The sequence below is a fragment of the Arachis stenosperma genome, chromosome 8, assembly GCF_014773155.1.
Source record: "Arachis stenosperma cultivar V10309 chromosome 8, arast.V10309.gnm1.PFL2, whole genome shotgun sequence".
Classification (NCBI taxonomy): domain Eukaryota; kingdom Viridiplantae; phylum Streptophyta; class Magnoliopsida; order Fabales; family Fabaceae; genus Arachis; species Arachis stenosperma.
The window spans coordinates 25,653,491-25,759,720 of record NC_080384.1 but is presented as its reverse complement, the minus strand read 5'-3'; the positions used below and the strand labels follow the sequence as shown (position 1 = coordinate 25,759,720).

At 34.6% G+C, this 106,230-nt stretch overlaps 13 protein-coding genes and 2 non-coding genes across 34 annotated transcripts; 7 read left to right on the top strand and 8 right to left on the bottom strand.

Annotated features, from left to right (window-relative positions):
* Positions 1 to 13,287: 13,287 nt before the first annotated feature.
* On the top strand, positions 13,288 to 15,609 carry LOC130944091 (uncharacterized). The gene is made up of 2 exons (XM_057872243.1): positions 13,288 to 13,441; positions 14,201 to 15,609. The coding sequence occupies exon 2, from the start codon at positions 14,218 to 14,220 to the stop codon at positions 15,607 to 15,609; it is 1,392 nt and encodes a 463-aa protein (XP_057728226.1). The 5' UTR covers positions 13,288 to 13,441; positions 14,201 to 14,217.
* Positions 15,610 to 17,795: 2,186 nt separating this feature from the next.
* Positions 17,796 to 21,462, top strand: LOC130944756 (uncharacterized). 2 transcript variants are annotated; one of them, XM_057873260.1, is made up of 10 exons: positions 17,804 to 18,027; positions 18,134 to 18,175; positions 18,289 to 18,328; positions 18,648 to 18,797; positions 18,997 to 19,044; positions 19,402 to 19,468; positions 19,848 to 19,948; positions 20,100 to 20,144; positions 20,390 to 20,860; positions 20,993 to 21,462. In XM_057873260.1, the coding sequence occupies exons 4-10, from the start codon at positions 18,663 to 18,665 to the stop codon at positions 21,161 to 21,163; spliced, it is 1,038 nt and encodes a 345-aa protein (XP_057729243.1). In that variant the 5' UTR covers positions 17,804 to 18,027; positions 18,134 to 18,175; positions 18,289 to 18,328; positions 18,648 to 18,662; the 3' UTR covers positions 21,164 to 21,462. The 2 variants fall into 2 exon arrangements, with proteins under 2 accessions (XP_057729242.1, XP_057729243.1); XM_057873259.1 differs by having other exon boundaries at positions 17,796 to 18,175.
* Positions 21,463 to 22,741: 1,279 nt separating this feature from the next.
* Positions 22,742 to 24,459, top strand: LOC130946977 (uncharacterized). 2 transcript variants are annotated; one of them, XM_057875893.1, is made up of 4 exons: positions 22,742 to 23,012; positions 23,496 to 23,588; positions 23,678 to 24,049; positions 24,146 to 24,459. In XM_057875893.1, exons 2-4 carry the CDS (start codon positions 23,504 to 23,506, stop codon positions 24,295 to 24,297), a joined length of 609 nt encoding a protein of 202 aa, XP_057731876.1. In that variant the 5' UTR covers positions 22,742 to 23,012; positions 23,496 to 23,503; the 3' UTR covers positions 24,298 to 24,459. The 2 variants fall into 2 exon arrangements, with proteins under 2 accessions (XP_057731876.1, XP_057731875.1); XM_057875892.1 differs by having other exon boundaries at positions 24,125 to 24,459.
* A 1,191-nt stretch (positions 24,460 to 25,650) lies between these two features.
* Positions 25,651 to 27,827, top strand: LOC130944846 (protein farnesyltransferase/geranylgeranyltransferase type-1 subunit alpha). Its single transcript, XM_057873402.1, has 5 exons — positions 25,651 to 25,937; positions 26,031 to 26,140; positions 26,358 to 26,478; positions 26,596 to 26,691; positions 27,099 to 27,827. The coding sequence occupies exons 1-5, from the start codon at positions 25,686 to 25,688 to the stop codon at positions 27,531 to 27,533; spliced, it is 1,014 nt and encodes a 337-aa protein (XP_057729385.1). The 5' UTR covers positions 25,651 to 25,685; the 3' UTR covers positions 27,534 to 27,827.
* An 85-nt stretch (positions 27,828 to 27,912) lies between these two features.
* LOC130944847 (endonuclease III homolog 2, chloroplastic-like) lies at positions 27,913 to 30,126 on the bottom strand. Of its 2 annotated transcripts, XM_057873403.1 has the most exons (9): positions 29,929 to 30,126; positions 29,759 to 29,822; positions 29,537 to 29,658; positions 29,241 to 29,307; positions 29,024 to 29,115; positions 28,740 to 28,877; positions 28,558 to 28,662; positions 28,389 to 28,472; positions 27,913 to 28,261 (listed from the first exon to the last, which is right to left on the bottom strand). In XM_057873403.1, the coding sequence occupies exons 1-9, from the start codon at positions 30,085 to 30,087 to the stop codon at positions 28,118 to 28,120; spliced, it is 975 nt and encodes a 324-aa protein (XP_057729386.1). In that variant the 5' UTR covers positions 30,088 to 30,126; the 3' UTR covers positions 27,913 to 28,117. The 2 variants fall into 2 exon arrangements, with proteins under 2 accessions (XP_057729386.1, XP_057729387.1); XM_057873404.1 differs by lacking the exon at positions 29,759 to 29,822 and having other exon boundaries at positions 29,537 to 29,692.
* Positions 30,127 to 43,693: 13,567 nt separating this feature from the next.
* LOC130945052 (uncharacterized) lies at positions 43,694 to 49,090 on the top strand. Of its 3 annotated transcripts, none has more exons than XM_057873709.1 (11): positions 43,694 to 43,882; positions 44,241 to 44,425; positions 44,706 to 45,213; positions 45,472 to 45,622; positions 45,891 to 46,001; positions 46,331 to 46,688; positions 47,129 to 47,368; positions 47,599 to 47,668; positions 47,988 to 48,160; positions 48,461 to 48,527; positions 48,654 to 49,090. In XM_057873709.1, exons 2-11 carry the CDS (start codon positions 44,306 to 44,308, stop codon positions 48,818 to 48,820), a joined length of 1,965 nt encoding a protein of 654 aa, XP_057729692.1. In that variant the 5' UTR covers positions 43,694 to 43,882; positions 44,241 to 44,305; the 3' UTR covers positions 48,821 to 49,090. The 3 variants fall into 3 exon arrangements, with proteins under 3 accessions (XP_057729692.1, XP_057729693.1, XP_057729690.1); XM_057873710.1 differs by having other exon boundaries at positions 43,700 to 43,864; XM_057873707.1 differs by having other exon boundaries at positions 43,713 to 43,872.
* A 536-nt stretch (positions 49,091 to 49,626) lies between these two features.
* On the bottom strand, positions 49,627 to 57,165 carry LOC130943300 (ATPase family AAA domain-containing protein At1g05910-like). Of its 9 annotated transcripts, XM_057871119.1 has the most exons (11): positions 57,063 to 57,116; positions 55,262 to 56,678; positions 54,731 to 54,845; positions 52,852 to 54,639; positions 52,575 to 52,763; positions 52,288 to 52,430; positions 51,884 to 52,129; positions 51,133 to 51,319; positions 50,941 to 51,006; positions 50,567 to 50,816; positions 49,627 to 50,221 (listed from the first exon to the last, which is right to left on the bottom strand). In XM_057871119.1, the coding sequence occupies exons 4-11, from the start codon at positions 54,607 to 54,609 to the stop codon at positions 49,902 to 49,904; spliced, it is 3,159 nt and encodes a 1,052-aa protein (XP_057727102.1). In that variant the 5' UTR covers positions 54,610 to 54,639; positions 54,731 to 54,845; positions 55,262 to 56,678; positions 57,063 to 57,116; the 3' UTR covers positions 49,627 to 49,901. The 9 variants fall into 9 exon arrangements, with proteins under 9 accessions (XP_057727102.1, XP_057727097.1, XP_057727100.1 ...); XM_057871114.1 differs by having other exon boundaries at positions 54,731 to 56,678; XM_057871117.1 differs by having other exon boundaries at positions 52,852 to 55,178.
* A 582-nt stretch (positions 57,166 to 57,747) lies between these two features.
* Positions 57,748 to 66,194, bottom strand: LOC130944564 (protein SEMI-ROLLED LEAF 2-like). 3 transcript variants are annotated; one of them, XM_057872929.1, is made up of 21 exons: positions 66,023 to 66,194; positions 65,742 to 65,800; positions 65,323 to 65,482; positions 64,845 to 64,919; positions 64,350 to 64,465; positions 63,877 to 63,991; positions 63,507 to 63,635; positions 62,991 to 63,038; positions 62,564 to 62,760; positions 62,286 to 62,482; positions 61,723 to 62,015; positions 61,346 to 61,495; positions 60,930 to 61,250; positions 60,558 to 60,707; positions 60,021 to 60,096; positions 59,494 to 59,621; positions 59,176 to 59,370; positions 58,787 to 58,927; positions 58,572 to 58,700; positions 58,285 to 58,491; positions 57,748 to 58,136 (listed from the first exon to the last, which is right to left on the bottom strand). In XM_057872929.1, the coding sequence occupies exons 3-21, from the start codon at positions 65,455 to 65,457 to the stop codon at positions 57,993 to 57,995; spliced, it is 2,946 nt and encodes a 981-aa protein (XP_057728912.1). In that variant the 5' UTR covers positions 65,458 to 65,482; positions 65,742 to 65,800; positions 66,023 to 66,194; the 3' UTR covers positions 57,748 to 57,992. The 3 variants fall into 3 exon arrangements, with proteins under 3 accessions (XP_057728912.1, XP_057728913.1, XP_057728914.1); XM_057872930.1 differs by lacking the exon at positions 65,742 to 65,800 and having other exon boundaries at positions 66,023 to 66,173; XM_057872931.1 differs by lacking the exons at positions 64,845 to 64,919; positions 65,323 to 65,482; positions 65,742 to 65,800; positions 66,023 to 66,194 and having other exon boundaries at positions 57,749 to 58,136; positions 63,507 to 63,638; positions 64,350 to 64,467.
* Positions 66,195 to 69,140: 2,946 nt separating this feature from the next.
* On the bottom strand, positions 69,141 to 69,791 carry LOC130945137 (uncharacterized). Its single transcript, XM_057873832.1, has one exon. It carries the CDS (start codon positions 69,757 to 69,759, stop codon positions 69,337 to 69,339), a length of 423 nt encoding a protein of 140 aa, XP_057729815.1. The 5' UTR covers positions 69,760 to 69,791; the 3' UTR covers positions 69,141 to 69,336.
* Positions 69,792 to 69,906: 115 nt separating this feature from the next.
* Positions 69,907 to 71,964, top strand: LOC130944817 (protein FAR1-RELATED SEQUENCE 12-like). 5 transcript variants are annotated; one of them, XM_057873358.1, is made up of 5 exons: positions 69,913 to 70,107; positions 70,200 to 70,225; positions 70,418 to 70,500; positions 70,841 to 71,402; positions 71,524 to 71,964. In XM_057873358.1, the coding sequence occupies exons 4-5, from the start codon at positions 70,848 to 70,850 to the stop codon at positions 71,731 to 71,733; spliced, it is 765 nt and encodes a 254-aa protein (XP_057729341.1). In that variant the 5' UTR covers positions 69,913 to 70,107; positions 70,200 to 70,225; positions 70,418 to 70,500; positions 70,841 to 70,847; the 3' UTR covers positions 71,734 to 71,964. The 5 variants fall into 5 exon arrangements, with proteins under 5 accessions (XP_057729344.1, XP_057729341.1, XP_057729342.1 ...); XM_057873359.1 differs by having other exon boundaries at positions 70,200 to 70,240; XM_057873357.1 differs by having other exon boundaries at positions 70,200 to 70,253.
* Positions 71,965 to 72,442: 478 nt separating this feature from the next.
* LOC130944818 (calmodulin-like protein 3) lies at positions 72,443 to 73,785 on the bottom strand. The gene has a single exon (XM_057873363.1). It carries the CDS (start codon positions 73,545 to 73,547, stop codon positions 72,909 to 72,911), a length of 639 nt encoding a protein of 212 aa, XP_057729346.1. The 5' UTR covers positions 73,548 to 73,785; the 3' UTR covers positions 72,443 to 72,908.
* A 2,450-nt stretch (positions 73,786 to 76,235) lies between these two features.
* Positions 76,236 to 76,317, bottom strand: TRNAS-GCU (transfer RNA serine (anticodon GCU)). Its single transcript has one exon. It is a non-coding gene; the product is annotated as a tRNA-Ser (tRNA).
* Positions 76,318 to 91,187: 14,870 nt separating this feature from the next.
* On the top strand, positions 91,188 to 94,558 carry LOC130946567 (serine/threonine-protein kinase-like protein ACR4). The gene has a single exon (XM_057875344.1). The coding sequence runs from the start codon at positions 91,557 to 91,559 to the stop codon at positions 94,329 to 94,331; it is 2,775 nt and encodes a 924-aa protein (XP_057731327.1). The 5' UTR covers positions 91,188 to 91,556; the 3' UTR covers positions 94,332 to 94,558.
* A 141-nt stretch (positions 94,559 to 94,699) lies between these two features.
* Positions 94,700 to 94,771, bottom strand: TRNAT-UGU (transfer RNA threonine (anticodon UGU)). Its single transcript has one exon. It is a non-coding gene; the product is annotated as a tRNA-Thr (tRNA).
* Positions 94,772 to 95,008: 237 nt separating this feature from the next.
* Positions 95,009 to 97,428, bottom strand: LOC130944057 (protein FAR1-RELATED SEQUENCE 6-like). The gene is made up of 3 exons (XM_057872191.1): positions 97,263 to 97,428; positions 96,084 to 96,649; positions 95,009 to 95,550 (listed from the first exon to the last, which is right to left on the bottom strand). Coding segments are annotated over exons 1-3 (762 nt in total). The 5' UTR covers positions 97,264 to 97,428; the 3' UTR covers positions 95,009 to 95,355.
* Between the last annotated feature and the right edge of the window lie 8,802 nt (positions 97,429 to 106,230).

Genomic DNA, 106,230 nt, shown 5'->3' with positions numbered 1-106,230 from the left:
ACTTGATTTCATTCTACCACCGGTCTTCTTCAACTCGACGTTTTGGCCATCCAACAGAACTCCCATTTTAAATGGTTAGTTACTTATATCTTCACACAATTTTAAATACACATAATTTTTTTTCCGCAGTCTTTTCTCTTGCATTCTAACAGATTGATAACTTTTAACGACCTTTAACATATAGCCTCGGTTAAATCCTAACTGATAATGAAAATTTAAAAGTGTGACATTATGGTACCTGTCTAAGACTGTCAGTCAACTCATAAGGGATAAGCTTCCACAATTCTTGTACTTTGATGCCATCTTTAGTATATCAAGTTTCAAATATAAGAGATTTATAAAAATACATAATATAAAACTTAAATTGATATTAAAAAAAAAACTGAATTATTAAGGATTTTTTTCTATAATAAAATAAAAAAATTCCAAACAAATTATTCGGACTTTAAATTTCGAAATGCGTTTTTTTCTTTTGAATTTCAACTGAGTTTGCCGCATTTCTGGCAAACCTTATTATTTTTAAAAATTTTGCTATACTCTCAGCGAGTTCTATATTTTTATAGAGTATCTTCCGGCGAACTTTATTGTAGTCGTTCTAATTTTTTATCTTTTTTTATCGATTATATACTCTTATGGCCATAAGTCAAAATATCATAATTAGTTTAACCAGTAGTGATAAATAATTTTTTTTATAGATCTTATTATATTTTAAAGTATTCATTTAAATTATATTTTATTTAATTCTATATTAATTTTTGTTTGTATAATATTATTTTGAGTATGTCTATGAGTACTGCATTCTGATGGTCAGTCCATCAATTTAGCCTCATTCTAATTATCCTGTTAGAATGTTTTTTTTTAACCTTTCAATACACTTTATTATATTTCTCTTACCGTTATTATCTTTTTACCTTCAACATCCTCGATTTCATTAGTTACTACGTTCACATATAACTTTTACCTATATTTTTTTCTCTTCAATTTACTTATCCAATTAATACTTTTATTATTCTTTTACTTTTTTAATTTGTCCCCAACATTTCACGTATAGCTATTTGTAGGGGTGTTTGCGGTGCAGTTTGGATCGGTTTTGAGTAAAAAAAACTCATTCAATCCGAACATTAAGTTTACTTGCAGTGCGATTTGGATTGGATGATTTTTTGAAAAATTCGATCCGATCCAATTTCGAGTGGTTTGAATTGGATTGGATTTGCTGTTTTGTAAATTAAAAAAATTAAATATATATAACAAGTCTAAACATCAAATTTTAAACAACCATAATGACATAGTAAGTCCCAATATCTTAACATACCAACGATAAAATACGAATAGAAATAAAATTATAGGGTAGTTAAAATAAATCACATTTTAAACATAAAATATTTATTAAATAATAATAATACATAAAAATTATAAAAATGTATAATAAATTGAATATGTTATAAACATAATTATAAATATAATAATAAAATAATACTATTATAACACATTATGCGGTTTGAATTGGATTGAATCGGTTGTGAAAAGTAGATCTGAAATCCGATCCGATCTAGCGGTTTCCAAAAAATAGAATCCAATCAAATCCAAATTAGTACGGTTTTAATCGGTTTTCGCTTTAAATTACATTGAATGAACGGTTTAATTTAGATTGGTTTGGATTTGAACACTCCTAACTATTTGAGACTAAACACCGTTAAGATCTACGATGGAGAATTAAGGCGTTGTTTTATCCATGTAACCAACATTATCTAAAAGAAAGCCTTGTGGTTATTGATGTTGTATTATTTATTACAGTGTGATCTTACTTGCATTTTTTCTGCATTATAATTTTTTTAAATGTGTCTTAATCTAAGCATTTTTACTGCATTATTAACGGTAGAAGTTTCAAATCAAGGAAAGAAAAATTTGGACAACATGCCATAGGCACATGTAACAGTCTCTTTCCACCATGTCTATTGTTAACAATTTAACATTTTATCTAATTTATTTTTATACTCATTGTTATTTTTAGAGCAGTCCCCTTTCCAATTATTTCTTTCCAATTAGCTAGGTTATTTATACGAATCTTTTGAATATAATTGTTATATAAATTATTTTTTTATTAATAGTGGGAGTACATAAAGAATACATAATATAAGGTATACATAATCTAAGGTAATTTTTTTAGTAGAAATATATAAAAAATACATAATATATAAGGTGTAATAATTTAACAAATATTTAATATATACAATTTATATATTTTTTAAATGACATAATTATTTATAAAATCAAGGCGAAATTATCCAGAGAATACTTTTAATCAAACAATATATAAAGTTACTCAAGTTTAGTGTCCAATTTTTTTAGACTTGGTGTCCAACTTCACGATACATTTTCATAAATATTGAATTGGGTGAGAAGAAAAATTAAAAAATTAATAATGGCAACTATTATTATAGTCTCCAAAAATACATAAGAATATACAGAAGTTACAGTTTCATCGTTTTTCTTGGTGTTCTTTTTCTTTTATTCCACAAAATTCATCGTAAGAAGCTAAAGGATAAGTTACAAAAAAGGTTATAAAGTTAGTGACATGGTGCTATACAACACGACGAAAGTAAGTTAAGGAATAAGTCAAATTTTCTTACAACTACGGTGTCAGAGACAATCAATCTATTGGTAAAGGTGTCACCAAAAGCCACTCTATCAGAACCAGCCAGCATGATGTTCAGCCACCAAGCTGGAGAATCATCCCTTGAGCCACACAATTTCCGGTTATAGACAGAATCTCAAAGTATCTCTGCATGTAGGTCGTAAAAAAGCATGTAAATAAATAAAATATGAGAAGAACATGAAAGAATGACACACATGAACAAGTGCACATAAATTATTGTTTATTTGTACATCATATATATGAAGTCTATCTGAGTTTGGGCTGCCAAATTCAACTTTTGATATATAACCAGAAATAAGAGTACGTTTGGAGTACATAAGAATATACATAAATAAGCTGTATTTACAGAGTTCTATCGATGAAGGTGCCACCAAAAGCCACTCTATCAAAATCAACTAATGTGATGTTCAGCCACCAAACTACAGAACCATTCCTTTGTGCCGCCATATCTTGCACCAAATTTAAAGAAAAACTAATTCTTGATTCATAATTAACATGTATAATATAATAAAAATTTTAAGTGTGTATGATGGAACCTCTCCAAGATATACACATAGGATTCTTTTTTAATAAAAAAATTATTTTCTCAAACACATTATTTAGACTTTAAATTCTAGAATACCATTGTTAAATATAGTTTATTTTTAGGTACTCTCATGTACTCTTATATATTCTTATGTACGATAATAATTTGTTAGATTTACGGGAATGGTTGTTTTAGTTTTTAATCGATCAATAAAACAATTAATTTAATTGTTCAAAATTTAATCAAAATTCAACCAATAGTTTAATTAAATATAAATAAAATTATTAAAAATTTAATAATTTAAATAATTTATCAACTAATAAAATTCAAAAAATAACAAGTTCACGTAATAAAATGTCATTAAAAATTTACAAATAACTTCAAACATCAACCTTTGTAACCAACAAAAATTAAAATGCGCTAAAAAATAATGTTCTACCATCATGATGCTAGCTCCATAAAAGTTATTAAAACAAAAAAAGAAAATAGCAACAGCATAAAAAATGTAGTGAAATTGTGTAGTATAGTATCATCAACTCAAATTCAGAAAAATCAACAACAGACTAAAAAACTCAAAAATAAATATTAATCTTACAATGTTTAAAAAATTTACTGAAAAGGGACTAAAAAATCCAATTAACGAATTTGAGACAACAAAAACTTAAAAAATAAAAAAAATCCAATTTGAGTTTAATGTCCATAAAATAAACTTAGAATCCAACATTCATATAATTAACTCAGAATTCATACAATTAACTTGAAAATCAGAATACATACAACAACAATCATAAAAATTAACCCAAAAAAAAAGCAACTGAAGTAGGAGATGAGTGCATCAACTCAAAATAATAAAAAAAATTGACTACCAGAATCAACAACTCAACAACAAAAATCGATTATACAATTTTCAAAAAATCCGGTTGATAAACTCAAAATAACTCATATTTCTTACAATTTGGTCAAAGATCAAAATCTTTACATAACATATTAACATACAATGATCAATGTTCTGTTCCGAAGTACAGTTCAAAATTGGATACATAGAGTATAGACAACCAACGTACACAAAAAAGAAAAGAAAATAAATAAAAAGGAAAAAGATAAAGAAGGATTTATGATATGAATGGAAGCTAAGGGTCTCAAGTCTCAAATGTTGATAAGATAGTTGTTTGAAGCGGCAAGTTGTAGTTATCTTGGTGCAACCAAGCGCCACCATGATTTGTCCATTGAGATTCAAGTGCTATGAGAGACACATACAAAATCGCCACTACTGTGATCGCCACACACAGATACATCTGTTCCGTGAAACTCACCGTACTACTCATCATCATCACCATCACTATGTTACTATTATTGTACGAAGGGGAATGAACACAAGCATAGATTTGTAAGAACATATATATAGTAATGATGTGAGGGAGAAGGTGCTGAATTCAATGGATTTATAAATGTGAGACAGTGATGATGATGAGGTGAAGCGGTTAGAGACTGTTTTGAGGAGAAAGAAGGAAGAATGCGCCAAATCCACTGAACTCTCTCTCTCTCTGACACTTTTTGTCACGTGAGCCAACTTGCACATCCAACTTGTCCACTGGCTGCTGCAACATGCCAACATCTATGCTCTAAATCATTGAATATCTCCACTCAATATTATATGTATTAAATTTATTTAAGAATTTAATATACTAATCAAGTAAATGATATACTATATTTTTATTAGAAAAATAATAATATCACTTTATTTTAATAAATAATATTATATGAATAATAAAATTTATATTTAGTTTATTTAGTTAACACTAAATATTAAAGATTAATAAATTCTAAATTTTTTAAATTTTAAATTTTAAATTTTAATAGTATAAAAATCAAATATTAGTTAATAATATTTAAAAAAACATTGGTCTCTTAACATTTTATATATGATTTTTTCGTATTGTATATTTATATAAATTTATACAAAAGATGGGTAATATTATCAAAATAAGTATGAGAATCTCCATTTTCTAATGATGATGATTCTTTGTTTTAATATTGCGATTAAACGAATAATATTATTAATATCATATAATATTTAGGTTACAATTCACGTGTAATTTTATAAGAAGTTAATGGTTGAGAATTATTATATTATAATCTAGTTTAATATATTAAATTATTTAATAATTTTTAGTTATTAATTTTATATAAAAATAATTGTATGTGAGTTTTTGTTATATATTTAATTGGGTAAATTATAAAAAATATATTCGAATAATTTTGTTATTGACAAAAATGTACTCAAATTTTGTTATCGACAAAAATATTTTCAAATAATTTAAAAACGCGACAAAAATATCTAAAATTAAATATGTATTCTAAAAAAAATACTTTAAAATTTAAATTTTGATTCTATTTTTTGCAAACATAATTAGAAAAATAAGATATTTTTATGCTTGAAATTTGATAATTTTTTGCTAAGTATATAGTTTTTTTGTGATTTTTATGTCAACAACTAATAATATTTAAAAAAAAAAATATAGAGAACAAATTTTTATCTATGTATATTTTTTAAATAATTATCTAAATATTTTTATAAAATTTTGGACCAAATTAGGGGTGGCAACAGGGCGAGTAGGGGCGGGTTTTTACTCTATCCGACTCCGCCCCGTCGTACAATAACCCGCATAGAACCCGCCCCTCTTCTATCCGCGGGTAGTAAAACGTTGAACCCTAACCCGCCCCGCCCCTATAATTATTAAAATCCAATAAATAAAATTAAATTTCAAAATTTATATAACCATCATCACATACATAACATAAATTAAAATAAAAATTTAAATATGATACAATATTATTAATTATTTACTAATTATTTTATATATATTATACATATTATATATTAAAATTATATATATTACATATATAGCGGGGCGGGTATTACCTAAACCCGACCCGCCCCGTCCCTCCCAAGAACCCGCCCTGCTAAAAACCCTCCCCGGTGCGGGTAGGGGAGGGGTAAGTACCTGCAGGTTCGGGTGGTATTGCCATCCCTAAACCAAATGCACAAGTAATTTGTCAAATACAAAGATTATTTGTCACTTATAAAACAATAATTTTTTTTGTAAATATTTTTGTTACGTTTTTAAATTATTTGAAAATATTTTTGTTGATAACAAAATTCAAAAATATTTTTATCAACAACAAAATTATTCGAGTGTATTTTTAATAGTTTATATTATCTATTTAGTATCTAAATGAATATTATTTTTCCTTTATACAGTAATTAATTGATAAAGTAATGCTAAAAAACTAGTAAGTCAAAGTTTTTTTATTTAATTTAATATTTATAATTTTGTATGTAACACTTATAATGATACATTTATTACATCTAATATTATATATTTATTCAAACAATACCTAATAAATGCAAAAAAAAGGAGCTTCTAAACTTTGATCCCGAAACATTTCCAAATTACATATATATGTTCATGCATGCAAATTGCAATGCAATGGAAGCACCAAGCAACATACAACACACCATGTGTTGCATGTGCATGTGGCTGCATGTCTTGTCATACACACAATTTTTATGGATAACATATTAAAATATATAAGGAATGAGGAGGATTCTCTTTTTTATTTTAATGAAATTCGAAGTTTATTTAACCGGATAACACTCTAGCTATTATATATATATTTTTTCAAAAAGAAAGTAGCTAGCGTAATGATTCCTGTACTCTGTTCTGAGATCAAGGTTAAGCCATTTGCATCCACATATGGTGTTGGGGTTCGTGCCACCAGCAAGCTATCCACTAAACTCTGATATAATTCCCATGCTTTTATGTTACATAAAGGTTGTTTTGTGTTACTATATTCTTTCCTCTCATTCGGAGGATACTATATAAAATTTAGGGATGGATACTATTCTAATCCCTAAACATTAGGGTCAAAATCAAATTTATTTTTAATTTTATTTTTATTAAAAATTATTTTTAATATTTTATTTAATATTAAAATTATTTTTTTAATTTTTACAGATAAAAATATTCTTATATTTATTATTAGTAGTTATCAAATAATTAAAAGAAATCTTATAAATAAATAATGAATTAACAAAAAGTAAAGAGAAAAGGATAAAGATTCAATTTGGATAAACAATTTAAATAAATTCTTTTGAAAAAAGAACTTAACGTATAAAGACTTTTATTAATGGCAATTTATAAATAAATTATTTTGTATTTGAATTTTTAGTTATAAGAGTACTTATTTTAAAGTTGTAACGTTTAAATAAATAACTCAAGAACTTGTTATAACTAACTATAAAAATAATAGCATGCTATATAACAATAAAATTGAGATTTCATATCACACAATCTTAAATACAAATTTAATAATAAAAATAGAGTGGTAAAATGATAAAAAAAATAATTGGAAGAAATATATGAAGTAGGTGATTCAGACGGAATATTGTTTTAAAATGGTGTTGGAAGGTTAATACTTTTTGCAGATGAATCATTATGTGAAAATGGTGGTGGTGGGCCAATACTTCCAGCAGATGGAACATTGAGTGAAAATGATGGTGTGCTTCTATAGGGGTGTCCGCGGATCGGATCGGATCGGATATGATATCCGCACTTTTTAGTGCCGGATCCAATCCGATCCGATATGATCCGCGCATTTGCGGATCGGATCGGATATCGGATATATCCGCATAATTAAACCTTCTCTTTTTAATCATATTTCTATGTAAAAAAATTCGATAAAAATATTTCTTTCATACTTTTAAACTTATTTATTCCTAAAATATTTTTAATCAAACTCTCTCTAAATAACAAAAATAAAATAATACAATATATGAATAATAATTACTAACTAAAACATACAAACAAGTAAATATAATACCAAACATATATATATATATAATATATATATATATATATATATATTTATTTTTTAATTATTATAGTGCGGATCTGGAGATCCGCGGATCGGATACACGGATGTAGAGCAGATATCAACGATCCGATCAGCAAAGGGTGCAGATCGGATCGTATCCGCAATTTTCGGATCGGATGCAGATATTTACCGCGGATCTGCGGATACGATCCGATCCATGGACATCCCTATGCTTATAAGAGATGGAACCTTGCGTAAATATAGTAGTGGAGGGCCAGTATTTCCAGGAAATATTTCACAGAGCCAAAAATAAAAGTAAATTTTTTTGTTTTAAAGTCAATTTTTCTAGAAAAATGGTTGAATGACTTATCGAGAAGTAGCTTCTGCTGTTTCCCAAACGGGCTCAAAAAGGTCCTTGACTTTTTTGTCTGCGGACATTTAAATTCTCAACGATTTGAAAATACATTTAAGTTCCTGAACTTCTTAAAACCTGGACACATCGATCCTTCTGTTCACTTGGGTCTGGCAGACCCAACAAAAAAATCAAATATGACTTCCGTTGTACTGGCCTTGTCGATATATGGATGCACACGTAAGAGAGTTTTTAAATTGAGACAAATTAGATCCAAAGAACGATATGACCAAATTTTGAGAATCAAGGACTTAAATGTATTTTCAAGTCCTCAAAGATATAAATGTCCGTAAACCAAAAGATCAAGGATTTATTTGTCTTTTTCTCAAAGGTAAAATTATGTGCAAGGCTTCAATTGAGGAAAAGACACCCCGACAAAGACACCATCATCGTTAATCACTGGAAGAGAGGAAGTAGGGTGGGAATTGCATGGCTTCTCAAACCTCAACCTCTTTTTGGAGTTGATCTTCTGTGCATAGCATGGTGCTATTTTGCTTTCATGGTGAGAGGCTAATTTTGTGAACTTCAGGAACAAAAAAGAACCTTGGTCACAGATTCTGAGACTGTGTCTATTGTGAAGTATATTGTTTTTTTTTTCAACGGAGCTGTTTGTGTAGTGGGTTGGAAGGTGATAGTGGTGGATTTATTTAGGTTCCACAAGAATGCAATTTTTTTTTGTTGAACGGACTTAGAGACAGACATGGAACATTCAAAAATTCCAAGAATGAGGAGAAATGTTTTATCTCTGAAGTCAAGAACGAAAATTTAAGAGTGGAAGTTGAATTGAAGGTCATTGCTACATTAGGGCTCGTTAGGTGGGTTGGCTTTGTTATTTGTTGTTGCAAAAATATTTTAAAATAAGGCAACCGTGTGTAATTCCCTTAAATTTTGGTTGAACAATATGTTGGAGTTTGGCTGAAGTATGCTAATTTGGTTTAGAATTTATCGAAAATTTTGGTATTTTAAGTCTGTGCTTAGAGTTAGATGGGTGAATTAGGTTAGGATTTATTGTTTAGATAGGTCCTATTTCAGTTAAGCTAAATTGGATTTCAGGTATGTATGGATGATAATTATGTAACAATAGTTGATTTAAAATAAGTTCAAAATTTTAGTTTGACAATTAGATGGGTTCTATTATTTTGTTTTGCATAATTTTCTGTTAGAGTAAAGTATCGTTTTTGTCCTCAATGTTTGGGTAAGTTCTATTTGTGTCCCTAACGTTTAAATCGTCCTATTTGTATCCCTACGTTTATAAAAGTGATTCAATATTATTCTGCCATCAATTATACTAATAAATCAAATTGTATTTTTCAATTATTCTCACTTGAATGTATTTATTCTCAATTAGGTCTCACTTAGATGTGTTCGATTTTAATATTGTACCCACTATTTATATTTAGGTTCAATTATGTCCCTAGAAAAGTGAATTATGTAAATGTTGCAGGGATTAGTTTCAACTTTTGATGAGCTATTTTTCAGAGTAGATCATCGATTCTATCCCATACATTTGTATTCTAACTTCAAGAAGAGATTTTCAAAATTTAAATTAAAGCTCATGATGTGTAATTAGCGGCAAGATAATATTGAATCACTTTTACAAATATTGGGTATACAAATAAGACAATTTAAACGTTAGAGACATAAATATGACTTACCAACTTATCCTAAATATTGGGGACAAAAAACGATACTTTACTCATTTCCTAATGAACAATTTCATAATAAAATCATAAACAACATACTAAATAACATCAGCATAGTAAATATCAAAAAAACATACTAAATCAACATGTATTTCACAAAATACTAAATTCCAAAAAGACAAATGGTCCAAGCCAATAATACAAAATAACATTGGATAAAGTTATAACCAAAATATCACCAACAGGCAAATAGTCCATGACAATATAAAACTAAGAGAACCTGTATGACATTACTCAAACACCAAATTAACTTAAACCAAAACACCACCACATGCATTCTAAGTAAATATAAAAATATTTTTTAATTGTCCAAATTTTCTAAAGATGTCTCCATTTTTTTAGAGGCAATTTTGTCATCAACCTCAATTTTTGTGGAGAAATATGAGGTGTTCCAAAATTTCTCATAGAGAATTGGATATGTTTTTCAATTGGTTGGCTTGATGTTTATCTCACTATATTGTCAAAGATGTGTTGAAATTTGGCTGAGATGCTGAAAGAGATGTGTTGTTTAATTGTGATGAAGGGGCTAACCTTTTAAGCTATGATGATGAAGGTGTTGATTTATTGGGATGTGATGTTGTTTAGGTTGAAGAGTTGGATTTGGTTGTTCTTTTGGGCCTGCCTTTGGGCCTTTTGGACTGTAATGGAGAGTTGGACTGAGTTGAAGAGTTAGAATGTGTTGCAAAAGAAAATTTTCTCTTTACACTTATTTTCGCAGTGGGCTGTGAAAATACACACTTTCTTCCTCTTTTAGCAGTATGAGAATGTGAGTTGTTGCTTCTTGTCTTCTTTTCTGTCTTTTTAGGATTCTTTGATAGTTGGGCCTAACAAACATATGTAAATTAAGTAGATGACTATTAGGCTTAGGACAAATATAAAGTAATTTGTGAAAAATTAAAACAGCAGCATACCTCTTCTATAGGTTTAGGGCACCTCTCCTTTTTGTGTCCAGCTATACCACATCTTAAGCATCTTTGGATTTGCCTCCTCCTTGACAAATGAGTGTGGCTGCTCTCTTCTTCCTTCCCAGCAGTTGTTCTTTTCTTTTTCATTAGTCGCTGACTAGACCTTCTATAAGGTGATGGCATAACATCAATGTAACGAACTTCAGAGACCACCTCTTGTCCCTCACCTTTATCACCAACCCCTTGATCTCCTCCAACATCTTTGTAACCAGCTTTAGGTAAGACATTCTCCTTCTCAACCTTGTGCACAACAAACAATTCTACATATTCTCTTAATTCAGCTATTTTACATATGGCAATTGCATCTGCATCACCTTGAAACAACTTTATATTTTTCTTAATGTTTTTATCCATAGGATCCTTGTACCACAATGCTGAGATATTCTCCTCAACGTAACCAAACTGCTTTAATTCTGCATAAGCTTTAAATAATGACCACCGATCACAGTCAATATCTTCTATAATTATTGTTTCTCCTCCTACATATTGTAATGGCCCTTTATCATAACTAAACCACCCTCCATGATAGAGTTTCAGTTTAAAATATTCCATCCTCTTCTCCAACACCTTATCAATAAAAACCAATAAGAACATATTACAAAATTGGAAGGAAAAATAAAAAAAAATCCAAACATAAACAATCCTATTTCACATAAATAATAATCCCTAGTTTCATTACAAACATATTTGGTCTCCATTCAATCATCAGCAGACAGCAGCAAAAAATGAAACGAAAACCCTCAAATCCAGAACTAACTATTAGGAAGAGAGATACCATAATCAATAGGGGGAGAGAAATCATACCTACGCCAACTCTACGAATATTGACGAACTAATTCTTCAAGATCCTTCCTTCAAACAAATCGCACTTACAAGCTCTCTTTTATCCAAGAACAACCTCCATCGTTTTTAATTCTGGGTTAAGGCATGAAGCACTCAAATTGGTTTCTAGAACATTGTAATATTTTGAGTGATTAGGGACAAATGAACATATACAGTATTTTGTGCGAAGCCGAAATAGAAAAAATAAAGAAGGGGTATCTTTTTCATTTAAAAAATATTTTATTCAAAAAGACGATTTTAATATTAAATGAAATGTTTGGAATGATTTTGAATAAAAAACAAGGCTAAAGACGAATTTGATTTTAACCATAAACTTTAAGAACTAAAACAGTATTTATCCTAATTTATGCTGAAAATAGTGTTCGCTTACCTTCTAAAGTCATCAATCATAAAAAAAAGAGAATAATGATATATATTTAAGTTTTTTTTATGAACTAAGTCCAACTAAGTTAAACAAATAAACAATAAGATTTGAAATAATGTTAGTCATAACTAAGTTTTGTTATGTTACACCAATTTAGTTAGACTTGATTAACAAAAAGATTTAGATGTGTAACATTATAAAAAAAATAAAATAAAAATATCAATGTTAATTAAATTAAATCTTACATTAATTAAGCTTTTAGGTGCAACTGGATGCTTTGAACGAATTGATGAAATGGCAAATGATATATTCTGATAATTTATTTTCCCTAAAAGAAAATAGAATAAAATCAATTTACCGCCACACTTTTTATGGATTTATTTAAACAAAATCAATTAGCAAATTAATTATGATCTATTTATGTAAATTATTTACATATTTTTAATTGAGCAATGATAGGGGGTCAGCAATTTTTGTGATTGTTAGCCATCAATTAGCCATCAATGATGATTTGATGGTGTGAGATTGGTGTGAAATTTTATCTAATGGCTCACCTTCCTCTGCTAGTTACATGCTGGGCAAAATTCAATAAAACTGTTGGCCCCTAGACTTTTCCTTTTTAATTAAATAATCAGCTGTAAAATAATCAAATATAATAAAATACACATTTTACATGTACTAATTGTTCCGCAGTAGATAATTTATTGTATTGACCTAATATTATTGTATTTTATATGATTTTAGAATATTATTTATTGTATTAACTTAAAAAGGCAATGAATGAAGGTCGAAGGAGGGGAAATGGTAAGTTGGTAAACGACGAGATATCAATCACGTAAAAAACGGAAAACATTAATTACAAAAATAAAAAGGAATATCAGTGACACGTGGCATATCCTTGATCGTTGATCAAACCGCGAAACCTACACAGCGATAGCGCGAAAATTACCATGATTGGCGTTTTTGATTTGCATCGGATCTCACAATTCATGAATCGAATTTTGCTCACTCTCGGATTTCACTTTGTCTCATTCAATATCATTCCGTGCTCTCTGTTTTTCCATGCTTTACGTGGTTTTCAAGTGCACCTAAAGGTACCTTTTATTACTACTACGCTTTGTTTCGATGCAGATTTGTTTCTTGTTTCTTTTGGTCAATAATTTTGGTGCCATAGTTGAATGATATGTATGACAGTGACAAGTAGAAAATTATAATATTCGAATTTACAGTAGCTCGTTTTTTATTTTTTTATTATAGATAATTCGAATTAGAGTAGCTAAGATTGAAGAAGAGACTATTGAGGTTGAGAGAGGGGAAGAGAATGCTCACAGAGAAAAGCGAGAACTGATTCCAACCTATCATTACGGAATAGTTTGAAATTTTTTGTTGTCTTATAGTTTTTTGGATCAGCATTTGCAAATGGAATTTGATGTTAACATGCTGTTGTGGATTAATTTTCATCAAAATTAGATTGGTGTTATTGTGATTTGAGTTTAGATACTCTCTTGTCAATTATGATTATGAGATAAATACGTCTATTAGGTATTTAGGTTACACTTTAGATTTAAAATCACAATTAGGATTTAAGATTTAGACTCTCTTTTTTTTTAGGGTTTTATAATTTTGGCATTCATTGTACACTTTGTTTATGATTTAAATCTTATAAAATAACGGATTGTATTAAATTACGATTATGATGCTGGAATTCTCCTGCATTGACGGATGCAAGTGGGTGTCCTGTTTTGAGTGACATATTCTCTATTTTACTGTTTTTTTTTCTTTTGTTTTATTGTTTGGTTTTCTTCTAAATTGTGTATTGTCCTCTTGTTTCTATGGCTAAACCAATGTAACAGTGTCCCACCGATCGTTAATGACGTTAACTTCAGCATTGAGTTTGGTTACAACTGGCACTGTCTGCATGAAACTAGCTGAACATAAAGAGACAGATAAGTTCTGTGATCTTAGGAACCATGTGGCTGCTGCTATTTGCCACCAAAATCAAGTGTCATTAGAAGAAGACAGTGATCATCAGCATGGATCCTTCAGAGGAAGAGAGTTACAATCAGACATGACAGGGCCTTCATTGCTTCTTGAAGACAGAATCTATTCTGCTTCACTTCATCATATGCTTCCTTCCAATGAGTGGTTGGCTTTTTGGTTATTCCTGGTTGCAAGCTCTTATTTTCTCTTAAGCAAAAATGTCTATTATTTTTGCAATTGGAGAGTGAAATCTGCTGAGAGAGCCAACCCAAATGCAAGGATAGATCAGAATGATGATGAAACTGGTTCGAATTCTATGTTTGGCTGCACTGATGAGAGGTCATGGTCTCCTCAAACAGTTTCATCCAAATTTGACGCTTACTCGGAGATTTCGGATTTTGACGGAACAAGTTACTTGGATTCTTTGCTCAGCCTTGAAGAGGAAGATTCTGAGTGGCTTTCAGATTCGAAGATTTTCTCTACCTGTGAGGATCCTTCAACTCCTCTTAGTATTGGCTACAAGTATGACACTTTCTCTGAGATTTCAGATTTTGACAGAACTAGTTACTTGGATTCCTTGCTCAGCCTTGTAGAGGAAGATTCTGATTGGCTCTCAGATTCAAATGCTATTGGATGTTCCAACGAGAATCCTTCAACTCCTATTAGCTACAAATATGATTCTTTATCTGAGATATCAGACCTAGATACACCTCTTAACTGGGGCTCTTTGCTTAGACTTGATGGAAGAGACAGTAAGTGGTCTACTTCACTCAATGGAGCACACTTTGACATAGCTGAAGATAATGTTTCTGTGAAGACTTCATTGGAAGGTGCAAATATGGATGAGTTCAGTTATGATGAGCCACTCTTTTGGCCATTTGAAGGGAAACAAAGTTGGAATTCTGAGGATTCCTTGAGTTCATTTTGTTCCTCTCCAAGGAAAAAGTTTGTTTTTGACTCTGGATCAACTGCATCATCAAGCTTGAAGACGAGCAAAAGATCAGCAAAGATAGTACCTGTAGATTGTGAAGATGATAATGTTATAATGAAAGGAAAAGAAGTTTTGAATGACAAACACTTGTCTCTAACCAAGATTCTTTTCGATGAAGACGATCTCAATGCTTCTTCAAACAAAGACCTCTTTGGTAGGGAATTTTGTGCCTTGGATGAAGAGCTTCCCATTGAGACATTGGTAGGGCTGAAGGAATTTGATGGACATGAGGGACTTGATTCAGAATTCAACTGTGATTCCTTTCTGCTCTGTGAATCTCTCATCAACTAATTCACATACCAGCATCACTGCAACTTAGTGTTAGTGACTGATTTACACACTCCCCAGACTTAACCTTACATAAAATAATTTAGCCTTTTCTTTTAGTTTTATTGGCCTAGTTGATAACAACATATAGGTTAGATAGGAGTTAGGACATGATAAGAAATATAGGCATCATTATGATTCAACAAATATAGTTAGGTTGCTACCTAAATTGGCCAGTGCTGATGCATTTTTTTAAGTACATACAGTTAATTGTTAAGCTTATTGTAGTTATAACTTTGTTCTTGACGTTGATGGCACTTCATTATCTACTTTTGTTGAGTTTAAGTTTGCTTTCCTATGCCAACATATGATTAACACACAGAAAAATGCTGCTGCCTTTTCCATTTTTGTTGCTTTGTTTGGTCCCTGCATTGTGATTTGTGAGACATTATTTTATAACAAGAAACGCGTTTGTTATAAGTAATAGTCAAGCAAGAGAAGGAAACACGTGTACAAATGGTTCATTCATATTATCACCGAAAGAAAAAAAAAAGGGTTACATGGTAGGAATCAGAAGCGTTATTTCCTCCACAAGGGACAAAAGAAACGAGAAAATAAACTTGCATGACATGGTAATAATAATAGTTTAGTAGCCTGCTGCTTTCTATTCCATTTAAATGGAAAATGGTTAGTGATAATTTCTTAATAGCATTTATCTCTTTTGTTGAAAATGGAAATGAAGGTTCGTTGGAACTGGCCTGATTGATGTCAACTCTTTGTCATGTACCAACAAAAATAAAACACCCTCAAGTTGAAGTCAATCTTCATGGTATGAATTTCAAGCTGTAAAATGCTGACCGTAGAAGAAGAATAATAATCACTTTCATGTTTCTCATTTCTTCACCACCAGAGAAAATTAGGTCAACAGGGAGCAGGGAAACCGAAATCAATTCAGAAAAAAAAAAACTTCGTTCACAGGTCACGTTTCGTCATTGTTGACGTAGATACACCGAAGACGAGATTCCTGAGAATATACTTTTTGAAAATTCACCCAAAAACAAAAAGGAAAGAAGGAAAGAAGGAAAAAAAATTACAATTAGGTAATATTTTGTTCTCACACAATCTACCTTTTGAGCCACATGAAAAAAATGCATTTAAGTACATTTTTTCTATCAATGAAAGGAAAGTTCCAAGGAATGTCAATACATTTTTTTTTTCTAATAAATCACCTTTATTTTTACTTGATTTGTATGAAATTTCTTTTTTAAATTTTAAAATGAGGTGAATAAGTAATCTTTGTTGAATCTGTTTATTTTGTCATTCTCCTTTTATTTTAAAATAAGTGTCTCTTTCATTTTGATTAAAAATTTAACACATTTAGACTTGAGAAATAAAAATTTAAATAAAGAACCTCAAATATATTTATTATTTAGACTTAGTTTGATAAAATTTTTATTTTTTAAAAGTAGTTTATAAAAATTAATTTTTAAAAGATGAATTTTAAAAAATTGTCGTATTTATATTTGGTAAATCAATTATCAAATTAAAAATAATTTTTAATGAACACAAGCAACAATAATTACGTTTGATAAAATAATTTTTAAAATTTAAAAATACTATAATAGACATAAATATAAGTATTAAATTTAAAAATTAGTTAACATATGAGATTATATTAGACTTTTAAATTTTAAAAAGTACAAGCCAGTTTTAAAAAATTCTATCTTAGATATTTTTAAAAGTATCCCAATCTTTTAAAAACTACAAGTATAAGAACATGATCTTTTTGATCTATCAAAAATAAAATGAAGAGTTTAAACTTTTAAAAAATACAAGTATCTCTTCAAAAAATTTTACCAAACCAAGCCTTAGTATTTTCAACTTTCAAGGCAATCATGCTAGATGATAGACATAGAATCCAACATTCATTCTCTAGATTTACACTACTACGGAGTTAGATTGTTAATATTGCTATTAGGCCATTAGGTATTAGCTACAACATTATTTTTAATTATTCACGTATTAATTTAGTACGAATATAACAAGCAAGTATAAACACGATTCTGGGAAAATAAATAAAATATGATGAATGAGACATGGTTAGGAATATTGAAAAAACAATAGAAAATGACAAAACAAAATGAAAGGGGCATAATATTTTTATAAGAGAAGGATTAATTATTTTAATACAATAAAAATCTGAAAGCCGATCTTGCCAACTTTATTTAATAGAGCAGAGAAAAGAGGGAAGAGAAAGCAGGGAGGCAGTTGGGGTTGTGATTTTACGAAAAAGTAGGGAGAATACAAGGGTGCAATACACACCTTCCGTGCAAATCGGGGACATTTTGAGAAATGTGGAAACTTAACTGCGTTATTAACTGTTAGTGTTTACACTTAAAAATTAACAGTGGTTGGAGGTTGCAGGGTTGGAAGAGAAGCCAGGTGTTCGTTTTGCGTTGAGTTCTGACGTCGAAGCTTCTTCCTCTGTTCTTCTTTTTCCCTTTCCATCCATTAAACTATTTACCCTCTCTCTCTCTCTCATCTTCAGCTGCAGCTTCATCTTGTTGCCATTGACCTCTTCTCTCTTCAGGTTCCCTCTCCGATTTCCCTTTCAAACAAGCTTTCAATTCACGTTTAGCTTGTAATATAATTCATCAAACTTGTTCAATACCTCATGTGTTTGTTTAACTCTGCTATTTTCAGCTGCCTTTGCTTAATTCTCCAAAGCTCCTTTCATTGCTAGGTAATTGTTACTTTTGAATTGGATATGACTATATAAGAATTTTTTCCCTTTTTATATATGAAATTTAGGTTTAAAGGGGAAAGCTTTCATTCCTCTATCTCCTTCTGTGCAATTTCACAGACTGAAATTATGGTGAAGTATCCAATTTTTTGGGAACTGATGTTCCATGATCCATCTCATTAGCTATGAGCTAATACATATGAATGATTATCATATAGTCTATGACTATTGATTTTTCATTTTTTATTTTTTCAGTGTTTAATGATTTTGATTTGAATATATAATAGTTGCTAAGGTTATGAGTGATGGTATGTGACAGCTTTGAAATCTTGCAATGCGTGCACCGGCATTACTTTCACAGTGCTTACCTGGGTTATTACCTCATGATCGTGGAAGCCATAGCATATCCTCCATTCCTGACAAAGATGTTCATCTCCCAGCACCAGCAGTAGAGATTCTCCCTTCAAAGGTACAACACAATCACCCCAAGTTTTCCAATTTATATCTTTGGCCTAACAAGGAGTAAAAACAAAAACAGCTTTGGCTATCTCAAGTGTTCTATATAAGAAGCTAGTCGGATACTTGGATTTGTGTGCCTATTTTATTTTTCTGTATGATTAAGGTTAAAAAGGGTGTAACTTAAAATTTAAATTTGTTGTGCTCTGCAGGCAATGCTAACTGACAAGGATGCTGGGGAGAACATGGACCAGTTTAAGGTATATATATTATGATTCATTTTGTAATATGACATGTGTTCTAAATTTGATTCTTAACAGGAGATTTCTGCTATAGTTGAATTGATAAAAGCAGAAGGATTTTTTATTTCTGCTCTTTCATTTGCTATATATATATATATATGCGATGGAATGTAGAGTAGGTTTAATCTCTTTGGAGAAAATATGTTGAGGGCCTCACTTTTAAAAGGATTATGCTGTGATTATGAAATGTGTTTGCTACATCATGCTGAAATAGAACCTACATCCATGATTGCTGAAATATGTTGAGGGCCTCACTTTTAAAGTGTTTTACACTTGTTTGATTGTTGGACTGATGGTATCTTACATCTCTGACAGGGTAAAGTCAACGTTGCTGATATCATTGGGTTCAGTGGTTCAGAGGCAATGTCCGCAAAACCTGATGGTATATACATGATATTTCAGACTTTTAGGCATTGAACTTGGATTGGTGTTTCCTTATGGACTTGCATCTTCTTTGAAGTGCATTTACTTTGTAAAATTTAAAATTGTTAGTGAATTAATATACTAATGGATATTCGTGAGTCATAATACTTTAAGGCAAAAACTTTTGGCACAGAAGGAAGACTACAAATCCCTAAAGTTATTTAGCATTATCCAAAGAGATATACTGACCTAATAACCCAATTTATGCCTGAAGTATAATGATGAGTCTAGCTTAGGAACATGTTTCTTATCAATCATGCTTTTCTACATAAATATAACTTATTTGCTCATCCATACAAAGGAATGGTGGTATCAAATTGATTTATCTGATTTCGTAGGATATCTGAAATCCTGGGACAGTTCCATCGATCTTGTTAGTGTTCTAAAGCTTGAGATTTGTGATGGGCAGCTAAGCTTCAGAGGGAAAAGAGTACTCGAGGTAATATGTCCATGAAGATGTTGTTGCTTAGTACCGTGCATTGATTTCATTGTCTTAAATCCTTCTACCTTCATGAGATTGCTTTATATTCTTCTTCCTTAACCCACAATGTCAGTGGTTTATTAATCTCTCTGCTTCATGGTTCTTGCAGCTTGGTTGTAATTATGGGGTTTCTGGAATCTTTGCTTGCTTGAAGGTATATATGATGTGCCTTGCAGTCTCAACACCTCTTTTTTGGTGTTCCTTTGTCGCATTTCTATGCATATATGATGGCTGTAAATATCTCCATTTATTTATATGTTGGTTTTATTTCCACACAAGGCAAACCCATTTAAGCTATTGATGACATGGGCAGATCTACAGTTAACCTTGTCATTCAAAGAGATAGATTAAATCGTTGGAATAACTTCCTTTCCCCCAATATGTTGTTTTATTTTTTAGGGAGCATCCATAGTGCATTTTCAAGATCAGAATGCAGAAACTGTAAGATGCACAACTATACCAAATGTCCTTGCCAATCTTAAGCAAGCTCGTGACAGGCAGAGTCGACAGCCAGAGCCTCCCCTTACTCCTTCAAGACAAACTCTAGCGCCATCAGTTAATTTCTATGCTGGGGATTGGGAAGAAGTACCTGCCGTGTTGTCTGTTTTGAAAAATGACGGATATGAAATAACACCTGGAATGAGCTTGAGCTTCTCTGAGGAAGATTTTATGGATGGATGTAGTAGCCAAGATGGTAGCATCATTGGACAAGAATGTTCCTCAAGACGATCCAGGAAGCTCTCAGGAAGCCGAGCTTGGGAAAGAGCTAGTGAGGCAGATCAAGGGGAAGGTGGTTATGATGTTATTTTATTGACTGAGGCTCCATACTCTGTTACCTCGTTGAAGAAGCTGTATGCACTTATTAAAAAGGTTTGTTTCCTTATACTTAATTGTCTATACTCTACGTAGCTCTGGCTTCTTGATTGTATAATCTAACGAATGATCAAGCTTGATGTCTTAACATCAGAAATTGAGTCCTCTTTTCTGTTTTCCCTTTGACAGTGCTTGAGGCCTCCATATGGAGTGGTGTATCTAGCTATGAAGAAGCACTATGTTGGCTTTAATGGTGGAGCAAGGCAACTGAGAAGCCTTGTAGATGAGGAGGGTATTTTTGGAGCACATTTGGTCAAGGATTTGACGGACAGAGATGTATGGAAGTTCTTTCACAAGTGAACAACAATTCAAGACTCATTGAGAATACCTACTTCAGGAGAAAGATAAAAATGAAAGAGAATCTAATTTGACACTATACTTTTGTAATTCGAACCACAAGCATTCTTTTGTTTTTTTAATATATAATCTTTCCATTTTTATTATAGCTTAGCAATAATGGAGGGTCTTAAGTCTGAAAGATTAGTTGATGTGCATGCCCTGATGTAATTCTTTGCTCACTTGATTGAGATTCGATGAGAAATGGCATTCACATATTATAATTGTAAATCGTACATTATATTGAAGTGAATATTCTATTATTTTCTTGTGCGTATAATTTTTGCATACTTTGAGCTAGTTTTTCAGCTTGGAAGTATTTCGTGCCGGGCTAGATTAAGGTATCAATGAGTATAAGGTTTAAACTTGTATATATTTGCTACGAACAAAAAAAAACCTTGTATATATTTGCATATAAATGGATAAGACTAAGGCTTCGGTCGCTGGATGCAATGTATCCAACGCCACTTATATTGTTATAATTTATAAAAGAGGAGTTTTATGGTGTGGATGGTCCATACCTGTCGATATTATGTGGATATCTTGTTTGATGAATACGTTTTGTTTGATGAATACGTTTTGGTTTTGGTTGTCCATGCTCACAAGTTCAGTTGATGGGACAGCATGTCAGGGAGAAGCAGTGGTTTTGCAGATGTACTGCACAATATAAAAAAATTAATAAATGTAATGAGATGCTAATTATTTTTGGTAAGCTAGGACTATTGGATAAATTGTATTTTTTTTTTTGTGTATGTGGCCATAACTGAATTTTGGGTTTGGGTCACCATTTTTTATGCAACTGTGCAGAAACAAATTTTCTTGTGGATAAAAAAAGTCAAAGATAGCGGATTTGTTTGGGTAATCTGGTTTTTTAATTTTCAGAGAATGTAGCTAAGTTTCTCTAACTTTTTTTTTTGTGATGGTGTTTTCATAAAATAAAAGAGATTGTATATTATTAAATGGATAAAGAAAACAAAAGGATATAGTGCATTGTTTTGATATTTAACCTAAATAAATAAATAAATAAATATGTGATGTATGTTACTAATAAAACAGAAAAATAATATTTTTATGATTTTTTGAATGTTATCCTTTATTGTGTTGTTATTAGTAATTATTTATATAGCATAAATTTGCATAAGAAAGAGATTAAAACTAGAAATGATAACATTAAAAAATTTGTGCAAATTTTTCTAGTTTTAATAAGAGGTTATTTGTGCAAATTTTTGAATGTTATCCTTTCTAGTTTTAATCATGGTTCTAAAAATCGAACCGGACTGGTCAATTCAACTGGAATAATTGGGAACTGGTCACCTAGCCGATCCGAGTAACGTCGAAAACCGATTGACAAAAAATCGGTAAAAAAACCGGTCAAACTGGTAATTATCCTTTCGATTTTTTGGCAGTTTTTTTGGTTTAAAAACTGAGATGCTAAACGGCGTCGTTTTGGCTTTTTAAAAAAAAAAAGAAAAAGGAGAAAACGCGTAACCCTAATCACAATAAGTTTCCAGAAACTATTCACCCACCAAGTTCCAGAAATCACCCAAGCAAGCAGTTCACCACCAAGCCATCCACAACCATCAGTGAAGCCCACCGCCATCGCCATCGCCACCGCATCCCGCAGCCAGCCATCCACAGCAGCAACGACGTTGAGGGCCGCAACCACCACCTCGTCCTGCTTCTTGTCGGGCCCGCCTCCTCATTCGCCGTCGCCGAACGTCACCGAGCTCGCCGAGCCCGCCTCCTCATTCGCTGTCGCCAAGCTCGCCTACTCGTTGGGGCGTCGCCGACACCGCGTCCTCACTCGCCGCCGGTAAGACTCTGTTCTTGATTTATTTGCTGCCTTCTGATTATGATTTATGAGATCGCCTGCTTCTGAGGTTCTGTGCTTGAATTTGTTTGCGATTTTGTTGCCTTCTGATTTTTGTTTTTTTTACTGATTTCGATTTATTTGCTGCCTTCTTGATTTTGATTTTCTGATCTCGCCTCCTTCTGAATTAGAGGTTCTGTACTTGATTTTTTACTGATGAGAAACTTTTTCTGAGTATCGTGTATGAGGACATGCAAAGAGCCAAAATTGCTATCAAGACAATGTTTAGAAATAGGAAATCTGCATACACACCTTATACAAGTATTTTGAAAATGCGGTGGGATAAACATTTGAAGCATGACCTCCATGCAGTAGCATACTTTTTGAATCCAAATTTCTTCTATAGTGAGGGGTTTGTTGAGAAGGCAAATATCTTGAGGTCTTTGCTTGATTTATTTGATATTGAAACTCTTTGCGATGACTCAGTTGCCGCAATGCAAGAGATACAGTTGTATCGAGATCGAAAAGAAAGTTTTGGAAGGGAAAGTGCGTTGAAAGCAATTAAGAGACTTGAACCTGGTAAGTTATTATATTTCTATGTTCAATTTACTTTGAAGGTTTTTTAAATATTGAATGAGAATTGATGGTTAACTTTCATATCCTGGTAGGTAAATGGTGGAGGCTACACGGTGTGAGTGCTTCTAACTTGCAAAAAATAACAATTCGTCTTTTTCATCAAACATCTTCATCATCCGACTGTGAGAGGAACTGGAGCCTCTTTGAACAAATCCATTCAAAGAGGAGGAACCGATTAGAGTATCAAAGGCTAAGTGACATTGTTTATGTCACTTATAATATACGCCTTCAATCTAAAATGCATTGCAAGAAGAAGAATTATGATCCAATTGACATTCAAAGCATTGACACAGTAGATTTTTGGGTAATGCCGAATGAAGATGATCCTGAATTTATTAATGGAGACATCGAATGCATTGAAAATTTAATTTACACGGATAATGCTATGCCTTCATATCCTAAAGGTGATTGAAATAGCAAAACTTGTTTCATTTACTAAAGATATCTGATGTAAAATTATAACTTTAATTTTTTCTTAGTTTTCTATTTTATTTTATTAGATGGAGGAGACGTGGAAGTTGATGTGGATTTGCTTAATGTTGCTTATTCTTCAAATACAGCTTCTTTTGGTGGTACTTCTAATGATGGTGGCTTTGGACTACCTGTTTATGATGGAGATGTTGGAACACTTAATGATAATTATGATTTTTGATGAGTTGCACCTTTGATTAGTTGAAAACTTGCTAGTAATTGTTTCTTTTGAATGTAGAACATTATGGGTTTGTTATTATGTGCATTTTTTTGTTTAGTTATAAATTTTGATGTTTGAAGTTGTTTGTGAACCTCTAATATTAAGTAATGGATAATTTATTATGTGAAAATTTTAAATTTTATTAACTTAGAAATTATTGAATTTATATACTTAAGATTATTTTAGGTTTTTTAATAATTTTATTTAATATTTAATTAAACTGGTTGAACTTCGGTTGAACCCCAGTCGAACCAGTAAACTATTAAATCAGTAACCTCACCGGTTTATTGACCGATTCGGTTCTCACAACCTTAGTTTTAATCTCTTCTTATGCAAATTTATGCTATATAAATAATTATTAATAACACCATAAAGGATAACATTTAAAAAATCATAAAAATATTATTTTTCTATCTTAAATATTATTTTTCTGTCTTATTAGTAACATACATCACATATTTATTTATTTATTTAATTTTTTAGGTTAAATATCAAACAATGCAGCATCCTTTTGTTTTCTTTATCCGTTTAACAATATATAACCCCTTTCATTTTATGAGAACACCATCACAAAAAAAGCTTAGTCACATTCCCTGAAAATTAAAAAATCATATACCCAAACAAATCCGAAAACACATTAGCCCGTTCCCTTTTTAATGCTATCTTTGACTTGTTTTTATCCACAAGAAAATTTGTTTTTGCACAGTTGCATAAAAAATGGTGACTCAAGTCTAAAATTCAGTCATGACTACATACACAAAAATACAACTTATCCAATAACCCCAACTTGTCAAAAATAATTAGCATCTCATTACACTTATTAATTTTTTTACATTGTGTAGTACATCTGCAAAATCATTGTTTCTCCCTGACATGTTGTTCCATCAGCTAAACTTGTGAGCATAAACAACTAAAATATGTTTATCTAACAAAATATCCACATAATATCCATAAGTATAAATGTTTAATACCATCCACACTATAGAACTTCTCTTTATAAAAATGAGAAATGAAGTTTGGAATATACTTGATGAATAATCAGAAAATGGCCGAACCTGGTAAAGCTAATACTAATAGTACCAAAACCGAATCACTAATTGTTGCCAATGGTTATGATTAGGCAGCCTAACCAATCAATCACAAATTCTCTATTATTCATTTTGTGAAATTGCTGAGAGCTCAACTGGGCCGAATCAGACCCATCCGAAAATGTGTATCGAGTCCAAATAGTTTGAAGCCCAAATAGAGCCCAAACGCAAAAAGGAAAAAAAAAACAAAGTGAACATGATTACTTGATTAGCATTTAGCAGAAAAAGCGAGCTAAGGCAAGTGAAGAAGATTCGAGGGTAATGGCTTCTGGATCGAGCGAAGTGGAAGAGGAGGAGCAGGAGCGCGTGATGCTGAGGGACAGGCCGAAGTGGGCTGACGTCACTCCGGTGCCGCAGGACGACGGTCCCTGCCCGGTGGTTCCGATCAATTACACGGAGGAGTTCGCCGAAGTCATGGACTACTTCCGCGCCGTTTACCTTGCCGACGAGCGCTCACCACGCGCCCTTTCCCTCACCGCCGAAGCCATCCACTTCAACGCCGGAAACTACACCGTATTTAAATCATTCTCGCTGCATTATTTCTTTAATTTCTAATTTTGATTTCTACGGAACGGAGTAACTTAATTTTTGTTAATATTTTTGCAGGTGTGGCATTTTCGGCGGTTGTTGCTGGAGTCGCTGAAGGTTGACTTGCATGAAGAACTGGAATTCATTGAGCGTATAGCCGCCAAAAACTCCAAAAACTATCAGATATGGTGAGCTTCAGCTTCTACTCTCCAATTTTCCATTTGCACTCGAGATGCTTGCATAAATGTGTGTGTGCTCCATGAGCATGAACAACTACGTATTCTTGATTTTATATATATAGCTTCTAGATTCTAGGTTGATAATATAAGAATGGTTTGAATGTGTCTGGATCTCTCATTGCTCCAAGGATATACAAGAATTGATGTTGATGGCAGATGTTTGTAGGCATCATAGACGAAGGGTTGCTGAGAAACTAGGGCCTGATGCTAGAAACGCTGAACTTCAATTCACCAAGAAGGTACTCTCTGTTGACGCCAAGCACTATCACGCATGGTCTCATCGCCAGGTTTTGCATCTCTCTCCCTCACTCTGTCAAATGTGTTAAGTTGAGAACTATATTTACTGTAATTCATTACTCAAATGTGAAATGAAAATTTAGCTTATGTTTGTTTTGTGTGGACAGTGGGCTCTCCAGGCACTAGGAGGATGGGAGGATGAACTCGATTATTGTAGCGAACTTCTTGAACAAGACATTTTCAACAACTCTGCCTGGAATCAGGTATGTCCCTTGCATTGACACATTTTGAAATGAATATAGGTTGTGTCTTACTTAGATAATTAAATAATTTGATATCTTTACAGGTATGCTTCTTATGTTTTGAGTTCTATGGTAATTAGATTGATTTGTAGTTCATTCAGTGTAGTTTGATGAGCTGAATCAGCTTGAATTTTTGCGAACTTACTTGCTTCCAAATATTGTGACATGAGAGAGAAAACGGGGAAAAAGGATTTTTTTTTTGGGGGGGGGGGGGTGGTGGTGTTGGAATCCACTAGATATGGCTTGATTCGCATTTTCTTATAGAAGTTTACTTTGTTTGGAATAATTTTATATGTTTCTTTTCTTAATATTTTCATTTCTTCTCTTTACAAATTTAGATGGTATTATTAACATGCATTTTTTAACAGAGATATTTTGTCATAACAAGGTCTCCCTTCCTGGGTGGCCTTAAGGCCATGAGAGAGTCTGAAGTGCTCTACACTATCAAAGCCATCCAAGCTTACCCTGAAAACGAAAGCTCATGGAAATATCTTCGAGGACTTTACAAAGGTGAAACCACATCATGGGTAAACGACCCTCAAGTTTCATCGATTTGTTTAAAGATTTTGAGTTCCAAGAGTAACTATTTGTTTGCTCTTAGCACTCTTTTGGATCTTATCTGTCATGGTTATCAACCAAATCAAGACTTCAGAGATGCCATTGAAGCTTTGAAGATTCCAGATTTAGATACACAAGATCTAGATATAGCAAGCATGATTTGTTCGATTCTGGAAAAGATTGATCCGATTAGAGTTAACTATTGGATCTGGCGTAAGAGTAGGCTTCCTCATGTAGCCCAGTGAATAGAAAACACGCAAGGAGAAGGGACAGCTTATATGCCTTCTGTGTAATTTTCCCATAAACGGTAGAAATTAGATATTTGGTCATTGCTTCAATGTGGTGTTTATATTTCTGTGTGCATGAAACTGCATTTTTTCCCAACAAAATTACAGGCATTCGAGTTCAATCAAAGTATTGCCAGCACAGAACTAGCTTAACTCTTGCAAAGCAATTCCTAAACAACTGTTAGTGACATGGCAAAACCTACTTAAGGCGACTAAACAAATACCAATTTGATTGCTTATCTGCTTTTTAAAACCATATATCTCTAGATACATATATATTGTGTTGGTTATGTGAACCTTGAAATGATTTTATCAAACCTTATTCTCAACGACCATGTATGATATTCAAGATATTGATTCAGCATTTCAAATTGGTGAGCTTTCACATGTTCATGTGAAGATAATAATTGAAAACCGTTAAGACACTAATTTAGTAAAATCATATCAAATCATCTAACTGTTTTCACTTGTCGTCTTCATATGAAGTCTACTTCGTTTGAGTGATCACCTTTCAAACTTGAAATGCAAGAATCAGTTTTTGATTAAAGCCTCTTTTTCAGTTCGGACTTATTGGATTTGGAAGATGGCTTTGAAGTCTCTGTGAATGCTGATGGGCACAGACTACTTATGCAACACTTTCCACAATGAGGTCGTAAAGGAGTGCAAATTGTTCGACCAAAATCTACCTGTTCATATTCAAGCCATACATAGCAAACACTAGTTAAATGTGATACCTAAAGAGCCTTTAGTAGTGCAGCAATAACAACTGCATATTTCTTGTTACTCATTCAAAAGGAAATGTGCTGGGCATACCATAAGGGGATTTATTGGAACCCATTCTTCTCTTGGGAGCCAACGCTGCAACGCCTTTCTTGTTTCTTCCGGTGTTGATGTTTTCTGCAGTGGGAAGAGAATTTAGCAACTTCCAATTGTGACATTAGTTGGATACATAGGATATGATGCGACCAAACTCAAAAGAAACCTGCTTTGTGCCTGCTCTGGAAACCCATCCAAGGCGATTGCAAATGCGGTGGACATGAGTATCGACGCATATCCCTTGAACGTTGTTCCATCCAAGAATCATAACCTGGATTATCACTAACAAAATGAACTAAAATACTAACAAACCACGGTTTGAATTAGAAAAGCTATTATTGCACATACCAAATAAGCTATCTTAGGCCCTACACCTGGAAGTAAGAGCAGTTCCTCAACTGAATTAGGTATGTCTCCATCATATTTCATGAGACAAATATCTGCAATCTTTTTCAAGTTGCTGGCTTTTCTCTTATAAAATCCAACCTGGGCAAACAAAAAGTGTATATATGCTCAATGAATAATGAGAATGATAAAAGCAAAACTATGAACTTCAGGAGTAGCATCCGTAATTTACAACCAAATCCAAATCTTTTGAATCTCAAAAACTACCAAGTAGGAAAGTAGCATACAGGGTAAATCAACTTTCTGATGGTTTCTTCATCAGCTTTGTTGATTGTATCAGCAGTAAGCAGACCATTTAGCCGAAGACGTTTAGTTGCTCCTATTCTTGAGAAAAAACACATTTTTAAGTAGTGTTCACATAAACCAAGAGAAATTATGAGCAAACTTGTGGACCAAAGTTGAATGAGTCTACAAGTAAAAATATTTAACTTTTTATGTGCTTACCTTGAGAAACATGCCCCTTAGTTTGGCTTGATAAAACAGTAGATGCCAAGACAGCAAATCTTCTTTCCTAGTTGTATATGTAAGATTAAGATAAGGGTTACATTCATCCATATGATGCTTCACATAATGTCGAACCGAAAAGTTGCTATAACATCCAATCAATTCAAGGTTCGAAGCAAAAGATATAAAAGTTACATCTCTAAAAATCTTTGTATTTTTGTCTTGAGAACAGAATCATATTAGTCCAATTTTTTGACGATACAAACAAATAGTTAAGTCAGCACTAGTCACTACACCTTAGGAGGTACAGTATCAGCAGCTTCTTCAGATTCCATTGAGTCAACTGGTTCATCTTTAGAAAAACTCATCATTTTGCGAATCCCTTCAAGCACCTTTTCCCAATGGGGTGGTGGTTCACCTATATCATATATGAACTTCACAATTTGAGCTTCCTAAGATAATCACGTTGCAATGGTATCAGCTGAAATCAGCACAATGAAGCAAAAATAGAAACTCACTGCGTTGAACCAATTCATTTGCTCCTTTGTACGGATATCCATCAATATCAGTTATTCCAAACTTCTGTATAGTGAATTAAAAGATTCTTACAACAATTGTTCACTAATTTTTGTCTCAAAGTGGAAAATAGCAACGTTAACAAAAAAAAAAAAAAATCTGAAGTTCTCACCGTGCGTTGTTCAATTTTAACTGAACGTTGCACAGTTCTTTTGGCTGTTGATGAGGTAGGTATGCTGGTTTTTGAGGAAAAGAGGGATCTTGAAGTTGTTGAAGCCGTAAAGTTGAAGATTTTGGTTCGGCCAAAAGAGAAGCATGAAATCACCGACATGTTTGTGGGAGTTTCAATTTGGAGGGAGGAACCAACTACTATACGTAACTCCAAATTATATTTTATTGGTTGATTTGATTTTATTTCACTAATCCGTCCAAAGTATACTAGATTAATTTTGATAAGCACATGAAATTTTAAGTTGTTACCAACTTTTATCAAGGAATAGGATAATTTTTATTTGAGTAAAATTTTTCTCTCGTTTCTAATTATTTATGAAAAGGATCTAGTGTCTGCTGACTATTAAAAAATAACAACGTAATTTTTATTCATTTTCTCCGTGTGGTTGAAAAGATTTTCTTGTCGATTTTTGAGTAAAAAGTAACTGAAAGAGCCTATCTATACCGGTCACTATTATACGTAGACTGACTATTGTTAATAGAACAAAAATTCTGTACACAGTTATAAAAAACATTGCAGTTTTTATTCCCGTTCTTAATAAGAACAATCCCAAATATTAATGTGAACCTTAGATATCAAATCTCACCTTACCTTTAGTAATGAACATAGAAGAACATTCATCAAGTTCAATTCGTCGTTCATAGAAAGAGAAGTCAATGGGCTCTTCAAACAACAACTCTAGCAATGTTGGCATGACAAGGAAGACCTTCACGCATCCAAGCTGCTATTGTGGAGCTTATGCAATTCTTTTTAAATCCACTACATCAAATAACCCAAATAGATTGTTCTTTGGTTGCAGTTATTTCAAGGTACATTAAGGTTTACTTCGTCTTACAATCTTCTCTGTAATTAGGTTGATTAAAAAATAATTGTTCATAATTGTAGACTCTTTTAACACATTGCAAATATTTTAAGTGGCTAAATGAGCTCATAACTGAGTCTGGCTATACGGTGGTGGAAGTCCAGAAGATGAAAGTTCATAGTAGATTGAAGGAGTTGGAGGACAAAATTAAAGAAATGGAGATTAAGCTATATGATGAAGTTCAAGAAAGAAGTTACACAAGACAAAATAGATGTATCATCATGGCATTTTTCGTTGCCGTTGTTGTTGGATTTTTCTTTACTTCACTTCAACTTAATAGGATGTAAAAAATTGTAACTTATTTTGGATGTTAATGTTATGAACTAGATGCATATTAAGGATGGTGAGTGAAATGTAAAATTGTTAGATTTTAATAATGGAAAGATTGTTGTGAGTTAAATTGTAAGTAACTTTGTGATATATGGTTTTGTAGTATTTTTTATTGTTTTGAGTTGAAATGACAATTTTTCAGTGTTTTGTTATTTGAAGTATGTTTTCATACAATTTCATTGAATCAAGAATAAACCAAATCCAGTAAATAATGAAAATCTTTAGCCAGAAACACAAAATATTATAATATATAAAAAGTTACAAAACACCTACATGCCATTACATACTATGCCTTAGTAACTAAACAAACCAGATAATCTAAAGTGTTCAAGTACTAGAAGTTCCATAATATTAAACTAATGCTAGGCATAGTTTGCATCTAAATATAAGTTACAAAATACTACCCAAAATACTAGTCATAACTATCTAGTCCTCATTTTTTTCGTAGAGCTTTAAAAGATAGTGCAGTAGAGCCAAATTCTTTAAAGTTTGGTAGTGCGCCGAAGCTTGTGCCTTGATTCCTTGTTTGAGTCTTGGTGTTGGGATGAATTGGGACATCCTAGCTGCTGTGCCAACACTAGTTGCTACCTGTGTCTCGAGAGAAATGCCAATAGACTTAGTTGATCTTATAGCCATCCTTGGTTGGGTTAATGGGACTTGGTTTGTGGGCACAGTGGGTGGAAGTAACGGCCTATGAACTCGAGGTATCAATGACTTACGAATTAGCTGCTTCTTTCTTAATGGTGCAGGAATCTGTGGACCGTTGATCATATTTTACAAGACATAGTTAGTTGCAGTTGTGGTTGGGCTTGGGGCAGTTAGACTAGGTACGACTGGGTTTGGTGCAAGTCATTCATTACCATTTTCACCACTTTGTCCATTGATGTCTTGAGCCTGCTTTTTTGACCAAAGATAATGTAAATCAGAATCTGAACATGACACTAAAATTTCGGTCACAATGTTATATTTTTCACTACTATTACCTCATTCGTTAGAGCAAACTGTGACACTGGAATTTTTTCTCCTATTTGTAGAAGTGTCGCTGGAGTAACATTTCTTGGTAACTTCTTCTTATGCTTCTTTGCTTTGGCCTATAATTTTTGCACAATGTTAGGTATCCTATTTTAAGTCACACTATAATTTGATAACATAAATTAGTCATAAACTTACCACAGGATCTAGATCCGCAGAGGGAGCAGCACCAGATTTAGGTGCAACATTAGCTTGGTTATCACCCTATAATCAATAGTAAGACATTTATAAGACACATAAACCTCTCATTATTAAATTATTTCTAAGACACATAAACTTCTCATTAAACCATTTGCAAGACACATAAATCCCTTCGATACTCACATTATGAGACAATTAAATCCATGTAACTCTTAATACTAGTCTAAATATTGTACCTTTGGTTGTCTTGCCTTCTTCTTTGGTTGTCAATTGGGATCCCTTGGAGTTCCTTTACATGTCCTATAATAGTGACCATTTTTTTCCGCATTTGCTATATGTCACCTCGAAGGCCTTCTTTACCTTGTTCCCTGTTAGTTGGCTCTCAGACACAGAATCAGTAGTTCTTCTCATCCTATGACGACTAAGGGGTCTCTTAATGGAAGGTGCCACTGGCCTAAGAACATCTGATGTCTCCCAAAATTTCTCACTATTTACAGGTTGAATTGTTATACCATAAGTGGCACGCATGGCATCCATGGTAAGCCATTCATCCACAAAATCTTCAAGCTTCAAGTTAAGTTTCCGCAGCCTTGAGATTGCAACAACTGCATGTTTACATGACATGCCTGCAAAAAATTACATTATTACATGTACATAATAGAAACTACAAATTGTTATTACTAGAGAATTACCAGTAAGCTGTCATAGATTATAAGTGCAGGTCTTTTTCTTTAGATTCACCCTAAGTTTGCTTTAGCGTCTTTGAACCTCAAAGATAACTCTTTCATTGTCTTCAGTCCACTAAACTGTCCACTTAGTGCTTTCATGCTTAATGAATTCACCCAATCTTTGCTGTTGCACAAGAGTTAATTTTTTATAATAATTACTTAACCTCTTCTTATGTCCAGCCATTTTTCTCATTATATAACACCTCAAATCCTCACACATTGTCAAAATTAGCTTACTCCTATACTCCATAATCTTCGCATTCCAAACCTCACATATATTGTTGGTGATGTTACCAATCTTCGGATAGTGAGAGAATTGACTTTTAGTCCATACAAATTCACAAAATCTGGAGAGATACTCCCAAGCAGGCTGGTTCACTAATTTTAACTTGTCCATATTTGCACAAAACTCTAGAGTTGTTGTACTCCTTGCACATTGCCATACTAAACCCTTAGATTGTTTGTCTTTCCATTGCTTAATAAAATTTTTTCATATGTGGAGGACACAGTTTCTGTGGTGCGCCCATGGCATAACTTCTCGAAGAGTAACCTCCAATCCCTTTCTTACAATAGGCACATAATCATTGGATTAATAATTCAGATGGGCATCAACTCAATAATTAACACAAAATTAAGTATCAACACAAAATTAATTAACACATTAATAATTAACATACCTTCTGCTGATCAGAAATAAAATTCCAGCCAAATTCAGTGCGTGAGCCTAGGTCCTCCTGGTGGAGAGTTAGGAACCACCTCCATATTTCAGTACATTCACTATCAACCACTGCGTAAGCAATAACGAAGAAGTGGTTTTTAGTGTCTTCAGCCACCTCCACCAAAATAACCCTTCAGGCGACAGCCATCTAACTCGATTAAAGGACGACATCCTACCTTGAATCCACGCTTGCATGCATCCAATGATATGTATAGCTTATCAAACACAGGTGGTAATTCAGATTGGGGGATCACATCCATTATAGCTGTTGAGCCTGGATTACTCCTATGAAGCTCAGACAAGTAATCTCTAACCTTCCCAAATTGTTCCTTTTTATTTCCTATAACCTCCTCTCTAGCTGCCTTCAAAGCTCTGCTTATTATTTTATAGTGGATATGCACATTATAGTCCTCTTTCACGTGCTTTAAAGCTTTCTTAGGTGATAGTTGCAGCTGCGTGACCAACCTCTTCACTAGCTTGCTTGTAACCCATGATCTACTTGCCATGTTACTTGTAAGATTTCTACCACAAGTGTGCTCCTTAACATATGTTTTGACTTGAAAACACAGTTCTTGGATGTTCCAGCAAGTTAGGATTAGTCAAGGACAGCCCTCTTCCGTACACTTTGCTCTCACTCTATGCTTTTCATTTTTTATATACTCTAACTCTTTCCCTTCAAAAACGAACATGCCCTTCAATGCTTGCTTGAATTGTACCATAGTGTCAAACATTTCTCCAATTTAAAAATTCACCTCACCATAAGTAGTGTCATCATCAAATTCATGAAATTTAGACTTTCTGCCCTCATCATCAGAAGAAATTGAAAAGTTGAATGCTTTTGACTCATACTGATATGGCTTAGCAATATCAGAATCTACCTCCTCTACAATGGGCTCATCATTGGCCCCTTCTCTAGGCACTTCATTTGGGCTTTCATTCTCACCCATAGTGTCATTACAATTCGGACCCTTGTCTCCAACATGTTGTCCTTGCCTTGGCCCATTTATAGCCTCATCCCTATCCAAGATATGCCTTCTTGTCCTCCCCACATATCTCTTATTTTTCTTCTTGGTTTTAGGAGATAGGCCATCATCATCATTAACTTTTTTCTTCATAGGTGTCACCGTTTTCTTCTTAGGTGTTGCTCTCTTCTTCTTAAGTGTCATTGTCTTTTTTTTAGGTGTGTCCTTCTTACTCTTAATTCTAGGCATGTTCCTTGACCTTAACTCCTTACTACTACTGTTGCTTAGTGTCTCATAACCAGGTGGAGAAGGCTTATAAGCCTCATCTTCAACGTTCTCATAGCCATCATCAGTGGAAGAATCATTCAACTTTACAGGAACATCTCCTGCTTCATTCACAACTGGCTGGCTCACAGGATGATCAAAATACACATGCAACTCATCAGTTCCAAATTTGGTATCTTGTTATCACACATCTGGTTAATTTCTTTGTCACCTTTCAAAATGTGAAGGCTAGCCTCTAGGTAAGGGGCAGTGGGGTCTTGCCAATACATAGTCTTGTACTCGGTATACCCTAAACCTTTGAACATCTCCTCTAAATCCTTAAAATTAACAAAGTCAATGTCTAACTTGGGAAATCTCTCCACCTTACCATCAAGGTAGTAGATCATTCCATTTTTGTCTCTTTCAAACCACCCCCCATGGTGAAATACTGGTATAATCTCAACAGACATCTGCAATATATAAACTTTACTCAGTAAGTCACAAATAAATTATAATTAACAGACATTAATATACCTAAAACAGACAAAAAAACTTTACTTGAAGTAATAATCCAACCCTAGTGAAAGTGACTATTCTTCACAAATGTAAAACAATGCACATATCATACTTTATGGTGGTCTATGGGAAGAATACTTGCTTCAAATATACAAATGAAGGACCACAATGATGTGGTTTACAAACGGTTGAAGAAACTAACCTCCAAAAATAGAAGTGCGGCTCCGTCAACAACACGTCACCACCTCCGTCAGCAAACGCCACGTTACTGCGTAGTTAACTCGCCCTCGCTGACTCTCCTTCGTGTCGTTTCTGGCGGAAAGTCTGCTAGTGTCTAGGGTTTACGATAATTCTATGTGTGAGATGAGGGCAAAGAGTGAGAGTGTGTGATATGTCAGGGAGAGAATGAGGAATGTATGATAGAATCTAATTCCATCGTGCATCAAAACGGCAACGTTTTTTATGATTGTGCAAGGACCTAGTTGTCTCATCAAATCGTTTGAATCCACGTCAGAGAGTTATCATTACACGTAGCATTTTTCGGTTACATTTTACGGAAGAATTGTTATAGGGTCTCTTCGGTCACATGGAGAGAATGGATAAGGATCGCATTATTATTTTTTATTGGTCAGGGAGCACCAAATCCTTTTTATAAATGGTTAGGGATCGGAGAGAGATTTTACTTTTCTAATTTTAAAAATTAACATATATATTAAAATTAGTTATTAAATTTAACATTCATATTTAGTATATATTATAATATAAAATATGTATTAAAAATAAATAATATAATTTATATTTATATTTATATATAAATACATAACGTGTGATTTAGTAGCTGATTTGTTACGTGAACAGTATATCTAATTAAGACAAAATATCTAAAATATGATATTGAAAATTAAATTTTAACACAAAATTGGTAAACAATTATTTAAATGGATCATGATATTTGTCAGAAAATTAGTAAACATTTGTCATATATGGTAGAGTATCTGATATATTATTAGATTTCGTTTAGTATTGAATCATGTATATACTATAAAAGATGGGTCCATCTCCATCAGATGTAATAACAGCATTCCTTGAATAATTGGTTGATCCATTGCTGCCAACAATTTTACCTTTGCTCTAAAACAATTTTATATTTACATTATAAACAATAACAAGGTAGTTATTTTTAATTACTTTGTTTTACCCTGTGCTTAGAAGATTAAGAGATGTCAGCTGAATTAAAGAATTATGGTACATGCTGTTAAAACTTTTATTATGTAATCTATGAATTGCAAGTATCATAACTTTTCTAGTATGCCTAAGCTTCAACCGAGGTATAGCTTGTCAATTTGCTTGAGTGCTATGCAATTCCTCGGATTTCCTTCAACACAATATAGTGTGGGTACTTGTCAAATATACTTCAATGTTCAAGTCATTGTTTATTCGAATATTGGTTACGAGTTTTGTAAGAGATTCTCCTTTCGTTGTCTTTTTCATGTGATCTTATAACAATTTGGATGAATGTTTATTTCTACTATGTAATTATTACATTATAACTTGACTTTAAGGAGCATATAATGTTTTGTCGAGTAACCGATCTAGAAAATAATAACCATGTTATAACTTATTTTTAAATGTTAGTTTGAACTATAAGAGACGGACAAAAAACTATATATCATATCATATAAGAAAATATATTTGATGGTATTCCTAATTAATAATAAAATATATGATTATCTGATACATTCTGCAGTGTTGCTATATAACTACTATTACAGAAGAGATAATAAAGAGGTTGAATTTTTGGACTATGATAAATTCTGTAAGGTTCTTGTAGTCCTAAGGCCAAGTCTCTTAACACATGGAATTCAAACCCACTATAGCCAAAGAAAACATTGTTAAGTTAAGAAATTAACTAATATAATTAATAATGATAAATATTATTTTATTGGACTAATCACCCAATCAGATTTGATCACTTTTATTTGAAGTGATGCAGGCAAAAAAAAATATTGTAATAGTCCAATAGAATGGAGATCAAACCAAAAACAAAAATGGGCTATATCACTTAAAGCCCAAAATTGATTGAGCAAAGAAATCAAATGAGCTGAACTAGAAAAGAACCAACCCAAACCCGAATTCATCTCTCAAGCCAATCCCTCCAAATTGCTTCCAGTAAAGCAACATTCACCCTTTTCTTCTTCGATCAGAATTCAGAAAAGTGAGAGAAAGTTTCGTTCCTAAGTCTTTCATCAAAGAAGAAAAGAAAGAGAAATGTTAAGCAAAAAGGTTGAGGTCTAATCACCAAAATTAACCCATCTTAGGCTAAGACAGAGGTTAAATGTAACTTATTTCCTCTTGCATGCATATTGCTTTCTTCTCCTCTTTTCTAACTCTCTGCCACTCCAAATTGGGATAAATGAAGAAAGTGATCTCTGTTAAGCTCTGCTGTAAATCTATGGTCAAATTTGTGTCTTGGGGACCAAGTAGTATCTCAAGGGTTTAGATTTGGGTTTATCATTGGAAATAATTTTTTCTTGCTGCTCTGTTCGGTCAAGAAAAAGGGATTTGTTTCAGTATTTCAATTTGAGGATTAATGGAAGAAAGTGAATGGCTAAGATATACAGAAAAGGAGACAACTCGAGAAGTTGACTTGGAAGAGGAGCAACTCAATAACATGCAAAGATATACAAAACAAAGTTCTTCAACTTCAGGAGACAAGGAGAGAGAACAACGTATTGAGGTTTATGTTCTGAGAAGAGTTCTCTGAAAAAGTTCATCAACTTGGACAATGCTTCCTAGTCAAAGGAGCATTCCATCAGAATGAGAAACTAAATCAGAGGCAAGCAAATCTGGTTCATCACATAGCAAAAAGGTTGTTGAAGTATCAATCTTCTTCATGTTTTACAGATTGTAATTTTATTTTTAATGTTTATCTCTCTGTAATTTTTTGAGGTAAAAGGCAGAATGAAAGAGCTTAAGTAATAGCCTAAGAGTGAACAGAGGCTGGGTGATACACTTGAGTAAAAAGGCTAGAGTGATTTCAGATTTCTTTAGGTTGATTTTGTGTTTTGTATCTTGTACCTGTGAGGTACCCCTTTCTTAGTAGGGTTAGCACTAAGAGTGAAGTATTAGCATAGCCAAGTCAAATTAGGTTAGAACTTGAGAGTGAAAGGATTGGGTCAATCTTGTGGAATTGGTGTATGTAATACTTTAACTATAGTGGAAATTCCACCACTGTTGTGGTGGAGACTGGATATAGGTTGCATTGCACAAGGCAACTGAACCAGGATACATGATGGTGTCAGCTTCTCTCTTTCCTTCTCTGTTCTGTTTTCTGATAGACAAAATAAAATGGTCTCATAAATTCTCCGCTGCTGAGTTCAAACAGATTCAGACAGAAAGTGTGTTTTAAAAGAGTTATTTCATTATAGTAAAAGAAGGTCATATATTCAACTCCCTTCTCTAAGCCTTCTACAACCTTAAAACATCATGGATGCTTGTCACATATGCACATCCTTATTATGTTCCGAGGGAGGATGGCCAATTTCAAAAGTTGGTGTTCTTCTAATTGACAATGATATAGAGAATTGTTTCTTCTTGTTTGGTGTCGTCACTAGAGAAAAGAGTGTCACGCATTAGCGATTTCATTTTTTAGGATGGCAAAAGCAATCGACACAATATTTTAGTTTTTATCTTGTGTAATTACAACTAAAAAGGTACTTTTATTTTTTCGTGTTGTATCGTCAATCTTAACTAAAGACTTATAATGTCGAAACGCTCTAATACCTGGATTAAAATTTTAGAATATCCAATGCAATATCCTTACATTCTTCACCTCTTCGGTCCCGTTATATAGGGGTCGTATTTTTATTTGGACAACTGAGTCCGACATCTACTGAACATTACAGTGCACCACATTGGCAGAGTTTGGTAAGATTCGTCTCAATCATTGAAATTTTTTTCAATGGACTTTTTCTTAGCTTACCAAGTCTGACGATAACTAATAGTGTAGTTGAACCTAAATTGAACTTTGCAATTATAAATTTCATCTTTAGAGATGTGTCAGATTCAAACAATGACTTTATAGCCTCCACAACTATATTTAGTTCAACTTGAAATGATCTTGTGAAATCGTTCCCATGGTGCACGTGTGCTTCCTATTATATATATCTTTTTTTTATCTCCTAACAACCTTTTTCTAAATCAAGCTAATTCGAATAAGGCAATCATACCCACGACTATACGTCTTGCATTTTGCATAGAACGTCTATGTCTCAGACTCATACACAATATAATCTACTCCTCTAGAGATATTATAACTCCTAATTGTCGTGACCACTAACTGTCTAGAACTGTATTCTATCCCAATCATGAATTCACTGTCCTAAAAAGCAACATCTACAGAAAAAACAAATGGTCACTCATCAATCCATCCAAACTATAAACTAAGAAAATATATTACTCACTCGTGTTTACATATTTAGGGAATTCCGGTGCATGTATGACGTCAATATCCAAACTATGCATAAAAGGTGGAACATCGATGGGTTGACTAACTGTACGTGAAACCACTACATTTTACACGACTGCCTCACCTACCTCGTGACCATCTTCGTTGTTGTCACTGATTTCGTAGTTGATGGTTTCAGTGGCTAAGAGAAGGGGGGTTGAATCTTAGCCCCCTTTTCGCTTGATTACACTTTCTGGTCTTTGAGGAGACTTTTTTGTTTTTGTCTCATCCCTAGCCACGAGACTTTTATTTTTGTCTCGTCACTTGGCACGATATATTTTTTGTTTTAGCTCATGTGCAGTAGAAACAGAAATGGAGTAGTAGAGAGAGAAAATTACACCCAGATATATCCTGGTTCAGCTGCTAAGTACAATGCAGCCTACATCCAGTCTCCATCACAACAATGATGGAATTTCACTATAATCATCCAGATTACAAACTGTAAAGTGCTAACCCAACTTACAAGGGATTTCCACAGAATCATGAAACACAACATAGATGAACAAAGGAACTCTAAGGATATCTATGACTTTTTCTTTTAATTTTGCACTCTCTGCCTTTTTCCGCTCTATGGCTTTTTCATACAAATCTCATTGTTTGCCTTTTTCCATGAGACTCAAGACATGACAAAATTAAACAGAAAATACAAAACATAATACATTGAAGGAAAAGAAAATCTGTAAGTTTAGGTAGCTATGAGACTTCTGTGCCTTGCACTCTCACTGTTTACTTCTAACTCCTTGAATCAAACCGTGACTGTTCACCCTTTTTATAGAAGAGGAGAAGCCTTCACAGTTGAAACAAAAACCAAGCTTAACTTCTTTTCCTTCACACAAAACTGGTTCGGCCAAAGAGAGAGAGGAGGTAACCCATACAAAACCCAACATGCAAATACCTCTAGTTCTTCCTTGGTCATCACTCTTCATCAATCCGAGCTCTCCATCCTTGGCTTGCTCTCCAAGATAGATTTCTGGCCCTTGATGCTTCATGATGATGATGACTTCATCTGCTCCAATCTCTGCCTCTTCCATCACTTTGCCACTCTAGCTACTTCCTGTGGTGGTTGAGCAGAATCAGAGACAAGCCATGTCTCCAATGATCTCTTCCTTGCTGGCCGAATCTTCTTTCTTTTTGGGTATGAAGAGCTCGAGATTACCTCACCAAATCTTACCATTTTTGGTGAAAATCTCAGCCACAACATACTTTTATTTTGTTATGTTTTCTTGCCATCATCATGATGGTCTTGAGACGTGCTTTTCTTTCCTTTTAGTAGCTTAAAGTAGCTTCCATGGCTTCCTGGATATTGACTGAAGAAAAGAAAGAAATGAGAGAGAAGAAAGAATATATTCAATGAATTTGATTAATAATTAATGTAGCAAAGTGAAAGAATAAAAGTGTACTCAAGTTTTCTACTTCCCTTTACTGAGTGGCGTGTAGGGTCATTAAAGCAATCAAATCAATTTCTCTCTCTCACTTATGTTTCCAATGCTTAGCAAATTAAAATTTGAAATCCATCTCAAAGTGAGAAATGGAATCCGTTGGAGGCATGCAGCAATTTTGCTTCCTTTCTCAAATAGTTTTCGGACCAAGCATGGGATCTTTAGCAATAATTTTAAATTGGGCTTGTAGCAATGATAGAGTAAACTGGCCCAAGTGACATATCAATCAATTCAGCTATATGGATAAAAGGATATATTAATGCTGAATGTCAACTTTAGTTTGGGCTTGCATCAACTTTCCTTTTTATTTTCGGCCCAATAAAAAAACACCTGCAAGCAAAATTATTAATCAACACATGTTATATGAAAATCATAATTAATAATTTTGCAATCAATCATTTCAATAATGTTTGTTCATCATCAAAATAAATCTGAGTTTTCCAAACTCATCAGTAGTTAGCTTCGAAATCCTCTTCACTCATACTATTCATTCTTTCGTACACTTCAACTCTATAATTTTTCATATCTAAGTCATGTTGAATCTTCTCCGCAACTATATGTTCAAACTAAACATGCAACTCAATCTTTGACTCTTGCACATGAGTTTGCTTATGAATATGAAACATATGCTGCATACTTGTTTCGTCAATAATGAGCATAGTATCAAATTGTATTAGTCCGCCAAATATGATAATGGGAGTCTTGTACTTGCTCACTCTCTTTAAGATATCACTTTCTATACTTTGACATAAATTATACTTTAGTTATGCAAATGTCACAATGAATGGAATAATAATAATAAAAAAACAGATTCTCACATGCAAAGCATACACACCCTCACATGTATTTCGTATAATTTTACCATTGTAATATATTGGTGTATTTACACTACTCTCCATTAAACTATTAATACACTAAAATAGCTCCCTCACAAGGAAATAAAATGATAACAAATTTCATATTTATAAATAGAATTTCAAATAACATAAAAAGTATTCAATACGCAAATTATATGTTGCATTAGCATCCAACTCCACGTGACATGGGGCCAACATGCAACCTGCATGTTGCAACACGCCTCTTGTGTGCTAAAACACGTGTTCTCCATGTCCGTCCAATGGATCCTTTCCAGTTTTTTCAACACTTGACAAAATACAGTGCAATCTCTCACCTTTGATTTTAATAGTGGGACGAGAAATAAATAAGAGAGAGAATGTGGTGAATGGTTAGATTAAACACTGCACACCATCCAGTTTTTTATTCACTGGAGAGGATCTACTCCCGTCCGTGGACAGGCCCCTAGGCCCCTTTGCAGTGTATACTCATGTGCAATTATACATTATTAGTCAATTTTAAACAAAAATACACCATCTTTTCCATTTTTAGAAAGAAGAGCCAAATTAATGTTTCCCAAAAATAGTGCGCATAAACATTTTGGTTCAAATTTTATTTAAATATAATAAAAAATTAAAATAATAAAATGACTAGATTCTATGTAATGATGTAATAGGAGATAAAATTCCTTTTTATCTGCCGCATATTCTGTTTTTATTGATTGTGTAGATTTCAGACTTATCTGTAAGCTTTTATATATAGAGGCATCCATTCTTGTAATAGATCAACTCAGTTTTCAATAAAAAATTCATGGTGAAATATTCATCATAAATACTTGTCAAAATTCTCTCTCTCTCTAAAAACTTGATTCTTTAATATGTCTATCTTTTCTTTTTAATTTTATGTATGTTCTAGACTTGCCTCTTATCTGAAGATCATGCCTATCAGAAATAAAACTGATCAAATCCATGAGATTTTTTAGTGTTGAAAAGAAAAAGAGTATCAGATCTCCAGATTGTTTTGTTCCATTGACGACCTTTGTGTTAAGATTATTATAGGTATGTCGGAAAATAGTTACAAAACTTCCTTTGAATCTTACTCGCCTTTTTTTGAATAAATTTTATTTAAATATAATAAAAAATTAAAATAATAAAATGACTAAATTATTTTATAATAATTAATTAATGATTTAACATAAAAAAATAATAATTTTTAATCTGCAGTATATATAGAAATATTAATATTTTTTTTAAGTAGTAGTCTTATTAATTCATTTAAGAAAATCGTAAATTAAAAAAAAAAACAGATTTAAAAAACATATATAAAAAACCTTCAGTTGTGTTATCTTTTCTTTTTTTGAGCCAAAATAACTGTTCCGGAAAAAGCTGACGGAGTGAGAGTGTGTCAATTGCTATTTCAAGTGTTTTGCTGTCACACTCTTCACTCTTCATTCTTCACACAACATTTCAGAGTTTCTCTTGCACATTTCACAAACAGAATTCAGAATTGAGATTTGAGAACTGATAACTGAGAACCTTAAACAGTGAGTCTGTGAGTAATAGTGAGTAATGCTTCTACTGTCTGCATTTCAATTTTCAAGTTCTCTCCTTTCTCTAACTCTTCTTCTATTAAATCTTTATTTGTGTATTCCGGGTAAAAAGGCGTAATCTTAATTTCTAAACGGTTTGTTTGGGTACTTTTTTTCATGGGATAGGTAAAGGGGTCAAGTTTCTATTCGGAATATTCAAATACTTTATGTGTGGTGAAGTTGGGATTTTGAGTGTGTATAGCATGCATGTCCAGCCAAATATTCTCTGTTATCCCGAGTTGTTGCAAAAATGTTATTTTTCTTTTAGTTTGTTGAAATTAAAAATGTTGCCTTTTAGAAATGGTGACAATTTGTTTTGTTCTCTTTGCAGTCATACTTATTTTTGTGACAGCTGAAATCTTTGGGTGATTGGAAGGATATATCAGTGGATTGAAGATGGAACCATCAAATGTAGTTTCGGTGTTGCTTGAATTATTGGTTGACCCAGTTCTTGCTGCAAATGCTTCTAGCCAAGATAGTCCTGCACTATCTCAACAGCAATCAATAGCAAAACAGGTATTCTTTTTTTCATCTCTATAATCTATGCACAATAATCATAGCAATCCAAAGATTAACCTATGTGACTTGTTTTGACCATCATTGAAGTGTGTGACATAGAACAAGGTATAATAGTCTTCTTTTGAAACAGGGTTTCTCAATAATACTTTTCCAGTTTAGTCAATTACAATTAGGAAATGCAAGCATCACAGGTTCACAAGTATGCTTTTTATTGAAATGTATGCAGAAATGATTGTCTTCCTAGTTATTTATTAATGACTCTGGTTGTTGGCATTAGGTGCATTCTGTTGTGCTGCTGTATAACTATTACTACAGAAAGCAGCACCCGGAGCTAGATTTTCTACCATTTGATGAATTTTGCAAGTTGGCCGTGTCTCTGAGGCCAAGTCTGTTAGCACATATGAAATGGACACGTAAGTCTGATGAAACTGAGCTTGTCGATGCGGTGAATCAGCTATCATTAACAGAAGAAAAGATCATGGAGGCTTGTAATATAAGTAGATCTCTGGATCCATCGAAAAGTGTTCCTAATGTAGAGGGATGGCCTATTTCAAAAGTTGCTGTTCTTTTAGTTGACTGTAAGATGGAAAATTGCTTCTTGTTGTCTAGTTCCATCACTAAGGGGGTGTGGTCACTGATTGAAAAAGATGTGGATGCCTCCAGCTTAAGCTCTATTGTTTCAAGCGAAAGTGGAACTAGGTGCTACAAAAAGCGAAAAGTCATTGATGAACTTCAAAATACAAAGTTTATGCAAATTGGGTACTCTGCTGTAAAGGAAGCTGCAGGTAATTATCCTTGTACAAAAATGATTGCCATGTCTATTGTGAGCCGCCGTTGCACTTAGTTGTAAATTAGCATACTATTTTTCCATATCCAATCTATATAACGTAGTGAAGTTCTCGATGCAGCTGGTTACAACATTTTGCGGCATGTTTTTGTTTATTCTTTCCATCTATTCTGAGGCTGTTATTGAATCATATATTGTTCTCTCTTTTACTTTTTTTGTAATGGAAAGTTGAATATGATTTTTGTATGCAATACAGGTGTCAATGAGACTGATATTACAGTTTTGGGAAGCTACACCGTTTATTCTGAGAGCAAAGAGAAAGAAGCTTCATGCTTTTTTATAATGAAGTGCTCCCAGTTGATCAATCAAGAGGCTAACCGAGTTCATATCCGAGATTTAATTCAAAGGTTTGCTTCACTTGCCCTTTTTTGGCTGTTGGCTAATGAATTAGTCCCAAGGGTGAATGACATCACTTTCACCAGCTTTTCCATTGATAGTGTAGTGGTGTCTGCAACAGGCTGACCTGAATCTTCTCATTGTACTTGAAGTGGTACTTGTGTTCAGGATTTATAATGCTTGAATATTTGTTGCAGACTTCGTTTTGATAAAGAATTCTGACTTGAGACAAACTTTGTTTATTTTTCTGCATAATGATTTGTCTTCTCTTGGGTATAGGTTGCAGGGTCCTCTGGTCAAAATGAGTTCTAGCAGTTGGAGTATCACTCCAGTTGTTGAGTTCTTCCATTTGCTTCCTTATTCTGAAGTAATATCAGAATGGTTTTCTAGGTTGGTGAAGTTCTCCTTTCCCATTTTGTAGCTCATGATTTAGGTTGATTTTACAATATTTTCAACTTTTTACATCCTCTTTCTGTATTTGATGCCAGTTCATGCTTTATCGAGTTTACCTCTTGAACTTGTGTGAATATGTCAGGCAGTAAAAGTTCTTCACGCTTATGACATTTACAACCAATATAGTTGGATGATTAGAATATCGCAGAAATAGATTCTGTGCACATCATCAGAAGTCCCAGAGCCTTGATGTTCCTCTGATCATCAGTCATTGCCATTTATGTTTCCTTTTGACATTTTTTGGTGCAATATATTTGTGTTTGTAGAGAAACCGACTCCAACAGTTTGCAAGAACCAACCCTAGGAGAGAAAAATGCAAATGCAGAAGGTGCCGAGGGGACAGAATCACATATAAGCAAGGGCATGAATGTTGGCCTTGCTAGCAAGCCAAGCAGTGATAATATAGAATCACTGCAGCAAAAAGAGAACAACAAAAGATGTACCATTGCAGAGTGTGGTTCTGTCAAGGAGGCCCAGGATATGGATTTGAACAACTCTTCTGTTGTTCCATCTCAAAATAAGGAATGCCAGCTTAATGTCAATACTTTACATGTTAGTGAAGATCAGAATATGGAAAATAAGTCCACGCAACACGACTCCAATGGATTTACACACCCTATTAAGGTTTCAAATGTTACTTTCTCACTAACTCTTTTTTTAATTATCATTTTGACTCAGTTGGTGTACTACCTTGGAACTAAGAATTGAGCTAGCAGGGATTAAATTCAATTCTTTTATGTAGTTTAGTTTTGTTACCCCTTGTCTGTTTAGTAATGACAGAATGTGCAGATATTGGCATCCACAATGAATGATTATTAGTTCACCAGTCTGTGTTCACTTTTTAAGTTTTGTTTTAAGATAATATTTTTCTATTGAAAGTTTGTAATGTGCCTTGGTTTTTGAGGTTAGTAAGTTAACCAATTTTACACCTATATTCTCCAAATTACAAAGAAGTATTTTTGTTCCCCTACTTAGTAGTTTTCCTCCATAAGAAGATTTTTCAAAGATGTATTTCAATATTTGTTATTTCTCTCATCCATCTGCATGGTAATGGTGTCTGGCAGGTTGTGAAGGTTGATCCAACAATGAGTCCTATTACTGAGGGCGGGACTAACAATCAACCTGCTTGTAATAAGATTTGGGGCTCTAAAGATTCTGAAAAAGGCATCCATGAAGAATCTGCTCCAGTTGCAAATAATTCTCATTCAAATATTGAGAAGCTCCAAAATCTTTTATTAGATTCAAAGGGGGAGACACTGTCAGAAACATCCCTCGCTGTTCTTAATCGAGAGAAGAATGAGCTGGTAAAAACCTTTTTACTGCTTTCCTTAGTGACATTAATGTTTAATTCACTTAAGTAGCTGGCTATGGACACCTACACTTGGTTATTTATCATTAACCTGATAAAATAGTGAAAGAAACTTTTTTGCTTGTTACTGCCATTTATTGGCTTACTTGAGATCAACTTTCATATAATTCGAATGGTGAAAAGCCCTGCATTTGCACTCATCTTATACTTGGTTTTTGTTTGCAGACTCTTCAGCGTCGAATGATAGAAGAGGATATTGCTCTATGTGATGAAAAAATTAAGAGAATTTTAGCTGGTATGTTCCTATAATGTTGCTTGTCCCTTTTTTTTTTGTGTCTGCTTCTCTCAGTATTTATTTTAAAGGAAAAACATTCTTTCAGTTACTACCCTTTTATAATTAATTTTCTCAAATATCAAGCAAATTCTCAAAAAAGATGCCTGTTATTTCCTTATTGGCATTTTCCCTATTTCATGACCACATCAAATTTTGTTTGCATTAGAGGCATAGTATTTGAGAGCATAATTGACTTAAGCAAACTGATATTTTCACCTATCATTTAAACTTTGTCATGTGTGGGTTGAAAAGATGTTAATTGGTTTTGCTTGCTTGACAGATGTGGAAGATAGTCTGGAAACAACGATAGACGCCATTATAGAGGGTTGTAATTATTCATGGGAAGGAAATCATGGAGGGATAAGAAAAAATCTTGAGGATCCATGCTTAGCTCCATCTAATAAGATGAAAAGTGGGGGAGATTCTGTACTCATTGCACAAAGTCCTTGCCAGGCAAGACAATTTCCAACCTAATACTAAATTATGCATGTTGTGATTGGTGTTTGTGGTGCATTCACATGCTTAAGTTATGAGTTTGAGTAAAACAAGAGGAACCGGTTTAACGAATCTATGATGCCTTGTTAATCTGTTTCTACAGAGGGTCCCATGATCCATGAATGTTGCTTTGTCAGTGGGAGACTGTTAGATAATACTGATAATAATGCTTCTGTTCATAACCTGTTAGTTAGCAGTCAATGGCAACTGTTCCTTTGATCTCCATACAAGTACTCAGATCTCTGTTTAATCTTGCAGGAACTAGACAGTATATGCAATGAAAATATTTGGACCATACCGATGTATCGAGTATCTCCATCAGACGGTAAGTTGTCCAATTTAGGTTTAGAAGCCAAGATTCTTGTGATACACAGTTCTGTTGCTTGTATACCTATGTTGAAGAATTATCATGTATTTGACATGCACTATATATATACATTGCTTAATGAAGGTGGATTCCGAGCTTTGGTGACCTTTAAAGGACCCGACTTTGAGTGTTCATTGGGGGGTGACACTTGTTCCAATCCTCGCGAAGCAAGAGGGTCGGTTGCTGCAAGGGTGTTGGCTAACTTAAGAAGCAAGCAAAAATCGGCTAGTGATTTTGACTCCAAGGCATAGAATCAACAAACTTTCTAGATTTTTCTCTACCTTTAATTTCTGTTTAGTGTAAGGAAAACAAAAGTTTTTATTTTACTGATTTGACAATCGATGTGTGTTATATTAAGTATAGCAGCTGAGTTTGTTGCTTAGTCCCCAGTTTATCTGTTATCTCGGTTTACTTTTATCCTTAGTTATGATCATTAATGTTTTGGTGAACAGAAATGTTTTCTTTTTGAAAGTGAATTTCCAATAACTGTTGCATGGATGGATAATATTGTTTTTGTGAAACGGCCATCTTCGTTGTTTTTGCCTGTTCTTGAAAAACTTGGAATTTAAAATTAGTTATAAAGATATATATAGGTTTTTGTGATATAAATTCCAAAACAGCTTTATCATTTTCAAAATATTTTTATTTTTATCTTTTTAGAAAAAGCTGTTTGGTAGCTACCAAATTATCAAATAAAGGAGTACTTAATCATTATATTTTTTTAAATTTCAATCATGCTAGATGTACATCAAAATTAACCACTAATATAAAATATATATTGAAATATGAATACACCTTAAAAATAAATTAAACAATACATGTATTTATATATAAATATATTAGTGACCAATCAAAATTAACCACTAATATAAAATATATATTGAAATATGAATACACCTTAAAAATAAATTAAACAATACATGTATTTATATATAAATATATTAGTGACCAATTTTGATGGCTAATTTTGGTATATAAATAATATTTTTAGACTCTAAATATCAAATATTTTACCATGTAAACGAAACACAATCCAAATAAAGAATTATCTTAAAACTACTTTTCAACAAAAAATATCTAAACATCAATTTCAATATCTAAACAACAAAAATATCTTAAAAAATGCCAACTTGTAAAATTTATCCATGCCAGCAGAGTTTGGCATGTAATTACCATAGACATTTAATCCTAGCATCCTATAGCTACATCTTGTGGTTTCCTATAGCTATGCTACTCTGGATTTGAGGAAAAGAATGCCTGTAAATAAATCTATTTAGTTTGATTTGTGTATTACGACCTTCAACTTAGAACCTTTCCCTTCTTCACAGTAATTTAAAAATTTGCATCATCCTCAACAAAGTTTAATAAAAAACTCAAAGCTGAGGTCTTACAATCAAGTTTGGTTTGGGAAACCCTCTTCATGATTCTTGAGTAGAGCTTTTCGAGCTGTGGAATGCTGTAACCGTCGCTGCGCTCAACAAAAAGCTGCTTAATAGACTGCAATCTTGTTGAAAGTTCAGTATCTGATATCGTGGCGTCTTCAAGACTGCTACCATGAACACTTTCATCTGTACCCGTTCCATGCAAATTCCCATCAGTTGATTGGGTTTGACTCTTGGATGGTAAAGGCTCTTGTCCTGACTTATCTTTTGCTATTTAAACCCAATTTTGAAAACTTCATATAATCAGTATTTGATTAAAGGAAAACAGTGAACAATCAATTGATAATTTGCAACCAAGCAACACGGAACCCAGCTTATTTATGCGCATGCATACAGAAGTGGTAACCAAATACTAAAAGGGAGTAAATGGAATCCAGAAGTTCTACAGATTCGTCACTGATGTAACATTCATGATTATCATGCCTCAAGTCCACTCATGATAGCTAAAACACCATTAATATTAGGTACAATTCGAATGAGTTCCAGATATTATAATTTATTAATTTTACATTGGAACATAAATAACAAGCATACTGTAAATGAATCTATCCATACCTCCACGTGCAACATCAGAACTCTTCTTAGTGTGCTTCAATGCTTCATAGCTGTGATCCACACTAACCTCTGGTTCGACATTACGAAGTCGAGCACTCAATCTAGTGGCAGTTCCCAGTTGTACAACGGGAGTAGCAGGGAATGTAGACCCCCTTAATTCATTAGACAAATGAACCGGGCCACCTTGGGCAGCAATCTTGTCACAGTATGCAACTAATGCTGGATCCATCTGTGAGATCATCCCATGCACCTGATAAATGTAAAGAGGAGAAAAAAAGAAGCAAGGTGAGTGCACAACTGAACAATTATAGACACTAGTCGTCAGCACAAAAGCTCCAGATCAAAACTAATCATAAAAGGAAGTTCATTTATACCACATCACGGAGCTGACAAGCTCTACTCACAATCCGAGCACCGTTGTAATCCTCTCCATTGTAAACCTGTGGGAAAAATAAAAAGGATCAAATTCAGATAATAAAGCACTCTCAATCATTTTCAACTATGTCACATCACAAGAATGGACACTGGATAGGACCCAGCCAAGTTAAAGGCCACAGGATGCATACCTTTGCATTGGAAACAATAAGATCGATGTCCTGCAGGAATGCAGAACGTGTAATATACCAGCCATTATCAACACGCTGTAACATGGTTACCATGTCCATCGGGTTCTGGATAATTGAGTGATAGTTAGGAGCATCTTCGTCTGAGACTGGATAATGGAAGAGATTATATCGCTTGTCATATAATATCCTGCCACAGGAACAGAAGTGACAAAATCAGAGAGCCAGAGAGAGAAGCTTTATGTGTTCAATTAAAGATGACAATGTCCCAAGTGAAGCCAAGAAATCATGAATTTAGAACATATTAGTTGCACTTGTCTTACTTGCAATGCTTATTCGTCACATACTCACATCAGTTATATCAATTTAAAACAATTTATAGATATTTTGGTTGGTGTATTTTAGATAGCATTCAGAGCTTGGTTAATAAAACAAAACCCATTAAGGACTTTAGGATTATTCTGCAACAATGTCCTTAGAAGTTTCAGACATCAATCAGACCAAGAATAGGCCAAAAGGTTAAGAAAAAAATGTTTTGAGAATTGCATAGACCTAGTAACAAATCTGGCATACTGAAGCATCCACAAGTATGTTAACCTAAGAATCGTTTAGGAGTCATGTAATTTGTTTAGCCAAGGAATCACACAAGCTCTACATATCCATCCGGATAAATGTTTGGCAATAACATATTATGCAACCATCATTTCAAACGGCAGAAATCACACTAAATAGATCTCCCAAGCTGTTGACATACTTGTTACAAACATCTCTAAGGCACATTCGCAATCTGCGGAGTGCATGTTGCTCAGCTTCCACCTTTGCTTTAAGTTCGGATGCCTTTGGACCACTTGCTAGTTTAGGTGCCTTGGGAAGTTCAGAAAAGCATCCTGTGTCCAGGGGTTTCTTGTTCATTATCCCAGAAAAGACCGACAAAACAGCTTCCACTAAATCATTAAAAAACAGCATCCTATCTTCGGCTGATGGTATGTTCACTTGATAACTGTTCACAAGGGTAAAATACCATAAGTATACCAGAAATAAAATTCCAGGGAGGAGGAATATTACTAAAACAGCCAATGTGTTGATCAAAAGAAAAACACACCCACTTCAGAACTCAAATTGATGTTGGCTGTAAAATAGAATTCACTTTTAACATACACTGAATCATGAGGGAAAACTGAAATAGGCACTTCTTTAACTTCAGCAAGCTGGACTGATGATGTTCCAAACAGTAATATAGGCAAGTCAGATGGCAATTCTTCTAGTAAGGTTCGGAGAACAGCCCGGAGCTGTTCATGTGCCTGAAAGATTATTGAATCAGTCAATTAAGGCAGCACTAAAGCAGCTATACAATTAGAAAACCTGTCCAAATGAGATTAAATTGGGAAATGCAGATTCTGTTCCTTAAGCATACATAATTACAGAACTAGGATATATATACTCACAGTTTCCCACCACACATCAAACTGTGGTAAATAGAGAATTGACGGTATTGTTCGTCTAGCTTCATTAAATATATGAATCAATGCCTCCTCTGGTGTTATTGCACTTGAATCTGATACAAGAACTGAAATACCTAATGAAAAAACAGGAAACTTTTCCAGTTCATGTAAAACTGCAGGCCCAAGATGATCCTGTTATAGTAAATAGTACGTATATTCAGTCTTTGACTACTGCAACAACAAACTTTTAATTAACATTAAAAGGTTACAGGATAATTACCAGCCCAGTACCTTCACTTCCACAAAGTAGAAGTCTAGGTCGATACACAAGTGGAATTGTGCGCCCAAAGGAATGCGTTGATTGTTTAATAAATTCTGATGCAACTGAAACTGGAAGGAAAATATCAGATACAATACCCATGGCTGCCTCTAGATGCCTGCGAAGACATGGTCGAACAACTAGAGACAATGGCCTAGAGTGCACAATTGCACCCCTATGAGCAGCAGGAGTAATTGTTGACATAGCTTCAGTAAAGTGATACTTTTCAACCTTGACTGAATCAACATCTATGAGAAATTGGTCATCACTAGTATAGACTTGTGGATATTTTTCACGAAATGCCCAAATAGCAGCTTCAGTACAGAGGGTCTTTAGGTCGGCACCACAATATCCTACACAACTAGATGCAAGTTCCATTCTCAGTTCATCTGAAGGAGCATGTTTCCACTTGCGTGTGTGGATGTCTAATATTTCAGAACGTGCCTTACAACCAGGCAATGGAAACTTAAATTCCCGATCAAATCTACCAGGGCGCCGCAAGGCTCCATCAACGGCATCAATCCTGTTGGTGGCTCCAATCAGAACAACTTGTCCACGAGAATCAAGACCGTCCATCAAAGCTAGCAAGGTGGAAACAATGGAATTATGAATCTGCTCTTGCTTGCTAGACCTCACAGGTGCAAGTCCATCTATTTCATCAAAGAATATGATAGAAGGTTGGTTCTTTTGAGCTTCTTCAAAAAGTAGTTTCAGTTGTCTTTCAGCCTCACCAACCCATTTGCTTAGCACATCTGCTCCTTTGCGCATGTAAAAGCTGACCTTCTGGCCAGCTTTTGAAGCAGCACAAGCCAGAGCTCTTGCAATCAAAGTTTTGCCTGTGCCAGGGGGGCCACATAACAACACCCCCCTAGGTGGTGTGATATGATAACTTGCAAAGAATTCGGGATACAACAAGGGAAAGAAAATCATTTCCTTCAAAGCATCAATGTACTCAGAGAGCCCCCCTATATCATCAAAACTGGCACTATCGACGACCTGCAAAGGTTGGATATCTGCCCCACCCTTAGAGCTTGGTCCAGCAGTTTGAACCCCAGTTACCGAGGTGGAAAAAGCATCTCCTTCATGAACCCAACCTGAGGCAGCAACATTTAATCCCCAAGTTGTTATCCCATGCATGTCTAATCCTCCAAAAAGCCATGGTTGGCAAGGTCTGCTGTCCTCATGACCCCATGGAATAGCAGGATATTGGTTCAGCTCATCCACAATACGGGAATCATCAGAATATGCAGGCCTTAACCAACAACGCTTCTGCACTCGTGATCCACCCTTCTTTACACCCTTTTTAACCTTAGTGCCCATGCCTTGATGTAGCACTCTTTGTGGAGATCTCGGTTGGATCTTACATTCTGCCATGGAGGACCTGCGGACATCTGGACGATTCCGAAGATCGTAACGTCTTCTCCCAACCTGCTCTTCTTTGCCACCTTCATCATCACCATCTTCATTTCCTACATCCTCAACATCTTCATCAATCTCATTCTCACCATCAACATTTCCATATTCTGTTTCATCTTTCCCAACCTTCTTCTCTTCTGCAAGTTCCTGTTTATCATCTGATTCCGAAATCAATTGTTGCCCTACAGTAGCCCTTGTCAAATGGCTAGGTCTTAGACCTTCACGTCCAGGGGTCGATGTAGTCTTCAGAGCTCTTTTGCGCTTATAACACATCATCTTGTGCTGATCGAAACTATTGTTCATCTGGTTTCTCTATGATTTATATGCAGGTCTCTGAAACAAAACCACAAATCTTCAGCTCCAATAACATTGAACCACAGCTTAGCACCCAGAATTTTACACTAGATAGAGTACAAAACCTCACCACTATGTCTTATTGTCTTTGACCTTGGCCTCAGAACTATCAGTCTATCAGTGTAATCTACACAATTCACAGTCCTTCTCTCCCTTGTTGAACATCGAAGACTGGCAAAGCCAGACTGTGAATAAAGAAAAGATGGCACAGTGCCGGAATTTAAAACATCTCGTTTCATAATCGAGGAATGAATACAATTATTCGACCAACATTAAATGGCAGGTTATAATAAATGATTAAATGAAATAAGTATACAAGATTACAAAATAATATCTTCTTTCCAGTGTAAGCACATATTAATTTAGGTCTCTGCTGCCTTTCAATTATTACATCAATTCATCAAAGACAATCAGTTGCTTCCAGCGAAAACGTCAATCAAGGACAAAGATTCAATCAAAAGGGGAACACAAAAGTTTTCATAAAAGCACATCCACTGAATCAGATGTTGATGATTGTCCTGCATATATCAAACAACATTCACAGCTAAAGCAATAAAAGTAGGTGCAATATACACAAATAACTATTATATACAAACCATACTTTCAAGCAGACTACTTAGGCCTTCTTATACACAAGAATCAATGGCTTCATGTGTTGGTGTTCGGAAAGAGCAGATATACGCAGCCTTACTCTTGCACGCGGAGAGGTCGTTTCCAGAATTTTAAACCAAGAGTCTCCAAGTCGATGTAGAATATTTATGATTGCGCCGATACTCACCCTAACACAACAATACTATACAACAACTAAATAATATTATTCAATGCCATGGTTTCCTTTAAAAAGAGTAAAATTAAACAATGAAGCCTAAAAAGGAAAGATATTTCTCTTTAGATGTAATTTGACCTATTAAAAAAAGTACAAGAAAGGAAAGAGGTATAAAGAAGGATACTATTTCGGCGCAGCATTTCCTAGCAATGCCACAACTCACAAATGAAAGAAAATATGTTATTTGTATCAAAACATCATAAGAAACTTGTGAGTTGACAAATCTAGCAGACTATTTTGGTTAATTCTATTAAGTACCACATTCCAAACAAAAGACCCCTCAATAGAGTTGTGGGGAAGCTTTCAAATTCCCAAAACAAGAGGATAGAGAAAATTTGTTCAACCGGAGGGCTGCAAATGTTGAGCTGGGTCCTGGGTGAAGGATTCACAAATATATGTACATCAGAACCAAATGGACATAAGGATCAAATACAGTGTCAGGAAAAGAAGAATAATTTTCAGTCCAACAGTCCAAAATAATAAAGCGATTTCAGCAGTTCTATCATTAGGGTTCCAAAGAGCTAATGTAGTAAGCAATACACAGACCTAACAAAATATAACAATCAGATTTTGAATGTCACTGCAAAACAAAAAGACAGTAAAGAAACAGGAAAAGATCAGCAATAAATACACCTTAATTTATACTCTAATCATAAATGGCTTAACCTGCCAGGTATCTTTTACTTCATAACTTCACTTGGAGTCAAGAACCAAGTTTTAACAAATAATGATTTCCATGAGTCATTGCAATGATATAATTTACATAATTCAAGAATTGACACAGAATAAAAATTTCATGTGGCACCCACTTTTCATCAGAATGATTATGATACAGAACCTTGAAACTTATACGACAGTAAAGCCTTCCCAATAACATCGATGATTCTCGACCCTATTTAGATTGCGGATACATACGTTAGAATCTAAATCTTGCAGGTGCCGATTCCCAGGACACAAGATTTTGGTAATTCGCAAAGCTGTCGTCCTTCTCCTGTTCTTGCTTTTCTTGTTGCCCATAAGATTTGAGCTGCAATCCAATCTTGGTCGTACACAAAGTTTAGTCCTTGACTTGATCCTATCGCTTGTTCGGGTCATTCCCTTGTCTCGATCGTGTTGGATACATCAGAAGAACACTAACTCCAGTGGTTACAAATATCTGTGATCAGAATACATCTATCTCAGTAAGCTGCACCTGCAAATCCCTATTCAGCATGACGCATTCCTCTAACTGATTTACAAATTCTCGAGAGAGAGACCTATGCAGCATGAAAACAAATTACGACCCAAAAGTAGAAAGAAATTTGTTTTTCTTTCTAATTTTACATTACAAAGCGTTTGCATGTATTAAAACACATTATTGATGCTTATAATGAAGGCGAGGAATCAAAGAGCACAGAAAAAAAACCGGAAAAATTAAAAACGAACAGAGCAAAAAGAGGTTGCATGAGTACTATTCACATGGATCATAAACGAAATATAATTTTTTATTTAAAAAAAGAATGATAGGAAGTGCATGAGTGCAAAACAAGCGAAGTATAGCATCTCGCAGAATCAAAAGAAAAAAAAAGGAAGGAACCTGATCGATGCTGCATGAATAGAGAGAGAGAGAGAGAGAGAGAGAGAATTGAGTTACCTCTGTTTCTGTTTCTAGGCCAAGCAGAATACAGAAGAATCCAAACCCAAATCACATTCAGAAATACGGGTCCCCTTTATTATATTTACCTTTTCGATTTTATTTTTTAGGAAAAGTATAAATAAGATGATTATTTCTTTGATTTGACTTACTGGTTGAATATTTAATTCACTAGATATGATGTTAAAGTTTAAGAGATAATTTAAAATGGAATATTTTTTTATTTTATTGGATTAATTTTAGAATCTATTGTTCATATTATTTACAAAAATCATTGTGTACCTAACAAAATCGTATTTTTTAATTTCGCAAAAATCAAGTATATTTTTTACTCTACTCTTATAGAACTAAAATAAAAACATGTGAAAATTTGAATTGATGTTAAATTCACTTATAGAAAATTCAAATCTTGTTTTAAATAATTCAAAACTCTTAAATATATATCACTTAGTGATCACTAATCACTAGAGAAGAGAAGGAAAACGATATTCTTCCGGTTTGACTAAAAATTCAGTTTTCTTACCCACCAAAGGCTTTATAATAGTAAAAGATAAATGGGAAATACACAAAGCTTAAACAGTAATAAAAGTGGCAACCTATAACCATAACCATTTTTATTCCTAAAAATCTCTTTAAATATTGACAATTATAATGAAATTTATCGACATAATTATACATTTGCTGGAAAGAAACACCCCCCTCCCCGCTCTCCCCACCCATCTCAACATAAAGATAAAAAAAAAGGCAGTATATCTTTTAAATTTCCCACACTTTGGGCAAGAATGGTAAAAACCATCTCAAGAATCAGCATTTAGTTTATCATCGATGCAAATAATGAAAAAATGGCTTCTATGTTTTGCAACATAGTTTGCATTAGCATCCCGCAGCTCTCAGGAATTTATCATAAGGGCTTGAAGGTGGTAGTCTCAGAGAATTTTGCTGCACTAGAACTTGATCCTGCGAAATAGATTGCTCCTGGCTCACTAACTTCAAATCATCTTGTAAAAGATTCTGCACCTGCAGAATTGCACGGTACAAACATATCATTTCTCAGTAATTAACTTCATTAGTTTAAATCCTATCTAGAACCTAGATACTGTAGAAAAAAATTCATCCATAACTTTTGTTTACAGAAAAATCAACTCCTTTTTGTAAACACACTAACCTTAGTTGGTAGAGGGGGAACTTCTACTCCCCGTTCACTTGGAAGAACTATGGCCTTGACATCTGATCGATGCTTGAAACTCTGAAGAACAGACATCTTCTCTTGTTTCCCATTTACAAGCGCTTCGCACTGGTCCTTCATTTGGTCATAGGGTAAAGGATTTGAGGAAATGGAAAAACTGGCAACTTGCCGTGCGGTTTCGGTAACCTGTCCATGCAAAATAATCCACGTGTTTGAGAGAAGAAGAAGAAACACAGTCCCCAATCAACTATAGTGTGAATGTTTACCGATTCTAATAGTTGGTTAACACTTAGAACATCAGCAGTATTGGTTGAGAGTGATGTTCTGCGATCAGACTGACTTCCGCTTGGTTCAGGCCCAGACTCTTCACCAATCGAAAACTTTGAAGTCTCTATCTGGAAAATGACCCACCACAATATTAGGCACACAACTTTTCAAAGCCAATAAACAGAAGCAATTTTGGATAAATTATTAAATTTACCTCGTCAAAATCGGGGAACTCAATCTGATCACGTGGAGAAAATTGCCCTGGTGTCTCCATAAACAGTGAAGGTCCTGAAGGATATGCCTCATCAACGGAAAATCCCTGTAGAATTTGTGTCTTTATGTTGGACAACTCATCCTGTTAAACAAAAATAAAAATCATATTTCAGCAAATGTGCTTATAAAACATCCTCAACAAGCCACTAGACTGCAACTTTAGCTTATCAACACATATTGTGAACATACCTTGCATAAGATGTGCATAAATGCATAATACCAATGGGTTAATTAGGCCTAAGTAACACTTATTACGAATGTGTTTGTAAAAACTAAAAGAAATTGATCAATTTTAAGATAATGTCAGCCCAAGCATATTACTCATATTACCTTGGACAATTTTGAGAATTTAATCGTAAAGTATGATATCACAGTCTCTTTCAACTGCTCGTCATCCGATTCTACAGCTGAAAGTGAGTTTATAGCGGCAATTTCATCTTCTTGTGACCCATAAATGGTCTTTTCTGATTCTATACAAACAGCTTGCAGTCTGATATCATCAACCAATTTGAGAAAAGGATCTACCTGTTGATTTATGACTTAACTTGTTAACCTCATTATTTAAAAAAAAATACATATATTGAAAGGAAGCTGAAGAACAAGGCCATAGAATGAGGATAAGTCAAGAGATTCGGAGAAGAAATTTACTGTAGCCTCTGTCAGGGATGATTTAACTTTCGGAATTAAATCAGGGAAATTGCCTGCCCTGGCAGAGAACATAAGCATGTATGAAGCCAAGGTAAAAAGGGACCTCCTGCGAGTTGGTTGCAAGCCTCCTTTAACAGACATGCAAGGAAGGAATCAGAATTTTCACCAGAGAAATTATTATTCTCAGGGTCAGTTAGGAATGAGAGTAAAAACAGTATAAAATTTTATGCAGGGGTTTATGGGTTAAATTACATGAAAATTTGATCCTTATAGTTTTACCTCCTTTTTTCACTCTCATACCAAACTCACCCTCAATAGGACAATTCATCTAAAGGTAAACATTTGAAAACACTGAAATTGTGATTCCATTATTGCCTCTGTTCCAAAGGAAATAACATTTATCTCTTTTGTATAAAAATAAGTCATTCAATGATGACTCTGTTCCCAGCCTTGAATCCATGGAGACAGGAGTACTCTTATGTCATTCCTTCCTATAGATAAGAAAATCACCCGTACATCCAACTTACCTTCTTGGTCCAAAGAGATGCTTCGAAGGGAGAATGCTAATTGGAAACATCTAGCCAAAACCCTGTAATTGGATGCCTGACAAAGCAATTCATATCACCATTAAATTATAAAAATTAATTAAAATATGAAAACAGATTTGGATAAATAGATTTTAAAGCTAACGGGATTAGTTAAAAGGCTATGAATAGCATTTTTTTTTTTTTCATTTCTGTAAAGATAAAGTTTGCTGTCAAAATTATTGCCACTGCCACTAAATGCAGGCTCCATTTTGACACCAACTTGAAATATTCTTTTTAAGTTGCTGAAATAGCTAATTGCATTTCATAATAAATTGGAACTTGGAGGCTTTTATGGTAACCAATGTATCTGCAAAATAAATTTAAAAAAAAAAAGCAACCCAGCTACTAGAAAACATATAATTCAAAATTTAGACAATATATGAATGATGAACAAAATGGCAAAGTCATTTTTTTGTTGTTTTCACAGATCACAGATATTTAAAACCAATCATGACACTTGATATACATCAATCTCACCTTAGAACGAGTAAACAATAAAGAGATGCTAAAAGTGTGTGCCATTGCCTCAAAATTTGCAGGGCCATTTTCTACAGAGGTTGCCTGAACCCAGATGGAAGAAAGCAACAGACTCACTTGGTGACTGCTCAATCTAAGAGAACCTAAATCCTGAAAAGAATAACCCATGGTTAGGAACAACCAAGGGTCTCCATTGTTGGACAAGAAAAAATAAATGACCAAACAAACTGATAGATGTATGTAATAAAATTGAATCCAAGAAGAATCATTAAAATTTAAATATGATCGACACAAGCTCCATCATATCATGCGCTCCCACTATGGCACTATTAAGATAATACAATTAATACTGATAAGTAGAAAATGTCATACCTCTTTTCCATCAGTTAGTGCACGAGTAAAGCTATAACCACGATATGGATGAACAGCATTTTTATCCCCAGTAACTCCTGCAACCGTGTTTCCTTCTAGCAGTTTCCCATTTAAGTGTTCTGCTTCAGAGAAACTATCATTCTGAATGTGGAAGCTATTACTCTGTACCTTCATAGCCATCTTTGTTTTCTGGTCCAACCAAGGAGAAACCATTGATGGCATAAGCACCATAGAGAAGACACTATGTGCTCCAATTTGTGTTTCACGGTCCGGATGAGCCATGGCCACAAGCAATTGATGGAACAAGGCATCAGGGAAAGCCTGGAACAAGTCCAGAAAACACCCTATATCTTTAGATAAATGAATAAAGCTGAATAGGTAGAAATGTTATTTCCAGTCTAAGTAGGAATGCTTGCCTTCTTCTGATATGACACATTAGGGACAGAACTGATTAATTTTGCGGTTTGATAGACAGCAGAGATTGTTGTTCTGGCTATGAGGGTAGAAGTAGAAATATTCTCTAAAACCACAGCCATCAAATCAAGAATGGGTCCTACATCCCCAACCTGTTAAAAAGAGAAGCATTCTGATAAGACTGCTACAACAAGTCAATTTCAATAATCTAATAATTATATCAACACTCAATTCTAACAATCCCCAAGACCATTTTAATGGTATAATAAGATGCAAGTAGAGGAGGAGCCAAGAACTTCTCTCAATAAAACCATAGCCCTAGAATAATGCCAGGTGTCATATAACAAATATAAAAAGAAAAACAAAATTTCATACATACCTTGTTTGAAAGTTGTAATATACACCTTTCTATAGCAGACTGAAGTTCAATATTTAACTTATATGCATCACTCCCAACGCTCGAAGACTCAGCTGAACTTTGCAGGCATTTCCTTAAATGTTTAATGAGGTCAGATATTGCACCAATGATTGCAACTGAGGACTGCGGCTTCACATTTTGTGCGAGGTGAGTGGTGGTGTTAATTATATCAATTTGTAGGATAGGTTGCTTGGCAACATTCTTATGATCCAAGTGCTTGACCAAGATGGACAACAAAAGATGAGAGTTATCGCCTGATATTCAAAATGCAATAATTAATTACATGAAAAAAGAAAGTATCAAAATCAGAGAACATCATGTATAACTCGGCCTATGTTTACATAGCCGGTTCATGAGAAGGGTTGTGTTAGGTTTGCAACAGCCGGCGTAAAACTTTGCCACATTCCTATGCATGACCACGACGCAATGACGTCTTTGGATCCATCTAGCCAACCCCATCTAGTGGGAAAAGGCTTTGTTAAGTAAGTCGAGACAATATATAGCACTGAATGTTCCAAGGCTACCTGATTCTGCTAGAAGGGTTTGTAAATACGTCAAAACAGAAGATGCAACACCCTTTTGGGAAGACCAGTGATTTTCAATATCAAAATTATGAAAAAGTGGTTCAAGGACACGCCGCACAGTTGTAGCTTCCTTTGCCAATTTGGCCATATTATATAAGCAAAGCTTTGACCAATATGTAGGATCCTTAGTGGTGTCCCTGTAAAAGTGGTGAGGCTCTCAGGTGTCAACAGTGTCAGCTTCATAATAAAGTGGGGACAAAAATAACAATAAGACATACAACTTAGACTCCATCTCAGTTCTTGTCAACGAGGAAGAATTCTTTGTAGAGATATCTGGTAAAGAATGTCCACCATCTGCTTCTTTAGGAAATCCTTGAGCCAACTGATTCTGAGATTGTAAATCAAGTTTCTCTACGGCAGCAACATTGGACGTAGATTGGAGATCCATGTAATTCTCCAAAACCACTGATATAATCTATCTCAGAATCCAAATAATGAACAAGAAATAAAAAAAGAAAAACAATGAGATTACCAAAAAAATAGTTTTGGTTCAAGTGCAAACTAACCACAAAATTCACCCAAGTTTCAGTGCAAAAGTTAGAGGATAAAAAAAAACCAGACACACTAAAATAATCCAACCCAGCTATATGTCACTGCTTGCATGAATCAACAATAATTGAAAAAATAGTGTAAAATAATACTCACTTTGTCAAGATCCATGGAAAGATGTGAGTGCTCACCCATGAACTGCACCTGGTGAAGAAAAGAAAAAGGGGTGAGAACAAAAGGCATCAGTAGAAGGAAAGAATGACCTTTAAAGGAAACTAACAGAAGAATAGTGTGGTAGGAACAACTGAACAAGGAAGCCACTAGCTCATTTAAATGATTTAAAAGTACTATTCTTAAAACTTTTTGCGAACAAAGCTTCTAGCCTTCTTCAGCTCTAATTACTGGGTTTTACCAGGTTGTACTCTATCTCCTCCAGCACATACCCTTTTCACTATTTAAAAACTATAAAGCAGACAAATTGAAACTTCTAATGACCATGTTTTCAATTGTCTATGTATACCCACGGCACTCCTTTTTGTAGAGAAAATAGGACACGTAGATCCTTGTGTATATTCATCAATAAAGTAAAGTAAAACCCTTTCTTACATGAACACAGAAATGCATAAGCATATTCTGCAGGAGGTAACAAATGAACCAGACCAGAAGCATTACCATGCAGGATAGAGCTTGCAATCCAGCAGAGCGTAGAAGCAGAGCTCGATCATCATCTCCCACTTCTTGAGCCATTTGACATAGTTTTGGGATAAAACCTTCTAAGTTGAACATATATCTACCATCTGTCTACTTTTAACTCAGAAGTGTCAGTACCTCTACACTAAAGCCATTCAAAGAATATGAATATAAGATTACTCTACATTTTCTACAAAGGCAACAGCATCAAGTAGCAAGACTCAGAAAGTTGGACTGATAAAGATAGAAATAGAAGTTGAAATCAGTGAATATGTCTTAAAGTGGCAGCACAACTCTTGCATCATAACCTTACTGAATTCAATGTTCAGAAGTCAGAAAGGTTGCCAAATACCTGGCAATCTATAAACCCAACAAGAGTATTGCAGCCTAAGATCCGCAGTTCATCTGCCTGAGTTTGCTCTAGAAGAGTCCGAATGATCCCTAATAAACTATTAGCAAAAAGTGGCCTGCAATGTTAAGAACCATAGTTTGAATATTATTAGTTAATAAAATGAAGTAGCACAGTAGAAAGTTAAATGAACCAAAACCGACACTACTCGACCCACTTCCTAATAGAAAAGAAAATAACATAAAAAAAAAGTGTTCTTTAACTCTTCTTGGAATCATAATTTAGATAAGGGATTATCATCATATTCTACATCCAGGAGTAACCCCCCCCCCCCCCCCCCCCCCCCCAAAAAAAAAAAATCTTTTCTCTCTCTCTCTCTCTCTCTTCCAAAAAAAGAAAAACTAACTAAATAAAAAGAACCCCTCATACCAATTAATCGACGGAACGTATGAATTAAAATTACATAAAAAACTTACGTCTGCTCCTTACACGATGATAACAATTTCTTATATATACACAAGACAACGTTCACTGAAGCCAAGTTTTCATTACGTAAATCCTTGTAAAATCTTTGCTCCAAGTTATCAGTAATCTGCCAAGGACAATACAACAAAAAATTAGTAATGACAATTCAATATTAAAAATAATAACTAAAAAAAATCAGAACCTAAATTGATTCATCAGTATTTGTTTATATATAAGATATGCCAAGACTGAAATTAGGTGAGACTGTGCACGAATATTTCAGCTATGCAAGGTCACTAAATGCAATCAGTAACAACTCTTTCCTGAGTTTAAAATATTAAACGACAAATGTTTCTTTTACCGTGTTCTCATTCAAAATATTAATCTTCTATTTCCAACTTAAAGTGGTGATCACAATGTCCTCAACCACGTCATGATTTTAGTGGTTACATGAAACAAATGGACTAAAAAAATAAAAGAAAGGCTTCGAAGAATAATACTAATACCTTGGGAATTCTCAACGGGTTCCTAGAAATATAATCACACAGCTTCCCAATTTTCCTATCATTCGGTTCAGGAACCTGCAAAATATAGTAATCCGAGTGCATGAGAGAATAATTCTTTCTTATCTTCAAGTTCAGCCAGGGGAGGGGAGAGGTGAAAAGGTGAAAGGGGCGTCTGAAAGCATTTTAAATCTTTTGTCAACTATTCTAGTAAGTTTATCATATAACACCCTCCAAAGGCACTACCTCTCTTCATAAAACCAAAAATCTCATTACTTATAACATTCCCCAATAAGAGTTTGCTAAGAAAACTATGTGAAAAGTATACCTGTTATGGAAAATAAATACACCAACCCAGAATTGATACTTAGATAAGCATGTTTTAAACAATTCATACCACCATTCTCCCAGAAACTAAAACATCTCATGCATAGTGTCTACATAAGAATATATACATAGAAACATAAGCTGAAATGTTGACCTGATTCCGTGGGAAGATATCAGCAATCAACTTCTTGTAACGCTTGACCGGTTGTCTTGATCTTGGGCGTAGTGAAGGGCAAAAGACACAGAGGTTACCACAGACGGGTAAAACCCGTCTGGACATAACCCCCATCTTCCTAGGAATTCACAAACCCCCTCTGAAAACAAAACACATTCTAATAAGCCTCAAACTTTGCCTCCACCAGTCATGTTCCACTACTCACAAGTCAAAATTCCACACAATTCAGCATAATTGTGTTCATCAAAGGTTCCAAATTCAGCTCAATGTATAGCTCATAAAGAGTTTAACGAATTCCAAAACCCAAAAAACAAAAATGTTGCAGGATCAAGTTTTCAGAATCAAAACTAAACTACTATATCAACTTATCATCATTCTTCAAAGTGAGAAATAGGAACCTATCAATTCCAACTCCTTTGCAAAATCAACCTTCTCCGATCGCGATCCAAACCATATACTGAAACCAAAATTTCCACGAACGAAAAGAAAAAATAGAAATTACGCTCGGAAAAGAAAACTGAAAGAAGAATAAACGCACAACAATGACAAAACCACGCTAATAACTAACTGCAGATGGAATCAAATCATAAAAAGAAAAATCCAGCGAATGAAAAAAAAACAGAACAAAATAGTAAAATTATTTAATTAAAAATAAAAATAAGAAAATAAAGGAAGGAACCTTAGAAAGATGGCAATGGGGGGTCAGAGTCAGAGGGTGCAACTCGCCCCCGCCTATTGACGTTAATACGACGGAATTGGAAATTGCAAATTCGGCGAAGAAATCTGTATCATATTGAATTAAATGGAAAATACTTCAAAAATATTTTGCTAATTAGGACAAAAAATAAATATTGAGAATTTGGTATATTAAATAAAATAAAAAATAAAATGCAGAGGGTGGAAGGTTTGTGCCTTATGGGGGAGTAGTTGACTGATGACCATGTCGCACGTGGGAAATTGGGCTGTCGTGGCAGTAACTGTCAAAGCCACGTGAGTTTCAGATCGTTTTTTCGTTTTTCTTTTCTTTCTTTCTGATTTAGTTTTTATAACTGGTGAAACTGTTATCGGTGAATTTACTAAAAATGAATGTAGGATGGTCCAGTACAATTGGAAAAACAGTAACAGTGATGATAATAAGTAATAACTGGTAAGGATTAAGGAACAAATTAAAGCTGCAAGGTTGCAAAACGGTCCCGAAATTTATGATATGGTTTGGTATTGGTGTTGCTGTTGCCTTTTGATTATTCCCAAAGGAAGAAAATGTCCCGCCACTCCCTGCTTTTATACATTTGCACGCCATATAATTGAATATGCTTTTCACCAAAAATAGAATTTTATCTTTTTGAATTAGCTTCACATGTGATTTACTCATTGGGTTTACCCCTAAAGCTTTGTATGCATATATTATTGCTACTTATTTGTATTTATGACTTCCAAAATAACGAGTGATTAGATCAAATTATTCGTATGAGGCCTAATCTAACTCATCCAACGTGCACTTTTTGAGGAATCAAGATTCTCTAAAGTAAAAAGGTGATAAAATGAAGAATTAATTACTCTTAAATTAAGATAGTGGGACATATATTTCATATAAAATAATAGTAATTAACTCTTCACTTTATTACTATACCAACTTTCTCATTTTAGATGATCAAAATTCTTTTTGAGTGGATTGGCTTTTTTTTTTTTTATATAATTTTGTCTAATTATAAGATGCCTCGCCCCTCTTTGACCGAGTCTAAACCTGTCAAATCGCCTAATTTCGGATCCCTTAGCTTGGTAACTAGCCCTACTTGAAAAGCAAGTCAAAAGCTCCTCCAATCAACTTAAGATGGAGTAACTTTTTGCATTGCGAGGATAATAACCTTCTATTATCATCTAAAATTATTTCCAAAAGATGACTAAGTCCTACCCTATGCTCTAATGTACTCACACTCTAGGTATTTTTTTTCATCCAACTTATACCGCTAAAACTCTTACTAACGTAACTATTGGAATTTCTTGCCGGTACCATCGTCACTACCATCCAAGTGAGGATGTGGAAGCACTTTGAATTGTGAAATTTAGGCCCATTCTTGCCTTATCAGTTTCAGGTAAACACCTCAGAACAATGATAGTACATGGTCATGACTGGTTTGTGCATGATCCATTGTCAATAGACAACTAGACATTGTTATATTACTTGGTAACCCTACCTGTTAATTGCCAACAAAATTGAATCACCAACCATTTAAAATAATAATAGTAATAGAAAAAAAACCTAGTTGAAAGGAGATACTGCGCCTCCAATAAACACACTCATATAAAGACGAATATTTTATATGAAGTTAATAATTAAGATACAAATATAAATATGTATTATGTTAAGTAATTTAATCAAACATATCAAATGATTTAATAATTTTTAATTATTATCTTCGTATAAAATATAAATAATAATATTTTTTAATATAATTTACAAAAATTAAAAATAAACTTTATTGGATATCTGATATTTCAATGGTACTATGATAAATACTCAATTGGTGGTAAAAAATGTTAATAGACCAATACTTTTTATTAATATTAATCAATACTTTGAGTTAACACCTTATTTTTATACCATTAAAATTTAGTTTTTAGTATTGAGAATTGACTAAATATTAACAAAAAATAATAAATTTTACTAGTCATGTAATATTATTCGTGGCAATTATTAGGTGGTGACCCTTTTTAAGAAATAATAATGGCGATTTGGTTTATCAATACGAGTTGACGAAGTGATACCATAATGATAAGATGGATGGGTGATTGATAATGGACGAGTGATTACCAATCATGAAAACACTTAGGTAGTTGTTTAGATATAATTAGATGGGGAGTTAGGAGGTGGATATTGATTGATAATTTTATTAGAACATGTTTGGGCGACCGACAACGGAGGCAGTGCTTATGGTTCCCACGTGCAGAATCACAGATTAGTTAAGTTATTGGCAAATTAGGCCCGAATGCTCAATGATACACTGAACATGGAGGTAAATTGCATAAACTCCTTTATTAATAGAGTTTGTATTATAAAGAATAGTAACTGTAATTTGTATGTGTATTGAACTAATTCAGTGAAGCTCATTGTATACATTTAGCTATATAAAGAAGAAGAAAGCAACTAACTAATCTGCCTACTGATTCTGTTATAACAGAATAACAGAATTAGAAAAACAGAATGCGTGTGACTTGAACTCTATGTAACTGTACTACACTTACCTGTATTATCCTCTACTGCCTGATTACTATTATTCTGTATATATACATACTCTTGTGAAAGATTTGAAGTTGAAATTTTAATTATTGAAAAAAAACCGCGTTTAAAATCCCTTAAAGATAAATAATATTTGATAAAATGCTAAAAAAAAAGTTATTAGCTAGATTATGGAACATTTTGTCAAAGATTGTTCACACTGTTTTTCTTTCTTTTAGCTAGATTGTCAAACATTTTATGAGGCTATATTGGCATGTTACTCATTTTAATGATTGCATTGCATTATACTTGTATGCATCAGAATAACACAGAAGATCAGTGCTGCTAATAAGAACATGGCTAGCAAACCAATTGTCATCGCCACTGCTATGATTTAGGCAGGGAGACTATACATGTAAGCGAACTAATTTGGCATATTAGCATTGCAAATTAGTAATTAATAACACCCTTGCATGGTAAAATTGTGAGAACTGTTTAAATTAAGTTACCATTGAAAATTGAAATGCAATGCTGTTTAAATACTCATCAACTCTTTTACAACGAAGCTATAATAAACAAATAGTCCCAAAAAAATATCGCCACTTGAACGGGCACAACTTTTATTCTCACTACACAAGGCATGTTTTCGGAATCAATTTGAAATGATAATAACAACAACAACAACTTGGACTCAGATTTTAATTCAATTCGAAGAAATATTGGGGAACAAGAAAAAAAATATTAATTCCTCAATCATCACGCTCGAAAACTGAAACTCACCGGTCCAAGCAGGAGGAAGGAGGAGGAGGAGGAGGCACCTGGCTGAATTGGTCAACGCCGGAGACCTCGACGCCGGCGCGTTTGATTGAATCGAACAAGGGAGAAACCATGATCCGATAATGGACGGGGCGTGAGTACTCCTCACAGGGATCGATTTGGACGCCAGTCACGCCGATTTCTCGGAGGCGGAGCCCTAGCTTCTCGCCAACGCGGGAAGCCACCTTGCCGTCCCAGAAACGATGCGATCTCGGGTAGCGGTTGAGGTTCGCGCGGTAACGAGCCACGAATTCCTGCTCGGAAGAAGAAGCCATGGCTATGATGGAAGAGGTGGAGGTGTTTTTCACCTGCGCCGTGATGTTCCGGCACGACAGCACCAGCTGCAGCAGGTGGCGGTGGTTGTTACCGTACGTACTCGCCATCTCACACTCACGTATGGATCCTCCTATAATGCTATTTCCTTTATTATGTCTTAGCATTTTTTTGGGGTAACTTTAGTGGGCCGGCCCAATTTAAGCCCAATAACTATTGGTCAAATTGACTGGCACGTTTTAGTGAAAAGACAAGTTTGACCGTAAGGACCTGCAGTGCAGTGCACTGCATCGCACCGTAGCGTTGCCCCACCGGGGGTGTGTCCGTACAACAAAGTGAAAGGTGTTCCTGTCGGAGGAACGAACCCTCGTTTCGAATTTCAGCTAAAGAAAGAAGGGTGAATCCGAAAGCTTATAAACCCGACGCGATTCAACTTCTCGATTTTCATCATCGTGTGGGTGAGTTAATTATTCACTTTGAATTTGTAATGCAATATGATATAACTAGATGAGGATTACATTGAGTTTACTTGCAATTTTTGTTGTTGCAGGGTTGATCATCATTGCTTTTGCTTAGGTTTTGGAATTTGAAGTGCAGATGCATAGTTCTTAAGCTTAACCATTCTCTTTCTTCTTCTTCTAACTTTTTTCAAAAATTAAACTATTGCTTAAAAGTCTGAAGTTCAATCAATAATAATAATAGTATATTCTTAAATTTCGTTGCCACTGTATCCTGTTGCTTCATCTTCTCAATTATTTTATTGTCTAGGTTTTTGGAGCTTTGATTTCACAGTGTGCTCTCGTTTTGGGGAAGTCATGCTACTTGGTTCAGCATTATTGTGATCTTAGTTGGTACTACAATGATACTTTATCTCATTTTTATGCATTGTTTCCTTTTTCAGCCAATAATGTTGGACTCCTATGATGGCTGATATCCCTGTCCAGCCTATGTATTACTCACTGGAAATGGAAGAATTATTTTACTTTTCTTTTGTTGGATGAACTTTAGTTATCAATACTTCTTGGTATATGTTCCAAACAAGAAGAACAAGAATATAAAATAATGAAGAGAAGAATGAGAAAATTTATTGCCACATGTTTGAGTTGTTTATAATTACTGCTTTTATCAATGTATCAAATTTTCCTTATGTGTTCTGAACTGTGAAGGATAACTCAATCATTTCTACCACAGGAGGGTGATGGATCACCAATCTGGCCAGCGATTTGATTCAGATGATAGTGACCTTGATATACAAGTAGAAATTAGCAGAAGACTTGGTAAAGTGGAAGATGGATTCCCAAAAGACATGGAACTTTGTGCAGGTGAAGAGGATAAGTTTATTGAACAATCTGTAGCAGATATTTCAGCAGATGGAGAAGCTTTAGAACCATTCATAGGCATGGAGTTCAATTCAAGAGAAGAGGCCAGAGAACTATACATTGCCTACGGTAGGCGGATAGGATTTACAGTACGAATACACCATAATCGTCGTTCACGAGTAAATAACCAGGTTATTGGTCAAGATTTTGTCTGCTCAAAAGAAGGCTTTCGTGCAAAAAAGTATGTACACAGAAAAGACAGAGTGCTTCCTCCTCCACCAGCCACCCGAGAAGGTTGTCAGGCCATGATAAGGTTGGCTTTGCGGGATGGAGGGAAGTGGGTTGTCACAAAATTTGTTAAGGAGCATACTCATAAGCTAATGAGTCCTAGTAAAGTTCCATGGCGAGGATCTGGGAAGCACTTGGTGAGTGAGGTATGCATGTCTCTCCGTAGATATCTGTGTTCCTGCCTTGTAGGAAACAAGTCACAGTCTCATGCCTGCTTTGTTTTACTACCTCAAACTTTTATTGATGGATTCAATGTATCTGTCACAGGATGAGAAAGATAAGAGGATCCGTGAACTGTCGCTTGAGTTGTACAACGAAAGGCAAAAATACAAACGACGCTGCGCTGCATATGAAGAACAGTTAAATAATATCCTGAACTATTTGGAAAAGCACACAGAACACATGTCTGAAAAAGTTGCAGATATAGTCCGAAGTATAAGAGAGATTGAGGAGGAAAAAGCAGATTCAGATATCTGATAATTTGTGTCATTTATAGCATGTTCATCAATACTCATACACGCAGGTTAAGCTTGTAAGCCTATTTGCCATTTGAAGGTTTCTAACATAATGCTGTTAACATTTAGATTCTAGACAGTATTTAGCTTGGGGTTGTGTAACATTCAATTTGAACTTCAAGCAGCATATCAGAACAGTAGCCACTTGTTTCAATTATCTTGTTATTTATTTATTTATTTATTTATTTATTTATTTTTTTTGTTCTTCCGATATCTTCCAACCTAACAAGCTAAGTTTGCCTTAGATCTGAATTTTATTAAAAGGTTGGTCACTGACCAATAGGTTGTTGCATTCATATGGCAGGATTTTCAAAATCTAAGACACTAACAAGTAAGCTAACTACTCGACCATGGTTTAATTATCTTGTTATTATTCATGCTGAAAAGCTTTAGAACTTAGAACAGTAGCCCATAAAACTTAGAACAGTCACATGGGACTCTAGTCTCTGGGCAAATCCAGGAATTTCAATATTCATAACAAAACATGGTTCACATAGCAAATTGTTGCTAATATTCCATTGTTATTTTTTGCTGTTGAATTAGGTAATGTAGCCAAGTAACCCCGCAATCGCATCAATCTCTTTTTCTTTTCACTGACATATGCGGGGCACTTATATAAATGATTAAGAAAAGCAAAGAAATAAATGGAACAGGGTAGGAATATGAGCAAATTCAACTGAAATCACCAAACAAGAGTATTACAAGTTAAAACAGAATCAGGCCTTCTGCCCCTAAAAATAAAGAAAGAAAACACACTGTCACAATAGCAGTAGCCCACCGTTCCCTTTCCCTCCTTAGAAAAAAAGAAAGTAAGAAATCATTAGTATGTCCATCAATGTGGCCATGTCAAGTTCTAAGTGCTAACCACCCAACATTCTGGGATTGGCAAAAAAAGAACAAAAAAGAAGAAACACCAACAACAACAAAACAACAGCAACAAGAAGCTTCAACAAGTTCATGTTGGTGGTGGTGATGATCTGCATCCTCCTATGATAATCCACGAACACTTAACTTATTTACAACGTGGGAATCATAGCATACATTAACCTTAAACCGATCAAAAACCGCCACCCCTTTTTTGTTTCTTCCTTTTGTATGACTCTCACATATACGTGCAATAATGTTGATGAAAGATGATTAACTGAGAGCACTGAATCCACCACCCTTCATCATTTGCTTGAATTCTCCGTAGTTAACCATGCCATCACCATCAGCGTCCACCTTCATTATCATCTTCTTGCAATCTTCATCGGTTCTACCTTGCTTAAGCCCCAAGGAAGACAAGACCGCCCTCAGCTCCTCCACGCTGATGAACCCATCTCCATTCTGGTCAAACACGTTGAAAGCTTCCTTCATGTCTTCCTCCTCATCACCACGTTCCACCATTATAGACTCGTACAGCTCCCCAAACTCTTCGACATCCACAAATCCATCCCCATTGGCATCAATCTTGTCGATCATCTGAGCTAGTTCCTTGTCCGGAATGAAGATCCCGAGATTCTCCAAGGAGACTGTCAACTCGCTCCTGGAGATTCTCCCGTCTCCATTCCGGTCGAACATCTGGAAGACTCGCCTGAGCTCATTTGGGTCCATTATTCTTGTCTTGGTGATGATAATGGCCCTGCTGGCCCTTCTTGGTGATGAAGAGGAGGAAGAAGAAGTGTTGTTTGTTTGGTGGGGGAACCAAGAGAAAGGAAAGAAGGGTCTTAGCTTCTTTGGAATGAGAGAAATAAGGAATGAATTTAGAATGTTGTATAGAAGCAAAATAGCTGGCATTATATATCTCTGGTTCTTATTGCTTTGTTTTTCTTTCTGTTTTGCTATGCTGTGAAGGAAACTAAATAAGGAAAAAAAGTTTGAAAGGTTAAGAAAAAAGGTTTCAAGTCAAGTAACAAGTAGCTAGATACTCTCTTGTATGGTTTTTACTATGTTTTCTTTTTCTTTTTCTTGGTTTGGTTTGGTTTCATTGCAGTGCGGTTGGTGAAGCTTTTAAGCTGTGTGACTTTGAAGGCATCGTACTACTTTAACTTTAAACGCGTATTTGGATGGTTAATTATTAATTAATAATCAATATCATTATTATTGCTATATATATGTTAGGACTTGGTTGTTCAAAGACGCGTTCATGTTAAATAATTGATTGATCTATCTTGCGTTATGCTTTTAATTAACATTTTCGTCTTAATTGGACCAATCCTTATTATATTTATTGTTTAATTAACTAACCAATGATCTAATCCAACACTCGAATAATGTAATATGGTTATGGTAGACACTATTAGTTTATACAATTAATTAACTCCATAGTGTCTGGGCTAGTGTGGTTGATTTTAGTTTTACGAAGGGTTTACTTGTATATTTCTTATGATTAATAAAAAAAACGTTGGGTGATATAGAAAGAAAAATTAAATAAGAGTTGGCTAATCTTATCCTAAAGGTGTAAGTTAAGATTGTTAATAATAAAAAATTTTAAATAATTTATTTTAATAAACGTACAACAAATAAATTAAAAATTTAAATTTTATATTATTTTATATTAAATAAAATAAAAATTTAATACAGTTAATTTTATATAAAAATAATAAATCAAATTTGTTAATTTATTTAATAATTTTTATTTATCAAATTTACATAAAATTAACTATACTTAAATTTCCGCCGTTAATTAAACCCATTAAATAAAAGAAAGGGAGTGAGGGCGTTGATGACGGATCTGAAATAAGAGAGAGACGTTGGAGAATGGAGCCCGCCAAAAAGTAAAAGCCGGCAACGACATTATAGTATGGATTAATAATGTTTAATTGTTTGATGTGTTCATGCTACTCACTCTTCCTTTCACTGTCATTCTGATAAACGGTTGGATTTCATCAACGGCCGTTTGCTTAGTTGCTCTGCTTGCCTTCTTCCACGTGGCATCACTCTTATGCTGTTTGTCTCTTCAATCACAATAAGTTCTTCCCACTCTTATGTTGTCTCTTCTAATATCTAATAGAAAAAATTTTGTTAACTATTATTACTTGATTTACAGATTTAGTGTAACAATTTTTTAAATATATTTAGATATAATGTGTTAAATTTAGGCTTATACAATATAAATAACAAAAATATTATATACACATTAAAAATTAATTATCAAATTAGTTACTTCTAAATTCTAACGTATTAGTAAAAAGAAGATTTGATAAATTTGTGTACAGGGACGAAGGCAAGTATTAGAGAAGGGGCAATGGCCCCCTTAAATAAAAAATTTTAATGTATAAAGATCATTAATTTTTGTATTAATTTCTCTTTAATTTTAATTTTTTTCCTTCTAATATTATACTTTTATGTTGCCCCCTCCTAAAAATTACTCTAGCTCCGCCCCTGTTTGTGTATGTATATCCTTAGGAACTTATTAAAAATACTATAGCACTTTCAGCTGGTGTAAGTTGAAATTATATTAAAGAATGAATAGGAGAGAGTATATATGATTCGTGAACATCATAAATAATCTAGCTAATAATTTCCAATAACTGAGTCAATTTTAAGGAGTCAAATTTCACTAGGAAAAAACTTCCATACGTCATCTACTTTTATTTCCTTATTCATTGACATTTTTTCGGTCCAATTATTACAGTATAAGTTAGTAAGTTGCCACAAGTTCTTTGAACTGGTATTTTCTTTTAAACATTCAACTTAAGAAATTGTATTTTAGTTCACTGAATGTTTGAAGCCTTTTCGATTGGATATTTAATATTAAAAATGGATGATTTTTAACTATGAATATATATTTAATTAAAAACTGTCATTTTGTCTCATTTAAAAAAGAACATTACATAGACTACTATTCTGCAGAGTAATTACTAATTAAGGAGGAGTTAGTGGAGGTAAATTATTCATGATATTAATTAATGGGAAAGTATGAGGAACTAATGGAATATTTGTAAGTTGTAATAAGGTAATTAAATTATCAAAAAAATATAATAACAAAAAAAAACCAAAAATAAATTTAAATAATTTTTGTTGTCTCTCTAACCGTTAAATTATAATAAGAGACGCGTCCAAAGAACATAACATTATATTGATATGTCATAGTGAGTTGCCAGTTCTGTATGTGTAACTGTATATGTGTATTCCATGATGGTTAATACACGTGCATGCAGAATCTTTTAGTGTGTTTAACAGTATTATTATCATTATCAGTGTATAGAAAGACATTATTATAAAGAAAATGCATAATGTATTTTAGTTGCATGCATAATGAGATTGAAAATATATGTATAATGTACCAACTATCAAATATATAACTATGAAAAGTGCTCATTTGTTAGGAGTTTTTGTGGCAGCCTTGAGTTACAGTGAAAATGATAAAAAAGTGGGACAAAGTCACATGCATGCTCTGTTGTTTATGATTGTTGACTTTTCTATCTGAAGAAGTCTTTGGTCCTTGTAGCAAAGAGAGTTGGAAAAGCAAAACAAAATGATCGTCGCCTGAGAGATTCGAACTCTCGCGGGGAAACCCCATGTACTTAGCAGGCACACGCCTTAACCACTCGGCCAAAGCGACAACTTGGTATGCTGGACTTCGAATACTATTATTGGATAATATCAAAAATAAAATAAAGAAAAGTTGGGCTCACAAGGTCCAAAGATTGTTTATGGATTGTCCTTAAGCCCCACAGGCTCTGAAATAAAATGCTTTATTCTATCTTTTGGGTTTTGACATGATTCTGTTGTATTGAAATTGAAGTCACATGGAAATGTAGAAACTGGAAAGTGTTTGGCATATTGAAAGAACTTCAATTTATGTGATTGGAATATGTCATGCATAAACATTATTGGTTACCTTGTATATTTGCCTTCATTTTTCTTTGTTGTTTTGTTTTTCTCAGAATGTCATGAAGCAATTTAGGAGTAGATGTATGCACATATTAATTGACTGGGATAATATGGACAGTAAACTGCTTACCTTCCACTTACATTACACCTGCTACCAAACATTTATGCACACCAGGTTGATGACAAATGATTTGGATATTAAATATTCCACCATTGGTTGATTTTTTCATTTTTAATTTGTTAGTATTAAACTACTCTTCCACCTTAGCTCATGACAACAATAAAAAAGTCTCGTGACCCACAAATTCAACCCAACAGAATACATTAATTCAATTACCATGATAAAATTGTGGAGGAATATTAGGGTGCAGCAATTTTGGTGTTTTGTAACCATCAATTGACCATCAATAGTATTTTTAATGATGTGAGATTACATCTAATAGTGGAAGATCACTCACTTTTGTTTTGATGGTTAAGTACTGGTCAGAAAACACAAAAGTTGCTGACCCCCTAGACTTTTCCAAAATTGTGAAAGAATAAGAAAAGAAAAGAAGAACTTTAATTGAGCAAATAAAAATAAGATAAGAACAACTATAAATAAGATAGAGAAAAGATAAGATAAGATAAGATAATAAAGACTAAAATTGTAATTGAATTTATGTATTCTGTTGGGCTGAATTTGTGGGTCACGAGACTTCTTTATTGTTGTCATGAGCTAAGGTGGAAGAGTAGTTTAATACGCCCCCGCAAGCTGGTGGATGGAAGATGTCAATAATCCACATCTTGGATAAGTTCCGATGAAATTGTTGAGTGTCTGACGTGGTGACGCGGAGGAAGATGCGTGCGACAGAGCTTGAGCTGCCGGTGTCAAAAATATAAAAGGAGAAGCTGTACTTGAGCAGCGATCTTCAAAAAATGCGTGCGGCAGAGCTTGAGCTGTCGGCGGCAAAAATATAAAAGGAGATGCTATGCTTGTGCAGCGATCTTCAAAAAAATGAAAGGAAAAACTACTATTTGTACCCATGAACTTTGCGAACGCTGACAAAAGTACCCATAGAAGAAGAAAAGTGACTTTATAACCATGAAAGGCTGGATCCGTCTGTCGATAGTACCCGAACGTCATTAAAACGCTAGCTCTGTTAACTTAAAGGCCAACATGGCACGTTAAGTGCTTCCCTGGCTTTGAATCAGCAGTCTGATGTGTCCAAGCATGTTGTTACAGTTATAACATCACTCAATTTCCTAATTTCAATTTGAAAACCCTAGAATGTATAGGAGAAGCAGAGGTTCGAATGGAAGCATCAGCGAAGAAGGGACTTCGTCTTCCAAGAGGGGTGAAGAGAAGACTTTGTCTGGGAGATGCTTTTGTGGATAGGGTGTGGTGTTGCTACAATTTGGAACCTTAACAAATCCTAGGAGATGGTTCGTAAGGTGTCTTCTATGGAAGATAAGTCTTTTTGTTTTTGTGGTTCTGTTCAGATTAACTTATTTGTGAACGATTCCTTATTCCTCCCTTTCACGCTACAGACGATGGATTGCAAGTATTTTGTATGAGTGGATGAGATTAACGGAGGATGGGAGGGACTGGCAAGAGCCCTTGTTAGAAAAAATCAAGATAGCTCCTGTGGTAACCATGAGGTCAATGTTACTGGGCAAAGAAGAGAGATTCAAGAGAATAGTGTGAAGATCTTGTTAAAGATAGAGAAGCTCCAGGGTGAAATTAGAACTATTAGGTCATGGATTATAACAATTTTTTTGAGTTTATTGATTTGTGTAGGCCTGAATCTACTCCAGTTAATCAATATGTAACTGTGTGTATGGTGTATGTTGTCCTGGGGTCTTTTTATGCAGCTATTTGGTTTCAATGATGATGAACTTCAAAGCTGTTTGGTTTTAATGATGATGAACTTCAAAACTCTGTTAATATATTCAGTTGTTGTGAAAAAAGTCAAGTTATGTTATGACATTAATGTCCATGATTGTTAATGTATTTGATATCTGTGATATTGGAGTTAATACAATTTTGACAAAAAAGGACATATAAATGTTGTGATTTGACAAATCTAGGCAAAAACCTGGTATTGTATACTAAATAGCGAAATTGTAACTTGGAAATGCAACTAAATATTCATTCCATAAGGTATAATAAACCTTGACATAATTTTAACACAAGCATTTAGTAACAAGAGCCTCAAAACAAGTGTATGAATCTGATGTAGCAGTAGCAAATCAAATGTACCTAATAGTACCAATACAATTCATGAACATGAAAGCATCAGGTTGTGAAATATAAGCTCTAGGCATAAGTTACAAAAAAACTATAGTATCAAAGTTGATAGAGCTCTCATTACATTAAGTCCTTGATAAAAAAACAAAGTTACACTAGAAACTCCTATTTGTTGGGTGTGGAGTTGCTGATGTCACTAGAAACCCCGTTGTTGTTGCTACTTGAAGATGCTTCTGGTGGTGGACGGAACCCAGGTGCTGGCCATATGGCTGCTGTTTGAATTGTGGATGGTGAAGTTGGCATGAATCGCATAAATCTTGTAGTCGTCCCTCGACTTGCACCATGCATTGTATGTCTGGTAACTTTTGGAGGAGGTTGGTTAGTTGGTAATGTAAGCCTAACAACAGAAGGTTGTGGTGTGGTAGGCATTATGGGAGTAGGTTGTGGTAGGGCAATTCTGAGGGGAGAAGGTTGTGACGGTGGTGGCCTCTTAACGTTTCTCCTCCTAATTGGTCTCCTGGACATGGTTGGATTCATGATAGGTCGAGGTGGCACATATGCAGTTGAGGAGTTAGAAGGTGGAGGTCTTACTGCCATAGATTCTTCAGAAGGATTCACACAGTTTAGATCATCAACATTCACCTATAAATGGGTAATTGCATTAAGTCAAATGTTCAATGCAAGATAAATTTATCTTCATGCCAATAAGTAGAAGAAGAGAGTGCATATAAATAACTTACATTGGGTGAATCTGAAGCTGATGCTTCAGCATCTGCTATCTCCAAAGTCTCTTCCCAATACATCTCTTGCTATCTGGCAGCATCCTCATCAAGATCATCAACAGCCATACCTTTAGTTGTTGCTGCTGCACCCTGATGCTGACTACCACTACCTACTGCAGCTCCTCCGCTAGCCATAGCTTCTTTCTTCTTGTCACATCCTCTGCTGTTATGACCAGTCTGAGATCACAGTAGTAATAATTGTAATTTTAATTTTTTTTATAAGATAATCAATATGCACAAGTAAACGAAGGAGACATTGAATGTTAAGTTATACCTTCAGACAATATTTACATTTAATGGGGCCATATCTCCTCTTTGCTCTATGGGGATCAGGATTCTCTTTAGGACCATCTCTACGACTGTCTATCTTTTTAGTAGGTCTCCCAATAGGTTTCTTGTACACAGGAGGCAACAATGGATAATGATTTCCCTTCTCCCAGTATTCCTGGCTTGGGACAGGTTCAACTGTCCACTGATATGGCGCAAAATCTGTGATGTACACCTGGCATGATATCCTTTACTGCTGGAATTAGTCCCTATCCATGGAATAGATGAATGAGTAAGAGTACTGAATACATATAAAAAAAACCTTTACTAAGTGAGATTTAGACTAAAATTTGGTACTGAAATCAATCAATTAAAATATATACAAATCAGACAAAGACTACTAAATGCCATCAATTGAACCAACTAAACTGAAATCAGATCAATTAAAATGTATACAAATCAGGCAAAGACTATTAAATGCCATCAATTGAACTAACTAAACTGAAATCAGATCAATTAAAATAGAGTTATATGACTGAGTTTAGCGAATAACAACAACCAATTAACTTGACTAAGCTTTAATCAATTACTCAATTTAAAATAATTTCGAATAAATACAATATATTTACCTTTTGCATGTCCGACATCAGGTTAAAGCCATTTGCTGCATGGTCACCGACATCATCTTGTAGGAGCTCCAAGAACCATTTCCAACTGTCCTTGTTCTCTGACTCAACAATTGCATATGCTATTGGGAAGATATGATTATTTGCATCGGCTCCAATAGCATTAAGTAACTGGCCTCCATAGTATCCTCTTAGAAATATGCCACCTAGTCCTATAAAAGGTCGACAACCCTCAACGAATTCTCTCTTGCATGCGTTCAGACAAGCATAAATTCTCTTAAATAAGAAACTCTCCAACCCAGGCATAGGAGACGTGTGTATCCTTACTGTACTTCCTAGATTTGTTTTTAGTATCTCATTGGAGTAGTCACGAAGCCTAAGATATTGTGCAGCCTCGGAACCCTCAATCCTTTCTCTTGCTGTTGCTATTGACCTATAAATTTTTCTTTCGTTTACAAGCACATCAAACTCAGTTCTGAAGTAGTTCTCAGCATCCTTTACTGTCATATCAGGTTGATTCCTTATTCTGTCTTCCAACTCATCAACTATCTATTTTTTATTGGCAGATTTACAATGCAAGTTTCGTTGGGAAGTATGCTCATTCACAAAGGTTGTGACTTGATAACTCACCGGATATGACCTCTTGGCACAGTAAATTTGCCACGGGCAGTTTTCATCATAGCAAATAGCTTTGCATCTTGTTGAATAAATCCTTGGAAAAAAAATATTTCTTCTAAGGTTAATATTGAACTTTCTTACAGCTTTCTTGAACTCTTGCAGAGTCTCAAACTCCATTTCAAGCTCCAGTCTCACCTCCTTAACAGGTGCATCGGCATTGCCCTGTGGAGATGACCTTCCCTGGTCATCTTCATCACTTCCAATGCTATGGAGGCCCTCTGACTCATAGCAATGAACACCAGGTTCATCATCTGAATATTTTCTCCCTTCCACCGGAATAAATACTGATGGAGGTTGATTCGGATCTGTATTAGGGATAAATGTTTGTCTAGTTGGAAGGGGTCTCTTAGTAGATCTCCTTATATGTTTTCTCCTACTACCTCCAATACCCTCCTTTGTGTTGTTATTTTGTGTTTCTGGAGCATTTACTGTGGCTGATGGATTGGTAGAAGGGGATTAGATGTGGTTCAGGAATGGATTGGGAGGAGGATTGATTCTGTGGCAAAGGAACATATTGGGTAAGCAATTCGTCTTATGGATCATCAGAGATAAAGGGTGGCTCTGTGTATGTTGGTGACTTTGGCTGGGCATTGTTGTCAATGTTAAACTGGACAGATATGTCTCCCAAGTTTTCATTATCAAGAGGAATAGATGTTACTGGAACTGTGTTTGGTGTAGCAAATTCTTTAGATACAGGAACTGTGTTTGGTGTAGCTGGAACTGATGGATTTGGGTTGGCATCATATTGGGCCTTTTCTGTACCATGGGTCTCCTCTGTAATTTGGGCTTCAGTTTGTACCCCTTTCAGTTGAAGAATTCTTCTAGGACCTTTTGCCTTCTTTGGAGTTGGAGTCCTCCTAACACAAACTTTCCTCCTCCTCCTTGATGGAGTAACATTAACCTCACGAGGTGCTTCTACACCAGCTTCTTCATTCGTACCTATAACATCTGCTTGGCTAATGGGGTGCTCTGTGTATAACTCAATCTTATGTCCATTCTCCACAACAGCTTCATACATCTTAACAACATCCATGTCAAGTCGCAGAAGCCTCAAACCACCCTCAATTTCCATTCCAGGATGTCGCCAGTAGAAATCAGAGATGATTGGATACCCAATGTCTTTCAGTAGGTCACTAATGAAGAAGACATTCAGAATATCCACGTTAACTCTCTCCATTTCAGTAATCTCACCTTCTGCATAACACAACTTGCCATCTGACCCCTTTTCAAGTCTACCTCTATGGTGTATTACTAACGTGATATGCGTCATTGTAGCCATTTCTGTCAATAACAAAAAAAATTCATATCTTCTAATATTACCCAACACCCAAATGAATGAATCATAAAAAAATGAATGAACCATCAATAAACATAATCAGTTTATAATATTACCCAACACCTGATTTTTTTTTTCAACATTAAGACATGAATAAAATATCAAAAAATGAACAGTCCATATCAATACACCTACTATTATATATGCTCATTTATGTTCAAGAACACATAAGTAAGAAACTCAGCAATTCACTAAACAAAACATGGTATGCACTGCTACAAATTTCACCAAAAATATTATTAAAAGCTAAAAGCACAAATTAACCAAACAAATTCACCAATTTGGTGTTTAACAAGGACATTCAACTAGCGCATAACCAAAGTTTAATCACAATCATCATCAAGAAGTTTAGAAAATTGAATATTTGTGAATTAAAATGCCTAATAAAAACAAAACTTAAGCCCTGTGCTGATCAGACATAAGGTTTAAATCAAAGACTCCATTCAGGCGATATATCGAGCATGTGGTGTGCAGCAAATTCAGACAGCATGTTTAGTTCGATGTAGGCATCAAACAACCCAGCAAATTCAGCCACAGTAAACACATTCAATCCAAAACACATAAATCATCTAACTTAACCTAACCAAATCACTAAAACATAATGAAAAAACAATAAAAATAAAGAAAAGAAAGACAGGGAAGCAGGGGAAGGGAATGGAACATGCGTTGACGAGAGGGAAGGACGAAGAAAGTGGGCGAGACGGAGGAGTGGTGGTCGCAGCGGCACAAAAGTTCGTCGCCGTTGGTTGCTCGCCGGACTGGAAGATGCGTAGCAGGGGCGGCTGTTCGCGCAGAGACATGATGACTTCGCGCAAAAGAGGGAAGAAATGGGAAAATGAAGAAGAAAAGGGAAGAAGGATTGGGCGATGCTGGTCGCCGGTAGTCATTTCGGGCGGACGGAGGCGGTTGGGCGGGTTGGTTGGTGGCGTAGGGTTCAGTACGTGGTTCACGTCTCTCTCTTTCTGCTAGGGCATGCAGAAAGGTGGTGAGAAAGAAGATGGAATGGCGCGAAGTGCCTCTAACGTTTCTCTCTCTCTTCTATATTCACCTGGAAGGTTCTTAAAAAAAATAAAAATTAAAAATCAAAAGCCAGGTAAGCACTTAACGTGCCATGTTGGCCTTTAAGTTAACGGAGCTAACATTTTAATGACGTTCGGGTACTATCGACAGATGGATCCAACCTTTTATGGTACAAAGTCACTTTTCTTCTTCTATGGGTACTTTTGTCAGCGTTCGCAAAGTTCATGGGTACAAAGGGTAGTTTTTCAAAATGAAAAAATAAGCGCATAGAGCGCAATAAGATTGATCTTTAGAGGGCGCGTATGGTGCAATAAGAGTGGTTTTCAGATGGCGCATATAGCGCAATAAGAGTGCAGATAGAACTGCTAAAATAGAATGCAGATTAAATTACTGAAACAGAATGTAGACATGACTGTTAAAACAAAATACAGACGAAACTGCCGAAAGAAGGCGCAGATGGAACTGCCGGAAGAAGGCGCAAACAGGCCATAGTGACTATTCCATGAATGATAGTTGTTTCCTGTTAGAACAGGGATAACCAAGACTGATGTTGGATTTTTAATTGGATGGATGTAATAGAGATTGGTTGAATTCTGAGCTAAATTAGAAGATTGATTATTCATTGTGGGAGGAGGTTGAAAAAGAAGTAGGGTGATTTCTCACCGGAAAGATGATAGCTTATATCCTCTTCAAAGAGGATACCAAGGCTCTGATACCATGATAAACTTGTGAAAGAATAAGAAAAGAAAAAAAGAACTTTAATTGATTGTTAATTGATTGAATTGCATTGTGAATGTAAAACTAAATATATATAGAGCATTGCCTACGAAAGATAAAAGCAAATAAAGATAAGATAAAAACAGCTAAAGATAAAGAAAAGATAAGATAAGATAATAAAGACTAAAATTGTAATTGAATTTATGTATTCTATTGGGCTGAATTTGTGGGCCACGAGACTTATTTGTTGTTGTCATGAGATAAGGTGGAAGAGTAGTTTAATAGTTAGTGGTGTTACAAGAAGCAATGCTGAAATTTCCCTTTACCAACGCAAATACATTTTGTACTTGCTTAAAGAATTTGGTCACATCTTCAGGAACTTCCTTAACTGATCTCATACCATATCGAAGACTAATATGTAACTTAATTTATCTCACCAATACCAGATCCGATATTTGCTTTGCAATAAGCAAACTTAGCCAATATCTTGATTGCGCCACTGATTCTCACTTTCAAGCTGATCTTATGCGACAAATTCCATTATAATATCATATAGATTTTTTTTTGGTTTCCCACGATATCTCTCAGCCCGACAGGTTAAGGACTAATCCGTCGCGGTACTGAGCTCCATTTAAGGGTTTGCCACTGGCCAATGGGTTGCTGCATGCACAAGGCAGGATTCGAACTCCGACATTTGCTTAAGCGGACTAGTGAGCTAACTACTAGACCAACCCAACTTGGTTATAATATCATATAGATTTAATTGGCTATTTTTTTTGCTTATGGAAACAGCTAAAGTGATACACCATGAAATGGAAGGAACACCTAATATTGCATTGCTATGGGTCAGAGACAAAACGCAATTTACGTTTTGTGTTTGTTTATTTTTTTATTTTTTTGAAATACACCAAACGTAGCTTACGTTTTGGGTTTTTTATTTTTTTTTTAATTTCAGTTTAAGACTAAACGCAAGGTGCGTTTTAACAAGTCAGAAAAAGAAAATTTTTTTGAAGCCACAAAACGTAACTTACGTTTTGTTAATGTCAAAAAATTTTTCTCGGAAGCCCCAAAATGCAGGTTGCATTTTGTACACAAAATAATATTTAAATCCACAAGTTTGCCTATAAATACGAAGTCCGGTTTTATTCATGTTCATCTTCACTTCTCCTCTTGTTCTTTCTTGCATAAAGTCCTTAGTGGGGTGTTTTTTTGGCAGATAACTGTGTCAAAAAAATAGAATTTGTTAAGGCTGAAGTTATGGAAGGTGTTGCAAACTTGCAAGTATATTATAATGGTGAGGTTATAAGAAACACACATGAAAGAGTGACTTTTGTTTGTGAATGTCCGTTGTCATTTGTCATTCCATGTACCATGAGTTTTGTCGAGTTGCAAAATGGTCTTTTTAATAACATTCAAAGCCACATTTTGAAAAAGGTGAGAAATCTTTTATACAAAAGTCCTGTGCAAGTATTTGGTGGGTTAATACAGTTTCAAATAATGCCCATCACTGACAATGCCAGTATGCAGCAGATGTTGTATATTTATCAACAAACCCGATCTCACGTGTCGATGATAGAGCTGTACGTTGAGTTTGAACAGCAGTCGGGGATGAGTATGATCGGCGACGAGATCAATGTTGATGAGCTCGGGGATATAGATTGGGAAGAAGATAATAATGACAGTGAAGACGAATTTGAAGCTAACTATGAAGTCGATGACGAAAATGATGACAGAGACTTGGCAGGTAATCAGGCGGTGCAAGATGAAGCGAATGCGATTGTAAGCCAGCACCCGTTTGGTGTTCCATCTTTTATGCGGACTCTAGATCTCGAAGCCATGCATGCTCCGAAATTTCCTGAGTATGCGAATACAGGTATGTCATAATTATTAATTGAAGTTTTTTATAGTGCTTATTTTATTTGCCTTGTCTGATTGATGGCGGTGCGCATGTCATAGGTGAAGGCAACGTTGTGGCGGAAGATTGCGAGTTTAGTGTCGGAATGGAATTTGGTTTGAGAGAGTCGGTGATATCTGCAATCAAAAGCTACACCATATCTAGAGGAGTTGATTACACTGTGTATGAGTCTGAGCCGCAGACATTCTATGCGAAATGCAAGGGGTATAGTGTAGGGTGCGACTGGCTTATCCAACCTAGCTTGATTCGAAAAAAAGCTTGTTGGTAGATCAGGAGATACAATGGTAAGCACACGTGCACCATGGGCACGATTGCACAAGATCATGCCAAGTTGGACTCAGACACAATTGCAGATGCCATTAGGCCGTTGGTCGAAAGGATGAAAGTCAATAATCTCCTCGCCTAACTGCAATGTGTTATAGCGGTTAAATCTCCATCTGTTAACCCATTCACTGTAAATCTCTCTCCAGTCATGGCTCTGTGCCCCTGTCAAGCGCTTGCAGTGATCACGACCAAGGTCAAACGCCGGGCTGGTGGAAGCTGTTGCATCCCGAACTGTCATCTAACTCGGTCTGTCGGGTGCCATTCTATACACTCGAATGACACTAAAGGCGACTGGGTGGAGCACATAACCATCTGAGGAGCGAGGAAATCCGGAACCCCAACTCCCATATATGGCCGCCATATAAACTGCACATTAGTTACCAAGAGGCCGATTAGAAAACCAATTCTTTTGAATAAAAACATTGAACATTAATGGTTACAACTTACACCGTCAACTCTCATGTCGTTCAGTCCTCGCCTGAAATGCGCAGTAGGCCGCCGTGTATATCTAGTATGTCGGCGCCAATGACTCCACCTAACAAAAAATAGAATAACAATATTAGTAGGAGTAACAAATTAATAATAATAATAATGACAATAACGATAATGATAAAAGTCAATACCGTCGTGCAAGTGGAATACCATCATCGCGAGCTGATCGCGGGGTATAGGTGCCAAGAGCGGCATACGCTCCCACGCCCAAACAAAAAGCAGTATCAGTGGGACATCCATCTCCTTGCAGTTGTATCGTGATGCACGACACAACAATCTGTATAGGTGTGCCAGACTGGCTGCCCCCCAACTGTATGCTGAAATCCGGTGGAAATCACGAAGTAGCGGTAGAAACTTCGAGTTCAATGAAGCCGTCGACTTATCCGAAAACACAACTGTTCCGAGCACGCAGAAAATGTGCACTCGGACGTACCACTCAAGAGACTCCTGAGTATCACACGGCTCGATGTCTCTGCACTGTCGGACCCAAGCAATATTGGCCTTCCCCAACATATGATCTTGCGGACAGGGCTCTCGACCAAAACACGCATTGCAGTTCTCCACCAAGAACTGGTGACTGCTGTCTGTTCTACTCGTAACGGACTCCTCATTAATCGGGAGACCAAGAATATAGCTGACATCTTCCAACGTCACCGTCACTTCACCGACTGGAAGATGAAAAGTGTGAGTCTCCGGCCTCCAACGTTCTACCAAAGCACTCAGTAGTGCAAAATAACCTCTCATTTCGCCTACTCGCGAAACGTGTTGAAACCCAGTCGATGTCAATGTCACTGCAGCTACCTTGTTAAAAGTATCTGGTGGATTCAGTTTTCTTGGCAACAAATTTTTGGTAGCCTGCAAATAGAAAAATGATAATTATTAAATTCTACATAATATCAGTTAATAATTTATTTAAAAAAAATTAGCAACAATAACTTAACAGTATTATTATTATTATTATCTTAAAATATAATAATAAATTATTAAAAAATCATAAGTATTTATTTATTATTTATTACTAAAAAATAATAATAACTGTTAATCAGTATTCCATAATAATAATAATAATAATAATAATAATAATAATAATAATAATAATTTGGTAACTAAACAGTATTGTTACTACTATATAATCTTAAGAAATTATTATAATAATAACATTAACAACATAATAATAATAATAATAATAATAATAATAATAATAATAATAATAATAATAACTATTTCATGACTATCGGTACACCAAAAACACAATTATTATTCATATTATAGACATGATAATAATAATAATATCGGTATAATAAAACACAACTACTATTCATCATATAATAATAATAATAATAATAATAATAATAACCAGTAACTAAACAGTATGTATTATTATTATTATCTTAAAAAATAATAATCATAAATTATTAATAAATAATAAACAATTATTAAACATTATTTACTTTCTATCCAAAAACAATTACAATTTATTACTATTATTACACAGTATTATTTATTTATTATTAGAAAATATTAATATTTTATTATAAAAATTAATAACTTATTATTAGAAAATATTAATAATTTATTTACACAACCGTATCATAATAATTAATAATAAATTATTTAAAAATAATAACAAACTTTTAATTTATTAGACAGTACAACTAGTTGTATGATAAAAAATATAAATAAATAATTAAAAAATAATAACAAATTTATTAAAGATAATAAAAAATTTATTACACAGTATTTTTTATTACTAAAAAATAATTATATTAATAATAATAATAATAACAATAACAATAACAACATTAATATAATAGCAACAATAGTTACAGTGATCACAATAATAATAACAATAATAATAATATTATTAAAATTAACAATAACACTATCAAAATAAAAAAATATTTACCCATTGAGGATAATCAAGATATTTAATAATGTGTTCCTCCGATTTGGTAAAATTACGAACCTCTGATTTGCTTTGGTAGGCTGACAAACGCAACCTGCGTTTTGCCTACTTTAAAATTGGTCAAAAGTGAAGCTGTTTTCATGCAGGGGACATAGAGCCACGTTTCGTTCTTTGATTGCCTGGGCCTGACAAACGCAGGCTGCGGTTTTGTAGCGTGCTCCTCTTCCTTGTTTTTCGTCCCTGCGTTTTGTGCTCTCTGACAAATGCCAGCAACACATTTATGCATAACACACTATACATCCATTTTTTACCAATTCACTATTTTCTAATCCATTTACAAATTAATTTCTCGATTTAATTAGATGATAAATCATTTAAGTTGAAATGTTTATAGAAGATCATCTTGTTTTGAGAGAGTGTTCTTTTTTTTTTGGTATAGTTTGAGAGAGTGTTTTACACAAGAAACAAATGCCTTTTTATGGAATCCAAGTTCTGGACTAATTGATTATCATAATGGACTGGCCAAATCTTCTTTAAACTTGAACTTGGCCAAAGATTACTGTCCTTTGATATGTGTTTCATCAACTCTATGCAGCATCTATAATTCAGATGCAATTGATACTCCATTTATCAAGTCATTATGTTGTTTTATTGGCAGCTCAACATCAGCTAAGTACTTCTTGCTGTATTGGTTCAATGGAGCTGCAAATTTCAGAAGTTGCAAGTTGTTATAATAGAATGCATCACTTTCATGGATTCCTTGATACAACTATGCTTCTTTTAGATGCTTCCAATTGGATGAACCACTTAAGAAGTCCAATCATTTTGTTTATTGAATTTCATTGCAGCATTCAGTGTATCAATGATTTAAAGAGATTAATTAATGAGTAGAAATGGAAGAATAAGATTCCTTTTAGGTGACTAGGTACATATGAACCATAATTACACCTTCATCTGATCATATAAATTCAGTCTATTACTCTATTTAGAAGTGATATAATGTGAAGTAAGATTTAAGACATTTTCTATGATGATCTGATTATTTATCATTGAATTTATGTCAACTCTTGTGGCAACACCTATCCTAGCTTTGCTTTCATTTGGATTTTGTTTGGCTGATAAAGTAACTTATGTTGGTTCAATTTAATTCTTTCTTTTGCATTAACATTTTACATAAAAATTCACATAAATGATTACATTGATCATGAAACTTTCTATCCTTATACATTTAGAAGTAGGTCATTCTTCTTTAACAAGCTAGAGTCATCAATCATCATATTTGTGTGTGCCTGTGCCTCTGTGGCATCATAATCAATTATTCAACTTGCATTGTTCTTGACCTTGAAAGTAATAGGTTTGTGGGCTCTAGGCAGAAAGGGTAGGGTATAGGGGGGACTATTTTAATTCATGTTTATTATAGAGGCCCAAAACAATTAGTCATATAATGATATTTGTTACTTTCTTTGTGGTTATAATTAATAGGTGACAAAGGTGCACGTGATATTGGGGATTAGCACGTGAAAGTCACAAGGTTTAAGTACCATATCTCACTACTCACCAGTCACTAGGGACTAGGCTTAGGACTGAGCATTGACCATTGAAGAGAAGAACCTATAAGCCACTTTTCTATTTCCTATAATCTTATTAGTAAGTTATTAACCAACCCTCAACACACTCCTAATTTGTTTATTTATTTATTGACTGCATTGGATTTATATAGAAAGTTTGTGTTGAAAAACAGTTACTAATAGAGTAGCATGTTCTCTTCATACTAATGGTGCATGTTGTTACTGCATTACAAATCTTAGTTGACTACACAGTACACACCAACCCAGGTGCAAATACAAACAAATCAATTGGATGAGGACTTTGCATTTGATGCTCTTTAACTATATTTAATGCGCGTTTGTGTATTTGCATACTCTTATGTTGTGCATGAAAGTATAAAACTGAAGTCAGCAGTAATAATAATCAAAGGCAAAACTAAATGGATGAAAATGCAATAAGTTTCTCATTTAATGCTTTCACCTAAACTTCCCCTATTTTCAGAACTAGCAGTTCTGTCTCATTTAATGCTTACCTTTAACTCCTCCTTCTCCTTTTTTATTTCCCCTCTCTCTCTCTCTCTCTCTTTCTGTTCTAGCTTGCACTGTAACAACATCACTACCTTGCTGACACCTTCAACAATTGATATTTCTCTCTCTTGATTCTTTCTTTTTGAAAATTTTCAAACAGTTCACACTTCAAATCTCTATATCATCATCAAATCCATACATCAAAATAGTAATGCTGTTTTGAGTAAGAGTTTCTCTCACCTTCTACAACAAGGTAAATGCACCATGGCTTTTGTTCTTGTTAGGTCTAACTCTCTAATCAAACCATCAAACAAGCATTGAATTTTCGTTTCCAATCATTGAAAAAAAAAACTATGGACGGGAGATCCATCTAACAAAGCTCCTGCATGTCTTCTTTGGCCACCAGAAATATTATGATCTTAAAAACCATATTGCACTGCTAGTTATCCATTAGAATTGTGGAAAAATATTCATGGGGTAATGGTGTTCTTCCCAAGTGCTATTTCAGCTGGGTTTCTTGCTGTGCAGTCAATAGCTATTTATATTAGTGCAAAAAGATTCCACCTTTATTTTCTGTATAAGATAACTAGTGTCTGGGTTTCATGGGGTTCTCTTCATCACAATTCTTAATTGGATTTCTTCTTGAGTTTGTGGTTTTGGCATGCCTATGGTTGCAAGTTTCAAGCTTTGGCTCCATGTCTTCTATGGCAGCCTCCTATGGTGACAAACATGTTTTTTGTGGACTGAAACCAGATGGGTCTCATACTGTGACCTGTAATGGAACAAACTCAGCCATAATTCATGAAACACCAGCTCAATTTCAGTTCCTTGGTCTAACTGGTGGCGATGGCTTTGTGTGTGGGATTCTAATGAGTTCTAAGCAACCTTATTGTTGGGGTAGAAATCCTTTTATTACAAAAAAACTTTATGTGCCACAACGTTTGGTTAAAGGAGCTCAGTACCTAGAAATCAGTGCTGGGGATAACCATCTTTGTGGATTGAGGAAACCGTTGATTTGGGGGAAAACGGAAAGGAAAAATTCAATTGTTGATTGTTGGGGCTTCAACATGAGCCGTACCTATGTGTTTGATGGAATGATTCAATCAATCTCAGCTGGCTCTGGTTTCAACTGTGGCTTGTTTTCTCAAAACAGGACTGCATTCTGTTGGGCTCATCATGATGCTAATAATCTAGCAATTCTTGCGGTTCCTCGTGGAAAGAGATTCCGGAAGCTTGCTGCTGGTGGGAATCATGTGTGTGGAATCCTAGAAGGGGTGAATTCTAGGACTGTTTGTTGGGGAAGGAGCTTGGACGAAATGCCGGTGAAAATGGCGAAAATCACATCGATACATGCAGATGCAGGACAAGGCCTAGGTAATGTTTTATTGCCTCCAAATGAGTCCATGATCTCTATAGTAGGAGGAAGGTTCCATGCCTGCGGCATTAAGACCAATGATCTTGGAGTCATTTGCTGGGGCTATACCGATGGCCAAGGAACACCGCCAAGTGGGACTAAAATAACTGATATTGTTGCTGGTGACTATTTCAATTGTGCAAATCTTGCTGAGAAATCTAATCAGATTCTTTGTTGGGGTGTTGGATTCTCTAACTCTCTTCCAAAGCCAGCTGTGTTGCCAGGGAAGTGCAATTCCAATTCATGTCCTCCAGGTTCCTATGAAATGGAGCAGCATAAGGATAAGGGTGTTTGCAATTCATCAAATGCTCACTTTTGTGTTCCTTGCAGTGGTGCTTGTCCTTATGAAATGTATCAGACAAGTCCTTGCAATTTGACATCTGATAGGATATGTGAATATAACTGCTCTGCTTGTGTCTCACCTCAGTGCTTCTCCAATTGCTCCCCTTCTTCTCTCAGTTCTCCTCCCACCAGGAGTAGCAAAGATGAAAGATTCTGGTCTCTCCAGGTGCCGGTTGTTGTTGCGGAGATAGCTTTCGCAATTTTCATGGTTAGTGTTCTATCTACAACTGCAGTTTTGTATGTTAGATACAAGCTTAGAGATTGTCAGTGTTCAGCAACAAGGTCATCAAAGGTGAAGAAACATAATGTGAGTTCTTCTTCACTTCAAAAGGAGAATAGTAAGACTCGTCCGGAGATTCGGAAGGCTAAGAAGTTTAACTATGAAGAACTTGAAAGGGCAACTAGTGGATTCAAAGAAGAATATATAGTGGGGAAGGGAAGCTTTTCATGTGTGTTCAAGGGTGTTCTGAAAGATGGAACAGTTGTTGCTGTCAAAAGAGCCATAAGGTCACAGAAGAGTTCCAATGAGCTACAAACAGAACTTGACTTGCTCTCAAGGTTGAACCATGCACATTTGCTCAGTCTACTAGGATATTGTGAAGAAGGAGGAGAGATAATTCTTGTTTATGAGTTTATGGCTCATGGTTCTTTGCACCAACACCTCCATGGCCAAAACAAGGAGTTAAAAGAACAGCTTGATTGGATCAGAAGGGTAACAATTGCAGTCCAAGCAGCACGAGGAATAGAGTATCTCCATGGCTATGCTTGCCCTCCTGTGATTCATAGGGACATCAAGTCTTCAAACATTCTCATTGATGAAGAACACAATGCAAGAGTGGCTGATTTTGGTTTATCATTACTTGGCCCTGCAGATAGCAGCACCCCACTTGCTGAGCTACCTGCCGGAACACTCGGCTATCTTGATCCCGAGTACTATAGGCTTCATTATCTCACAACAAAATCAGATGTCTACAGCTTCGGTGTCCTACTTTTGGAACTCCTAAGTGGTAGAAAAGCCATTGACATGCAGTATGATGAAGGGAACATAGTTCAATGGGCAAAGCCTCTAATCAAATCAGGGGATATTGCTGCAATCCTTGACCCGGTTCTGAAACCTCCTCCTGATCTTGCAGCCTTGAAGAAGGTTGCAATTGTGGCTTGCAAGAGTGTGAGAATGAGAGGGAGGGATAGGCCTTCAATGGACAAAATAACAACAACTTTGGAGCATTCTCTTGCAAGGTTAATGGGTAGCCCTTGTACTGAACAACCAATTTTGCCAACTGAGGTGGTTTTGGGAAGTAGCAGATTGCACATGAAATCATCTCAGAGGTCTTCAAACAGGTCAGAAATCGATGTTGGAGAGAACGAGGATCAGAGGTATGAGTTTAGAGCACCTTCATGGATAACATTCCCAAGTGTGACTTCTTCTCAGAGGATAAAGTCATCAAGCTCAGAGGCTGAGGTTGATGTGAAGAATAATAACGGTAATGTTTGTGAAGGGAAGATCATAAACATTGGTAATAACAATGTTGGAAGTGGTGGTGATGTTTTGAAGAGTCTTGAGGAAGAGATTGGTCCTGCTTCTCCCCAAGAAAAGTTGTTCTTGCAGCATAACTTCTAACGTTGATAACATGGGAACTTTTGTGTTTTTAGTTGAGTTTTCATGATATGAATGCAACTCTTAACTTGAGTATTGACATTTTTTTTTCTATTTATGGATAGTTGTGGTTCAGAATTTTAGTAGGGATATCATTTTCTTTTCATGCAACTATAGTTGGGATGTAGTAGTAGACTAGTACTATCGTGTTAATGCAACTATCATCATAATTTATTTATTGTAAAGCTTGTCATCCGTGTTTAATGAATGACAATTTAACATTTTTGGCGTCATTTCATTTCTTCTATGAAAAACAATTGATAAAATTGAGGTTGCCTTAAATGCAGGTTGACAATCTCTGCATGCTTGAATAATGAAAATATAAAAATAAATGCCCCCACGCAGGATCGAACTACGGACCTTCAGTTTACAAGACTGACGCTCTACCACTGAGCTATAGGGGCAGTTTGCTTAGCTTTTGGATTCTTTAATATATAAATAAAATTAATACTGACGAACCACACAAATCAAACATGAGAAAATGCTGAGAAGACAGAAATAATAAGACCCGAAGTAGGTAACGAAACCCAATTGATGAAGGCTTGGCTACAAAAGAAACCATGGATATTTGGTCAGGGCATTCTGTACAGAATAAGCTTATTATTTAAATGATATACAAAGAAGGTAGGCTTGAATCAAAATTTACAAAATCAACAATGGAGTAAATTCTATCAAGGCATTTGAATGCCTGTTATGGGTCATAATATTGTTAGAACAAACTACACAAGAATGGACTCAAAAGGACCTGTACATTGACTGAACTGGTTTCTTCTACCAACTTAAGTATCACACCATATAAAGTTGTCCAATGAATTCCATTGAACTTGAAAAACTAATCTACCAAATGAACCTAATGCTAAATGGAGCATATGCCTTGGTCAGCAAATATACTTCTTGCATGATTTTTCCTAGTAGCACCTTCAACACTGGTCATTGATTGTGTTTCATCCGGTGAAATACCTCAAATACTAGAAATTAATAGTTGAACCTATCTATGACGCTGTTGTTCTTCAGCTTCAATCTCCTTCACATTGCCTACTATGTGCTGTATTTTCTTTGAAAGACTATTATTATGCTCCTCAATGTGTTCAAATAACAATTCAAGTTGCCTTTTATAAGCTGCACACCGTTTTTTCTCTATAGCCAATTGCTGAGATAGTTCTCGAATTTTATCATGTTCATTCTGAAAATTGCAAAAGAAAAAAACAGAGGTAAGTAAGTGGAGAAAAACCAAATACGAGTATCAGAGATTATTCAAAAGATCACTTAAGTTTCCTCATAGGACATGGTTTAACGGAGAAAAACAAATGCATAGATAAGAGCCTTTTTTCCTTTTTCTTTTTAATAAAAGACAAGTTTAGCTTATTACTAATAGTACTACAAATATGACTATGACTCTGGAACATCTTAATAATTCAGGGATAAGGTGAGTATATATTCTTAGTTTTTTGCATCTTTGTAAAACTATATTTTCACTCTGAAAACATGAATTACTTTAGAAAGAATCAATCTTGTATTTGGGAATGTTCACTCAAAAGTAATTTTGGGTCAATTGTGTAAGGCATAAGATGGGAACTTCATTAGTATTAGCTGCTGAATTCAAACTCTTGTGAGGGTTGATAGCACTGTTCCAGTTGCAATCTTTCTATCAGGCATAGACTAAGAACTCACATATTATCATATACATATTTCAGTAAAAGAAGAACATTAACTCACCGGATATTGTTCATAAATGCAATCCCTTCTGCCTTTTCCAGGTGTCAAAGGGTGTGTGTGCTCCTTTACAAACTTCGTGACAACCCATTTACCGGAACTAACTTTCCTCACCAAAATCATTGCCCTGCAACCAACCCTTGTCTCTGCCCTTTGCCTTACAATTTTTTCACGCTTATCGGGCATTCTGTAACCCTCTTTGTTGCAAACAAGAGCACGTCCAATTGCAGAACCATCACGCCTTGACCGTGAGAGCTTACTTACACGTATGACAAATCCAACACGCGTGGCATATGCATTATAAAATGCATGCGCTGTTGCTTCCGAATCAAACTCCTGACCCACGTATGGCTCATCAGCTGACACAACCGATACAGCAGGAATTGCTGAGGGGATTGTGTCCCCTCCAGAAGAATCTTGTGTTATATTACCATCTTGATCTTGTTTGTAAGCTGGATCAAAGGAACAGCTAGCAATTTTATCTTCATCAGCAAAGCTACTGCTAACTTCTCCTATGGTAGCATGTGCTATTGTCTCACCATTAATGGAGCCATCAATCCCGAGCTCCACTGCAGCACAAACAAATATGTTATAAGTTGTAGTTCATGCAAAACAGCCATTAATGAAGCTTTGTACCAGAAAACAGTATTGTCCTGAAAACAATGTAGTTCATGCAAAGGGGTTCTAACATATTCTCAGCTCAGGCCACAATCAAGCAAAGCCCAATATCACTAAACACAAGTTAGGCCATTGCGTTAATAATAATTAAATAGTAAAAAATTATCATTACTCGTTCAGCAAAGAATATCACTAACCAGTAACCACAAGTTCAAACGGAATCCAAAACTCTCAGCTTAAGTCAAACGACTCATTAATTGCGTAAAACTCAAATGAGAAAAGTATATCGATCACAAATTCATAGATGTACATACTGCAATTCAACACAAAAAAGAAAGAAGGATCCAGGTTTCAGCTATTTAGCTCATTCCCAAAAGAACTCTATGATGAGATGGAAAGTAAGGGTGCATGCTACATCGCTTGTAATTCAAAGCCAAATGAACTAGGAAGACAGTTATTTAACGAACCAGAAGAAAGAGGAAAACCCTAAAATTGAAGAATCGAATTGTTCAATTGAGTTGAAGGAGCTGAAAGAGGGAAAAATGGAAATGGAGTTAAGCTTACTGAAAATTGAGAACGACGCGAATTCGATTGTCGTAGGAAGCGTCCTTGATTGTGAGAATTATGCTCTGTGTGTGAGCGCGCGCGTGTGTTCCGTGCAGTTGCAGAGAGAGAGAAAGAGAGAGAGAGAAGATTCAGAACGGAACAGAAGGGAGGAGAGGGATTCGGTATGGAAAGGCGCATGGAGGTTCAAGCGCACCTCACATGTCATCACCCCATTGGCTACGCTTCTTGCTATGCCAAAAATAAAAGTCAACTTTTCCCTTTTGTTAAATTTTAAATTTTATTTTTACCAAAAAAAGAAATTCTTAAATTTTATGATATTTTTTAGATTATTATTATTATTGGTCTATGGTGATATTTTCGTTGGATTTAGTATATATTAAAATTAATTATTAATATAAAATATAAAATATACATTAAACAACACATACAAATAAACAAAAGTATATGATAACTAATTTTAGTAGTTAATTTTGTTGTATAATATTTATATTTACACTTTTCTAACCATTTACTTTTCAAATTTTGTGTCATTTACTTGTAAGTTTTGGTCAATTGTTTTTAACTTTTTGTCCAATCCATTTGATTTGGTCCTCTTCTTTAGAGGCTTTTACAATTGCAATGTTTTTTGGGTCAGACAATTGGAATGTTAGACCATCACAATAATCTCACCAGTGAATTGGGCTTATGTTGTAGCCTAGATGGGATATTTTTCTACGGTAGACATTTCTATTGGGCCACCAGTGTCTTTGGGCTCTTCACTTTGGAACTGCAATATTAAATACAACTATTGGGCCTGTGACCCTCTGTTAACCCAAAAAAATGCCCTATTCACCTCCAGTTATATATCTAGTCACTTGTTTAGGCAATAAATTTTAACCTGCTTCTTTTTTTTTGTTTTTTTTTTTTTGTTTGGACGCTACTCCAGAACAAACCAAACAGACAAATCCGATCTTTCATAAATTTCTAAAAAAGACAACTTAAAAGGAAAAATTCAGCAAAAAAACTTGGTTGGTCGAGTGGTCAGCTCACTCATCCGCTTAAGCAAGTATCGAGAGTTTGAACCCCGCTTTGTGCATACAGCAACTCATTGGCCAGCGGCAGACCCTTAAATAGAGCTCAGATCCGCGACGGATTAGTTCTTAACCTGTCGGGTTGGAGGATACCGTTTGGGTAAACCAAAAAAAAAGGGGAAAAAGACAAATAGGTCCCTGACTTTTTAAACTTTTGACAAATACATCCCTGACAAAATTTAAATACAAAAAAGTCCCTGACTTTAACAAACGGAAGACAATTTAGTCCTTCCGTCTATTTGCCTCTCATACACCTAATGGAACTGGCTGACGTGACTGAAACGGTGTCCAGGTGTCCGTTACGGTACCACGTTGGAAGGGGAAAAAAGTTCGAAGGACAAATAGGTCCTTGAGAATTTTTTTTTTCAAAATTAATAAACTCATTTCCTAAATTCTCTCATCTACCTCTCTCCATTTTTATATTTCTCTCTACTATTTTTACTCTATATATAATTATATTTTATATTAGTAATTTGACAAATCAAAATATGTCATTCGATATTTTTGTACAATCAAAATATTTTAAATGTAAAATTATACACATTAAATTATTTTAAATTTTAGATAACGAATGTTAAAATTAATTACTAATAAAAAATTAGACTTTTTCATATAAAAATAATAACTAAAAATCTTATTATTTAATTTTTTATCTGCAGATATCTTGGTCTTCTTAGTCAGAAACTTTTGTCAACTTACGACTTTTTTGTAAAAGTAATTTGATTTTATAAATCTTTTGTGTCATGCATAATTTATACTGTTAGAACAAAGTAAACTATAATTTTAAAAAAATATTCTCGTAATGTTATTATGTATAAAAATACTAGTTCTAATATAATACACAAATGCACTAATGCTAACTTAATACATGAATGATGCACAAATGAACTAATGCTAACTTGATGCATAAATGAACTGATGCTAACTAATGCCACTAGTATGATGAAAACTGAACTAATGCAATTTAACAAATTCTAATATAATACACAAATGCACTAAAACTAAACTAATGCAATTTAAGAAAAAGAGTAGAAACATAACAAGCACAATTTCTACAATTTTAATACAAATATTTAAATTGTAGATTAAAACAAGTTAACTAGATTTCAAAATACAAGCATAATTTTATCAGAAATTATTTTTAATATGGAAAGAAAATTGGTGTTTTGGTTGAATATTGACATTTGAAGTGTATTACATTATTGTGAAAATTATTCAACACGCCCCCACGTGTTGACTAAGATGCTGCCACGTGTTCAACACGCCCCCCACGTGTTGGCCAGAATGATGCCACGTGTTCACCACGCCCCCTACGTGTTGCACCACGCCCCCACGTGTTGACTTCCCACAAAAAAAATCCACCCATCTATAATTACACCACATTCTCCTATTTTCAACAAATACAAAAAAAATTAGCCTAATTTTATAAACTAAATTCTCATAATAGAAGTATAATACAAGTATAATGAAAAAAAAAATTCTCAAGGACCTATTTGTCCTTCGAACTTTTTCCCCTTCCAACGTGGCACCGTAACGGACACCTGTACACCGTTTCAGCCACGTCAGCCAGTTCCGTTAGGTATATGAGAGGCAAATAGACGGAAGGACTAAATTGTCCTCCGTTTGTTAAAGTCAGGGACTTTTTGTATTTAAATTTTGTCAGGGATGTATTTGTCAAAAGTTTGAAAAGTCAAGGACCTATCTGTCTTTTTCCCAAAAAAAAAGAGGAAAACTTCATACATACCGAGTAACATTGAGGAAGCGGGCCAGCTCCATAGTGCTATACCAGACTTCGATTCTCAGGATTCCAGCGAAGATGGAGATTCTTCAAATTTCATATGCAGTGATGAAAACGCAAACTAGACAAAATTTGGGCTAAGATGGGAGGTATGGATCTGATCGACCTAGGGAATGAGTCTTTCGTGGTCAGATTATACAACCAGGAAGATTTCAACCATGTATGGAAGGGGGCGTGGTTAATGATCATTCACTACCTCGCGATCAAAAGATGGTGCTGTAAGACCCAAGACTTTTGAAAAATTCTATTTTAAACCAATCTCAAATTATATATATATAGTTTTAATTTCAGAAATTACATTTAGTGAAAATAATTAAAGGTAATTAATTGGATATGAAATAAATTATGTTTTTTATTCAAACTTTATACTTATGGATTATTTTTCTATTCATGATTAAAGTTCTAGAAATTTGCGAAATATTGAGGTTTGGCTATTTAAATTAGAATTTTGTCTGATTCTATAGTTATTGAATTATCTTCTATATTTAAATTATAAAATTGATAGTTATGAAATAAACTGAAATTTTATATAATTTGATTTTAGATAATTTAATCTATATCATTTAATACTTTAAGTTAAAGATAAAGAAAATTAATTATATTACCATGAATTTTCAATTAGAATAATTTATTGAGAATCAATTAGTATTTTTATGCCACGAATAATATTTTAAAATAATTTTAGTGATTTAATTAGATTTCAAAATTTATACTCCAGGCCTCAATTTTATTAAAATTACTCTACTATAATTAAATTCAAAATCTTAATTTTATACACAAACCCTAATCCCAATTATATTACAATTTTTCCCCTTACTCCTAATGAAACCCTAGCCGCCATTAGCCTTCACCAACACCTACAGCAGCTGAAACCCCCTTTTGTTCAACCAAAATACACACCCATCAGGAAAAGAAAAAAAAAAGAAAGAAGGGGGAAGAAGGATGGGGAACCGAGGAAGGAAGGAGAGGGGGGAAAAGAGTGAGGCGGCGCGGTGGGTGTCACTGCCGCCGCTACTGACAGAGGAGAGAGGAGATCTGAGAAAGAAGGAGAGTGTCGCAAGGGAGCCGCCGCGTCACGTCGCCGTTTGCACCAGCGCCAAGGAGGACCGCGTGAGAAGGAGGCGCCGCCGTCGCTGTTTTCATCGCGTGTGGAGTCGCCGTTGCCGACAAGTCCAGCCGCCGCCATGAAGACCTCGCCGACGTCTTTCCCTTCACAGATCGTCGCCCGTCTTTGGAGCAGAGAGCGAAAGAGATCTCACGGTGGAGGAAGCAGGGAGGCACCGCCGTGCAGCGAGAAGCTACCGCCGCCGTTGCGCGCTCCGTCACCGCTACTGCTGGAGCTGCGCTGCCGTGACCGAGCTTCTGCTGCCTGAAACTCGCCGCCACTGCCACCAGAAACCGCCACTAAGGCCTAAGTCAATTTGGTAAGCTCTAATCTTACCTCAGATCTTCTTTTCTGTTAAGTTGCTCCAACCGTGAGTTGTTACTGAGGGTGTTTGAATTGAATTATACAGTCACCGCTGCTGCAAGACCATCAGAGCTTCCGGCCATTATTAGAGCTGCTGTCCGGTCAATTTAGAAGCTGATACTGTGTCGTTCTATTCTGTTTATCATGGTAAGATAGCTGCTACTGTGTCGTTTTATTCTGTTTATCATGGTAAGATTACGGTTCCGTTCTTGTTTATCGCAATACTCTATTATCAATCATGTTCTAATATCGCTCAATATATGTCCCACGTTAATTCTAAATTATGTCAGATATGTGGTTGTTGCTGTGATCCCTGCGATTGATTGGGAATTTCTACAGTTGTTGCCGATTAACATGAGAATAAGGATTTAATGGGTTTAATTATGCAACTTACGACCAATTGAGGTAGGAGTTTTTCTTAAAATCTATTTTACATTACAGATTTGTTATAAATAGATATTAACGTGAGAAACATATGTCTGTGATTATGATTGTTTTATAAATGTGGTTGTTTGCTGGACTGAATAGCTGATTGCTTGATTGCTTGAGTGGTTTGTGATTGCTGAACAGAAATTAGTTTGAAAGGTTATTTAGTTGATTATTATGAAAAATGACTTTTTTGTTTTTGAAGCTATTTTTGATAATGTAAACGAATCGGCTTTGGAGATGATTTGGAATATGAAACTGAATTAATTTTGGAAACAGCTTAATTTTGAGTTAGTCTGATTTTATAAATGATTTAGTATTTGAGCTGGTTTGATTTTAAAAAGAGATTTATTATTGGCACTGATTCGCTTTGAAAACAATTTGTTATTGGAACTGGTTGAATTTTGGAAATGAATGAGATTTGAGAAAAGTTTGGATGGGACCCAAAAAGGGTGGCAGTGTTCGAGTTTTAGAGGAGATGCTGCCGAAATTTTATAAAATTGAAAGATTTATTTGAAGTAATTAATTAAAAAAGATTTGTTTTTAAACATTATATGTTTTAAGATGGATTTATTTATCAAAGAAAGAATTATGTTTTGAATTGGAATTGTTAATGGACAGAATGGAAAGAAGGATGATGAGGATTCTCTTTGAAATATGGTTTTTGAATGATTTCGGAAATAAGATTTGGATTGGAGAATGATTATGATGTTGAGAATGTTGAGAATGTTGAGATATTGATTGAGAATGTTGAGCTATGATATTTGAATTATTCAAATAGCTTATGAATTTGAATTATCTGAGATACGAGGTTCCCTGGATAAAGTACCATGGCTTGCCACCACGTGTACCAGGTTGAAAACTTGATACTTTGTTGACCCTACGACGTAAGTGTGACCGGGCACAATATAAATTCTTGGAAATGTTACCCCCATTGAGCAATATTCATTATTTGAGAAAAAGTTATGCATAGACACTTGGGGATGCACGTCAGGGGACAATCTAAGGACAATTCAGACTTGTCGGGTTGGCTGGATAACTAACAGATGAGCCTCATCAGCCATAGGACAGGCATGCATCATATGCATTTGAATGTTTTGCTTGGGTTTGAACTTGTTTTGGTTTGTCTAACTGCTAAACTGTTCTTAATTGCTACTTGAACTATTTGCTGTAACTGCTACCTACTTGTGCTTTCCTTGTCTGTCTTGCCTGTGTTTGTCCTGGTGTACTACATTTGAGAATGAACTTTGGTGTTGAATTAATGATTGTGTTGTTTGATTGCATGGTTGGTTTCTGATTGATATTTTCTTATGAGAAAGGAAATGTTTCGGATTTCTAAAAGATTAAACATTGTTTCTTTGAAAAGGTTTTAAATGATTACCTATTGGTTTTTAAAATATTCATAAGGCAATGATAATCACTGGGCTTGAAAATAGTTTTTTTATTAAATATCTTCTTATGACAACTTTGAAACTCTGTGGTGAGACCATGTGGTTAGGTTCTCACCCCCTACAGCTTTACCTTTTCAGAAACCGGATGAAGGAGTGAAGAGAGGATTTTTGCTAGTAAAGAATTTTATAAAAATATAGTCGCGTTGTAAGTATAGATTCTAAACCAACAGAAAATCTCTACGTACAAACGTTTTGGTTGTCACAAGTAACAAACCTCTAAATAAATTGATAACCGAAGTATTCAAACCTCGGGTTGGCTTCTCAAGGAATTGCAGGGAGGTATGTTCTTATTATTGGTTATGAGTCTTGTAAATTGGGGGTTTTGAAAGTAAGAAAGAAGTATGTTCAATGATAAGAAAATTAAAATAGTAATAATAAAATAAACTTTTGGCAAGGTATTAGAACTGGAAGTTTTATCCTTATCAATTGTGATGAGAATTGGATTTTAATCCCACTTAGTTAACCTTTACTAAAGCAAAGGAAAGTCAAGTGGAATAATTAGTTTGATCCTCAAGTCCTAGTCAATCCCTATGGGAAGACTAGCTTTAGAGCGATCTGCTAATTTCAGCCACTGCTTTATTTGATAACTCAAGCGTCACCAATTACTTAACCAGAGCCAAAAGGAAAAATTCTAAATTAAATTGAAGACATCATAAATAGAATAAAGCAATCATAAATCTGAAATACCTCAGTTGCATAATAAAAGCAGTTAAATCTAACATGGAAAAGTTCTTAAGCCAATTGGGCAACATAAATCACTAATAAATAAAAGCATTAAAGTATCTCAATAGTTGGAGAGAAGTCAAAATAAAGAAATATTGAACCTGTGATGAAGAAGAAATAAATCCTAATTTCTAAAAATCCTAATCCTAAATCCTAAGAGAGAGGAGAGAGCCTCTCTCTCTAAAAACTACATCTAAATTATGAAAAGTGTGTCTTCTCCATGAATCTCCGTTGTATGGATAGACTCCCCCACTTTATGGCCTCTAATCTGTGTTCTCTGCGCCGAAAATTGGGTCAGAAATAGCTCAAAAATCGCTGATTGTGAAATCTGGTCCGTACAGGTCGCGGCAAAGTGACGCGGAGGCGTCATCCACGCGTTTGCGTGGAATGAGATTCGCATATGCGACGCGTCCGTGTGGAGCACGCGTTCGCGTCGCCTATCTGTATGGCCACTATGGCGAATTATATATCAAATCGAAGCCTCAGCGTTAGCTTTTCAACTCAAGTGGAACCGCATCATTTGGACCTCTGTAGCTCCAGTTATGATCATTTTAGTGCGAGAGGGTCAGGCTAACAACTTTGCAGTTCCTTCAACTTCTTGTATTCCTTCCACTTTTGCATGCTTCCTTTCCATCCTCTGAGTCATTCCTGCCATGTAATCTCTGAAATTACTTAACACACATATCAAGGCATCTAATGGTAATAAGAGAGGATTAATATTAACAAATATAAGGCCAAAGAAGCATGTTTTCAATCATAGCACAAAATCAGGAAGGAGAATGTAAAACCATACAAATCATATGAATAAGTGGGCAAGGACTTGATAAAAATCACTCAATTGAGCACAAGATAAACCATGAAATAGGGGTTTATCAACCTCCCCACACTTAAACATTAGCATGTCCTCATGCTAAGCTCAAGAGAAGCTATAAAGGAGTGAAGAGAAATGATAGAGAGTATACAATGCAGCCTATCTATGCGGATGCAACTACATGCAAAATATTTCTACCTACTTGGTTAAAAGTAAATAAGTTCTTCAAGACAAATATGAACCAAATTCCACTAATTCAAATTATACAATAAAAAGCAAGTAAACTTGTAAGAAGATAGCTCATGAAAGCAGGGAACATAGAATCAAGCATTGAACCCTCACTGGTAGTGTATGCCACTCTAATCTCTCAAGTGTCTAGGGTCAATCACTCTATTCTTCTCTAATCATGCTTTCTAAACTTCGTTCTTCATCTAACCAATCAACAAATATTTAGTATACCAATTCAAACATCATGAGGTCTTTTCAGGGTTGTAATGGGGCTGAGGTAAAGGTAAGGATACATATATAAGGCTAAGTGAGCTAACAAAGTAAATCCTTGATCAGTCTAAGATCTCACCTAACATATACATACTTTATACAATTTAAAATGCTTTACCTAGCTACCCAAATTTTTCCACTTTTGTATTACATGCTCATGTATCAAACTTATTTTTGAATTTTGTCCCATGTGCATTGATATTTTTTTTATTTTGCATTTGGGGTAATATATATTTTTTTTGTATCCCCTTATTTAATTACTTAATAATTTTTTTTCTATTTTTTTAATTATTTTTATTTTTTTTTATCAATGCACATGGTAATTTAATTATTTTGATTTCACATGAGCATGCTTCCCAAATTTTCAAATAACGTATTCAATTCAATTCTCTACTTTTTTTATTATTCCATGTTCCCATAAAATTCTCCATACTTAAATTATACACAATATCTATCTTAAGCTAACCAAGGATTCAACTTGGGATTTTTAATTTGTTTTTCTGCTTAAGGCTAGTAATGTGGTTATAAAACAAAAGGGGATTAAAAAGCTCAAGGTGGCTAACAAGGGTGACATAAAAGGGTAGGCTTTATTTGGGATAAGTGAGTTAATAATCAAATATGGCCTCAATCATATACAAGCATGTAAATACACTAAATAATGGACATATAGAATGGAACAAAGTAAAGATTGCAATTATAGAGAAGAAAACACACAAGAAT

Excerpts from the sequence above, each read along its gene's own strand:
- LOC130944091 (XM_057872243.1), top strand. The coding sequence starts at position 14,218 with ATGACGTTAACTTCAGCATTGAGTTTGGTTACAACTGGCACTGTCTGC.
- LOC130944756 (XM_057873259.1), top strand. The coding sequence starts at position 18,663 with ATGCGTGCACCGGCATTACTTTCACAGTGCTTACCTGGGTTATTACCT. Across the intron at positions 19,469-19,847 it reads AATGTCCGCAAAACCTGATG|GATATCTGAAATCCTGGGAC; the intron begins GTATATACATGA and ends CTGATTTCGTAG. Across the intron at positions 20,145-20,389 it reads GAATCTTTGCTTGCTTGAAG|GGAGCATCCATAGTGCATTT; the intron begins GTATATATGATG and ends TTTATTTTTTAG.
- LOC130946977 (XM_057875892.1), top strand. The coding sequence starts at position 23,504 with ATGCAAGAGATACAGTTGTATCGAGATCGAAAAGAAAGTTTTGGAAGG. Across the intron at positions 23,589-23,677 it reads AATTAAGAGACTTGAACCTG|GTAAATGGTGGAGGCTACAC; the intron begins GTAAGTTATTAT and ends ATATCCTGGTAG. Across the intron at positions 24,050-24,124 it reads TATGCCTTCATATCCTAAAG|TTTTCTATTTTATTTTATTA; the intron begins GTGATTGAAATA and ends ATTTTTTCTTAG.
- LOC130944846 (XM_057873402.1), top strand. The coding sequence starts at position 25,686 with ATGGCTTCTGGATCGAGCGAAGTGGAAGAGGAGGAGCAGGAGCGCGTG. Across the intron at positions 25,938-26,030 it reads TCAACGCCGGAAACTACACC|GTGTGGCATTTTCGGCGGTT; the intron begins GTATTTAAATCA and ends ATATTTTTGCAG. Across the intron at positions 26,141-26,357 it reads TCCAAAAACTATCAGATATG|GCATCATAGACGAAGGGTTG; the intron begins GTGAGCTTCAGC and ends AGATGTTTGTAG.
- LOC130944847 (XM_057873403.1), bottom strand. The coding sequence starts at position 30,087 with ATGTCGGTGATTTCATGCTTCTCTTTTGGCCGAACCAAAATCTTCAAC. Across the intron at positions 28,878-29,023 it reads TCAGAAAGTTGATTTACCCT|GTTGGATTTTATAAGAGAAA; the intron begins GTATGCTACTTT and ends TTGTTTGCCCAG. Across the intron at positions 28,663-28,739 it reads GGCCTAAGATAGCTTATTTG|GTTATGATTCTTGGATGGAA; the intron begins GTATGTGCAATA and ends GTGATAATCCAG.
- LOC130945052 (XM_057873709.1), top strand. The coding sequence starts at position 44,306 with ATGGAACCATCAAATGTAGTTTCGGTGTTGCTTGAATTATTGGTTGAC. Across the intron at positions 44,426-44,705 it reads AGCAATCAATAGCAAAACAG|GTGCATTCTGTTGTGCTGCT; the intron begins GTATTCTTTTTT and ends TGTTGGCATTAG. Across the intron at positions 46,002-46,330 it reads ATATCAGAATGGTTTTCTAG|AGAAACCGACTCCAACAGTT; the intron begins GTTGGTGAAGTT and ends TTGTGTTTGTAG.
- LOC130943300 (XM_057871111.1), bottom strand. The coding sequence starts at position 54,609 with ATGAACAATAGTTTCGATCAGCACAAGATGATGTGTTATAAGCGCAAA. Across the intron at positions 52,431-52,574 it reads TTGATGTGTGGTGGGAAACT|GCACATGAACAGCTCCGGGC; the intron begins GTGAGTATATAT and ends ATAATCTTTCAG. Across the intron at positions 52,130-52,287 it reads GTTTTCCCTCATGATTCAGT|TTATCAAGTGAACATACCAT; the intron begins GTATGTTAAAAG and ends CCTTGTGAACAG.
- LOC130944564 (XM_057872929.1), bottom strand. The coding sequence starts at position 65,457 with ATGGGGGTTATGTCCAGACGGGTTTTACCCGTCTGTGGTAACCTCTGT. Across the intron at positions 60,097-60,557 it reads TATTGTTTACTCGTTCTAAG|GCATCCAATTACAGGGTTTT; the intron begins GTGAGATTGATG and ends TTGCTTTGTCAG. Across the intron at positions 58,701-58,786 it reads AGTTCCCCGATTTTGACGAG|ATAGAGACTTCAAAGTTTTC; the intron begins GTAAATTTAATA and ends GTCATTTTCCAG.
- LOC130945137 (XM_057873832.1), bottom strand. The coding sequence starts at position 69,759 with ATGGCGAGTACGTACGGTAACAACCACCGCCACCTGCTGCAGCTGGTG.
- LOC130944817 (XM_057873360.1), top strand. The coding sequence starts at position 70,848 with ATGGATCACCAATCTGGCCAGCGATTTGATTCAGATGATAGTGACCTT. Across the intron at positions 71,403-71,523 it reads GGAAGCACTTGGTGAGTGAG|GATGAGAAAGATAAGAGGAT; the intron begins GTATGCATGTCT and ends TATCTGTCACAG.
- LOC130944818 (XM_057873363.1), bottom strand. The coding sequence starts at position 73,547 with ATGCCAGCTATTTTGCTTCTATACAACATTCTAAATTCATTCCTTATT.
- LOC130946567 (XM_057875344.1), top strand. The coding sequence starts at position 91,557 with ATGGGGTTCTCTTCATCACAATTCTTAATTGGATTTCTTCTTGAGTTT.
- LOC130944057 (XM_057872191.1), bottom strand. Across the intron at positions 95,551-96,083 it reads GCATTTATGAACAATATCCG|AATGAACATGATAAAATTCG; the intron begins GTGAGTTAATGT and ends TGCAATTTTCAG.